General features: G+C 52.3%; 7 protein-coding genes and 13 pseudogenes across 7 annotated transcripts in view; 5 read left to right on the top strand and 15 right to left on the bottom strand.

Annotated features, from left to right (window-relative positions):
- The window catches only part of LOC142593185 (ubiquitin carboxyl-terminal hydrolase 42-like), a 3,536-nt gene extending 1,123 nt beyond the window's left edge, over window positions 1–2,413 (bottom strand). The window contains exons 1-7 of the mRNA XM_075706851.1: window positions 2,398–2,413; window positions 1,858–2,058; window positions 1,295–1,405; window positions 1,117–1,219; window positions 902–969; window positions 670–740; window positions 24–106 (exon numbers count right to left, since the gene is read on the bottom strand). Coding sequence (XP_075562966.1) covers window positions 24–106; window positions 670–740; window positions 902–969; window positions 1,117–1,219; window positions 1,295–1,405; window positions 1,858–2,058; window positions 2,398–2,413 — 653 coding nt within the window. The remainder of the gene's footprint in view (window positions 1–23; window positions 107–669; window positions 741–901; window positions 970–1,116; window positions 1,220–1,294; window positions 1,406–1,857; window positions 2,059–2,397) is intronic.
- Window positions 2,414–4,720: 2,307 nt separating this feature from the next.
- LOC142593299 (histone H2A.V pseudogene) lies at window positions 4,721–5,096 on the top strand (annotated as a pseudogene).
- Window positions 5,097–5,397: 301 nt separating this feature from the next.
- Window positions 5,398–8,787, bottom strand: LOC142593186 (syntabulin-like; annotated as a pseudogene).
- A 7,569-nt stretch (window positions 8,788–16,356) lies between these two features.
- Window positions 16,357–16,732, bottom strand: LOC142593304 (histone H2A.V pseudogene; annotated as a pseudogene).
- A 9,676-nt stretch (window positions 16,733–26,408) lies between these two features.
- On the bottom strand, window positions 26,409–32,111 carry LOC142593187 (ubiquitin carboxyl-terminal hydrolase 17-like protein 6). The gene is made up of 13 exons (XM_075706852.1): window positions 32,096–32,111; window positions 31,556–31,756; window positions 30,993–31,103; window positions 30,815–30,917; window positions 30,600–30,667; window positions 30,368–30,438; window positions 29,722–29,804; window positions 29,363–29,474; window positions 28,902–29,042; window positions 28,583–28,683; window positions 27,648–27,786; window positions 26,719–27,359; window positions 26,409–26,496 (listed from the first exon to the last, which is right to left on the bottom strand). Exons 1-13 carry the CDS (start codon window positions 32,109–32,111, stop codon window positions 26,409–26,411), a joined length of 1,875 nt encoding a protein of 624 aa, XP_075562967.1.
- Window positions 32,112–34,418: 2,307 nt separating this feature from the next.
- Window positions 34,419–34,794, top strand: LOC142593350 (histone H2A.V-like). Its single transcript, XM_075708509.1, has 2 exons — window positions 34,419–34,505; window positions 34,600–34,794. Exons 1-2 carry the CDS (start codon window positions 34,419–34,421, stop codon window positions 34,792–34,794), a joined length of 282 nt encoding a protein of 93 aa, XP_075564624.1.
- A 301-nt stretch (window positions 34,795–35,095) lies between these two features.
- Window positions 35,096–38,575, bottom strand: LOC142593188 (syntabulin-like; annotated as a pseudogene).
- A 7,576-nt stretch (window positions 38,576–46,151) lies between these two features.
- Window positions 46,152–46,527, bottom strand: LOC142593314 (histone H2A.V pseudogene; annotated as a pseudogene).
- Window positions 46,528–56,295: 9,768 nt separating this feature from the next.
- LOC142593189 (ubiquitin carboxyl-terminal hydrolase 42-like) lies at window positions 56,296–61,900 on the bottom strand. The gene is made up of 12 exons (XM_075706854.1): window positions 61,885–61,900; window positions 61,345–61,545; window positions 60,782–60,892; window positions 60,604–60,706; window positions 60,389–60,456; window positions 60,157–60,227; window positions 59,511–59,593; window positions 59,152–59,263; window positions 58,691–58,831; window positions 58,372–58,472; window positions 57,436–57,574; window positions 56,296–57,267 (listed from the first exon to the last, which is right to left on the bottom strand). Exons 1-12 carry the CDS (start codon window positions 61,898–61,900, stop codon window positions 56,296–56,298), a joined length of 2,118 nt encoding a protein of 705 aa, XP_075562969.1.
- A 2,313-nt stretch (window positions 61,901–64,213) lies between these two features.
- LOC142593311 (histone H2A.V pseudogene) lies at window positions 64,214–64,589 on the top strand (annotated as a pseudogene).
- A 301-nt stretch (window positions 64,590–64,890) lies between these two features.
- On the bottom strand, window positions 64,891–68,374 carry LOC142593190 (syntabulin-like; annotated as a pseudogene).
- A 7,562-nt stretch (window positions 68,375–75,936) lies between these two features.
- LOC142593317 (histone H2A.V pseudogene) lies at window positions 75,937–76,312 on the bottom strand (annotated as a pseudogene).
- Window positions 76,313–85,984: 9,672 nt separating this feature from the next.
- On the bottom strand, window positions 85,985–91,688 carry LOC142593191 (ubiquitin carboxyl-terminal hydrolase 42-like). Its single transcript, XM_075706855.1, has 13 exons — window positions 91,673–91,688; window positions 91,133–91,333; window positions 90,570–90,680; window positions 90,392–90,494; window positions 90,177–90,244; window positions 89,945–90,015; window positions 89,299–89,381; window positions 88,940–89,051; window positions 88,479–88,619; window positions 88,160–88,260; window positions 87,224–87,362; window positions 86,295–87,055; window positions 85,985–86,072 (listed from the first exon to the last, which is right to left on the bottom strand). Exons 1-13 carry the CDS (start codon window positions 91,686–91,688, stop codon window positions 85,985–85,987), a joined length of 1,995 nt encoding a protein of 664 aa, XP_075562970.1.
- Window positions 91,689–93,995: 2,307 nt separating this feature from the next.
- Window positions 93,996–94,371, top strand: LOC142593296 (histone H2A.V pseudogene; annotated as a pseudogene).
- Window positions 94,372–94,672: 301 nt separating this feature from the next.
- On the bottom strand, window positions 94,673–98,062 carry LOC142593192 (syntabulin-like; annotated as a pseudogene).
- A 7,571-nt stretch (window positions 98,063–105,633) lies between these two features.
- On the bottom strand, window positions 105,634–106,009 carry LOC142593297 (histone H2A.V pseudogene; annotated as a pseudogene).
- A 9,665-nt stretch (window positions 106,010–115,674) lies between these two features.
- On the bottom strand, window positions 115,675–121,377 carry LOC142593193 (ubiquitin carboxyl-terminal hydrolase 17-like protein 6). The gene is made up of 13 exons (XM_075706858.1): window positions 121,362–121,377; window positions 120,822–121,022; window positions 120,259–120,369; window positions 120,081–120,183; window positions 119,866–119,933; window positions 119,634–119,704; window positions 118,988–119,070; window positions 118,629–118,740; window positions 118,168–118,308; window positions 117,849–117,949; window positions 116,914–117,052; window positions 115,985–116,625; window positions 115,675–115,762 (listed from the first exon to the last, which is right to left on the bottom strand). Exons 1-13 carry the CDS (start codon window positions 121,375–121,377, stop codon window positions 115,675–115,677), a joined length of 1,875 nt encoding a protein of 624 aa, XP_075562973.1.
- Window positions 121,378–123,684: 2,307 nt separating this feature from the next.
- LOC142593347 (histone H2A.V-like) lies at window positions 123,685–124,063 on the top strand. The gene is made up of 2 exons (XM_075708469.1): window positions 123,685–123,771; window positions 123,866–124,063. The coding sequence occupies exons 1-2, from the start codon at window positions 123,685–123,687 to the stop codon at window positions 124,058–124,060; spliced, it is 282 nt and encodes a 93-aa protein (XP_075564584.1). The 3' UTR covers window positions 124,061–124,063.
- A 298-nt stretch (window positions 124,064–124,361) lies between these two features.
- LOC142593194 (syntabulin-like) lies at window positions 124,362–127,841 on the bottom strand (annotated as a pseudogene).
- A 7,567-nt stretch (window positions 127,842–135,408) lies between these two features.
- LOC142593309 (histone H2A.V pseudogene) lies at window positions 135,409–135,784 on the bottom strand (annotated as a pseudogene).
- Window positions 135,785–136,077: the final 293 nt, after the last annotated feature.

Genomic DNA, 136,077 nt, shown 5'->3' on the forward strand with positions numbered 1-136,077 from the left:
TATGTCGTTAGTAATCCTCTTACTTGCTACATTTAAAGCAGTTTTCGCCATCCAGCTGCTCGGGTCTCACAAAGTCCTCCAGAGCTGCGGTGACAGATGAGGCCGCCTGGAGGAGCGAGAAAGGATAGCCCTGAGCTCAGGGCATCACCCTCGCCCAGACACTTACTAGGAGTTGACAGGAAGACCCAGGTAGCTGAGGCTGAGGAGACCCACCCTGAAACCCGCAAGCAGTGTCCAGAAGGAGGCACAAAGAGGGTATTATGCTGAACACTTCCCTCAATTCCCAGGGATTCCCGGCGCTATCAGGAGCTACCTCTCTGTGGCACCGCACAGTTCAGCTACCAATGCTGTGCAGGGTCATCAATAATGAAGACACCACAACCCATCAGCCTGGGAGCCAGACGGGTGTTGAGGAGGGCAAAAGGAAGACGGATGAGAGTACGTCAAGGGTGCAGAGAGGATAATTTGTACTTGTCCAGCTTAAAGCCAGCACCTACATGCAGACCGCTGCCACGGCCTCCCCAGAAGGACACAGGCCATTCCATTCCACTGCCCACCCGCCACCAAGCTCTCTTATGTTTGCACTCTACGTTTTTAAGCCAAATGCCTCGATTCTGGAAAGCTACAGGGGTCTTGGGACGTTTGAAGCACAATTACAAACCCTCTTACTTTTATATCCAAAGGGACATCCAGGAAGGCCTCATAGGAATCGGACACTGCTCTGCAGCTCAAGCACGTGACTGGAAGGCAAATCAAAATGCTCAGCGACAGGGGAAGTTGACTGACTCTGCCCGTTTCTGTCCTTCATGCCTACTACGCCAGTCACACCATCAGCCGTTTATCACGGGCAGACGGGAGGGCACAGACAATTCCAGGGAGAGCAACAGTTGTGGGAAAGTACCTCTGGATCTCAGAAAGCCCCCAAATATTTGATGGACGATGGTAGTTGCTTGAGAAGAGACGTCCAAGCTAGAAAGAAATGGTAAGGCAGAGAGTTATCTCCTCCAAGAGTTTTGCTTTGTCTGAAAGCCCTGGGCGTAGGTTCTCCTCGATGGGAGTACCTCAAGGAGTGCAAAGGGCTCGGGAACACTGAAAAGGTAATCGGCTTGTGCTTACTCGCTGCTTCCACTCAGACAGGCTCTCTGCATGGCATCGACAGTATAGCGTAAGAACTCGTGGGCGTCTTCCTGCATGCCAAGCTGGAAATGTTCTCCTATTCCTACAAAAGAAGAAGTTAGTAGATCTCTCCTACAAGAAGGCAAGAAAACCTGTAGGGGCACCTGAAATGACTTACGTGTGAGGACACTGATGACACCGCTAGGCCGGATGGCACAGACTGAGGAACGCAGGACCTCGTTAACGTGCGCTTCCATTACGCACATCATGCAGAAGCCTTGCTGACGACCTGAAGCGGGAGGAGGGAGGGGAGCAAGCTCCTCGGGTTAGCAAAATATCCACAGCGATGGGAAACGTAATGGAGATCTTGAAGTTCTAAGAACAGTCTCCACTCCTCCTCTCCCAAGGTGCCAATGTCCCAACAAGCCCCAGACATTATTTTAGTGCCTAGAAAACTTTCTTCAGAGGGATGCTAAACTGACAAAAGTTTTCTGTGCAATAAGCAAAGAGAGCTTAACTTGTCGGAATAGGGACTGAGACCTGGGGCTAGAAAGAGGTGCCTTTCTGAAGATCAACACACCTAGACACGAGGGGCGGCTTCTAGGCTTGAGTGTTCAAAGAACACCACCTCGGGGGGTTGACAAAGAAGGGCTGCTTTTCTGGTAGATCAAATTCCAGATTCTGGGAATCCTTGCAAAGTGTCCCACAGATTTACAAGGAGTTGTTCATAAAAGTTCTCACATGACTGGCTGTGCTCACGAGAGAGCAGGTAGTTGGCCAGAGGGGGTGTGTACGTCAGGCACTGCAGGACGGAGTTGAGGAAGCACGTATTGCCCAGGTTGTAGAGTCCCGCTCCAGCTCTCTGTCTGTGCTGCCAGTCCAGGCAAATCTTCTCCGGAGGAAAGAGGACCCTTTGTGGCGGAGCCATTCCCTCGGCGACGACTGCAGGGCAATGACATTTGCAAAGAGATGACACGACATTGTTGCACAAAAGCATGTCTTGGGCAAGCACCTAGCACAGAAGGTAACCCTACTGATGTCAGGATCTTTCTACGGGCAATGTCGTCTTTCAGAGTCTCGTACATAGTGGCAGAGGAGTGACAAAACGCGTTTTCATGTGTCTAATGGAAAACAGCTGGGTAAGTCTGGCTGCTATCAGGAAACGCCCCAGAATTCACGCTAGGCTGTCAGCACATCAACATTCAGGGATGGAGCACCAGCCACGTCCGTTGCCTTTGGGGAGTCACAAAGTCCAAGCCTGCTGATGAAGCCGTTACTCACAGGAGTCGTTCCCCATTGCGGCCATCGCTCCTCTCAGGAACACAGGGGAAAGCTTCGGATGACAAAGGATCTCAGGACACGCTCCAGAAAGAGATCAGCGCCAATGCCGTCCCCTGATTGCAAAGAAATAATCGCAGCTCAACAAAATGATTAAAAAACCCAAACCCAAACCCAAACACAACCCGCAGAACAGCAGCCGCCATCGAAAGAGTTTCAGTGGTACGTGGAACTGCTGCGGAGCCTGCAGGCCGACGGCCCTGCTGTCCCTGTCACAGGACTCCAATTGACAGCAATTACCAAGGCCCTTTTGAAAGACTGCATTGCGTGTCACCTTCTCTGAAGAGCACCTGCGGCTTACCTGTGGCTAGCGTTAGCAGCAGAGCCCTCTGGCTCTCCAGCCCACACTTGCCCACCTTGTATGCAGGACCGACCGGCTTCCGGCCGCTACTTTAGCGGCTGCCTTTGCCATGCTCCGTTTCTGCCTGCCTTCCTACCGCATCAGTCAGGGTGGGAAAACTGCTTGTCATTCTTGGCTGAGCCCAGTGCCTCAGACTACACTGCCACCCCCCTACTTACCTATCCTAGGGTATGGTAGAGAAATAAGTATCAGCACAAAGGAACTCTACCCGTAGCGCATATCCGGCCAGCCTGTAAAGGTGTAATAGCTCAGCCTAGAGCTCGGAAGGTATAGACCAGCCGATACTTTTGTCCCGTATCTCTACGACTTGTCCTGAAAGCCAAAGTGTAATTACCTTTGCAAGAGGAGGGAAGCTGAGAAGAAGTGGGCGGTAGACGATAAATGGCTGGAAAAGAGTAGTCGCGCAAGTAGCAATGGAATGAGCCAAGTTATCCCGAAGGCCAGCTCGGCCCAACTAGCTTTCCCTGGCCCGCTTTTCAGGATGGCAAGCCCTGGCCAGGTGAGCTCATAATCACCGGGCGGGTGTCGCATCACTGCCCCTTTGTGACACGGGGCCGCACGGGGACGTGCCCCCTCGAGGCCGTGGAGCCACGCATCCAACACATCCCGGGCGCCTGCCGCAGCCAGCAGCCGCTGGGCTTCCCCACGCGCTACCAGCGAAGGGCTGTTCGCCTGCCGGCAGAGCTCCTGCCTCTTCCTGGGGCCGCGCCAGCCAGATGAATCAAAATCTGCTCAGGGCTGCAAGCGTGCCTGTTCACAGCTTTGGCTGGCACGTTCGGGCGGCTGAGGGCTTCTTTTCCACTCTTCTCAGGTGCAGGGCTGTGTCCGTGAGACTCGAGTAGAGCAAAGCACCCGGTCTCTTACAGGTTCATTTCCAATGAACTTTATCTGCTCCCCCCAAGACACAGCCACGGGCTGACTCTGAACTAGCACTACCAAAGAAGTTACTTTTGCCCCTGCTCCACTCGGGGAGCCTTTTTTCTTTTTAGATTTCGCTTGAGGCATCTAGTTTCTCTGCTGCCTTGCTCGGGTTCCTGGTTTTCATCATGTCCCTCTCGGGACAGCTCAGTTTCTCCCCTCTCTTGCTTGCGGAGGCTCATTTTGCCCCTTCTCCACACAGGGTGCCTGGATTTACTCCGGCCCTGCTCAGGTGGCTCGTTACACCCCTGCCCAAATCCGGGGTGGCTAGCTTTGCTCATGCCCCGCTTGGGGCATTTAGTTTTGTCCCTGTCCTGCTCAGGGCATCTCATTTTGCCCCTGCCCCAGCCCCGCTCAGAGCAGACATTTTTGTCTGTGCCCAGCTGGGGGTCCCGGTTTGCCCCCGCCTTTCCCTGCTCCACAGTCCCTCTTGCCCTGGCCTCTCTCGTTGCCCTCCAGTCCGGCTTGGGCGTTTCTCCTGACTAGGCTGTGTCCCATCGGGGCAGGGCCCAAGGAGCTTGCACCGTGCTCCCCTCCCAGTCGCAACCCCATACCTGGCTTCTGTCTGTGGTGGCATCAGGGCTGTGGGGCTGGGGGCGATGGGTCGAACAGCCGCCTGGCCCTGGGGGCTCCTTGTCCTTCAGTTCATTCCCCGTTGAAAGGCAGCCCCTCCGCCAGCAGACAACTGCAGGCGGCTCTCTGCGCTTTCCGCAGGCACTGCTGACTGGGTCCTTGCAGGGCTATATGTGCAAAGTCACCTCACAGCCAAGCTCGCTTCAGGGTCAGGCCTCGGGAGCCAGCAGTGCCCGTTGCCTCCCAGGGAAGCAGAGGATCCTGCCAGCTGGATGTTGAGCAGGGTGTGCCTCTGCTGCCCGCTCCTCACTCACGCACACATCGCCTCCCGCTCCAGAGGCTTATTGCCTGGCGGCTCCTGTGGCGGCTCCCGCGTGGACTCGGGACCGGAGCTCGGGACGTGGCGGTGGCACCATGGCTGGTGGCAAAGCAGGAAAGCACAGTGGGAAGGCCAAGGCAAAGGCAGTGTCGCGCTCACAGAGAGCTGGGCTGCACTTCCCTGTGGGCAGGATCCACAGACACTTGAACACTCGCACCGCCAGCCTACGGGCAAGTGGGTGCCACCGCTGCCGTCTACAGCGCTGCCATCCTTGAGGACCTCACCGCCCAAGTGCTGGAGCTGGCAGGCAACACGTCAGAGGATCTCAAAGTCAAGCGGATCGCTCCTCGTCACTTGCAGCTGGCAATCCGCAGCAATGAAGAGTTGGATTCCCTGATCAAAGCCACCATCGCCGGTGGAGGTGCCATCCCCCACATCCACAAGTCTCCCATTGGAATGAAGGGACAATAAAAAACAGCATGGAGAGGGGAAAAAAAAAGCAGCCCCCTCCCTGCCATCATCGTACTCTACCTAGCACAGAAGAAATCTTGGGGATATGTGGAATTTTTTTTTTTTTAAGGAATAGTTCAAAGGAAGAGCACACACAATTGACTGTAGAGAGGAGGAAACATCGGTAGGGGCTTTAGATTCAAAGTTTGGCACAAAGTTGTACCTCGTCGGGCGGCACCCCTTGGTGTGGTGGTTGAGGGGCTCAGCTGCTCCCCTGGGTTTTATACAAAAATGGAACTGACCTCCTCCCAGCGCTGCCATGCTATCTGCTCCACCATGTTTCAAGGGAGATGGACAGAAGGATGGCGATTAATTGATTGATTGCTGGCTGGCAGGCACGCGTATCTTGAGCTCTGAAGGTGTTTTGAAAGAGCTGCTCCACACCTAGGCTATATGGCGCCACATCAGTCTGCGTGGCCTGTTCCACCACCACGTTGCTCATTCTCCCACCTCCCCGCTCCTCCTCCTCCTCCTCCTCCTCCTCCTGGGAAGTAGTTACTTTTTCATCCAGAACATTTTCAAGCGTCTCTCGATTCACTGCAGAACTGGAGGGAGCTGGATCGCTCACCTCAGAGCTTGTGGCGGTCAAACTCTCTTCAAATGCATCAGTCTCGTTAGCCGTGCCCTCGTTAAGAAGCAGCCCACTACCTGCCACCTCCTCCAGAGCTTGGTCCTCCGTGATGAGGCTGCCTGGCACCGTGGCACACAACGCTAACGCCTTCCCCTCCGAGTCATACGTGTACTCCGGGCACTGCTCATCTCTCACAGAGCTGTTCTGAGCCATCTCCACGCTCTGCAGCAGAGACTCCAGTTTCTTGTTTTCAACGCTTATGTCTAGGAAGTATTTCTGATTTTTTTTTTTGTCGTTCTCAGACAAGCTGTTCAATAGCCTGCTTCAGTTCTTGAATTTCCCTCCTTGCTTCCAAGAAGGCCAGCTCCACCTCCACACCATTACACTCTTCTACAATCCACTCTTCCTTCACGTGTCCCAGATGAGCTTTCAGCCCTTCTACTTCTGTTTCCCTGCAGCAAAATAAAAATATTGCGACACTGTTTCGTTACAGAGTCAACGTGAGGCTCCACCGCACTGGGATGGCTATGCTGCAGAGATGCTCCAAGAAGGAAGCACATTCCTCCGTGCACCATTTCCTGCCGCCTCCGGGAGAGCTGGCAGAGACGTAAGCCGGCTGCCAAGACACACCGGCTGACTGCTGACTGGAGTCACCGACCTCGCCACACAGCCAGCAGCCTCCGGGGCTGTGCTGTGATCCTGGACATTTTGAGGTGCAAGCGGGGGCCTCTAGGTTAGGGCCAGCCAGCACAGAGCTTAACGTCTCACCGACTGCCCGGCCCTGGAAGAGACGAGAAGCAGCTGCCTGCACGCATCCCCCGTGCTTGCCAGCAGCTCCTCACATACAGCCAGAGCCAACGCTGGCCTCAGACAGCAGGATGGCTCGGGGCTGCAGGCCCCTGGCTTGCTTTGCACCCACCCAGCCCAGCACGGAGCCAGAGGCTGCTGCCTTGACTTGCAAGCACGTGGGGAGAGGGGGCCCCTGCAAGACATCCAGCCCTCGCAGATGCAGAGGTCGGGCTATCCCAAGCTGGACCAAGGGCTCCCTGGGACTCTGCCTTGGGGCTCCTTACAAACACCCCTCTGGGCCTGCTTGGGTGGCGTCTGCTGGAGAGCCAGCTCTCAGAGAGCGGCTTTAGCAAGAGAGACGACACCTGCTGCTGTGTAATGCATGTTGTCGCTTCTTTGCTTAGCGTACCTACAAAGGGCTACTGTGAACAATTCAACACCTAAGCGACAAAAACACAAGCAGGCACCCTGGTTTGTGTAAGAGCTTTTCTTTCATTAGGGGAGAAGGATGACACTTGCAGTCATATTTCAGTGAGTGAGGTACAACAGGGGACTAAGGTCTTGCAGGTAGAAACTGGCTTATGTACAAAAGGTCTCAATGCTCAATCACACTGGGAAAATATTACCCTTTAAAAATATTCTATTGGGAAAGTTCAAAACAGGGGAAAGAGGCAGCCATATTCATAACTAAACTGCACGGTACGTATTCACTGAGCACGCCGTGAAACCTGAAGTACCTGAGAACAACCTGATCCGCCTGATCGTCTTTCAAATTTCTTAATGAAACCTTGATGCGGTCAAGAAATGAGTCAAAATGTTCTGGATTCCCACCCCTAAATGCTCCTGAATACATCTTTCCAACTCTGATTTCTCAAGTGAAATAGACCTTTCTTTACCTTTCCTTACCTCTCCTCTCAGATTCCTTCAGCTTTGTTTCCAAATGCTGTACTGGAACTTCCTTCTGCTGCAGAGCAGTCAAATACGGCTTGGCATTTTCTGGCTTAATGCTGCGATTCACCACAAGAAACGTATCTCCCCGATCGCCTGAAAAGGAAAAAAAAAAAAACCAACAAAACAAACCCTCACTTAACATCACTCCTGCAGTTCTTCAGTCCTGGCAAAAAGAAAAACATCCCACAGACTGATACAAAGCTTGACGCCTTTGGGGCTCCTCAGTGTCTGCACAAGTGACTCCCTCTGGCAAATCAAAGTACTTGAGGAAACGCCTCATTTGTGGCTATCGCACAAAATTTACTATTTATGGTACTTGTCTTCAGTGCCATTACATCAAATGAGACATTTCACTTCAAACCCCGAGCCACCCCCTCACCCAAAACACGTGGTGTGCCCACGAGCAGGCAGCCGGGCCGCTGGCAAGGGCGCCCAGCTGCAGGACGGCCAGGTGAGGTAGCGTACGGACCGAGTTCAGCTCCACACGTGAGTTAGGAAGCTGAGCACCCTGAAACCTAGATTCATCCTAGCTAGCTTTAGGTGTGCACCTGACATGCTTGGCTGTTGAGTTGCCCGAGAGAGACAGAGAGGGAGGGAGGGAAACAGCAGCAGCGTGGTGGCAATTTCTTCTCTGCAACATGTGTTGTGTGCGCTGGCAGGCATCTCTTTTCTTCCCTGTACAGGAAACTGCACAGGGAGGTGCCTAAGGCTGGGCAGGCTGAATTTTCACCCCAGTGTATAATAGTTGCTATACTACCCCACCCAGCTCTCTCCAAAGCAAAAGCACCCTTACACGAAAGAACCAGTGAATGCACAGGAGAACTGATGGCATGAAACCACAGGAAGGAGCCTGCCTCGGAGGGAAAAGCAGCTACAAAGGGCGTTGACTAAAAGCAACCTTGACTTTTACAGTGCTGAAACAACATGGATGAATGAATACCATATGAAACAATAGGGATGGAGCACCCCGTTGACTGTCGAGCCACCAACATGAGGAGTCACACTGACGCCGAGGAGCAAGATGACCTGCTTGGCAACCCAGACAGCTGATGCCACGTTACAGTGCAGAGGAGGTCAGTCAGTGCCACTGAACACCGGGATGCTGAAATACACACTCGCCTCATCACTGGGCCGCTGTTGCTTCCTTTGCAGGAGCCCGAGTTGCTGCTGCTGGCTGAAGAAGCCCCGTAATGCTGGCGGATGTCAGCAGGAACTCCGCTGGGTTTTGCACAGTCTTGACTAGGGGTCCTTTTCACGGGAAGCCCGTGGGCTGGCTCTGCGCTTGCAGGATAAGGATCCATTATTCCGACCACAAGGGCCTCGGCTGGAGGGAACCAACATGGTTAAAGCACATTGGATTAGCCTCATCACGCAACACACTGTGTGCCTTATTTTACACACAAAGCTGTCTAAACACTAAACCAGATAGGTAGCTGTGAGTGGCCGGGAAGACAGACAGTCCTGAAGTCATCAGCCACTGCACGTTCTTCAGGGATCTTCAGGGATCTCCTTTTATTTTGTTTTTTGTTTGTTTCTCCTTTGTAAGGAAGGAGATAAGTACCTAAGTGCAGAAGATTTGTGCCCGAGACCCTGAACCGCAGGTGGCCTGTGCCGCCAGCCCGGAGCTCAGCAGATCATTACTTAGGACAGATGGGATTCAGGCTTTTGCCTTCTACTTGCCCATGCCTCCTTTCTAACTTGCTGACTCCTTTCTTGGATCCTGCGTTTGCGCTGTGACCTCTGGGTGCTTGCTGCAGCCTGAGAGCCTTGTGAACAAAAGGAGATACCTGTCTTGAGAGGCCACAGCCCAACCACTAATTGCCTACGTCTCTACTAAGCCACATCGACAATAACTGTTCAGAAGGGCGTGGATCATAACATTTCTGACACAGAACTAAAAGGTCCCTTTTTTAGGCCACTTTAATTTAACGGGAACTTGTGGATTGGGGTTCAAAATTAGGAATGCTAATCAGTTTTACCTAACTTGTTAAGCCTCTTTTGCTCAAAATATTTACGTTCGGATTATATTCCAATATTATCTCTCGGAAGTTGTAGAGCACTTCTTTCTCTTCAGTGCCATTTAGTTAGCTTATGTCCTAAAAATACTTCACTCCTGCTGACTAACTAAATTCACGGTGCAACATGAGATACAGAATCGCCCTGTGCGACGCTAGGGCGCCTTGGGCAGCGGTCCTCAGAAAAAGGACAAACAGAGGGTGCCTAAGCTTATCAGGGATGAACGGAAGAGGAAAAGGCATCTAATGAGACCCACTTGACGATCCAAGTGCCATCTTCAAACACAAACTTTCTTCCACAACTGAGTGGCTAAGACTGACTTCCCTTTCTGTTAAAACTACAAAACAAAAAACCAAACGAGGCAATAAAAGAGACGGAGACTGTACTTGGCTTCAATAAGGGCTAACAGCAGAGTGGTCAGAGACCTGATGAGGAACGCAGGAGACCGGGCTAGGATTCATCTCAAGAGCTCAAGAACACCACCTTGCTGCTCGCTCTCTGCCTCTACAGAGGCTAAACTAGCTGCCCAATGGCTCAGGCAACCTCCATTTTCAACAGAATCCGAGTCCAGCAGTTTGTAAGCGTGCCAGATCCTGAGACATCGCCTGTATGGATCCTTCCCCTGGCCTACAGGCCCATGCTGGCCGCTCCCGTGGTTAGGACCGGAGCTCAAGCGCTCTGGAAGGTGCGCACACACAGGCCACTGGAAAGCTTTGCTCAGCACTACCAGACGATGCCTAGTTGAATTCAGCGGCAGAAAGACAAACAGGGGAGAGGCTACGGTTCTGCGCGCAAAGGGAGCGGAGGACAAAACAAAAGAGATCGGGGGCAATTCCGGAAGCAGCGACAGGCCATCTGGCAGACAAGCACCGCTACCTCTAGATCGGGGTCCCGCAGACCAGCCCGCCACCCACACTGCTCCATGAGCGCTATGCCGACGGCTCTTCCGATCTCCTGCAAGGGGGAAGAACAGTCACGGGCAACACAAAGAACAGAATTAACAAAACTACAGATCACAGCCTTCACGGCACAGTCCTGGGAAAAGAAAGAGTCTCTCTCTATCCCTAGGACAACAACTCATACAAAGACCAGAAGACGTACAGCAGGGCACAGCGAGCGAGCGAGCGAGCGGCACAGCAGACACACCGCGGGACAAAATGACTATCGCTCAACCGGCGCGCGGGAGGCGAAAGTTCAAGCCCCGCCCAAGGTACAACAAAAGTTGTCATCGTTTCAGAATTGTATACCACACGCACAAAATATTTCCGATGGCTGTAAGCTAGATTACCTAAGAGAAAACCTGCGAGCGCACAACTACAACTCACAGTTTTAATGCTTTTATGGCATCTAGAAAGCTCTGTCTACCTTCAGAGTATGAGAGTTCAAAGACACAGCACAAATTTAAGCTAACATTCATGGCGGCAGGCTCACGTGCCCCACCTTCCCAAGGTACTAGCTTTAGCAGGGAAGCAAAAATCTAGTTAAACTACTGTTATCTTCAAGTAAGAGAAATCTACACAAACTGCAGCTACACGGGGTTTGGTGTTTTGGGTTTTTTTTTTTTTATTTTCCTCACAGTAGAAAGACACTATAGAGGAGAAGAGTGCTGGACGGAAAGGGCCCCTGGAGGTCTCTACGCCACCACTCTCTCCCAAGCACCAAGAGCCACCCCCCAGGACACATCCCAGGCCTGCACCACCCTCCTGGGGAACAAGTTCTCCCCAGTGCCCAACCAGAGCCCACCCAAGCTGCAAGTTCTGGCTTTTGCCCCTTCTTCTACGCTGTCTGCCGCAACTGAGAGGAGGCTGGCTCCACTGTCCTTGCAATGGCCCTTTAAGTAGCTGTAAACTACTGTCAGATCACTCCTCTGACTCCACGTGCCCAGCTACCTCAACCTCTTACCTTTGCCTATCCTCAGTGAAGGGCACTGATTTGAAAACTATTCAGGGTAACAGCGCCCAGAAATTAACAGCAGCCCTTCAAACTTGTTTGAGGGGAATGCAGCTTCAGGCCTTTTTTTTGAGAAAAGACACAAAAAGCTTACATCGGTTTGTTATTCTAAAACATGCAACACACAACTGAAGCGACAAATAAACTACCCATCGCCCTTCACCTTTGCTAAATTCTTTTCAAACAGACATACTTTAGCATACCTGTGAAGGAAGTAGTTTGGCAATCGCTCCACCACAACGACAACAAACTCTCAAACTCAAGCTAAGCTGCTCATTCGCAACAGGCTTCTCTCCACTGCTTTTGGAAGGCTCTCCCAAGGAAGTCTTGCTTTCAGTCCGGCAGTCCGGATCACTCTTTCCCTCTGGTACCGCACACCTCTCTCCAGCTGCCGCTTGGCATTCCTCAGGCGCAGTCTCTCGCACTTGTTCTGTTTTCCGCCTTTTAGTTGCAATATTTGTCTCTCCTTCTCATCTTCTCTTGAGAGGCAATGGGTTTTCTTGAGAGACATCGGCTTTTTTCTTCCCCTCACACCCAAGAAGGTTTCTCCAAATAGAGGTAACATCCAGCCAGTACTTTGGCTCCTCAGTGACAAAGGCTTTTAATCTCATGCAGCATTCTCCCTGGAAGAAAAAGCAGTTTCAGGCCAAGTAGTTCGGTCTCAGCACTCTGTTCTCCTACGTACGGACTGAGAACAGCTGTTAACAGAGACTGTGCTCAGATTGCATCAATGCGCAAATCCAGGAACCACAGCGCCAGCAGACACCACAGGCACAGCTGAGCTCTCAACACCCACACGCCCCACCAGCAAAGACCCAGGCAGCCCTCTGATTACAAGCTCTGCAGAACCAAGATTAAATCCTGCGAGGGCTGAATTCTGCAGAACAATTCAGCAGCTCTAGACAACCAGACCACCTCCGAGAGCCATTCCCAGGGACGGAGGACCCGCCTACCATGCCATCCTCCCCAGAAAGCAGGACTAAGAGATGTGGGACGCTTTCCAGGATTGAAAGACAGACGCGAACATTAATTCAGCTCACAATAAAAGCCACGAGTTTATTCTTTTAGAAGGGAAATCTCTCCTTGCTAGTCATCAACCTGCCTTCAATCCTGCAAAGTTTCCAACGCACGCCCAAACTTACGCCCATGGGTAGTCCACTTGACTTGGCTACGACAAGAGAGGCACGAGGAATAGACACGCCAGTTCCCTTAAAAACCTTGAAGCTGGTCAAGGTGGGGGGCGGAAGGGGGAAGGTATTTCTAGTTCTCATTTAGAACCATGGTGAAATTTGAGCCTCAAAGCCTGAAGGCTATTTGTGGTCTCCCAAATAAAATCCCACCGGCACACAGATATCAACCCATCTGACTTGAAATTCTTACTCCAGCACTGACAGAGAACGGGACCTCAGTAGCTGAGATTTACAAGAAATCTGTGCACTGAACGTGTGAAGTGACGCAAGATGGACGTCTGGATCCACTTTGCCTAGAAGAAAATGACTCATCGTTAAAATGCACACAACGGATCCAGAACTGGACTGCGGTTCCAGGATGGGGTGGGGCTTGGGTTTGGGTTTTTTTTTGGGGAGGGGGGGGTGGGTGGGGGGAGGGGGGTCGTGGGGCTGGCGTTACACATACACATCTATGTACAGTGCCAGCAGAACACAAGCGGGTAAGCTACCTTCAGCACAACAGAAAGAACTGAAAACATATCTGGGTGAAGGCTACTTCAGAACCGATTGCTGTCAATTACAACTATGGCTGACAGTAACTAAATAAATCAAACATTACCTTTATAAAGAGGACTTGAACTGGGGCTTCACGTTTCTGAGCACCCACCCTGTGAGCAAAGCGGAGGGGACGACCCGAGGGAAGGAGTCAGCGCCGTACCTTTCTCTCTAGAAACTGCAAGCGGGGGGTGTTTCTTAAGCAGCACAAACAGTTGCTCTCCAGACTGCACTTTCCTCAGCTCGCCCGGCTCCGCCTCCGTGCTGAAGAGGACCTCTCCTGAGGCGCAGCCCACCTCCGGGGAAAACCAGAAACCAAGCCAAACCGGGAACGGGTTTTGCCTGAGCACTGGCAGCAGCCCAGCAGCCCCTCGCACCCGCTCGCCCCTTCGCAGGGAGGAGGGCGGCGCAGACCTCCGCTCAGCCCGGGTGGCGAGGGGACACAGCCTGACCCAGCGGCAGGTGTCCCTGCCCACGGCAGGGGCGGCACCAGACGCTCCTTAGAGGTCCCTTCCGACCAAGACTAAGACCAAGACCAGACCCCGGGGGCCCCACGCAGCTGGCGGCACGGCCCACGCCGCGGCCGCCCGGCTCTGGGGCGCGAAGCGAACGAGCCCGCGTCCCCGCCGATCCGATCCGATCCGATCCGATCCGGACCGGACCGGACCGCCCCGACTGGGCACCGGCGCCGGTTCCCCCCTCACCTCCGTAGGTCCGAGCTGCGCCCGCACCCCCCGCACGAGGAAGGGATCCAGCCCGCCGTGCACAAGTACCGCCCGCCCCCCGCCGCCATCTTGGCCCGCCCCGCCGCCATCTTGGCCCGCCCCGCCGCCATCTTGGCCCGCCCCGCCGCCCTCAGGTGCTGCCGGCGTCGGGACCGGGGAATTTGTTAAAAGCGCCCACTCTGTGGCGCCGAAGCGGTGTCTGCATCCACACGGGTTGCGAGGAAAGACTGTACACACCCACACCCCCCCCCCCCCACGCCCCGTGAGTGATTCAGCACCCACGGCCCAGGGGGAAGCGCCAGGAGGGCAGCTGGGAGCCAGCACCTTCCCGCCCGCCCCACACACACAGAGGTGACCTTCTCTGCTGCAGGGCCGGTGGCCCCGCAGCCACCCCCGGCTCTGCAGCGCTGGGGCTGCTTAGTCTGAGGAAGGTGAAGGGCAAGGATGGTGACAGTCTGCAGGCGAGGAAGAGGCTGGCAGTAACGTGTTCTCCACCTCCCGTGGGGAAGGTGGAAGTCATGGCCGTGGAGCGCAGCCGTGGAGGTTCAGGTGGAAAAGCCTTCCAGAAAGCCCAAGCCCCTCCTCCAGTATGAGCACAAGGAGCATCCTGGTGTGGGGCTGCCCAGAGCCCAGGCTTGCCGCTTGAGAAACAAAGACCGGGACCGGAAGCTGCACCCGGGATCATAGCTACTCCTTTATCATGCCGATACGTTGTTCCTCCTCAGAGTTAGTATGTTAAACACTTTCCATTTTATATCTATGTAAATAAGAAGGTGGAAACACCTCCTCCCCTCACCCAAATGTCAGAACAGAGCATGGCACCAGGAAGCAAGACAAATGAAGGCCAGCTCGACCGCTAAATGGGATTTGCTGAGCACCAGAGAAGCTGTGATCGGCCGATGAGCGGCTGAAAATACAGCTGGTAGAGTAACACAGGAGGGCTGGCAGGGCAGAGAGGTTTGCTCTGGGGAGAGAGGGCTGTCCGCCTCCCTGCACCGTAACGGCTGACCCCCAAGGGGAACAGAACATGGCGTTGGACAAGATTTCCCGTCTTCGTGATGCAGAAAGACCTGAAAATAACATTAGTAACAATAATGGTAACAAAAAGCACATGCTTTGTAGCTTTGAAATTCAGGTCTCCTCTGCAGGCTGTGGTGGACCATGGAGAAGACTTGTGTCGGCCCAGATTTGGCCAGGAGGTGGCCTGGAGGAATGTCAAGCCTGCTCCTTTCCCATCACTGGAGGTCTCCTGGGTGCAGAGGAGCAGGTGGCACTGGGACCGGCACCCCGAGGCCACAGCGGCCTGCGGCAAGGGCAAGGCTGCCTTTGGAGGCAAAGCACCTTTTAGAGGCTAAGCACCTCTGGAAGTAAAGCACATTTGGAGGCAAAGCAGCCGCAGAGGCCGTGGCATTTGCTGGGGGGGGGGGGGGGCCCTGCCCGGGATCAGGCAGACTGGTCCTGAGTCCTGGCTCGGCAGTGGAGACACTGTGACCAAGACAGTTCTTGTCCTGCATCCTCCCTTGCTTTGCTTCCTGCAGCCTGGCACATCCTTGACGCCCGTTAAGCGACTGCGGGCCCGAGCACGCCTCGGCCCTCAGCTCAGCTCGTGCTTTGAGGTGTTTCTGGAATAAGAAATGATCATAATAGTTGCAAGGGCTTTAAGGAGAAACAGGGGGGCACCCAAGTCAAATTAGGTTGTTAAGAGACTTTGAATAACCCCTTCTGCCAGTTAAACTGGTGTCACTGTTAAGCTCTGCTCACTGAGTGACCGGCTCTCTGTCCCCTGCTGCATGTCCCAAGGTGACAGGATGCAAACCAAGAGAGCAAAATTGCTACACCACCCCAGTCCCCACAGTAGCCCATCTTCATCCATCGCCCAGCAGGCAGCTCAAAGAAGGGAGCCCGTTGTGCTGAGAGGGTCTGGCCCCACCCAAGACTCTATTGACATGGGCCCAGCTCCTCGGCCCATACGTGGTCAAGTATGCTGCGGGCGGGAAGCCAACGCCTTAGCGCAGCCGGCCTGCGCGTGCCTCCCAGCCAGCAATCAATCAATCAATCGCCATCCATCTGTCCTCCCTTGAAACATGGTGGAGCTTCACCTGCTGCTTGGGCTCTTTCTCCCCATCCTGCACTGCCCTGCTGCCCCCAGATATTCATAGGGTATCTCCCCTGCCCTTTCCAGAGTGCAGGTAGCATGGCAGCGCTGGGAGGAGGTCAGTTCCATATTTGTATAAAACCCAGGGGAGCAGCTGAGCCCCTCGACCACCACACCAAGGGGTGCTGCCCAACGAGGTACAACTTTGTGCCAAACTTTGAATCTAAAGCCCCTACCGATGTTTCCTCCTCTCTACAGTCAATTGTCTATGCTCTTCCTTTGAACTATTCCTTAAAAAAAAAAAATTCCACATATCCCCAAGATTTCTTCTGTGCTAGGTAGCGTACGATGATGATGGCAGGGAGGGGGCTGCTTTTTTTTCCCCTCTCCATGCCGTTTTTTATTGTCCCTTCATTCCAATGGGAGACTTGTGGATGTGGGGGATGGCACCTCCACCGGCGATGGTGGCTTTGATCAGGGAATCCAACTCTTCATTGCTGCGGATTGCCAGCTGCAAGTGACGAGGAGCGATCCGCTTGACTTTGAGATCCTCTGACGTGTTGCCTGCCAGCTCCAGCACTTGGGCGGTGAGGTCCTCAAGGATGGCAGCGCTGTAGACGGCAGCGGTGGCACCCACTTGCCCGTAGGCTGGCGGTGCGAGTGTTCAAGTGTCTGTGGATCCTGCCCACAGGGAAGTGCAGCCCAGCTCTCTGTGAGCGCGACACTGCCTTTGCCTTGGCCTTCCCACTGTGCTTTCCTGCTTTGCCACCAGCCATGGTGCCACCGCCACCTCCCGAGCTCCGGTCCCGAGTCCACGCGGGAGCCGCCACAGGAGCCGCCAGACAATAAGCGTCTGGAGCGAGCACGAGGCTGCTGGCTGTGTGGCGAGGTCGGTGACTCCAGTTAGCAAGCAGCTAAACTGGTGTTTTTTGCAGTACTGCTGCCTACAGAAATTGTCCTCCTGCTCCCAGGCAGCGCGTCCCTCCCCTGTGCTGGTGTCTTTCTGGTGCCAGCACAGCTGCCCAGCGAACGTGACCAGGGAAATCAAGGAGAATCAGAGCTAGCGCTCTTTTGTGTGTGCTGGCTGAATTGGCGTGAAGCTCAATCAGTTTCCCTGGCTGGTCCACTGCGCAAATGTACAAGTGCTTTGCACTGGCTCAAGGGTAGCCGGAGATGTGCATGGGAACAAACGGCCAGAGAAAGGTGGGGTACTTCTTTAGGCAGCACTAACCTACAGCATCTGTGAAACTACAGTGTTAATTGAGTGACACGGAGACTCGTTCCCCCCTCGGGTATGACACGTGTGCTCCAGAAGGCGTGCTAGCGCTTTCCATTTGTTGTCCAGAGAGTCAGTTTGATTTAGAGGTAAACCCCATATTCCGCAGGCAGCTTCCAGCACATGGTTCGTGCCTGTCTCATGCAGTGCTCTTCTCAACCGTACAAGTGCGCTGCAGCATTTCATGGGTCTTGAGCGTATGCGGGGACCGTAAGCACAAATGTACATTGTTGGGAGTGTTGAAACGTGTTACGATGATAAGTATAGGCGTGGGTACACTTTGAATATTAATGTTGTTTTAAAGTCTTAATGTGTCGGAACCTGATAGTGATTCAAGCCCTTTGGAACATTACGTACAATAGTACTGTGCTTTAACTTAGTGTTTATTTAATTGCTTTGTTGTAAATTCCCTTTCCAGTCACAAGTTCAGTAAAGCCTGTTAGGAGCGTTAAATGCGTGTGAGAGTTTTATTGTGGCAAAGCTGTAAAAAATACCCCATCTCAGCTGAGCCACCCGCTCTGCCGCACCCACGCTGCATTTGCAGGTGCAAGTGACCTAATCTTCAACCCGATGCAATCTTCCAGAAGCTTGTAACGTCTCGTTTCTGCACTGCCGGGGGAGCGTCCGTCTTCCTGGCATGTAAGAGAAGTCCGGAAGGGCTTGCTTAACCCGGCCGAGAGTCGTGCAGTCTCGGTGTGCCCACGGAGATGCCACTGTGCCCACCAAACCACGCTTTCCCCGTGTCCAAACCTTGAGATCTGTGCATAGATCAGAGGAGGGCAACACCAGCCAACAGATGAAAGAGTGGGGTTTGTCTGGCTCCACCCGACCTTTCAACACCACCTCTGGCCATTTAAACCTCACTGGCCTCCTTTTTTCCCCTCCAGCAAAGCAAGTGTACTGTTTCCCTGTGCAACCTAGAGCAGAAGAGGTCTAGTGAAGCCAGACGATGCCCTGCACTGCTCTGCAGCTTCTGGGAAGAAGGGAGTTCTTAGCAAGCCACAAGGGAGGAGGATTAATTGGCCAGCGTGCGGGGAGCATTGGCAACGCTCAAGAGGGTGATAGGCACCGATGCTTACAGGGGCGACTCAGAGACCTTTGGCATCCCTGTGATGCCCGGGTTCTGAATTGCTTGTGTTTGCAACAGAGATTCAGGAGGGTTCGTTAAGCGTTACAATTAAGGAAGAGAACTGACAAGCTGACGTAACAGAGTCCCCAGGAGTCCACAAAGACGGCCGTGACAGCATCTTGCTCCTTGGAACACCTTACAGAAAATGCCTTATTCCTACTTGGGAGTCTGTCTGTTCAAGGCCAAGAGAGCAATATTTTATACGCAGTGTTACCAACTGTAATACAGTTTTGGATTTCTCTTGAAATACTTGGACACAGACACATCCCTTCTGAAACAAGTCCAATCGGACACTTTTTAGTGGGGCCAGGGAGGAATTTGATGAAAATTAAGCACTTAGAATCATAGAATCGTTTAGGTTGGGAAAGACCTTTAAGATCATCCAGTCCAACCATTAACTTACACTACCAAGTCCACACTAAACCAATCAAGGGTAGACTAGACTAAACCATGTCCCGAAGTGCCACATCTACCCGTTTTTTGAACGCTTCCAGTGATGGTGACTCCACCACCTCTCTGGGCAGCCTGTTCCAATGCTTGACTACCCTCTCCGTGAATAAATTTCTCCTAATATCCAACCTAAACCTCCCCTGGCGCAGCTTGAGCCCATTTCCTCTCGTCCTATCGCTAACTACGTGGGAGAAGAGACCAACACCCACCTCACTACAACCTCCTTTCAGGTAGCTGTAGAGAGCGATAAGGTCTCCCCTCAGCCTCCTCTTCTCTAGGCTAAACAATCCCAGTTCCCTCAGCCGCTCCTCATAAGGCCTGTGCTCCAGACCCTTCACCAGCTTTGTTGCCCTTCTCTGAATGCGCTCCAGCACCTCAGTGTCTTTCCTGTATTGAGGGGCCCAAAACTGGACACAGTGTTCCAGGCGCGGCCTCACCAGCGCCGAGTACAGGGGGACAATCACCTCCCTGCTCCTGCTGGCCACACTATTCCTGATACAAGCCAGGATGCTCTTGGCCTTCTTGGGCACCTGGGCACACTGCTGGCTCATGTTCAGCCGGCTGTCGACCAACACCCCCAGGTCCTTTTCAGCCAGGCAGCTTTCCAGCCACTCTTCCCCGAGCCTGTAGCGTTGCATGGGGTTGTTGTGACCCAAGTGCAGGACCCGGCACTTGGCCTTGTTAAACCTCATACAGCTGGCCTCGGCCCATCGGTCCAGCCTGTCCAGGTCCCTCTGCAGGGCCATCCTACCCTCCAGCAGATCGACACTCCCACCCAACTTGGTGCCACCTGCAAACTTACTGAGGCTGCACTCAATCCCCTCATCCAGATCATCGATAAAGATATTAAACAAGGCTGGCCCCAAAACAGAGCCCTGGGGAACACCGCTCGTGACCGGCCGCCAACTGGACTTAACTCCATTCACCACTACTCTCTGGGCTCGGCCGCCCAGCCAGTTTTTTTACCCAGCCAAGACTACACCCGTCCAAGCCATGAGCTGCCAGCTTCCCAAGGAGAATATTATGGGAGACTGTGTCAAAGGCTTTGCTAAAGTCCAGGTAAATGACATCCACAGCCTTTCCATCATCTACCAGGCGGCTCACCAGATCATAAAAGGAGATCAGCTTGGTCAAGCAGGACCTGCCTTTCATGAACCCATGCTGACTGGGCCTGATCCCCTGGTTGACCGGCACTTGCCTGTTGAGTTCACTCAAGATGAACCTCTCCATAATCTTTCCCGGCACCGAGGTCAGGCGGACAGGCCTGTAGTTCTCCAGGTCCTCCTTCCGGCCCTTCTTGTAGGTGGGTGTCACGTTGGCAAGCCTCCAGTCCTCAGGGACCTCCCCTGTTAACCAGGACTGCTGACAGATGATGGAAAGTGGCTTGGTGAGCTCCTCTGCCAGCTCCCTCAGTACTCTCGGGTGGATCCCACCTGGCCCCATAGACTTGTGAGCGTCCAGGTGGCGTAGCAGGTCGTTAACTGCTTCCTCCTGGACTATGAGGGCTCCATTCTGGTCCCCGTCCCTATCTTCTAGCTCAGGGGCCTGAGTACCCTGGGGATGACTGGTCTGGCTGTTAAACACAGAGGCAAAGGCGGCGTTAAGTACCTCAGCCCTTTCCTTGTCCTCGGTGACAATGTTCCCCCCCACATCCAGCAAAGGCTGGAGATCCTCCTTGGCTCTCCTTTTATTGCTGATGTACTTATAAAAGCATTTCTTATGATCTTTTACAACACTGGCCAGATTAACTTCTTGCTGGGCTTTTGCTTTTCTAACTTGAGCTGAAGCCTTTCACTAGTAAAGATGCTAGGCTGCAATCCTCAGAACAGCGTCAACCAAGTAAGGTGACACTTGGAACAACGGAGATTCCGGGAAAACCTCACTGCTATCCCCACGTCACAGGTCTCTCTCTTACTAAGTATGGTGGAGCATGAACCTGACGACTGGCAGACAAAATACCTTTGACCATCCTGGGAATGTCCACTACACAAATTTTGCGCTCCAGAAATAGGGTGCCATATGCACACACCAGATTATTGTTAGTAGCTAATTTGGACGAGACAAGCCCCTGCTTCAGAAAGCATACGTCAAGAAAGACATGTAGACTTTAGGCGGGCAGAGGGCCATTCAGTGTTGTGATGAGGTAGGAGCCTAAGTGCTACCTATTGAGAGCCTGATGGTGTGCATGTGAATACGCTCCACCTCTGTCTTTCCATGTGTACTGCTCATTTTAGACTTTTATATTTCATCCTGCTGCTTTGCCTCCGGTCCCTTGCGTTGCCCGGTTGTTCCAGAATGATGTTGTGACTCTCCCGTTAGCAACGATTTCTGACTGGGCAGTGAGCCCTTACACCTCACTGGTTCAGCTGCCCAAGTCAGAACGGTGCTTGTGCTTGTGCTAGTCAAGGGAGAGAGAGGCGAGATCCTCCAGACAGCGACTGAGAGTAGTGGGGTAACGAGGAAGCCGAAATTGGGTTGTCGTTCTGACTCATCCTCCAGAGGAGCCTCTTGCTCTCCGTTTAAGACAGGAAGAGCCTTAGCAAGTGGAAGCTAGGCGACGTATTCCCTTTGGTGTCTGTCAACAACTTTCAGTAATGCATAAAACACCCCTCCATTACAAAACCAGTCCCACACAGAAGACCAAAGCAACACTTAGGGGGTCAAAAAATGTGGGGGAGACAAGCGGAACAGGACCTGTGTTAGTTCACGCTCTGGCTCTGTCCCCCGTAAAGAAGTGGGAAGGGAGGATGAGAACCTTGCCCCATACAACAGAGTAGTCTGGAGAATAAAACTTCCTGCACACAAGCGCTTGGGTAACAAGGTATTGAATTGCTGTGATAAACCTCTGGTAAAGTTCAGGTGGAGCCGGGGCATGGGGACGGGAGCTAAATTTGTGTATTAAAGACATGGGAGGAGGAGTGAAGCAGCATACACCTTCACACCCAACTTTCCTATTGGCCGAGGGGACCGAACTTGTCCCTTGTGAAGCTCTGACGCAGTAGCGTTGTCTCACAAAGGGAGTTTGTTACCCGGTGTGCGATAAACCAATTGAGTCGAGCAGTCGAGAATCCAATCCACCGAGTCGAGATATCCAGTTTATTTCATTTCTGTGCAGAGATGGGTGCTAGGTGGCAATTCCACAAAGCTAGCACACCCTTACAGTAATAGTTTAACATATGTATACTTATGTTGCTACATATCACTCCTTTCTATTTGCTTATCGTACCATCGTGGGTTCTTAGTCTCTTCTCCTTGACTGAAAGACACAATGTTGCATAAGGGTCTTCACGTGGAGGCAAGAATATTTTGGCACAGAGGTGTGTTTTTTTCCATGCAAATGAGCGTAGTTCATTTAAAGTTCATATACTCTTTCAGTTTGCGTCCAATTCCATGCTCTGCTGCCCAGGTATTTCTTTGTGAGTGATAACTTTCTGCTTTATCTAACATTTTGTCCTTGGGTAAATATCATTCGCTACTAGCTGACCGCGACATTATGTTGCTTGAGACATCAGTTCCCCACTTTGAGACTACGAGGCTTTCTAAGAGCTTCCTAAGTCTCCCTATGTACCCGTGCTAACATAATGGACTGTCCTCTAGTTAATTGTAACAGCATTCTCTTTAAACAATTCACAGCAATACAAATAATGAGCAGTGTTCTTATTACAACAGTTAAGAGTGTGAAATGAGCTCTCTAACCATCCGGTTAATGAGTATCCCAGTCCGTTCAGGATTTTGTTTAACCAGCCTCCTTCTAACCCTGCTCTTAGTTCCCTGCTTGCTTTGGCTACTCCTTTGATATCATCTAGTTGATGGTCCAAATCTTTAGTTACATTTGGAATGTGGACACCACACCTACCATTTAAAAGATTCAGGTATCCACCACACTCCATGTTCGTGCAATAATAATAAATCCAGAGGCAAACGGTTCTCCAGTGCCATTTTAGAGGTGGCTTGTAACTGGAGGTTTAAATCTGACAGACCAGTCCGAGTTGCATTCGCTAATGCTTCCATCTGCAAGGTTAAATTCTGAATGGCTAATCTATTCTGAAACCTGAGGAGTCAATACAGGTCCAAATATCCACGCTACCTTGGTTCCAGTACTTGGGTGTTGCCAATTGTCCTCGACTGATCTTTTGATTCTCCCCCAAATTCCGCAGCTTAATGGAGATTTTCTCCATAAGGGACAAAGTTAGCAGTCCTACGGTCCAGTATTTATTCTCATCTGAAAGGGGGAGATGAGTTACCCACTCCCCATCACTGCTTATCCATACCGTATATCCTAAGGCCGGGACTGTCATCTGGGTACGATCTAGGCCGCTCCAAGGGTCATTATTAGTCAGATGCGACCAGGTATCATTTAATGGAGTTACATAATTCCTGCATATGCATCCTAACCTTAGGGCCATAGCAACCGGATACACTCGCTGCACTTGTGGTTCTGAGCTATTACAGTTAAAGATTCTAGTACAATTCCAGTTTGACTTTGTTTTTCCAGAGGCAGTTCTTGACCTATCGAGATTGGGATAAGTTAACTGCACTTGCAAGGGTTCATCAGGAATACCTTCATTTCCTTCCCAAACAAAACACCAATCTGTCGGTTGGTTATATTCCCGGCACTTCCCAAAGCTGGGGTATCTGACAGCCCCACGGCCTATTACTACACTGATCTCCTGACGGTCTATATATTACTTCTTTAGCCCACGGAGTTTCAGCTTTGCTGATATTACAGTTTTCCACCGTACCACCTTTCGGAGTCCATTTGAGGGCATTATTTTCCTTCCTTATTGTACCATGTGGTGGACCCGTTAAGTTCCCTTCTCCACATGTCTTCCCCTGTTTTAGTTAGGTTTGTCGTTAGTACCCCCCCCATGAAATGGGATTCTCTGCGGACTTAGGAGTAGGTAAACACGCAGTCACTGAAGTCCAGTTTTGAAGTTTACCAAAGTCTCGGACCAACTTCAGAATAAGATTTGTGTTACTGCAATTAATGTAGGAGTACATGATGAAAACTTTCACCACACACATTCTGCTTTCCACTTGGCAAAGGATCGAAGGCTCTACGTGAATATATATATATATATATATATACACACATATTTTTTTTTACAATCAAGTTCAAAATCCCTTTGGGACGCAAAAACAGTTTATGTGTTCTTGAAAATTCTTATCTTAGTTTCTCCTGTCTTCTCAGAGCTCCATTGTTCCGTCGGCGCTTTTTTAACCCAGGTACGATGAACCCAGGAGTCAATGCCTCTTTCTTTGATAGCCGTGTGGGTAATTAGCAAAACCAGGTAAAGTCCCTTCTATCGTTCCTTTAAAGGTTCATCCTTCCACGTTTGGATATGGACTTTGTCTCTGAGCATAAGGCAACAAGCTGGAGTGTCTAAGGGTATTGGCGCCCTTTCAGTTAAATACCCGTGAAGGGAAGACAAAGCCTGTTCCAAAGATAACAGGTAACGGGATAACAATTGGTTTCCCGTAATACGCGTTTGATCACCTTTCCCAGTTAAACTATTTATGGGATACTGTTTCCCATACAGAACCTCAAAAGGACTAACTCCTTCGCTAGCTCGGGGAGTGACTCGAATTCTTAGCAATGCTATTGGTAGCACATCTGTCCACGTCGTTTGAGTTTCCTGACAAAGTTTTGAAAACTGTCTTTTCAGAGTCTTATTCATTCATTGGACCTTGCCACTTGATTGTGGTCTCCAAGGAGCATGTAGGTCCCATGTCATTTGTAAAAACTTTGCACCTTCCTGAGCTATTTGAGCTGTAAAGTGTGGCCCATTTTCAGCGGACATTCCTTCAGGTACCCCAAATCTAGGAATTATCTCCTTTAACAATATCCTTACTACTTCTCTAGCCTTATTGGTACAACACGGGAAAGCTTCAGGCCATCCTGAAAGGGTGTCTGGTAACACCAACAGCTAGCTATACTGATTGCTTTTTGGCAGTTCAGAAAAAACAATTTGCCAGTATTCCCCAGGCATGTGGCCCTTCCTGACCTCTCCAGGAGGAGATCTTTTCTGTAGTTTGGGGTTATTCTTACAACAACATAGTTATCGGGCACTGCTTCACAACAAAGTTTGCAAAAGTTTGCATCTTCGGTCCTACAGCGTATCTTTTGATACTTGTGACCAGAGCATCCGCTCCCATATGGGATTCACTATGGGTCTTCTTCAGTATTTCTCCTACCACTGGGGTAGTAACCAATACTTGCCCATCTTTGGTTATCCACCATCCTTCCTTGACTTGGTACACTCTAAATACTTGGCAAGCTGATCCTCCTCCTTAGAATAGTTTGGAGGTTCCCACTGAACTTTTCTTGATGGGACCAATGCTTCAATTAGCGATGCCCTTTCCGCAACTCTTTTGGCTATTTCCTCTGCTTTTCCATTTCCTTTAATGATTCCCATTTGTCCTTTCTGATGAGCTTTGCCACACATGATTGCAACTTCTCTCGGTCCCAGAACAACTTGCAACAATTCTAAAATTTCCGGTCCATATTCAATAGGGGTTCCTTGAGAAGATAGCAACCCACGTTGTTTCCAAATAGCCCCATGCGTGTGGACCACTCCAAATGCGTATTTGGAGTCTGTATTTACTTACTTACTGTAAGTAGGTACTTACTGAAAGTAAGTACTGTACTTACAGTACTTATTTGCCTACTGTATTTATTTACTCTTCTATCTTTAGAGGTTTGGTTAAATCCAGCAAACCCAAAGCAGGAGCCCTCATCAATTCAGTTTTGATGGAGTCAAATCCTTTTCGGCACTCTGGTGTCCATTCTAAAATTTCTCCGGGTCCCTTCATAGATTCACATACCAGCCTGGCAATCAGACTAAAATTTGGTAACCGGAGTCTGCACCATCCAGCCATCCCCCAAAATCCTCGCAGCTCTTTCTTAGATTTGGGGGGGGCTACTAAAACACGACTGGAACCCGTACTGACCCCTGGGTGACAGCGCTAGTTACTGGTCTCTGACTAGACTGGCTGCCACTGAGCAGCGCCCTCGGGGCCCGGCCGCTCAGCCCGTTTCAGTCCCGCTCACTGTCGGCTCATCCAGCCCACTCCCGTTCCAGTGACCAGAACTCCGTATTTAAAAAGAGGTTGCAAGATGGGCATATGCAAGCACACTGCTTTCAAAATCCCAAGACATAAACCTCCCACACTGGCTCTGTCCACCTATTGCCCCAAAACCTACAGAGAAGGAAACACCCCGTAAATTACATATGCAAGGCCAACAGCTGTTTTTACTTCTGGCTTTGGCTGTTCTGCCTGTTGGTTCCAAATGAGTATTATTTTTGCAGGGCCATCCCAAAAGCTGAACATGGATTAAAGTTCTTCCTTGAGGCACCTGTGGGCAGGTGGGCCAGCCGGTGGAGCTGTCTGAGTGTCTAGAAGGTCTCTCTGAGCACTTCCTGGCCAGAGGCAGCACTGGGAGGAGGGACAGGGTGGGCCGCTGGTGCCCTTTGTGCAGCTTGATCCCTGCTGGGGGCAGTGCTTCCTGGATTCTCCTCCTCTCCTCTCCTCTCGCTGGCATTGCAGAAGTCAGATGCTGTGCTCCTCCTTCATCCAGGGTCGCAATGTGCCCCCGTCACCACCACAGCGCCCCGAGTGTTTGTCCAACGTGCATCTCTGGGGCGCTGAAACCCTCCTCCTCCTCCTCCTCCTCCTCCTCCTCCCTGCTGAGGGGTCACAGTCTGATGTCCGCAAACTGACTGTGGCGATCGCAGCCCCGCCGTGGCGATCTGCTCCGCTCTCTCTGCCTCAGCTGAGTTTGCTCCCGAGCAGCCCTGGCTGCGGGAGCCCACTTGGAGCTGGTGGTGGAGGGCCCTGCAGCTGCATCACCCCTTGGGGCTCGGTCACGACGGGGAGACCTTGCTCTCCTCCTCCTCCCCCTGCACCTTGCTGAGCAGCTGTAGTCCGTGATCTCCACAAACCGGCTGCGGAGATCATAGCCACGCCGCAGGGATCTGCTCTGTTCTCTCTGCATCGGCAGGGTTTGCTCCCAAGCAGCATTGCATGTGGGAGCCGACTGGGAGATGCCGCTGGAGCGCCCTGGAGCTGCGTTCACCCTGGGAGCGCAGTCACGACTTGCCAGGCTAGTTCTCCTCCTCCTTCTCCCTGCTGAGGGGTCATAGTCCGTGGTGTCCACAAACCAGCTGCGGAGATCTTTTCCCCACTGCGGGGATCTGCTCCGGACCCTCTCCCGGGCACCCTTCCTCTGGCGGCGGGAGGAAGGGCTGAATCCCTGCTCCTCTTTGGTGGTGTCGTCGTCTTCTTGCACGCTGTGCGGCACACGGTCAACTGGCTGACAGCAGACCGGGCACGCATCTTTCCTTCCAGACACCAGCCTTCTACAGCCGCAGAAGAAGCGATGCAAGCAGAAGCCCACGCAGGAGGCGATGTTGAGCCTGCCTGTCCAGATGGAGCACGGCCAGCCTGCAGATGCCTGCCGTGCACCTGCCGAGGTTAGCTGGCTCGTGCTGGCTGTTGCGGAGGAGCTGCTGTCCTCTGGAGAGTCCTCCATGCCCACCGCCATGCCCTGCAAAGAGAGCTGTGCCAAGGTCCTGCCCTTTCCTCCTGAAAGGACCAGAACAGTGAGGAAACCCCAGAAGCTCTGTGAGGGGACAGCTAAGGGCCGCCCAAAGGCTCTCCTGGAGGGCTGCAAAGGCAGAAGGGGCCAAAGGTGCACAAATGGGATGGATCTAGGTGGCATGCTTTGAGAGGGAGCAGCGTTGCGGCTGTGTGACCGGGAAAAGAGAGCAATGCCCAGATCCCACAAAGAAATCCACTGTCCATCTGGTGCCCTGACCCGCCTCCCCAGAATTACCTTAGTCCTGTGAGGCAGACCCTGTGGTCCCACAGAAGCCGCCTGCTTGCTCTTGGCCCCCCACAGACTGAGGAAGAAACGGGCATATGATGGTGCCGGTGAGGAAGAAGCCCTTTCTCCAATTTTCAACTCAGGGCATCTGGAGGGGAAAAAAAAAAAAAGGATCTCTGTTTAGGGCTCTTCTTGCAGCCTCCTCTGGGGCTCAGTCATTTTCTTGGAGCGGTTTCTACGACAGAGAGAAGACGTAACCAAGACTACAAATAGGAAATTCGATTGGGGTCTTCCCACCACGTCTGCCCCTGCCAGAGCAAGTCCTCGAGGGTCTTTATACCCGCTACAGCTTCCATTTCATAGAGTCAGAGAATCAGAGAATATTTTGGGTTGGAAGGGACCTTAGAGATCATCTAGTTCCATCCCCGCTGCCATGGGGAGGGATATCTTCCACTAGACCAGGTCGCTCAAAGCCTCATCCAACCTGGCCTTGAACACTTCCAGGGACGGGCCATCCACAACTTCTCTGGACAAGCCCTTCCAGTGTCTCACCACCCTCACAGTAAGGAATTTCTTCCTAATTTCTAATCTAAATCTTCCCTCTTTCAGTTTAAAACCGTTACCCCTCGTCCTATCACTACACTCCCTGATAAAGAGTCCCTCCCCATCTTTGCTGTAGGGCCCCTTGCTTGAAGTACTCTTCTCAACATTAGCCAGCTTCAGATAGCAGACAAGTAGCCGTTTACCCCCGGGGCAGCAGCCTAAAGCCCAGCAAGGGAAGATAAGGACTGACGTGGGGTAGTTCACGTTGGACAGCACTGAATGATGCAGGTACTAACTGTCTCCTATGACAGAAAGAGAAACACTCCAGAGGATGAGAAGAAACAAGCAAAGCCAGGAAAAGGAAACATATTCTGAACGGTTTTTTTAATACTTGTTATGACCTGACGTAAAAGAGTAAATAGGCTTGCTGCCCGAGAACTCTGTCGATGCCACAACCATCCACAGCCATGTCGTTCATCTTGTACCACAGTCCGTTGCTGGCCTGCAAAGAAAGGCATCGATACCTGGAGGTGAACTGCATGGTTTCTCCACAAAAACACAGGCAGAAAACTACAGGACCAAGAGTACACCAAAACAAATCCAATCCAGCCCCTGAAGAGACCTTCTCCCCCAAAGCCGTGGCTGCCAGTAACACTGCCGTGAAAGTTTCTCTTCCCCAGCACACATATTTCCCCTGCTAGGAAGGAAGTTGCTCTTTACCTTTGTGTAGCAGAAATAGTGTCCTGCATGGCAGCTGTCACCGCTGTGTACCAGGACAGCATATAAGGCGTAGAGGAGCGGTTCTCCAGCTGTCCGAGACATGTATGGCCGAAGATCCAAGTATTCAGGATACTCCACAACCTACGGAGAGACCCAGAGGGCTCAGAAATGTTCCTGAAATAGCCTTCCAAGACTGAAGGCTAGCGGTGTGTAAATACATCTTTTTGGCTCATGAACACTTGTTTTCCCTTAAAGCAACATCCATGGTTTGGGGGGCAGGAAACTGTTCGCGGTCCAAACAGCTCTGTCGGAGCAGAGCATGTGCTTGTCTTCCCGCGGGAACTCTCGTCTCCCCAGAAGGGAACACAAAAATCCCAACACGAACAACCGGTGAAAGAGCGTACTGCTTTGGAAATCTCCTGCTCCGGGAAGAGAAAGTTGCGCTCCAGTTGCGTACACACCTTGCTGATCTTCCTGCCAGTGAAATCTTGAAACCTTTTCAGACACACCGTCAGAACCTTGGGCGCGTGATGGACCGTAAAGCTCTTGGAGGCAGCAACCATCTTGTCACACCTTGTAACCAAGCACAGAGATGAGTGCTGAAATGCACCTCTCTTGCCCCAAGAAGGCCAGACAAGCTTTCCCTTCTCACACATCCTTATGCTATTTTAAGGCTATTCAGTACCAGAAGGCCGTATTAAACAAAAGCTGCATCTCATTATTGTGCATCTAACCTACGTGAAAAGATGACTTATGCCGCATGACATGCGGCACCTTCACGCAGCACCTAGTATTAGTATGTCGTTAGTAATCCTCTTACTTGCTACATTTAAAGCAGTTTTCGCCATCCAGCTGCTCGGGTCTCACAAAGTCCTCCAGAGCTGCGGTGACAGATGAGGCCGCCTGGAGGAGCGACAAAGGATAGCCCTGAGCTCAGGGCATCACCCTCGCCCAGACACTTACTAGGAGTTGACAGGAAGACCCAGGTAGCTGAGGCTGAGGAGACCCACCCTGAAACCCGCAAGCAGTGTCCAGAAGGAGGCACAAAGAGGGTATTATGCTGAACACTTCCCTCAATTCCCAGGGATTCCCGGCGCTATCAGGAGCTACCTCTCTGTGGCACCGCACAGTTCAGCTACCAATGCTGTGCAGGGTCATCAATAATGAAGACACCACAACCCATCAGCCTGGGAGCCAGACGGGTGTTGAGGAGGGCAAAAGGAAGACGGATGAGAGTACGTCAAGGGTGCAGAGAGGATAATTTGTACTTGTCCAGCTTAAAGCCAGCACCTACATGCAGACCGCTGCCACGGCCTCCCCAGAAGGACACAGGCCATTCCATTCCACTGCCCACCCGCCACCAAGCTCTCTTATGTTTGCACTCTACGTTTTTAAGCCAAATGCCTCGATTCTGGAAAGCTACAGGGGTCTTGGGACGTTTGAAGCACAATTACAAACCCTCTTACTTTTATATCCAAAGGGACATCCAGGAAGGCCTCGTAGGAATCGGACACTGCTCTGCAGCTCAAGCACGTGACTGGAAGGCAAATCAAAATGCTCAGCGACAGGGGAAGTTGACTGACTCTGCCCGTTTCCGACCTTCAGGCCTACTACGCCAGTCACACCATCAGCCGTTTATCACGGGCAGACGGGAGGGCACAGACAATTCCAGGGAGAGCAACAGTTGTGGGAAAGTACCTCTGGATCTCAGAAAGCCCCCAAATATTTGATGGACGATGGTAGTTGCTTGAGAAGAGACGTCCAAGCTAGAAAGAAATGGTAAGGCAGAGAGTTATCTCCTCCAAGAGTTTTGCTTTGTCTGAAAGCCCTGGGCGTAGGTTCTCCTCGATGGGAGTACCTCAAGGAGTGCAAAGGGCTCGGGAACACTGAAAAGGTAATCGGCTTGTGCTTACTCGCTGCTTCCACTCAGACAGGCTCTCTGCATGGCATCGACAGTATAGCGTAAGAACTCGTGGGCGTCTTCCTGCATGCCAAGCTGGAAATGTTCTCCTATTCCTACAAAAGAAGAAGTTAGTAGATCTCTCCTACAAGAAGGCAAGAAAACCTGTAGGGGCACCTGAAATGACTTACGTGTGAGGACACTGATGACACCGCTAGGCCGGATGGCACAGACTGAGGAACGCAGGACCTCGTTAACGTGCGCTTCCATTACGCACATCATGCAGAAGCCTTGCTGACGACCTGAAGCGGGAGGAGGGAGGGGAGCAAGCTCCTCGGGTTAGCAAAATATCCACAGCGATGGGAAACGTAATGGAGATCTTGAAGTTCTAAGAACAGTCTCCACTCCTCCTCTCCCAAGGTGCCAATGTCCCAACAAGCCCCAGACATTATTTTAGTGCCTAGAAAACTTTCTTCAGAGGGATGCTAAACTGACAAAAGTTTTCTGTGCAATAAGCAAAGAGAGCTTAACTTGTCGGAATAGGGACTGAGACCTGGGGCTAGAAAGAGGTGCCTTTCTGAAGATCAACACACCTAGACACGAGGGGCGGCTTCTAGGCTTGAGTGTTCAAAGAACACCACCTCGGGGGGTTGACAAAGAAGGGCTGCTTTTCTGGTAGATCAAATTCCAGATTCTGGGAATCCTTGCAAAGTGTCCCACAGATTTACAAGGAGTTGTTCATAAAAGTTCTCACATGACTGGCTGTGCTCACGAGAGAGCAGGTAGTTGGCCAGAGGGGGTGTGTACGTCAGGCACTGCAGGACGGAGTTGAGGAAGCACGTATTGCCCAGGTTGTAGAGTCCCGCTCCAGCTCTCTGTCTGTGCTGCCAGTCCAGGCAAATCTTCTCCGGAGGAAAGAGGACCCTTTGTGGCGGAGCCATTCCCTCGGCGACGACTGCAGGGCAATGACATTTGCAAAGAGATGACACGACATTGTTGCACAAAAGCATGTCTTGGGCAAGCACCTAGCACAGAAGGTAACCCTACTGATGTCAGGATCTTTCTACGGGCAATGTCGTCTTTCAGAGTCTCGTACATAGTGGCAGAGGAGTGACAAAACGCGTTTTCATGTGTCTAATGGAAAACAGCTGGGTAAGTCTGGCTGCTATCAGGAAACGCCCCAGAATTCACGCTAGGCTGTCAGCACATCAACATTCAGGGATGGAGCACCAGCCACGTCCGTTGCCTTTGGGGAGTCACAAAGTCCAAGCCTGCTGATGAAGCCGTTACTCACAGGAGTCGTTCCCCATTGCGGCCATCGCTCCTCTCAGGAACACAGGGGAAAGCTTCGGATGACAAAGGATCTCAGGACACGCTCCAGAAAGAGATCAGCGCCAATGCCGTCCCCTGATTGCAAAGAAATAATCGCAGCTCAACAAAATGATTAAAAAACCCAAACCCAAACCCAAACACAACCCGCAGAACAGCAGCCGCCATCGAAAGAGTTTCAGTGGTACGTGGAACTGCTGCGGAGCCTGCAGGCCGACGGCCCTGCTGTCCCTGTCACAGGACTCCAATTGACAGCAATTACCAAGGCCCTTTTGAAAGACTGCATTGCGTGTCACCTTCTCTGAAGAGCACCTGCGGCTTACCTGTGGCTAGCGTTAGCAGCAGAGCCCTCTGGCTCTCCAGCCCACACTTGCCCACCTTGTATGCAGGACCGACCGGCTTCCGGCCGCTACTTTAGCGGCTGCCTTTGCCATGCTCCGTTTCTGCCTGCCTTCCTACCGCATCAGTCAGGGTGGGAAAACTGCTTGTCATTCTTGGCTGAGCCCAGTGCCTCAGACTACACTGCCACCCCCCTACTTACCTATCCTAGGGTATGGTAGAGAAATAAGTATCAGCACAAAGGAACTCTACCCGTAGCGCATATCCGGCCAGCCTGTAAAGGTGTAATAGCTCAGCCTAGAGCTCGGAAGGTATAGACCAGCCGATACTTTTGTCCCGTATCTCTACGACTTGTCCTGAAAGCCAAAGTGTAATTACCTTTGCAAGAGGAGGGAAGCTGAGAAGAAGTGGGCGGTAGACGATAAATGGCTGGAAAAGAGTAGTCGCGCAAGTAGCAATGGAATGAGCCAAGTTATCCCGAAGGCCAGCTCGGCCCAACTAGCTTTCCCTGGCCCGCTTTTCAGGATGGCAAGCCCTGGCCAGGTGAGCTCATAATCACCGGGCGGGTGTCGCATCACTGCCCCTTTGTGACACGGGGCCGCACGGGGACGTGCCCCCTCGAGGCCGTGGAGCCACGCATCCAACACATCCCGGGCGCCTGCCGCAGCCAGCAGCCGCTGGGCTTCCCCACGCGCTACCAGCGAAGGGCTGTTCGCCTGCCGGCAGAGCTCCTGCCTCTTCCTGGGGCCGCGCCAGCCAGATGAATCAAAATCTGCTCAGGGCTGCAAGCGTGCCTGTTCACAGCTTTGGCTGGCACGTTCGGGCGGCTGAGGGCTTCTTTTCCACTCTTCTCAGGTGCAGGGCTGTGTCCGTGAGACTCGAGTAGAGCAAAGCACCCGGTCTCTTACAGGTTCATTTCCAATGAACTTTATCTGCTCCCCCCAAGACACAGCCACGGGCTGACTCTGAACTAGCACTACCAAAGAAGTTACTTTTGCCCCTGCTCCACTCGGGGAGCCTTTTTTCTTTTTAGATTTCGCTTGAGGCATCTAGTTTCTCTGCTGCCTTGCTCGGGTTCCTGGTTTTCATCATGTCCCTCTCGGGACAGCTCAGTTTCTCCCCTCTCTTGCTTGCGGAGGCTCATTTTGCCCCTTCTCCACACAGGGTGCCTGGATTTACTCCGGCCCTGCTCAGGTGGCTCGTTACACCCCTGCCCAAATCCGGGGTGGCTAGCTTTGCTCATGCCCCGCTTGGGGCATTTAGTTTTGTCCCTGTCCTGCTCAGGGCATCTCATTTTGCCCCTGCCCCAGCCCCGCTCAGAGCAGACATTTTTGTCTGTGCCCAGCTGGGGGTCCCGGTTTGCCCCCGCCTTTCCCTGCTCCACAGTCCCTCTTGCCCTGGCCTCTCTCGTTGCCCTCCAGTCCGGCTTGGGCGTTTCTCCTGACTAGGCTGTGTCCCATCGGGGCAGGGCCCAAGGAGCTTGCACCGTGCTCCCCTCCCAGTCGCAACCCCATACCTGGCTTCTGTCTGTGGTGGCATCAGGGCTGTGGGGCTGGGGGCGATGGGTCGAACAGCCGCCTGGCCCTGGGGGCTCCTTGTCCTTCAGTTCATTCCCCGTTGAAAGGCAGCCCCTCCGCCAGCAGACAACTGCAGGCGGCTCTCTGCGCTTTCCGCAGGCACTGCTGACTGGGTCCTTGCAGGGCTATATGTGCAAAGTCACCTCACAGCCAAGCTCGCTTCAGGGTCAGGCCTCGGGAGCCAGCAGTGCCCGTTGCCTCCCAGGGAAGCAGAGGATCCTGCCAGCTGGATGTTGAGCAGGGTGTGCCTCTGCTGCCCGCTCCTCACTCACGCACACATCGCCTCCCGCTCCAGAGGCTTATTGCCTGGCGGCTCCTGTGGCGGCTCCCGCGTGGACTCGGGACCGGAGCTCGGGACGTGGCGGTGGCACCATGGCTGGTGGCAAAGCAGGAAAGCACAGTGGGAAGGCCAAGGCAAAGGCAGTGTCACGCTCACAGAGAGCTGGGCTGCACTTCCCTGTGGGCAGGATCCACAGACACTTGAACACTCGCACCGCCAGCCTACGGGCAAGTGGGTGCCACCGCTGCCGTCTACAGCACTGCCATCCTTGAGGACCTCACCGCCCAAGTGCTGGAGCTGGCAGGCAACACGTCAGAGGATCTCAAAGTCAAGCGGATCGCTCCTCGTCACTTGCAGCTGGCAATCCGCAGCAATGAAGAGTTGGATTCCCTGATCAAAGCCACCATCGCCGGTGGAGGTGCCATCCCCCACATCCACAAGTCTCCCATTGGAATGAAGGGACAATAAAAAACGGCATGGAGAGGGGAAAAAAAAAGCAGCCCCCTCCCTGCCATCATCGTACTCTTCCTAGCACAGAAGAAATCTTGGGGATATGTGGAATTTTTTTTTTTTTAAGGAATAGTTCAAAGGAAGAGCACAGACAATTGACTGTAGAGAGGAGGAAACATCGGTAGGGGCTTTAGATTCAAAGTTTGGCACAAAGTTGTACCTTGTCGGGCGGCACCCCTTGGTGTGGTGGTTGAGGGGCTCAGCTGCTCCCCTGGGTTTTATACAAAAATGGAACCAACCTCCTCCCAGCGCTGCCATGCTACCTGCACTCTGGAAAGGGCAGGGGAGACACCCTATGAATATCTGGGGGTAGCAGCGCAGTGCAGGATGGGGAGGAAGAGCCCAAGCAGTAGTTGAAGCTCCACCATGTTTCAAGGGAGATGGACAGAAGGATGGCGATTAATTGATTGATTGCTGGCTGGCAGGCACGCGCATCTTGAGCTCTGAAGGTGTTTTGAAAGAGCTGCTCCACACCTAGGCTATATGGCGCCACATCAGTCTGCGTGGCCTGTTCCACCACCACGTTGCTCATTCTCCCACCCCCCCGCTCCTCCTCCTCCTCCTCCTCCTCCTGGGAAGTAGTTACTTTTTCATCCAGAACATTTTCAAGCGTCTCTCGATTCACTGCAGAACTGGAGGGAGCTGGATCGCTCACCTCAGAGCTTGTGGCAGTCAAACTCTCTTCAAATGCATCAGTCTCGTTAGCCGTGCCCTCGTTAAGAAGCAGCCCACTACCTGCCACCTCCTCCAGAGCTTGGTCCTCCGTGATGAGGCTGCCTGGCACCGTGGCACACAACGCTAACGCCTTCCCCTCCGAGTCATACGTGTACTCCGGGCACTGCTCATCTCTCACAGAGCTGTTCTGAGCCATCTCCACGCTCTGCAGCAGAGACTCCAGTTTCTTGTTTTCAACGCTTATGTCTAGGAAGTATTTCTGATTTTTTTTTTTGTCGTTCTCAGACAAACTGTTCAATAGCCTGCTTCAGTTCTTCAATTTCCCTCCTTGCTTCCAAGAAGGCCAGCTCCACCTCCACACCATTACACTCTTCCACAATCCACTCTTCCTTCACGTGTCCCAGATGAGCTTTCAGCCCTTCTACTTCTGTTTCCCTGCAGCAAAATAAAAATATTGCGACACTGTTTCGTTACAGAGTCAACGTGAGGCTCCACCGCACTGGGATGGCTATGCTGCAGAGATGCTCCAAGAAGGAAGCACATTCCTCCGTGCACCATTTCCTGCCGCCTCCGGGAGAGCTGGCGGAGACGTAAGCCGGCTGCCAAGACACGCCGGCTGACTGCTGACTGGAGTCACCGACCTCGCCACACAGCCAGCAGCCTCCGGGGCTGTGCTGTGATCCTGGACATTTTGAGGTGCAAGCGGGGGCCTCTAGGTTAGGGCCAGCCAGTACAGTGCTTAACGTCTCACCGACTGCCCGGCCCTGGAGGAGACGAGAAGCAGCTGCCTGCACGCATCCCCCGTGCTTGCCAGCAGCTCCTCACATACAGCCAGAGCCAACGCTGGCCTCAGACAGCAGGATGGCTCGGGGCTGCAGGCCCCTGGCTTGCTTTGCACCCACCCAGCCCAGCACGGAGCCAGAGGCTGCTGCCTTGACTTGCAAGCACGTGGGGAGAGGGGGCCCCTGCAAGACATCCAGCCCTCGCAGATGCAGAGGTCGGGCTATCCCAAGCTGGACCAAGGGCTCCCTGGGACTCTGCCTTGGGGCTCCTTACAAACACCCCTCTGGGCCTGCTTGGGTGGCGTCTGCTGGAGAGCCAGCTCTCAGAGAGCGGCTTTAGCAAGAGAGACGACACCTGCTGCTGTGTAATGCATGTTGTCGCTTCTTTGCTTAGCGTACCTACAAAGGGCTACTGTGAACAATTCAACACCTAAGCGACAAAAACACAAGCAGGCACCCTGGTTTGTGTAAGAGCTTTTCTTTCATTAGGGGAGAAGGATGACACTTGCAGTCATATTTCAGTGAGTGAGGTACAACAGGGGACTAAGGTCTTGCAGGTAGAAACTGGCTTATGTACAAAAGGTCTCAATGCTCAATCACACTGGGAAAATATTACCCTTTAAAAATATTCTATTGGGAAAGTTCAAAACAGGGGAAAGAGGCAGCCATATTCATAACTAAACTGCACGGTACGTATTCACTGAGCACGCCGTGAAACCTGAAGTACCTGAGAACAACCTGATCCACCTGATCGTCTTTCAAATTTCTTAATGAAACCTTGATGCGGTCAAGAAATGAGTCAAAATGTTCTGGATTCCCACCCCTAAATGCTCCTGAATACATCTTTCCAACTCTGATTTCTCAAGTGAAATAGACCTTTCTTTACCTTTCCTTACCTCTCCTCTCAGATTCCTTCAGCTTTGTTTCCAAATGCTGTACTGGAACTTCCTTCTGCTGCAGAGCAGTCAAATACGGCTTGGCATTTTCTGGCTTAGTGCTGCGATTCACCACAAGAAACGTATCTCCCCGATCGCCTGAAAAGGAAAAAAAAAAAAACCAACAAAACAAACCCTCACTTAACATCACTCCTGCAGTTCTTCAGTCCTGGCAAAAAGAAAAACATCCCACAGACTGATACAAAGCTTGACGCCTTTGGGGCTCCTCAGTGTCTGCACAAGTGACTCCCTCTGGCAAATCAAAGTACTTGAGGAAACGCCTCATTTGTGGCTATCGCACAAAATTTACTATTTATGGTACTTGTCTTCAGTGCCATTACATCAAATGAGACATTTCACTTCAAACCCCGAGCCACCCCCTCACCCAAAACACGTGGTGTGCCCACGAGCAGGCAGCCGGGCCGCTGGCAAGGGCGCCCAGCTGCAGGACGGCCAGGTGAGGTAGCGTACGGACCGAGTTCAGCTCCACACGTGAGTTAGGAAGCTGAGCACCCTGAAACCTAGATTCATCCTAGCTAGCTTTAGGTGTGCACCTGACATGCTTGGCTGTTGAGTTGCCCGAGAGAGACAGAGAGGGAGGGAGGGAAACAGCAGCAGCGTGGTGGCAATTTCTTCTCTGCAACATGTGTTGTGTGCGCTGGCAGGCATCTCTTTTCTTCCCTGTACAGGAAACTGCACAGGGAGGTGCCTAAGGCTGGGCAGGCTGAATTTTCACCCCAGTGTATAATAGTTGCTATACTACCCCACCCAGCTCTCTCCAAAGCAAAAGCACCCTTACACGAAAGAACCAGTGAATGCACAGGAGAACTGATGGCATGAAACCACAGGAAGGAGCCTGCCTCGGAGGGAAAAGCAGCTACAAAGGGCGTTGACTAAAAGCAACCTTGACTTTTACAGTGCTGAAACAACATGGATGAATGAATACCATATGAAACAATAGGGATGGAGCACCCCGTTGACTGTCGAGCCACCAACATGAGGAGTCACACTGACGCCGAGGAGCAAGATGACCTGCTTGGCAACCCAGACAGCTGATGCCACGTTACAGTGCAGAGGAGGTCAGTCAGTGCCACTGAACACCGGGATGCTGAAATACACACTCGCCTCATCACTGGGCCGCTGTTGCTTCCTTTGCAGGAGCCCGAGTTGCTGCTGCTGGCTGAAGAAGCCCCGTAATGCTGGCGGATGTCAGCAGGAACTCCGCTGGGTTTTGCACAGTCTTGACTAGGGGTCCTTTTCACGGGAAGCCCGTGGGCTGGCTCTGCGCTTGCAGGATAAGGATCCATTATTCCGACCACAAGGGCCTCGGCTGGAGGGAACCAACATGGTTAAAGCACATTGGATTAGCCTCATCACGCAACACACTGTGTGCCTTATTTTACACACAAAGCTGTCTAAACACTAAACCAGATAGGTAGCTGTGAGTGGCCGGGAAGACAGACAGTCCTGAAGTCATCAGCCACTGCACGTTCTTCAGGGATCTTCAGGGATCTCCTTTTATTTTGTTTTTTGTTTGTTTCTCCTTTGTAAGGAAGGAGATAAGTACCTAAGTGCAGAAGATTTGTGCCCGAGACCCTGAACCGCAGGTGGCCTGTGCCGCCAGCCCGGAGCTCAGCAGATCATTACTTAGGACAGATGGGATTCAGGCTTTTGCCTTCTACTTGCCCATGCCTCCTTTCTAACTTGCTGACTCCTTTCTTGGATCCTGCGTTTGCGCTGTGACCTCTGGGTGCTTGCTGCAGCCTGAGAGCCTTGTGAACAAAAGGAGATACCTGTCTTGAGAGGCCACAGCCCAACCACTAATTGCCTACGTCTCTACTAAGCCACATCGACAATAACTGTTCAGAAGGGCGTGGATCATAACATTTCTGACACAGAACTAAAAGGTCCCTTTTCTAGGCCACTTTAATTTAACGGGAACTTGTGGATTGGGGTTCAAAATTAGGAATGCTAATCAGTTTTACCTAACTTGTTAAGCCTCTTTTGCTCAAAATATTTACGTTCGGATTATATTCCAATATTATCTCTCGGAAGTTGTAGAGCACTTCTTTCTCTTCAGTGCCATTTAGTTAGCTTATGTCCTAAAAATACTTCACTCCTGCTGACTAACTAAATTCACGGTGCAACATGAGATACAGAATCGCCCTGTGCGACGCTAGGGCGCCTTGGGCAGCGGTCCTCAGAAAAAGGACAAACAGAGGGTGCCTAAGCTTATCAGGGATGAACGGAAGAGGAAAAGGCATCTAATGAGACCCACTTGACGATCCAAGTGCCATCTTCAAACACAAACTTTCTTCCACAACTGAGTGGCTAAGACTGACTTCCCTTTCTGTTAAAACTACAAAACAAAAAACCAAACGAGGCAATAAAAGAGACGGAGACTGTACTTGGCTTCAATAAGGGCTAACAGCAGAGTGGTCAGAGACCTGATGAGGAACGCAGGAGACCGGGCTAGGATTCATCTCAAGAGCTCAAGAACACCACCTTGCTGCTCGCTCTCTGCCTCTACAGAGGCTAAACTAGCTGCCCAATGGCTCAGGCAACCTCCATTTTCAACAGAATCCGAGTCCAGCAGTTTGTAAGCGTGCCAGATCCTGAGACATCGCCTGTATGGATCCTTCCCCTGGCCTACAGGCCCATGCTGGCCGCTCCCGTGGTTAGGACCGGAGCTCAAGCGCTCTGGAAGGTGCGCACACACAGGCCACTGGAAAGCTTTGCTCAGCACTACCAGACGATGCCTAGTTGAATTCAGCGGCAGAAAGACAAACAGGGGAGAGGCTACGGTTCTGCGCGCAAAGGGAGCGGAGGACAAAACAAAAGAGATCGGGGGCAATTCCGGAAGCAGCGACAGGCCATCTGGCAGACAAGCACCGCTACCTCTAGATCGGGGTCCCGCAGACCAGCCCGCCACCCACACTGCTCCATGAGCGCTATGCCGACGGCTCTTCCGATCTCCTGCAAGGGGGAAGAACAGTCACGGGCAACACAAAGAACAGAATTAACAAAACTACAGATCACAGCCTTCACGGCACAGTCCTGGGAAAAGAAAGAGTCTCTCTCTATCCCTAGGACAACAACTCATACAAAGACCAGAAGACGTACAGCAGGGCACAGCGAGCGAGCGAGCGAGCGGCACAGCAGACACACCGCGGGACAAAATGACTATCGCTCAACCGGCGCGCGGGAGGCGAAAGTTCAAGCCCCGCCCAAGGTACAACAAAAGTTGTCATCGTTTCAGAATTGTATACCACACGCACAAAATATTTCCGATGGCTGTAAGCTAGATTACCTAAGAGAAAACCTGCGAGCGCACAACTACAACTCACAGTTTTAATGCTTTTATGGCATCTAGAAAGCTCTGTCTACCTTCAGAGTATGAGAGTTCAAAGACACAGCACAAATTTAAGCTAACATTCATGGCGGCAGGCTCACGTGCCCCACCTTCCCAAGGTACTAGCTTTAGCAGGGAAGCAAAAATCTAGTTAAACTACTGTTATCTTCAAGTAAGAGAAATCTACACAAACTGCAGCTACACGGGGTTTGGTGTTTTGGGTTTTTTTTTTTTTATTTTCCTCACAGTAGAAAGACACTATAGAGGAGAAGAGTGCTGGACGGAAAGGGCCCCTGGAGGTCTCTACGCCACCACTCTCTCCCAAGCACCAAGAGCCACCCCCCAGGACACATCCCAGGCCTGCACCACCCTCCTGGGGAACAAGTTCTCCCCAGTGCCCAACCAGAGCCCACCCAAGCTGCAAGTTCTGGCTTTTGCCCCTTCTTCTACGCTGTCTGCCGCAACTGAGAGGAGGCTGGCTCCACTGTCCTTGCAATGGCCCTTTAAGTAGCTGTAAACTACTGTCAGATCACTCCTCTGACTCCACGTGCCCAGCTACCTCAACCTCTTACCTTTGCCTATCCTCAGTGAAGGGCACTGATTTGAAAACTATTCAGGGTAACAGCGCCCAGAAATTAACAGCAGCCCTTCAAACTTGTTTGAGGGGAATGCAGCTTCAGGCCTTTTTTTTGAGAAAAGACACAAAAAGCTTACATCGGTTTGTTATTCTAAAACATGCAACACACAACTGAAGCGACAAATAAACTACCCATCGCCCTTCACCTTTGCTAAATTCTTTTCAAACAGACATACTTTAGCATACCTGTGAAGGAAGTAGTTTGGCAATCGCTCCACCACAACGACAACAAACTCTCAAACTCAAGCTAAGCTGCTCATTCGCAACAGGCTTCTCTCCACTGCTTTTGGAAGGCTCTCCCAAGGAAGTCTTGCTTTCAGTCCGGCAGTCCGGATCACTCTTTCCCTCTGGTACCGCACACCTCTCTCCAGCTGCCGCTTGGCATTCCTCAGGCGCAGTCTCTCGCACTTGTTCTGTTTTCCGCCTTTTAGTTGCAATATTTGTCTCTCCTTCTCATCTTCTCTTGAGAGGCAATGGGTTTTCTTGAGAGACATCGGCTTTTTTCTTCCCCTCACACCCAAGAAGGTTTCTCCAAATAGAGGTAACATCCAGCCAGTACTTTGGCTCCTCAGTGACAAAGGCTTTTAATCTCATGCAGCATTCTCCCTGGAAGAAAAAGCAGTTTCAGGCCAAGTAGTTCGGTCTCAGCACTCTGTTCTCCTACGTACGGACTGAGAACAGCTGTTAACAGAGACTGTGCTCAGATTGCATCAATGCGCAAATCCAGGAACCACAGCGCCAGCAGACACCACAGGCACAGCTGAGCTCTCAACACCCACACGCCCCACCAGCAAAGACCCAGGCAGCCCTCTGATTACAAGCTCTGCAGAACCAAGATTAAATCCTGCGAGGGCTGAATTCTGCAGAACAATTCAGCAGCTCTAGACAACCAGACCACCTCCGAGAGCCATTCCCAGGGACGGAGGACCCGCCTACCATGCCATCCTCCCCAGAAAGCAGGACTAAGAGATGTGGGACGCTTTCCAGGATTGAAAGACAGACGCGAACATTAATTCAGCTCACAATAAAAGCCACGAGTTTATTCTTTTAGAAGGGAAATCTCTCCTTGCTAGTCATCAACCTGCCTTCAATCCTGCAAAGTTTCCAACGCACGCCCAAACTTACGCCCATGGGTAGTCCACTTGACTTGGCTACGACAAGAGAGGCACGAGGAATAGACACGCCAGTTCCCTTAAAAACCTTGAAGCTGGTCAAGGTGGGGGGCGGAAGGGGGAAGGTATTTCTAGTTCTCATTTAGAATCATGGTGAAATTTGAGCCTCAAAGCCTGAAGGCTATTTGTGGTCTCCCAAATAAAATCCCACCGGCACACAGATATCAACCCATCTGACTTGAAATTCTTACTCCAGCACTGACAGAGAACGGGACCTCAGTAGCTGAGATTTACAAGAAATCTGTGCACTGAACGTGTGAAGTGACGCAAGATGGACGTCTGGATCCACTTTGCCTAGAAGAAAATGACTCATCGTTAAAATGCACACAACGGATCCAGAACTGGACTGCGGTTCCAGGATGGGGTGGGGCTTGGGTTTGGGTTTTTTTTTTTGGGGGGGGGGGGGGGGGGTGGGTGGGGGGAGGGGGGTCGTGGGGCTGGCGTTACACATACACATCTATGTACAGTGCCAGCAGAACACAAGCGGGTAAGCTACCTTCAGCACAACAGAAAGAACTGAAAACATATCTGGGTGAAGGCTACTTCAGAACCGATTGCTGTCAATTACAACTATGGCTGACAGTAACTAAATAAATCAAACATTACCTTTATAAAGAGGACTTGAACTGGGGCTTCACGTTTCTGAGCACCCACCCTGTGAGCAAAGCGGAGGGGACGACCCGAGGGAAGGAGTCAGCGCCGTACCTTTCTCTCTAGAAACTGCAAGCGGGGGGTGTTTCTTAAGCAGCACAAACAGTTGCTCTCCAGACTGCACTTTCCTCAGCTCGCCCGGCTCCGCCTCCGTGCTGAAGAGGACCTCTCCCGAGGCGCAGCCCACCTCCGGGGAAAACCAGAAACCAAGCCAAACCGGGAACGGGTTTTGCCTGAGCACTGGCAGCAGCCCAGCAGCCCCTCGCACCCGCTCGCCCCTTCGCAGGGAGGAGGGCGGCGCAGACCTCCGCTCAGCCCGGGTGGCGAGGGGACACAGCCTGACCCAGCGGCAGGTGTCCCTGCCCACGGCAGGGGCGGCACCAGACGCTCCTTAGAGGTCCCTTCCGACCAAGACTAAGACCAAGACCAGACCCCGGGGGCCCCACGCTGCTGGCGGCACGGCCCACGCCGCGGCCGCCCGGCTCTGGGGCGCGAAGCGAACGAGCCCGCGTCCCCCGCCGATCCGATCCGATCCGATCCGGACCGGACCGGACCGGACCGGACCGGACCGCCCCGACTGGGCACCGGCGCCGGTTCCCCCCTCACCTCCGTAGGTCCGAGCTGCGCCCGCACCCCCCGCACGAGGAAGGGATCCAGCCCGCCGTGCACAAGTACCGCCCGCCCCCCGCCGCCATCTTGGCCCGCCCCGCCGCCATCTTGGCCCGCCCCGCCGCCATCTTGGCCCGCCCCGCCGCCCTCAGGTGCTGCCGGCGTCGGGACCGGGGAATTCGTTAAAAGCGCCCACTCTGTGGCGCCGAAGCGGTGTCTGCATCCACACGGGTTGCGAGGAAAGACTGTACCCACCCACCCCCCCCCCCCCCCCCACGCCCCGTGAGTGATTCAGCACCCACGGCCCAGGGGGAAGCGCCAGGAGGGCAGCTGGGAGCCAGCACCTTCCCGCCCGCCCCACACACACAGAGGTGACCTTCTCTGCTGCAGGGCCGGTGGCCCCGCAGCCACCCCCGGCTCTGCAGCGCTGGGGCTGCTTAGTCTGAGGAAGGTGAAGGGCAAGGATGGTGACAGTCTGCAGGCGAGGAAGAGGCTGGCAGTAACGTGTTCTCCACCTCCCGTGGGGAAGGTGGAAGTCATGGCCGTGGAGGTTCAGGTGGAAAAGCCTTCCAGAAAGCCCAAACCCCTCCTCCAGCATGAGCACAAGGAGCATCCTGGTGTGGGGCTGCCCAGAGCCCAGGCTTGCCGCTTGAGAAACAAAGACCGGGACCGGAAGCTGCGCCCGGGATCATAGCTACTCCTTTATCATGCCGATACGTTGTTCCTCCTCAGAGTTAGTATGTTAAACGCTTTCCATTTTATATCTATGTAAATAAGAAGGTGGAAACACCTCCTCCCCTCACCAAAATGTCAGAACAGAGCATGGCACCAGGAAGCAAGACAAATGAAGGCCAGCTGGACCACTAAATGGGATTTGCTGAGCACCAGAGAAGCTGTGATCGGCCGATGAGCGGCTAAAAATACAGCTGGTAGAGTAACACAGGAGGGCTGGCAGGGCAGAGAGGTTTGCTCTGGGGAGAGAGGGCTGTCCGCCTCCCTGCACTGTAACGGCTGACCCCCACGGGGAACAGAACATGGCATTGGACAAGATTTCCCGTCTTCGTGATGCAGAAAGACCTCAAAATAACATTAGTAACAATAATGGTAACAAAAAGCACATGCTTTGTAGCTTTGAAATTCAGGTCTCCTCTGCAGGCTGTGGTGGACCATGGAGAAGACTTGTGTCGGCCCAGATTTGGCCAGGAGGTGGCCTGGAGGAATGTCAAGCCTGCTCCTTTCCCATCACTGGAGGTCTCCTGGGTGCAGAGGAGCAGGTGGCACTGGGACCGGCACCCCGAGGCCACAGCGGCCTGCGGCAAGGGCAAGGCTGCCTTTGGAGGCAAAGCACCTTTCAGAGGCTAAGCACCTCTGGAAGTAAAGCACATTTGGAGGCAAAGCAGCCGCAGAGGCCGTGGCATTTGCTGGGGGGGGGGGGGCCCTGCCGGGATCAGGCAGACTGGTCCTGAGTCCTGGCTTGGCAGTGGAGACACTGTGACCAAGACAGTTCTTGTCCTGCATCCTCCCTTGCTTTGCTTCCTGCAGCCTGGCACATCCTTGACGCCCGTTAAGCGACTGCGGGCCCGAGCACGCCTCGGCCCTCAGCTCAGCTCGTGCTTTGAGGTGTTTCTGGAATAAGAAATGATCATAATAGTTGCAAGGGCTTTAAGGAGAAACAGGGGGGCACCCAAGTCAAATTAGGTTGTTAAGAGACTTTGAATAACCCCTTCTGCCAGTTAAACTGGTGTCACTGTTAAGCTCTGCTCACTGAGTGACCGGCTCTCTGTCCCCTGCTGCATGTCCCAAGGTGACAGGATGCAAACCAAGAGAGCAAAATTGCTACACCAACCCCAGTCCCCACAGTAGCCCATCTTCATCCATCGCCCAGCAGGCAGCTCAAAGAAGGGAGCCCGTTGTGCTGAGAGGGTCTGGCCCCACCCAAGACTCTATTGACATGGGCCCAGCTCCTCGGCCCATACGTGGTCAAGTATGCTGCGGGCGGGAAGCCAACGCCTTAGCGCAGCCGGCCTGCGCGTGCCTCCCAGCCAGCAATCAATCAATCAATCGCCATCCATCTGTCCTCCCTTGAAACATGGTGGAGCTTCACCTGCTGCTTGGGCTCTTCCTCCCCATCCTGCACTGCCCTGCTGCCCCCAGATATTCATAGGGTATCTCCCCTGCCCTTTCCAGAGTGCAGGTAGCATGGCAGTGCTGGGAGGAGGTCAGTTCCATATTTGTATAAAACCCAGGGGAGCAGCTGAGCCCCTCGACCACCACACCAAGGGGTGCTGCCCGACGAGGTACAACTTTGTGCCAAACTTTGAATCTAAAGCCCCTACCGATGTTTCCTCCTCTCTACAGTCAATTGTCTGTGCTCTTCCTTTGAACTATTCCTTAAAAAAAAAAAAATTCCACATATCCCCAAGATTTCTTCTGTGCTAGGTAGCGTACGATGATGATGGCAGGGAGGGGGCTGCTTTTTTTTTCCCCTCTCCATGCCGTTTTTTATTGTCCCTTCATTCCAATGGGAGACTTGTGGATGTGGGGGATGGCACCTCCACCGGCGATGGTGGCTTTGATCAGGGAATCCAACTCTTCATTGCTGCGGATTGCCAGCTGCAAGTGACGAGGAGCGATCCGCTTGACTTTGAGATCCTCTGACGTGTTGCCTGCCAGCTCCAGCACTTGGGCGGTGAGGTCCTCAAGGATGGCAGCGCTGTAGACGGCAGCGGTGGCACCCACTTGCCCGTAGGCTGGCGGTGCGAGTGTTCAAGTGTCTGTGGATCCTGCCCACAGGGAAGTGCAGCCCAGCTCTCTGTGAGCGCGACACTGCCTTTGCCTTGGCCTTCCCACTGTGCTTTCCTGCTTTGCCACCAGCCATGGTGCCACCGCCACCTCCCGAGCTCCGGTCCCGAGTCCACGCGGGAGCCGCCACAGGAGCCGCCAGACAATAAGCGTCTGGAGCGAGCACGAGGCTGCTGGCTGTGTGGCGAGGTCGGTGACTCCAGTTAGCAAGCAGCTAAACTGGTGTTTTTTGCAGTACTGCTGCCTACAGAAATTGTCCTCCTGCTCCCAGGCAGCGCGTCCCTCCCCTGTGCTGGTGTCTTTCTGGTGCCAGCACAGCTGCCCAGCGAACGTGACCAGGGAAATCAAGGAGAATCAGAGCTAGCGCTCTTTTGTGTGTGCTGGCTGAATTGGCGTGAAGCTCAATCAGTTTCCCTGGCTGGTCCACTGCGCAAATGTACAAGTGCTTTGCACTGGCTCAAGGGTAGCCGGAGATGTGCATGGGAACAAACGGCCAGAGAAAGGTGGGGTACTTCTTTAGGCAGCACTAACCTACAGCATCTGTGAAACTACAGTGTTAATTGAGTGACACGGAGACTCGTTCCCCCCTCGGGTATGACACGTGTGCTCCAGAAGGCGTGCTAGCGCTTTCCATTTGTTGTCCAGAGAGTCAGTTTGATTTAGAGGTAAACCCCATATTCCGCAGGCAGCTTCCAGCACATGGTTCGTGCCTGTCTCATGCAGTGCTCTTCTCAACCGTACAAGTGCACTGCAGCATTTCATGGGTCTTGAGCGTATGCGGGGACCGTAACCACAAATGTACATTGTTGGGAGTGTTGAAACGTGTTACGATGATAAGTATAGGCGTGGGTACACTTTGAATATTAATGTTGTTTTAAAGTCTTAATGTGTCGGAACCTGATAGTGATTCAAGCCCTTTGGAACATTACGTACAATAGTACTGTGCTTTAACTTAGTGTTTATTTAATTGCTTTGTTGTAAATTCCCTTTCCAGTCACAAGTTCAGTAAAGCCTGTTAGGAGCGTTAAATGCGTGTGAGAGTTTTATTGTGGCAAAGCTGTAAAAAATACCCCATCTCAGCTGAGCCACCCGCTCTGCCGCACCCACGCTGCATTTGCAGGTGCAAGTGACCTAATCTTCAACCCGATGCAATCTTCCAGAAGCTTGTAATGTCTCGTTTCTGCACTGCCGGGAGAGTGTCCGTCTTCCTGGCATGTAAGAGAAGTCCGGAAGGGCTTGCTTAACCCGGCCGAGAGTCGTGCAGTCTCGGTGTGCCCACGGAGATGCCACTGTGCCCACCAAACCACGCTTTCCCCGTGTCCAAACCTTGAGATCTGTGCATAGATCAGAGGAGGGCAACACCAGCCAACAGATGAAAGAGTGGGGTTTGTCTGGCTCCACCCGACCTTTCAACACCACCTCTGGCCATTTAAACCTCACTGGCCTCCTCTTTTCCCCTCCAGCAAAGCAAGTGCACTGTTTCCGTGTGCAACCTAGAGCAGAAGAGGTCTAGTGAAGCCAGACGATGCCCTGCACTGCTCTGCAGCTTCTGGGAAGAAGGGAGTTCTTAGCAAGCCACAAGGGAGGAGGATTAATTGGCCAGCGTGCGGGGAGCATTGGCAACGCTCAAGAGGGTGATAGGCACCGATGCTTACAGGGGCGACTCAGAGACCTGTGGCATCCCTGTGATGCCCGGGTTCTGAATTGCTTGTGTTTGCAACAGAGATTCAGGAGGGTTCGTTAAGCGTTACAATTAAGGAAGAGAACTGACAAGCTGACGTAACAGAGTCCCCAGGAGTCCACAAAGACGGCCGTGACAGCATCTTGCTCCTTGGAACACCTTACAGAAAATGCCTTATTCCTACTTGGGAGTCTGTCTGTTCAAGGCCAAGAGAGCAATATTTTATACGCAGTGTTACCAACTGTAATACAGTTTTGGATTTCTCTTGAAATACTTGGACACAGACACATCCCTTCTGAAACAAGTCCAATCGGACACTTTTTAGTGGGGCCAGGGAGGAATTTGATGAAAATTAAGCACTTAGAATCATAGAATCGTTTAGGTTGGGAAAGACCTTTAAGATCATCCAGTCCAACCATTAACTTACACTACCAAGTCCACACTAAACCAATCAAGGGTAGACTAGACTAAACCATGTCCCGAAGTGCCACATCTACCCGTTTTTTGAACGCTTCCAGTGATGGTGACTCCACCACCTCTCTGGGCAGCCTGTTCCAATGCTTGACTACCCTCTCCGTGAATAAATTTCTCCTAATATCCAACCTAAACCTCCCCTGGCGCAGCTTGAGCCCATTTCCTCTCGTCCTATCGCTAACTACGTGGGAGAAGAGACCAACACCCACCTCACTACAACCTCCTTTCAGGTAGCTGTAGAGAGCGATAAGGTCTCCCCTCAGCCTCCTCTTCTCTAGGCTAAACAATCCCAGTTCCCTCAGCCGCTCCTCATAAGACCTGTGCTCCAGACCCTTCACCAGCTTTGTTGCCCTTCTCTGAATGCGCTCCAGCACCTCAGTGTCTTTCCTGTATTGAGGGGCCCAAAACTGGACACAGTGTTCCAGGCGCGGCCTCACCAGCGCCGAGTACAGGGGGACAATCACCTCCCTGCTCCTGCTGGCCACACTATTCCTGATACAAGCCAGGATGCTCTTGGCCTTCTTGGGCACCTGGGCACACTGCTGGCTCATGTTCAGCCGGCTGTCGACCAACACCCCCAGGTCCTTTTCAGCCAGGCAGCTTTCCAGCCACTCTTCCCCGAGCCTGTAGCGTTGCATGGGGTTGTTGTGACCCAAGTGCAGGACCCGGCACTTGGCCTTGTTAAACCTCATACAGCTGGCCTCGGCCCATCGGTCCAGCCTGTCCAGGTCCCTCTGCAGGGCCATCCTACCCTCCAGCAGATCGACACTCCCACCCAACTTGGTGCCACCTGCAAACTTACTGAGGCTGCACTCAATCCCCTCGTCCAGATCGCTGATAAAGATATTAAACAAGGCTGGCCCCAAAACAGAGCCCTGGGGAACACCGCTCGTGACCGGCCGCCAACTGGACTTAACTCCATTCACCACTACTCTCTGGGCTCGGCCGCCCAGCCGGTTTTTTTACCCAGCCAAGACTACACCCGTCCAAGCCATGAGCTGCCAGCTTCCCAAGGAGAATATTATGGGAGACTGTGTCAAAGGCTTTGCTAAAGTCCAGGTAAATGACATCCACAGCCTTTCCATCATCTACCAGGCGGCTCACCAGATCATAAAAGGAGATCAGCTTGGTCAAGCAGGACCTGCCTTTCATGAACCCATGCTGACTGGGCCTGATCCCCTGGTTGACCGGCACTTGCCTGTTGAGTTCACTCAAGATGAACCTCTCCATAATCTTTCCCGGCACCGAGGTCAGGCGGACAGGCCTGTAGTTCTCCAGGTCCTCCTTCCGGCCCTTCTTGTAGGTGGGTGTCACGTTGGCAAGCCTCCAGTCCTCAGGGACCTCCCCTGTTAACCAGGACTGCTGACAGATGATGGAAAGTGGCTTGGTGAGCTCCTCTGCCAGCTCCCTCAGTACTCTTGGGTGGATCCCACCTGGCCCCATAGACTTGTGAGCGTCCAGGTGGCGTAGCAGGTCGTTAACTGCTTCCTCCTGGACTATGAGGGCTCCATTCTGGTCCCCGTCCCTATCTTCTAGCTCAGGGGCCTGAGTACCCTGGGGATGACTGGTCTGGCTGTTAAACACAGAGGCAAAGGCGGCGTTAAGTACCTCAGCCCTTTCCTTGTCCTCGGTGACAATGTTCCCCCCCACATCCAGCAAAGGCTGGAGATCCTCCTTGGCTCTCCTTTTATTGCTGATGTACTTATAAAAGCATTTCTTATGATCTTTTACAACACTGGCCAGATTAACTTCTTGCTGGGCTTTTGCTTTTCTAACTTGAGCTGAAGCCTTTCACTAGTAAAGATGCTAGGCTGCAATCCTCAGAACAGCGTCAACCAAGTAAGGTGACACTTGGAACAACGGAGATTCCGGGAAAACCTCACTGCTATCCCCACGTCACAGGTCTCTCTCTTACTAAGTATGGTGGAGCATGAACCTGACGACTGGCAGACAAAATACCTTTGACCATCCTGGGAATGTCCACTACACAAATTTTGCGCTCCAGAAATAGGGTGCCATATGCACACACCAGATTATTGTTAGTAGCTAATTTGGACGAGACAAGCCCCTGCTTCAGAAAGCATACGTCAAGAAAGACATGTAGACTTTAGGCGGGCAGAGGGCCATTCAGTGTTGTGATGAGGTAGGAGCCTAAGTGCTACCTATTGAGAGCCTGATGGTGTGCATGTGAATACGCTCCACCTCTGTCTTTCCATGTGTACTGCTCATTTTAGACTTTTATATTTCATCCTGCTGCTTTGCCTCCGGTCCCTTGCGTTGCCCGGTTGTTCCAGAATGATGTTGTGACTCTCCCGTTAGCAACGATTTCTGACTGGGCAGTGAGCCCTTACACCTCACTGGTTCAGCTGCCCAAGTCAGAACGGTGCTTGTGCTTGTGCTAGTCAAGGGAGAGAGAGGCGAGATCCTCCAGACAGCGACTGAGAGTAGTGGGGTAACGAGGAAGCCGAAATTGGGTTGTCGTTCTGACTCATCCTCCAGAGGAGCCTCTTGCTCTCCGTTTAAGACAGGAAGAGCCTTAGCAAGTGGAAGCTAGGCGACGTATTCCCTTTGGTGTCTGTCAACAACTTTCAGTAATGCATAAAACACCCCTCCATTACAAAACCAGTCCCACACAGAAGACCAAAGCAACACTTAGGGGGTCAAAAAATGTGGGGGAGACAAGCGGAACAGGACTGTGTTAGTTCACGCTCTGGCTCTGTCCCCCGTAAAGAAGTGGGAAGGGAGGATGAGAACCTTGCCCCATACAACAGAGTAGTCTGGAGAATAAAACTTCCTGCACACAAGCGCTTGGGTAACAAGGTATTGAATTGCTGTGATAAACCTCTGGTAAAGTTCAGGTGGAGCCGGGGCATGGGGACGGGAGCTAAATTTGTGTATTAAAGACATGGGAGGAGGAGTGAAGCAGCATACACCTTCACACCCAACTTTCCTATTGGCCGAGGGGACCGAACTTGTCCCTTGTGAAGCTCTGACGCAGTAGCGTTGTCTCACAAAGGGAGTTTGTTACCCGGTGTGCGATAAACCAATTGAGTCGAGCAGTCGAGAATCCAATCCACCGAGTCGAGATATCCAGTTTATTTCATTTCTGTGCAGAGATGGGTGCTAGGTGGCAATTCCACAAAGCTAGCACACCCTTACAGTAATAGTTTAACATATGTATACTTATGTTGCTACATATCACTCCTTTCTATTTGCTTATCGTACCATCGTGGGTTCTTAGTCTCTTCTCCTTGACTGAAAGACACAATGTTGCATAAGGGTCTTCACGTGGAGGCAAGAATATTTTGGCACAGAGGTGTGTTTTTTCCATGCAAATGAGCGTAGTTCATTTAAAGTTCATATACTCTTTCAGTTTGCGTCCAATTCCATGCTCTGCTGCCCAGGTATTTCTTTGTGAGTGATAACTTTCTGCTTTATCTAACATTTTGTCCTTGGGTAAATATCATTCGCTACTAGCTGACCGCGACATTATGTTGCTTGAGACATCAGTTCCCCACTTTGAGACTACGAGGCTTTCTAAGAGCTTCCTAAGTCTCCCTATGTACCCGTGCTAACATAATGGACTGTCCTCTAGTTAATTGTAACAGCATTCTCTTTAAACAATTCACAGCAATACAAATAATGAGCAGTGTTCTTATTACAACAGTTAAGAGTGTGAAATGAGCTCTCTAACCATCCGGTTAATGAGTATCCCAGTCCGTTCAGGATTTTGTTTAACCAGCCTCCTTCTAACCCTGCTCTTAGTTCCCTGCTTGCTTTGGCTACTCCTTTGATATCATCTAGTTGATGGTCCAAATCTTTAGTTACATTTGGAATGTGGACACCACACCTACCATTTAAAAGATTCAGGTATCCACCACACTCCATGTTCGTGCAATAATAATAAATCCAGAGGCAAACGGTTCTCCAGTGCCATTTTAGAGGTGGCTTGTAACTGGAGGTTTAAATCTGACAGACCAGTCCGAGTTGCATTCGCTAATGCTTCCATCTGCAAGGTTAAATTCTGAATGGCTAATCTATTCTGAAACCTGAGGAGTCAATACAGGTCCAAATATCCACGCTACCTTGGTTCCAGTACTTGGGTGTTGCCAATTGTCCTCGACTGATCTTTTGATTCTCCCCCAAATTCCGCAGCTTAATGGAGATTTTCTCCATAAGGGACAAAGTTAGCAGTCCTACGGTCCAGTATTTATTCTCATCTGAAAGGGGGAGATGAGTTACCCACTCCCCATCACTGCTTATCCATACCGTATATCCTAAGGCCGGGACTGTCATCTGGGTACGATCTAGGCCGCTCCAAGGGTCATTATTAGTCAGATGCGACCAGGTATCATTTAATGGAGTTACATAATTCCTGCATATGCATCCTAACCTTAGGGCCATAGCAACCGGATACACTCGCTGCACTTGTGGTTCTGAGCTATTACAGTTAAAGATTCTAGTACAATTCCAGTTTGACTTTGTTTTTCCAGAGGCAGTTCTTGACCTATCGAGATTGGGATAAGTTAACTGCACTTGCAAGGGTTCATCAGGAATACCTTCATTTCCTTCCCAAACAAAACACCAATCTGTCGGTTGGTTATATTCCCGGCACTTCCCAAAGCTGGGGTATCTGACAGCCCCACGGCCTATTACTACACTGATCTCCTGACGGTCTATATATTACTTCTTTAGCCCACGGAGTTTCAGCTTTGCTGATATTACAGTTTTCCACCGTACCACCTTTCGGAGTCCATTTGAGGGCATTATTTTCCTTCCTTATTGTACCATGTGGTGGACCCATTAAGTTCCCTTCTCCACATGTCTTCCCCTGTTTTAGTTAGGTTTGTCGTTAGTACCCCCCCCATGAAATGGGATTCTCTGCGGACTTAGGAGTAGGTAAACACGCAGTCACTGAAGTCCAGTTTTGAAGTTTACCAAAGTCTCGGACCAACTTCAGAATAAGATTTGTGTTACTGCAATTAATGTAGGAGTACATGATGAAAACTTTCACCACACACATTCTGCTTTCCACTTGGCAAAGGATCGAAGGCTCTACGTGAATATATATATATATATATATATATACACACATATTTTTTTTTACAATCAAGTTCAAAATCCCTTTGGGACGCAAAAACAGTTTATGTGTTCTTGAAAATTCTTATCTTAGTTTCTCCTGTCTTCTCAGAGCTCCATTGTTCCGTCGGCGCTTTTTGGCTTTTTTAACCCAGGTACGATGAACCCAGGAGTCAATGCCTCTTTCTTTGATAGCCGTGTGGGTAATTAGCAAAACCAGGTAAAGTCCCTTCTATCGTTCCTTTAAAGGTTCATCCTTCCACGTTTGGATATGGACTTTGTCTCTGAGCATAAGGCAACAAGCTGGAGTGTCTAAGGGTATTGGCGCCCTTTCAGTTAAATACCCGTGAAGGGAAGACAAAGCCTGTTCCAAAGATAACAGGTAACGGGATAACAATTGGTTTCCCGTAATACGCGTTTGATCACCTTTCCCAGTTAAACTATTTATGGGATACTGTTTCCCATACAGAACCTCAAAAGGACTAACTCCTTCGCTAGCTCGGGGAGTGACTCGAATTCTTAGCAATGCTATTGGTAGCACATCTGTCCACGTCGTTTGAGTTTCCTGACAAAGTTTTGAAAACTGTCTTTTCAGAGTCTTATTCATTCATTGGACCTTGCCACTTGATTGTGGTCTCCAAGGAGCATGTAGGTCCCATGTCATTTGTAAAAACTTTGCACCTTCCTGAGCTATTTGAGCTGTAAAGTGTGGCCCATTTTCAGCGGACATTCCTTCAGGTACCCCAAATCTAGGAATTATCTCCTTTAACAATATCCTTACTACTTCTCTAGCCTTATTGGTACAACACGGGAAAGCTTCAGGCCATCCTGAAAGGGTGTCTGGTAACACCAACAGCTAGCTATACTGATTGCTTTTTGGCAGTTCAGAAAAAACAATTTGCCAGTATTCCCCAGGCATGTGGCCCTTCCTGACCTCTCCAGGAGGAGATCTTTTCTGTAGTTTGGGGTTATTCTTACAACAACATAGTTATCGGGCACTGCTTCACAACAAAGTTTGCAAAAGTTTGCATCTTCGGTCCTACAGCGTATCTTTTGATACTTGTGACCAGAGCATCCGCTCCCATATGGGATTCACTATGGGTCTTCTTCAGTATTTCTCCTACCACTGGGGTAGTAACCAATACTTGCCCATCTTTGGTTATCCACCATCCTTCCTTGACTTGGTACACTCTAAATACTTGGCAAGCTGATCCTCCTCCTTAGAATAGTTTGGAGGTTCCCACTGAACTTTTCTTGATGGGACCAATGCTTCAATTAGCGATGCCCTTTCCGCAACTCTTTTGGCTATTTCCTCTGCTTTTCCATTTCCTTTAATGATTCCCATTTGTCCTTTCTGATGAGCTTTGCCACACATGATTGCAACTTCTCTCGGTCCCAGAACAACTTGCAACAATTCTAAAATTTCCGGTCCATATTCAATAGGGGTTCCTTGAGAAGATAGCAACCCACGTTGTTTCCAAATAGCCCCATGCGTGTGGACCACTCCAAATGCGTATTTGGAGTCTGTATTTACTTACTTACTGTAAGTAGGTACTTACTGAAAGTAAGTACTGTACTTACAGTACTTATTTGCCTACTGTATTTATTTACTCTTCTATCTTTAGAGGTTTGGTTAAATCCAGCAAACCCAAAGCAGGAGCCCTCATCAATTCAGTTTTGATGGAGTCAAATCCTTTTCGGCACTCTGGTGTCCATTCTAAAATTTCTCCGGGTCCCTTCATAGATTCACATACCAGCCTGGCAATCAGACTAAAATTTGGTAACCGGAGTCTGCACCATCCAGCCATCCCCCAAAATCCTCGCAGCTCTTTCTTAGATTTGGGGGGGGCTACTAAAACACGACTGGAACCCGTACTGACCCCTGGGTGACAGCGCTAGTTACTGGTCTCTGACTAGACTGGCTGCCACTGAGCAGCGCCCTCGGGGCCCGGCCGCTCAGCCCGTTTCAGTCCCGCTCACTGTCGGCTCATCCAGCCCACTCCCGTTCCAGTGACCAGAACTCCGTATTTAAAAAGGGGTTGCAAGATGGGCATATGCAAGCACACTGCTTTCAAAATCCCAAGACATAAACCTCCCACACTGGCTCTGTCCACCTATTGCCCCAAAACCTACAGAGAAGGAAACACCCCGTAAATTACATATGCAAGGCCAACAGCTGTTTTTACTTCTGGCTTTGGCTGTTCTGCCTGTTGGTTCCAAATGAGTATTATTTTTGCAGGGCCATCCCAAAAGCTGAACATGGATTAAAGTTCTTCCTTGAGGCACCTGTGGGCAGGTGGGCCAGCCGGTGGAGCTGTCTGAGTGTCTAGAAGGTCTCTCTGAGCACTTCCTGGCCAGAGGCAGCACTGGGAGGAGGGACAGGGTGGGCCGCTGGTGCCCTTTGTGCAGCTTGATCCCTGCTGGGGGCACTGCTTCCTGGATTCTCCTCCTCTCCTCTCCTCTCGCTGGCATTGCAGAAGTCAGATGCTGTGCTCCTCCTTCATCCAGGGTCGCAATGTGCCCCCGTCACCACCACAGCGCCCCGAGTGTTTGTCCAACGTGCATCTCTGGGGCGCTGAAACCCTCCTCCTCCTCCTCCCTGCTGAGGGGTCACAGTCTGATGTCCGCAAACTGACTGTGGCGATCGCAGCCCCGCCGTGGCGATCTGCTCCGCTCTCTCTGCCTCAGCTGAGTTTGCTCCCGAGCAGCCCTGGCTGCGGGAGCCCACTTGGAGCTGGTGGTGGAGGGCCCTGCAGCTGCATCACCCCTTGGGGCTCGGTCACGACGGGGAGACCTTGCTCTCCTCCTCCTCCCCCTGCACCTTGCTGAGCAGCTGTAGTCCGTGATCTCCACAAACCGGCTGCGGAGATCATAGGCACGCCGCAGGGATCTGCTCTGTTCTCTCTGCATCGGCAGGGTTTGCTCCCAAGCAGCATTGCATGTGGGAGCCGACTGGGAGATGCCGCTGGAGCGCCCTGGAGCTGCGTTCACCCTGGGAGCGCAGTCACGACTTGCCAGGCTAGTTCTCCTCCTCCTTCTCCCTGCTGAGGGGTCATAGTCCGTGGTGTCCACAAACCAGCTGCGGAGATCTTTTCCCCACTGCGGGGATCTGCTCCGGACCCTCTCCCGGGCACCCTTCCTCTGGCGGCGGGAGGAAGGGCTGAATCCCTGCTCCTCTTTGGTGGTGTCGTCGTCTTCTTGCACGCTGTGTGGCACACGGTCAACTGGCTGACAGCAGACCGGGCACGCATCTTTCCTTCCAGACACCAGCCTTCTACAGCCGCAGAAGAAGCGATGCAAGCAGAAGCCCACGCAGGAGGCGATGTTGAGCCTGCCTGTCCAGATGGAGCACGGCCAGCCTGCAGATGCCTGCCGTGCACCTGCCGAGGTTAGCTGGCTCGTGCTGGCTGTTGCAGAGGAGCTGCTGTCCTCTGGAGAGTCCTCCATGCCCACCGCCATGCCCTGCAAAGAGAGCTGTGCCAAGGTCCTGCCCTTTCCTCCTGAAAGGACCAGAACAGTGAGGAAACCCCAGAAGCTCTGTGAGGGGACAGCTAAGGGCCGCCCAAAGGCTCTCCTGGAGGGCTGCAAAGGCAGAAGGGGCCAAAGGCGCACAAATGGGATGGATCTAGGTGGCATGCTTTGAGAGGGAGCAGCGTTGCGGCTGTGTGACCGGGAAAAGAGAGCAATGCCCAGATCCCACAAAGAAATCCACTGTCCATCTGGTGCCCTGACCCGCCTCCCCAGAATTACCTTAGTCCTGTGAGGCAGACCCTGTGGTCCCACAGAAGCCGCCTGCTTGCTCTTGGCCCCCCACAGACTGAGGAAGAAACGGGCATATGATGGTGCCGGTGAGGAAGAAGCCCTTTCTCCAATTTTCAACTCAGGGCATCTGGAGGGGAAAAAAAAAAAAAAGGATCTCTGTTTAGGGCTCTTCTTGCAGCCTCCTCTGGGGCTCAGTCATTTTCTTGGAGCGGTTTCTACGACAGAGAGAAGACGTAACCAAGACTACAAATAGGAAATTCGATTGGGGTCTTCCCACCACGTCTGCCCCTGCCAGAGCAAGTCCTCGAGGGTCTTTATACCCGCTACGGCTTCCATTTCATAGAGTCAGAGAATCAGAGAATATTTTGGGTTGGAAGGGACCTTAGAGATCATCTAGTTCCATCCCCGCTGCCATGGGGAGGGATATCTTCCACTAGACCAGGTCGCTCAAAGCCTCATCCAACCTGGCCTTGAACACTTCCAGGGACGGGCCATCCACAACTTCTCTGGACAAGCCCTTCCAGTGTCTCACCACCCTCACAGTAAGGAATTTCTTCCTAATTTCTAATCTAAATCTTCCCTCTTTCAGTTTAAAACCGTTACCCCTCGTCCTATCACTACACTCCCTGATAAAGAGTCCCTCCCCATCTTTGCTGTAGGGCCCCTTGCTTGAAGTACTCTTCTCAACATTAGCCAGCTTCAGATAGCAGACAAGTAGCCGTTTACCCCCGGGGCAGCAGCCTAAAGCCCAGCAAGGGAAGATAAGGACTGACGTGGGGTAGTTCACGTTGGACAGCACTGAATGATGCAGGTACTAACTGTCTCCTATGACAGAAAGAGAAACACTCCAGAGGATGAGAAGAAACAAGCAAAGCCAGGAAAAGGAAACATATTCTGAACGGTTTTTTTAATACTTGTTATGACCTGACGTAAAAGAGTAAATAGGCTTGCTGCCCGAGAACTCTGTCGATGCCACAACCATCCACAGCCATGTCGTTCATCTTGTACCACAGTCCGTTGCTGGCCTGCAAAGAAAGGCATCGATACCTGGAGGTGAACTGCATGGTTTCTCCACAAAAACACAGGCAGAAAACTACAGGACCAAGAGTACACCAAAACAAATCCAATCCAGCCCCTGAAGAGACCTTCTCCCCCAAAGCCGTGGCTGCCAGTAACACTGCCGTGAAAGTTTCTCTTCCCCAGCACACATATTTCCCCTGCTAGGAAGGAAGTTGCTCTTTACCTTTGTGTAGCAGAAATAGTGTCCTGCATGGCAGCTGTCACCGCTGTGTACCAGGACAGCATATAAGGCGTAGAGGAGCGGTTCTCCAGCTGTCCGAGACATGTATGGCCGAAGATCCAAGTATTCAGGATACTCCACAACCTACGGAGAGACCCAGAGGGCTCAGAAATGTTCCTGAAATAGCCTTCCAAGACTGAAGGCTAGCGGTGTGTAAATACATCTTTTTGGCTCATGAACACTTGTTTTCCCTTAAAGCAACATCCATGGTTTGGGGGGCAGGAAACTGTTCGCGGTCCAAACAGCTCTGTCGGAGCAGAGCATGTGCTTGTCTTCCCGCGGGAACTCTCGTCTCCCCAGAAGGGAACACAAAAATCCCAACACGAACAACCGGTGAAAGAGCGTACTGCTTTGGAAATCTCCTGCTCCGGGAAGAGAAAGTTGCGCTCCAGTTGCGTACACACCTTGCTGATCTTCCTGCCAGTGAAATCTTGAAACCTTTTCAGACACACCGTCAGAACCTTGGGCGCGTGATGGACCGTAAAGCTCTTGGAGGCAGCAACCATCTTGTCACACCTTGTAACCAAGCACAGAGATGAGTGCTGAAATGCACCTCTCTTGCCCCAAGAAGGCCAGACAAGCTTTCCCTTCTCACACATCCTTATGCTATTTTAAGTCTATTCAGTACCAGAAGGCCGTATTAAACAAAAGCTGCATCTCATTATTGTGCATCTAACCTACGTGAAAAGATGACTTATGCCGCATGACATGCGGCACCTTCACGCAGCACCTAGTATTAGTATGTCGTTAGTAATCCTCTTACTTGCTACATTTAAAGCAGTTTTCGCCATCCAGCTGCTCGGGTCTCACAAAGTCCTCCAGAGCTGCGGTGACAGATGAGGCCGCCTGGAGGAGCGAGAAAGGATAGCCCTGAGCTCAGGGCATCACCCTCGCCCAGACACTTACTAGGAGTTGACAGGAAGACCCAGGTAGCTGAGGCTGAGGAGACCCACCCTGAAACCCGCAAGCAGTGTCCAGAAGGAGGCACAAAGAGGGTATTATGCTGAACACTTCCCTCAATTCCCAGGGATTCCCGGCGCTATCAGGAGCTACCTCTCTGTGGCACCGCACAGTTCAGCTACCAATGCTGTGCAGGGTCATCAATAATGAAGACACCACAACCCATCAGCCTGGGAGCCAGACGGGTGTTGAGGAGGGCAAAAGGAAGACGGATGAGAGTACGTCAAGGGTGCAGAGAGGATAATTTGTACTTGTCCAGCTTAAAGCCAGCACCTACATGCAGACCGCTGCCACGGCCTCCCCAGAAGGACACAGGCCATTCCATTCCACTGCCCACCCGCCACCAAGCTCTCTTATGTTTGCACTCTACGTTTTTAAGCCAAATGCCTCGATTCTGGAAAGCTACAGGGGTCTTGGGACGTTTGAAGCACAATTACAAACCCTCTTACTTTTATATCCAAAGGGACATCCAGGAAGGCCTCATAGGAATCGGACACTGCTCTGCAGCTCAAGCACGTGACTGGAAGGCAAATCAAAATGCTCAGCGACAGGGGAAGTTGACTGACTCTGCCCGTTTCTGTCCTTCATGCCTACTACGCCAGTCACACCATCAGCCGTTTATCACGGGCAGACGGGAGGGCACAGACAATTCCAGGGAGAGCAACAGTTGTGGGAAAGTACCTCTGGATCTCAGAAAGCCCCCAAATATTTGATGGACGATGGTAGTTGCTTGAGAAGAGACGTCCAAGCTAGAAAGAAATGGTAAGGCAGAGAGTTATCTCCTCCAAGAGTTTTGCTTTGTCTGAAAGCCCTGGGCGTAGGTTCTCCTCGATGGGAGTACCTCAAGGAGTGCAAAGGGCTCGGGAACACTGAAAAGGTAATCGGCTTGTGCTTACTCGCTGCTTCCACTCAGACAGGCTCTCTGCATGGCATCGACAGTATAGCGTAAGAACTCGTGGGCGTCTTCCTGCATGCCAAGCTGGAAATGTTCTCCTATTCCTACAAAAGAAGAAGTTAGTAGATCTCTCCTACAAGAAGGCAAGAAAACCTGTAGGGGCACCTGAAATGACTTACGTGTGAGGACACTGATGACACCGCTAGGCCGGATGGCACAGACTGAGGAACGCAGGACCTCGTTAACGTGCGCTTCCATTACGCACATCATGCAGAAGCCTTGCTGACGACCTGAAGCGGGAGGAGGGAGGGAAGCAAGCTCCTCGGGTTAGCAAAATATCCACAGCGATGGGAAACGTAATGGAGATCTTGAAGTTCTAAGAACAGTCTCCACTCCTCCTCTCCCAAGGTGCCAATGTCCCAACAAGCCCCGGACATTATTTTAGTGCCTAGAAAACTTTCTTCAGAGGGATGCTAAACTGACAAAAGTTTTCTGTGCAATAAGCAAAGAGAGCTTAACTTGTCGGAATAGGGACTGAGACCTGGGGCTAGAAAGAGGTGCCTTTCTGAAGATCAACACACCTAGACACGAGGGGCGGCTTCTAGGCTTGAGTGTTCAAAGAACACCACCTCGGGGGGTTGACAAAGAAGGGCTGCTTTTCTGGTAGATCAAATTCCAGATTCTGGGAATCCTTGCAAAGTGTCCCACAGATTTACAAGGAGTTGTTCATAAAAGTTCTCACATGACTGGCTGTGCTCACGAGAGAGCAGGTAGTTGGCCAGAGGGGGTGTGTACGTCAGGCACTGCAGGACGGAGTTGAGGAAGCACGTATTGCCCAGGTTGTAGAGTCCCGCTCCAGCTCTCTGTCTGTGCTGCCAGTCCAGGCAAATCTTCTCCGGAGGAAAGAGGACCCTTTGTGGCGGAGCCATTCCCTCGGCGACGACTGCAGGGCAATGACATTTGCAAAGAGATGACACGACATTGTTGCACAAAAGCATGTCTTGGGCAAGCACCTAGCACAGAAGGTAACCCTACTGATGTCAGGATCTTTCTACGGGCAATGTCGTCTTTCAGAGTCTCGTACATAGTGGCAGAGGAGTGACAAAACGCGTTTTCATGTGTCTAATGGAAAACAGCTGGGTAAGTCTGGCTGCTATCAGGAAACGCCCCAGAATTCACGCTAGGCTGTCAGCACATCAACATTCAGGGATGGAGCACCAGCCACGTCCGTTGCCTTTGGGGAGTCACAAAGTCCAAGCCTGCTGATGAAGCCGTTACTCACAGGAGTCGTTCCCCATTGCGGCCATCGCTCCTCTCAGGAACACAGGGGAAAGCTTCGGATGACAAAGGATCTCAGGACACGCTCCAGAAAGAGATCAGCGCCAATGCCGTCCCCTGATTGCAAAGAAATAATCGCAGCTCAACAAAATGATTAAAAAACCCAAACCCAAACCCAAACGCAGCCCGCAGAACAGCAGCCGCCATCGAAAGAGTTTCAGTGGTACGTGGAACTGCTGCGGAGCCTGCAGGCCGACGGCCCTGCTGTCCCTGTCACAGGACTCCAATTGACAGCAATTACCAAGGCCCTTTTGAAAGACTGCATTGCGTGTCACCTTCTCTGAAGAGCACCTGCGGCTTACCTGTGGCTAGCGTTAGCAGCAGAGCCCTCTGGCTCTCCAGCCCACACTTGCCCACCTTGTATGCAGGACCGACCGGCTTCCGGCCGCTACTTTAGCGGCTGCCTTTGCCATGCTCCGTTTCTGCCTGCCTTCCTACCGCATCAGTCAGGGTGGGAAAACTGCTTGTCATTCTTGGCTGAGCCCAGTGCCTCAGACTACACTGCCACCCCCCTACTTACCTATCCTAGGGTATGGTAGAGAAATAAGTATCAGCACAAAGGAACTCTACCCGCAGCGCATATCCGGCCAGCCTGTAAAGGTGTAATAGCTCAGCCTAGAGCTCGGAAGGTATAGACCAGCCGATACTTTTGTCCCGTATCTCTACGACCTGTCCTGAAAGCCAAAGTGTAATTACCTTTGCAAGAGGAGGGAAGCTGAGAAGAAGTGGGCGATTTATCCAGACGATAAATGGCTGGAAAAGAGTAGTCACGCAAGTAGCAATGGAATGAGCCAAGTTATCCCGAAGGCCAGCTCGGCCCAACTAGCTTTCCCTGGCCCGCTTTTCAGGATGGCAAGCCCTGGCCAGGTGAGCTCATAATCACCGGGCGGGTGTCGCATCACTGCCCCTTTGTGACACGGGGCCGCACGGGGACGTGCCCCCTCGAGGCCGTGGAGCCACGCATCCAACACATCCCGGGCGCCTGCCGCAGCCAGCAGCCGCTGGGCTTCCCCACGCGCTGCCAGCGAAGGGCTGTTTGCCTGCCGGCAGAGCTCCTGCCTCTTCCTGGGGCCGCGCCAGCCAGATGAATCAAAATCTGCTCAGGGCTGCAAGCGTGCCTGTTCACAGCTTTGGCTGGCACGTTCGGGCGGCTGAGGGCTTCTTTTCCACTCTTCTCAGGTGCAGGGCTGTGTCCGTGAGACTCGAGTGGAGCAAAGCACCCGGTCTCTTACAGGTTCATTTCCAATGAACTTTATCTGCTCCCCCCAAGACACAGCCACGGGCTGACTCTGAACTAGCACTACCAAAGAAGTTACTTTTGCCCCTGCTCCACTCGGGGAGCCTTTTTTCTTTTTAGATTTCGCTTGAGGCATCTAGTTTCTCTGCTGCCTTGCTCGGGTTCCTGGTTTTCATCATGTCCCTCTCGGGACAGCTCAGTTTCTCCCCTCTCTTGCTTGCGGAGGCTCATTTTGCCCCTTCTCCACACAGGGTGCCTGGATTTACTCCGGCCCTGCTCAGGTGGCTCGTTACACCCCTGCCCAAATCTGGGGTGGCTCGCTTTGCTCATGCCCCGCTTGGGGCATTTAGTTTTGTCCCTGTCCTGCTCAGGGCATCTCATTTTGCCCCTGCCCCAGCCCCGCTCAGAGCAGACATTTTTGTCTGTGCCCAGCTGGGGGTCCCGGTTTGCCCCCGCCTTTCCCTGCTCCACAGTCCCTCTTGCCCTGGCCTCTCTCGTTGCCCTCCAGTCCGGCTTGGGCGTTTCTCCTGACTAGGCTGTGTCCCATCGGGGCAGGGCCCAAGGAGCTTGCACCGTGCTCCCCTCCCAGTCGCAACCCCATACCTGGCTTCTGTCTGTGGTGGCATCAGGGCTGTGGGGCTGGGGGCGATGGGTCGAACAGCCGCCTGGCCCTGGGGGCTCCTTGTCCTTCAGTTCATTCCCCGTTGAAAGGCAGCCCCTCCGCCAGCAGACAACTGCAGGCGGCTCTCTGCGCTTTCCGCAGGCACTGCTGACTGGGTCCTTGCAGGGCTATATGTGCAAAGTCACCTCACAGCCAAGCTCGCTTCAGGGTCAGGCCTCGGGAGCCAGCAGTGCCCGTTGCCTCCCAGGGAAGCAGAGGATCCTGCCAGCTGGATGTTGAGCAGGGTGTGCCTCTGCTGCCCGCTCCTCACTCACGCACACATCGCCTCCCGCTCCAGAGGCTTATTGCCTGGCGGCTCCTGTGGCGGCTCCCGCGTGGACTCGGGACCGGAGCTCGGGACGTGGCGGTGGCACCATGGCTGGTGGCAAAGCAGGAAAGCACAGTGGGAAGGCCAAGGCAAAGGCAGTGTCGCGCTCACAGAGAGCTGGGCTGCACTTCCCTGTGGGCAGGATCCACAGACACTTGAACACTCGCACCGCCAGCCTACGGGCAAGTGGGTGCCACCGCTGCCGTCTACAGCGCTGCCATCCTTGAGGACCTCACCGCCCAAGTGCTGGAGCTGGCAGGCAACACGTCAGAGGATCTCAAAGTCAAGCGGATCGCTCCTCGTCACTTGCAGCTGGCAATCCGCAGCAATGAAGAGTTGGATTCCCTGATCAAAGCCACCATCGCCGGTGGAGGTGCCATCCCCCACATCCACAAGTCCCCCATTGGAATGAAGGGACAATAAAAAACAGCATGGAGAGGGGAAAAAAAAAGCAGCCCCCTCCCTGCCATCATCGTACTCTACCTAGCACAGAAGAAATCTTGGGGATATGTGGAATTTTTTTTTTTTTAAGGAATAGTTCAAAGGAAGAGCACACACAATTGACTGTAGAGAGGAGGAAACATCGGTAGGGGCTTTAGATTCAAAGTTTGGCACAAAGTTGTACCTCGTCGGGCGGCACCCCTTGGTGTGGTGGTTGAGGGGCTCAGCTGCTCCCCTGGGTTTTATACAAAAATGGAACCGACCTCCTCCCAGCGCTGCCATGCTACCTGCACTCTGGAAAGGGCAGGGGAGATACCCTATGAATATCTGGGGGCAGCAGGGCAGTGCAGGATGGGGAGGAAGAGCCCAAGCAGTAGTTGAAGCTCCACCATGTTTCAAGGGAGATGGACAGAAGGATGGCGATTAATTGATTGATTGCTGGCTGGCAGGCACGCGTATCTTGAGCTCTGAAGGTGTTTTGAAAGAGCTGCTCCACACCTAGGCTATATGGCGCCACATCAGTCTGCGTGGCCTGTTCCACCACCACGTTGCTCATTCTCCCACCTCCCCGCTCCTCCTCCTCCTCCTCCTCCTCCTCCTGGGAAGTAGTTACTTTTTCATCCAGAACATTTTCAAGCGTCTCTCGATTCACTGCAGAACTGGAGGGAGCTGGATCGCTCACCTCAGAGCTTGTGGCGGTCAAACTCTCTTCAAATGCATCAGTCTCGTTAGCCGTGCCCTCGTTAAGAAGCAGCCCACTACCTGCCACCTCCTCCAGAGCTTGGTCCTCCGTGATGAGGCTGCCTGGCACCGTGGCACACAACGCTAACGCCTTCCCCTCCGAGTCATACGTGTACTCCGGGCACTGCTCATCTCTCACAGAGCTGTTCTGAGCCATCTCCACGCTCTGCAGCAGAGACTCCAGTTTCTTGTTTTCAACGCTTATGTCTAGGAAGTATTTCTGATTTTTTTTTTTGTCGTTCTCAGACAAGCTGTTCAATAGCCTGCTTCAGTTCTTGAATTTCCCTCCTTGCTTCCAAGAAGGCCAGCTCCACCTCCACACCATTACACTCTTCTACAATCCACTCTTCCTTCACGTGTCCCAGATGAGCTTTCAGCCCTTCTACTTCTGTTTCCCTGCAGCAAAATAAAAATATTGCGACACTGTTTCGTTACAGAGTCAACGTGAGGCTCCACCGCACTGGGATGGCTATGCTGCAGAGATGCTCCAAGAAGGAAGCACATTCCTCCGTGCACCATTTCCTGCCGCCTCCGGGACAGCTGGCGGAGACGTAAGCCGGCTGCCAAGACACGCCGGCTGACTGCTGACTGGAGTCACCGACCTCGCCACACAGCCAGCAGCCTCCGGGGCTGTGCTGTGATCCTGGACATTTTGAGGTGCAAGCGGGGGCCTCTAGGTTAGGGCCAGCCAGTACAGTGCTTAACGTCTCACCGACTGCCCGGCCCTGGAGGAGACGAGAAGCAGCTGCCTGCACGCATCCCCCGTGCTTGCCAGCAGCTCCTCACATACAGCCAGAGCCAACGCTGGCCTCAGACAGCAGGATGGCTCGGGGCTGCAGGCCCCTGTCTTGCTTTGCACCCACCCAGCCCAGCACGGAGCCAGAGGCTGCTGCCTTGACTTGCAAGCACGTGGGGAGAGGGGGCCCCTGCAAGACATCCAGCCCTCGCAGACGCAGAGGTCGGGCTATCCCAAGCTGGACCAAGGGCTCCCTGGGACTCTGCCTTGGGGCTCCTTACAAACACCCCTCTGGGCCTGCTTGGGTGGCGTCTGCTGGAGAGCCAGCTCTCAGAGAGCGGCTTTAGCAAGAGAGACGACACCTGCTGCTGTGTAATGCATGTTGTCGCTTCTTTGCTTAGCGTACCTACAAAGGGCTACTGTGAACAATTCAACACCTAAGCGACAAAAACACAAGCAGGCACCCTGGTTTGTGTAAGAGCTTTTCTTTCATTAGGGGAGAAGGATGACACTTGCAGTCATATTTCAGTGAGTGAGGTACAACAGGGGACTAAGGTCTTGCAGGTAGAAACTGGCTTATGTACAAAAGGTCTCAATGCTCAATCACACTGGGAAAATATTACCCTTTAAAAATATTCTATTGGGAAAGTTCAAAACAGGGGAAAGAGGCAGCCATATTCATAACTAAACTGCACGGTACGTATTCACTGAGCACGCCGTGAAACCTGAAGTACCTGAGAACAACCTGATCCGCCTGATCGTCTTTCAAATTTCTTAATGAAACCTTGATGCGGTCAAGAAATGAGTCAAAATGTTCTGGATTCCCACCCCTAAATGCTCCTGAATACATCTTTCCAACTCTGATTTCTCAAGTGAAATAGACCTTTCTTTACCTTTCCTTACCTCTCCTCTCAGATTCCTTCAGCTTTGTTTCCAAATGCTGTACTGGAACTTCCTTCTGCTGCAGAGCAGTCAAATACGGCTTGGCATTTTCTGGCTTAATGCTGCGATTCACCACAAGAAATGTATCTCCCCAATTGCCTGAAAAGGAAAAAAAAAAAAAACCAACAAAACAAACCCTCACTTAACATCACTCCTGCAGTTCTTCAGTCCTGGCAAAAAGAAAAACATCCCACAGACTGATACAAAGCTTGACGCCTTTGGGGCTCCTCAGTGTCTGCACAAGTGACTCCCTCTGGCAAATCAAAGTACTTGAGGAAACGCCTCATTTGTGGCTATCGCACAAAATTTACTATTTATGGTACTTGTCTTCAGTGCCATTACATCAAATGAGACATTTCACTTCAAACCCCGAGCCACCCCCTCACCCAAAACACGTGGTGTGCCCACGAGCAGGCAGCCGGGCCGCTGGCAAGGGCGCCCAGCTGCAGGACGGCCAGGTGAGGTAGCGTACGGACCGAGTTCAGCTCCACACGTGAGTTAGGAAGCTGAGCACCCTGAAACCTAGATTCATCCTAGCTAGCTTTAGGTGTGCACCTGACATGCTTGGCTGTTGAATTGCCCGAGAGAGACAGAGAGGGAGGGAGGGAAACAGCAGCAGCGTGGTGGCAATTTCTTCTCTGCAACATGTGTTGTGTGCGCTGGCAGGCATCTCTTTTCTTCCCTGTACAGGAAACTGCACAGGGAGGTGCCTAAGGCTGGGCAGGCTGAATTTTCACCCCAGTGTATTATAGTTGCTATACCACCCCACCCAGCTCTCTCCAAAGCAAAAGCACCCTTACACGAAAGAACCAGTGAATGCACAGGAGAACTGATGGCATGAAACCACAGGAAGGAGCCTGCCTCGGAGGGAAATGCAGCTACAAAGGGCGTTGACTAAAAGCAACCTTGACTTTTACAGTGCTGAAACAACATGGATGAATGAATACCATATGAAACAATAGGGATGGAGCACCCCGTTGACTGTCGAGCCACCAACATGAGGAGTCACACTGACGCCGAGGAGCAAGATGACCTGCTTGGCAACCCAGACAGCTGATGCCACGTTACAGTGCAGAGGAGGTCAGTCAGTGCCACTGAACACCGGGATGCTGAAATACACACTCGCCTCATCACTGGGCCGCTGTTGCTTCCTTTGCAGGAGCCCGAGTTGCTGCTGCTGGCTGAAGAAGCCCCATAATGCTGGCGGATGTCAGCAGGAACTCCGCTGGGTTTTGCACAGTCTTGACTAGGGGTCCTTTTCACGGGAAGCCCGTGGGCTGGCTCTGCGCTTGCAGGATAAGGATCCATTATTCCGACCACAAGGGCCTCGGCTGGAGGGAACCAACATGGTTAAAGCACATTGGATTAGCCTCATCACGCAACACATTGTGTGCCTTATTTTACACACAAAGCTGTCTAAACACTAAACCAGATAGGTAGCTGTGAGTGGCCGGGAAGACAGACAGTCCTGAAGTCATCAGCCACTGCACGTTCTTCAGGGATCTTCAGGGATCTCCTTTTATTTTGTTTTTTGTTTGTTTCTCCTTTGTAAGGAAGGAGATAAGTACCTAAGTGCAGAAGATTTGTGCCCGAGACCCTGAACCGCAGGTGGCCTGTGCCGCCAGCCCGGAGCTCAGCAGATCATTACTTAGGACAGATGGGATTCAGGCTTTTGCCTTCTACTTGCCCATGCCTCCTTTCTAACTTGCTGACTCCTTTCTTGGATCCTGCGTTTGCGCTGTGACCTCTGGGTGCTTGCTGCAGCCTGAGAGCCTTGTGAACAAAAGGAGATACCTGTCTTGAGAGGCCACAGCCCAACCACTAATTGCCTACGTCTCTACTAAGCCACATCGACAATAACTGTTCAGAAGGGCGTGGATCATAACATTTCTGACACAGAACTAAAAGGTCCCTTTTCTAGGCCACTTTAATTTAACGGGAACTTGTGGATTGGGGTTCAAAATTAGGAATGCTAATCAGTTTTACCTAACTTGTTAAGCCTCTTTTGCTCAAAATATTTACGTTCGGATTATATTCCAATATTATCTCTCGGAAGTTGTAGAGCACTTCTTTCTCTTCAGTGCCATTTAGTTAGCTTATGTCCTAAAAATACTTCACTCCTGCTGACTAACTAAATTCACGGTGCAACATGAGATACAGAATCGCCCTGTGCGACGCTAGGGCGCCTTGGGCAGCGGTCCTCAGAAAAAGGACAAACAGAGGGTGCCTAAGCTTATCAGGGATGAACGGAAGAGGAAAAGGCATCTAATGAGACCCACTTGACGATCCAAGCGCCATCTTCAAACACAAACTTTCTTCCACAACTGAGTGGCTAAGACTGACTTCCCTTTCTGTTAAAACTACAAAACAAAAAACCAAACGAGGCAATAAAAGAGACGGAGACTGTACTTGGCTTCAATAAGGGCTAACAGCAGAGTGGTCAGAGACCTGATGAGGAACGCAGGAGACCGGGCTAGGATTCATCTCAAGAGCTCAAGAACACCACCTTGCTGCTCGCTCTCTGCCTCTACAGAGGCTAAACTAGCTGCCCAATGGCTCAGGCGACCTCCATTTTCAACAGAATCTGAGTCCAGCAGTTTGTAAGCGTGCCAGATCCTGAGACATCGCCTGTATGGATCCTTCCCCTGGCCTACAGGCCCATGCTGGCCGCTCCCGTGGTTAGGACCGGAGCTCAAGCGCTCTGGAAGGTGCGCACACACAGGCCACTGGAAAGCTTTGCTCAGCACTACCAGACGATGCCTAGTTGAATTCAGCAGCAGAAAGACAAACAGGGGAGAGGCTACGGTTCTGCGCGCAAAGGGAGCGGAGGACAAAACAAAAGAGATCGGGGGCAATTCCGGAAGCAGCGACAGGCCATCTGGCAGACAAGCACCGCTACCTCTAGATCGGGGTCCCGCAGACCAGCCCGCCACCCACACTGCTCCATGAGCGCTATGCCGACGGCTCTTCCGATCTCCTGCAAGGGGGAAGAACAGTCACGGGCAGCACAAAGAACAGAATTAACAAAACTACAGATCACAGCCTTCACGGCACAGTCCTGGGAAAAGAAAGAGTCTCTCTCTATCCCTAGGACAACAACTCATACAAAGACCAGAAGACGTACAGCAGGGCACAGCGAGCGAGCGAGCGAGCGGCACAGCAGACACACCGCGGGACAAAATGACTATCGCTCAACCGGCGCGCGGGAGGCGAAAGTTCAAGCCCCGCCCAAGGTACAACAAAAGTTGTCATCGTTTCAGAATTGTATACCACACGCACAAAATATTTCCGATGGCTGTAAGCTAGATTACCTAAGAGAAAACCTGCGAGCGCACAACTACAACTCACAGTTTTAATGCTTTTATGGCATCTAGAAAGCTCTGTCTACCTTCAGAGTATGAGAGTTCAAAGACACAGCACAAATTTAAGCTAACATTCATGGCGGCAGGCTCACGTGCCCCACCTTCCCAAGGTACTAGCTTTAGCAGGGAAGCAAAAATCTAGTTAAACTACTGTTATCTTCAAGTAAGAGAAATCTACACAAACTGCAGCTACACGGGGTTTGGTGTTTTGGGTTTTTTTTTTTTTATTTTCCTCACAGTAGAAAGACACTATAGAGGAGAAGAGTGCTGGACGGAAAGGGCCCCTGGAGGTCTCTACGCCACCACTCTCTCCCAAGCACCAAGAGCCACCCCCCAGGACACATCCCAGGCCTGCACCACCCTCCTGGGGAACAAGTTCTCCCCAGTGCCCAACCAGAGCCCACCCAAGCTGCAAGTTCTGGCTTTTGCCCCTTCTTCTACGCTGTCTGCCGCAACTGAGAGGAGGCTGGCTCCACTGTCCTTGCAATGGCCCTTTAAGTAGCTGTAAACTACTGTCAGATCACTCCTCTGACTCCACGTGCCCAGCTACCTCAACCTCTTACCTTTGCCTATCCTCAGTGAAGGGCACTGATTTGAAAACTATTCAGGGTAACAGCGCCCAGAAATTAACAGCAGCCCTTCAAACTTGTTTGAGGGGAATGCAGCTTCAGGCCTTTTTTTTGAGAAAAGACACAAAAAGCTTACATCGGTTTGTTATTCTAAAACATGCAACACACAACTGAAGCGACAAATAAACTACCCATCGCCCTTCACCTTTGCTAAATTCTTTTCAAACAGACATACTTTAGCATACCTGTGAAGGAAGTAGTTTGGCAATCGCTCCACCACAACGACAACAAACTCTCAAACTCAAGCTAAGCTGCTCATTCGCAACAGGCTTCTCTCCACTGCTTTTGGAAGGCTCTCCCAAGGAAGTCTTGCTTTCAGTCCGGCAGTCCGGATCACTCTTTCCCTCTGGTACCGCACACCTCTCTCCAGCTGCCGCTTGGCATTCCTCAGGCGCAGTCTCTCGCACTTGTTCTGTTTTCCGCCTTTTAGTTGCAATATTTGTCTCTCCTTCTCATCTTCTCTTGAGAGGCAATGGGTTTTCTTGAGAGACATCGGCTTTTTTCTTCCCCTCACACCCAAGAAGGTTTCTCCAAATAGAGGTAACATCCAGCCAGTACTTTGGCTCCTCAGTGACAAAGGCTTTTAATCTCATGCAGCATTCTCCCTGGAAGAAAAAGCAGTTTCAGGCCAAGTAGTTCGGTCTCAGCACTCTGTTCTCCTACGTACGGACTGAGAACAGCTGTTAACAGAGACTGTGCTCAGATTGCATCAATGCGCAAATCCAGGAACCACAGCGCCAGCAGACACCACAGGCACAGCTGAGCTCTCAACACCCACACGCCCCACCAGCAAAGACCCAGGCAGCCCTCTGATTACAAGCTCTGCAGAACCAAGATTAAATCCTGCGAGGGCTGAATTCTGCAGAACAATTCAGCAGCTCTAGACAACCAGACCACCTCCGAGAGCCATTCCCAGGGACGGAGGACCCGCCTACCATGCCATCCTCCCCAGAAAGCAGGACTAAGAGATGTGGGACGCTTTCCAGGATTGAAAGACAGACGCAAACATTAATTCAGCTCACAATAAAAGCCACGAGTTTATTCTTTTAGAAGGGAAATCTCTCCTTGCTAGTCATCAACCTGCCTTCAATCCTGCAAAGTTTCCAACGCACGCCCAAACTTACGCCCATGGGTAGTCCACTTGACTTGGCTACGACAAGAGAGGCACGAGGAATAGACACGCCAGTTCCCTTAAAAACCTTGAAGCTGGTCAAGGTGGGGGGCGGAAGGGGGAAGGTATTTCTAGTTCTCATTTAGAATCATGGTGAAATTTGAGCCTCAAAGCCTGAAGGCTATTTGTGGTCTCCCAAATAAAATCCCACCGGCACACAGATATCAACCCATCTGACTTGAAATTCTTACTCCAGCACTGACAGAGAACGGGACCTCAGTAGCTGAGATTTACAAGAAATCTGTGCACTGAACGTGTGAAGTGACGCAAGATGGACGTCTGGATCCACTTTGCCTAGAAGAAAATGACTCATCGTTAAAATGCACACAACGGATCCAGAACTGGACTGCGGTTCCAGGATGGGGTGGGGCTTGGGTTTGGGTTTTTTTTTTTGGGGGGGGGGGGGGTGGGTGGGGGGAGGGGGGTCGTGGGGCTGGCGTTACACATACACATCTATGTACAGTGCCAGCAGAACACAAGCGGGTAAGCTACCTTCAGCACAACAGAAAGAACTGAAAACATATCTGGGTGAAGGCTACTTCAGAACCGATTGCTGTCAATTACAACTATGGCTGACAGTAACTAAATAAATCAAACATTACCTTTATAAAGAGGACTTGAACTGGGGCTTCACGTTTCTGAGCACCCACCCTGTGAGCAAAGCGGAGGGGACGACCCGAGGGAAGGAGTCAGCGCCGTACCTTTCTCTCTAGAAACTGCAAGCGGGGGGTGTTTCTTAAGCAGCACAAACAGTTGCTCTCCAGACTGCACTTTCCTCAGCTCGCCCGGCTCCGCCTCCGTGCTGAAGAGGACCTCTCCCGAGGCGCAGCCCACCTCCGGGGAAAACCAGAAACCAAGCCAAACCGGGAACGGGTTTTGCCTGAGCACTGGCAGCAGCCCAGCAGCCCCTCGCACCCGCTCGCCCCTTCGCAGGGAGGAGGGCGGCGCAGACCTCCGCTCAGCCCGGGTGGCGAGGGGACACAGCCTGACCCAGCGGCAGGTGTCCCTGCCCACGGCAGGGGCGGCACCAGACGCTCCTTAGAGGTCCCTTCCGACCAAGACTAAGACCAAGACCAGACCCCGGGGGCCCCACGCAGCTGGCGGCACGGCCCACGCCGCGGCCGCCCGGCTCTGGGGCGCGAAGCGAACGAGCCCGCGTCCCCCGCCGATCCGATCCGATCCGATCCGATCCGATCCGGACCGGACCGGACCGCCCCGACTGGGCACCGGCGCCGGTTCCCCCCTCACCTCCGTAGGTCCGAGCTGCGCCCGCACCCCCCGCACGAGGAAGGGATCCAGCCCGCCGTGCACAAGTACCGCCCGCCCCCCGCCGCCATCTTGGCCCGCCCCGCCGCCATCTTGGCCCGCCCCGCCGCCCTCAGGTGCTGCCGGCGTCGGGACCGGGGAATTTGTTAAAAGCGCCCACTCTGTGGCGCCGAAGCGGTGTCTGCATCCACACGGGTTGCGAGGAAAGACTGTACCCACCCACACCCCCCCCCCCCCCACGCCCCGTGAGTGATTCAGCACCCACGGCCCAGGGGGAAGCGCCAGGAGGGCAGCTGGGAGCCAGCACCTTCCCGCCCGCCCCACACACACAGAGGTGACCTTCTCTGCTGCAGGGCCGGTGGCCCCGCAGCCACCCCCGGCTCTGCAGCGCTGGGGCTGCTTAGTCTGAGGAAGGTGAAGGGCAAGGATGGTGACAGTCTGCAGGCAAGGAAGAGGCTGGCAGGAACGTGTTCTCCACCTCCCGTGGGGAAGGTGGAAGTCACGGCCGTGGAGCGCAGCCGTGGAGGTTCAGGTGGAAAAGCCTTCCAGAAAGCCCAAACCCCTCCTCCAGCATGAGCACAAGGAGCATCCTGGTGTGGGGCTGCCCAGAGCCCAGGCTTGCCGCTTGAGAAACAAAGACCGGGACCGGAAGCTGCGCCCGGGATCATAGCTACTCCTTTATCATGCCGATACGTTGTTCCTCCTCAGAGTTAGTATGTTAAACACTTTCCATTTTATATCTATGTAAATAAGAAGGTGGAAACACCTCCTCCCCTCACCAAAATGTCAGAACAGAGCATGGCACCAGGAAGCAAGACAAATGAGGGCCAGCTCGACCCCTAAACGGGATTTGCTGAGCACCAGAGAAGCTGTGATCGGCCGATGAGCGGCTGAAAATACAGCTGGTAGAGTAACACAGGAGGGCTGGCAGGGCAGAGAGGTTTGCTCTGGGGAGAGAGGGCTGTCCGCCTCCCTGCACCGTAACGGCTGACCCCCACGGGGAACAGAACATGGCGTTGGACAAGATTTCCCGTCTTCGTGATGCAGAAAGACCTGAAAATAACATTAGTAACAATAATGGTAACAAAAAGCACATGCTTTGTAGCTTTGAAATTCAGGTCTCCTCTGCAGGCTGTGGTGGACCATGGAGAAGACTTGCGTCGGCCCAGATTTGGCCAGGAGGTGGCCTGGAGGAATGTCAAGCCTGCTCCTTTCCCATCACTGGAGGTCTCCTGGGTGCAGAGGAGCAGGTGGCACTGGGACCGGCACCCCGAGGCCACAGCGGCCTGCGGCAAGGGCAAGGCTGCCTTTGGAGGCAAAGCACCTTTCAGAGGCTAAGCACCTCTGGAAGTAAAGCACATTTGGAGGCAAAGCAGCCGCAGAGGCCGTGGCATTTGCTGGGGGGGGGGGGGGGGCCCTGCCCGGGATCAGGCAGACTGGTCCTGAGTCCTGGCTCGGCAGTGGAGACACTGTGACCAAGACAGTTCTTGTCCTGCATCCTCCCTTGCTTTGCTTCCTGCAGCCTGGCACATCCTTGACGCCCGTTAAGCGACTGCGGGCCCGAGCACACCTCGGCCCTCAGCTCAGCTCGTGCTTTGAGGTGTTTCTGGAATAAGAAATGATCATAATAGTTGCAAGGGCTTTAAGGAGAAACAGGGGGGCACCCAAGTCAAATTAGGTTGTTAAGAGACTTTGAATAACCCCTTCTGCCAGTTAAACTGGTGTCACTGTTAAGCTCTGCTCACTGAGTGACCGGCTCTCTGTCCCCTGCTGCATGTCCCAAGGTGACAGGATGCAAACCAAGAGAGCAAAATTGCTACACCAACCCCAGTCCCCACAGTAGCCCATCTTCATCCATCGCCCAGCAGGCAGCTCAAAGAAGGGAGCCCGTTGTGCTGAGAGGGTCTCGCCCCACCCAAGACTCTATTGACATGGGCCCAGCTCCTCGGCCCATACGTGGTCAAGTATGCTGCGGGCGGGAAGCCAACGCCTTAGCGCAGCCGGCCTGCGCGTGCCTCCCAGCCAGCAATCAATCAATCAATCGCCATCCATCTGTCCTCCCTTGAAACATGGTGGAGCTTCACCTGCTGCTTGGGCTCTTCCTCCCCATCCTGCACTGCCCTGCTGCCCCCAGATATTCATAGGGTATCTCCCCTGCCCTTTCCAGAGTGCAGGTAGCATGGCAGCGCTGGGAGGAGGTCAGTTCCATATTTGTATAAAACCCAGGGGAGCAGCTGAGCCCCTCGACCACCACACCAAGGGGTGCTGCCCAACGAGGTACAACTTTGTGCCAAACTTTGAATCTAAAGCCCCTACCGATGTTTCCTCCTCTCTACAGTCAATTGTCTATGCTCTTCCTTTGAACTATTCCTTAAAAAAAAAAAAATTCCACATATCCCCAAGATTTCTTCTGTGCTAGGTAGCGTACGATGATGATGGCAGGGAGGGGGCTGCTTTTTTTTTCCCCTCTCCATGCCGTTTTTTATTGTCCCTTCATTCCAATGGGGGACTTGTGGATGTGGGGGATGGCACCTCCACCGGCGATGGTGGCTTTGATCAGGGAATCCAACTCTTCATTGCTGCGGATTGCCAGCTGCAAGTGACGAGGAGCGATCCGCTTGACTTTGAGATCCTCTGACGTGTTGCCTGCCAGCTCCAGCACTTGGGCGGTGAGGTCCTCAAGGATGGCAGCGCTGTAGACGGCAGCGGTGGCACCCACTTGCCCGTAGGCTGGCGGTGCGAGTGTTCAAGTGTCTGTGGATCCTGCCCACAGGGAAGTGCAGCCCAGCTCTCTGTGAGCGCGACACTGCCTTTGCCTTGGCCTTCCCACTGTGCTTTCCTGCTTTGCCACCAGCCATGGTGCCACCGCCACCTCCCGAGCTCCGGTCCCGAGTCCACGCGGGAGCCGCCACAGGAGCCGCCAGGCAATAAGCCTCTGGAGCGAGCACGAGGCTGCTGGCTGTGTGGCGAGGTCGGTGACTCCAGTTAGCAAGCAGCTAAACTGGTGTTTTTTGCAGTACTGCTGCCTACAGAAATTGTCCTCCTGCTCCCAGGCAGCGCGTCCCTCCCCTGTGCTGGTGTCTTTCTGGTGCCAGCACAGCTGCCCAGCGAACGTGACCAGGGAAATCAAGGAGAATCAGAGCTAGCGCTCTTTTGTGTGTGCTGGCTGAATTGGCGTGAAGCTCAATCAGTTTCCCTGGCTGGTCCACTGCGCAAATGTACAAGTGCTTTGCACTGGCTCAAGGGTAGCCGGAGATGTGCATGGGAACAAACGGCCAGAGAAAGGTGGGGTACTTCTTTAGGCAGCACTAACCTTCAGCATCTGTGAAACTACAGTGTTAATTGAGTGACACGGAGACTCGTTCCCCCCTCGGGTATGACACGTGTGCTCCAGAAGGCGTGCTAGCGCTTTCCATTTGTTGTCCAGAGAGTCAGTTTGATTTAGAGGTAAACCCCATATTCCGCAGGCAGCTTCCAGCACATGGTTCGTGCCTGTCTCATGCAGTGCTCTTCTCAACCGTACAAGTGCGCTGCAGCATTTCATGGGTCTTGAGCGTATGCGGGGACCGTAAGCACAAATGTACATTGTTGGGAGTGTTGAAACGTGTTACGATGATAAGTATAGGCGTGGGTACACTTTGAATATTAATGTTGTTTTAAAGTCTTAATGTGTCGGAACCTGATAGTGACTCAAGCCCTTTGGAACATTACGTACAATAGTACTGTGCTTTAACTTAGTGTTTATTTAATTGCTTTGTTGTAAATTCCCTTTCCAGTCACAAGTTCAGTAAAGCCTGTTAGGAGCGTTAAACGCGTGTGAGAGTTTTATTGTGGCAAAGCTGTAAAAAATACCCCATCTCAGCTGAGCCACCCGCTCTGCCGCACCCACGCTGCATTTGCAGGTGCAAGTGACCTAATCTTCAACCCGATGCAATCTTCCAGAAGCTTGTAACGTCTCGTTTCTGCACTGCCGGGGGAGCGTCCGTCTTCCTGGCATGTAAGAGAAGTCCGGAAGGGCTTGCTTAACCCGGCCGAGAGTCGTGCAGTCTCGGTGTGCCCACGGAGATGCCACTGTGCCCACCAAACCACGCTTTCCCCGTGTCCAAACCTTGAGATCTGTGCATAGATCAGAGGAGGGCAACACCAGCCAACAGATGAAAGAGTGGGGTTTGTCTGGCTCCACCCGACCTTTCAACACCACCTCTGGCCATTTAAACCTCACTGGCCTCCTCTTTTCCCCTCCAGCAAAGCAAGTGTACTGTTTCCGTGTGCAACCTAGAGCAGAAGAGGTCTAGTGAAGCCAGACGATGCCCTGCACTGCTCTGCAGCTTCTGGGAAGAAGGGAGTTCTTAGCAAGCCACAAGGGAGGAGGATTAATTGGCCAGCGTGCGGGGAGCATTGGCAACGCTCAAGAGGGTGATAGGCACCGATGCTTACAGGGGCGACTCAGAGACCTTTGGCATCCCTGTGATGCCCGGGTTCTGAATTGCTTGTGTTTGCAACAGAGATTCAGGAGGGTTCGTTAAGCGTTACAATTAAGGAAGAGAACTGACAAGCTGACGTAACAGAGTCCCCAGGAGTCCACAAAGACGGCCGTGACAGCATCTTGCTCCTTGGAACACCTTACAGAAAATGCCTTATTCCTACTTGGGAGTCTGTCTGTTCAAGGCCAAGAGAGCAATATTTTATACGCAGTGTTACCAACTGTAATACAGTTTTGGATTTCTCTTGAAATACTTGGACACAGACACATCCCTTCTGAAACAAGTCCAATCGGACACTTTTTAGTGGGGCCAGGGAGGAATTTGATGAAAATTAAGCACTTAGAATCATAGAATCGTTTAGGTTGGGAAAGACCTTTAAGATCATCCAGTCCAACCATTAACTTACACTACCAAGTCCACACTAAACCAATCAAGGGTACACTAGACTAAACCATGTCCCGAAGTGCCACATCTACCCGTTTTTTGAACGCTTCCAGTGATGGTGACTCCACCACCTCTCTGGGCAGCCTGTTCCAATGCTTGACTACCCTCTCCGTGAATAAATTTCTCCTAATATCCAACCTAAACCTCCCCTGGCGCAGCTTGAGCCCATTTCCTCTCGTCCTATCGCTAACTACGTGGGAGAAGAGACCAACACCCACCTCACTACAACCTCCTTTCAGGTAGCTGTAGAGAGCGATAAGGTCTCCCCTCAGCCTCCTCTTCTCTAGGCTAAACAATCCCAGTTCCCTCAGCCGCTCCTCATAAGGCCTGTGCTCCAGACCCTTCACCAGCTTTGTTGCCCTTCTCTGAATGCGCTCCAGCACCTCAGTGTCTTTCCTGTATTGAGGGGCCCAAAACTGGACACAGTGTTCCAGGCGCGGCCTCACCAGCGCCGAGTACAGGGGGACAATCACCTCCCTGCTCCTGCTGGCCACACTATTCCTGATACAAGCCAGGATGCTCTTGGCCTTCTTGGGCACCTGGGCACACTGCTGGCTCATGTTCAGCCGGCTGTCGACCAACACCCCCAGGTCCTTTTCAGCCAGGCAGCTTTCCAGCCACTCTTCCCCGAGCCTGTAGCGTTGCATGGGGTTGTTGTGACCCAAGTGCAGGACCCGGCACTTGGCCTTGTTAAACCTCATACAGCTGGCCTCGGCCCATCGGTCCAGCCTGTCCAGGTCCCTCTGCAGGGCCATCCTACCCTCCAGCAGATCGACACTCCCACCCAACTTGGTGCCACCTGCAAACTTACTGAGGCTGCACTCAATCCCCTCATCCAGATCATCGATAAAGATATTAAACAAGGCTGGCCCCAAAACAGAGCCCTGGGGAACACCGCTCGTGACCGGCCGCCAACTGGACTTAACTCCATTCACCACTACTCTCTGGGCTCGGCCGCCCAGCCAGTTTTTTTACCCAGCCAAGACTACACCCGTCCAAGCCATGAGCTGCCAGCTTCCCAAGGAGAATATTATGGGAGACTGTGTCAAAGGCTTTGCTAAAGTCCAGGTAAATGACATCCACAGCCTTTCCATCATCTACCAGGCGGCTCACCAGATCATAAAAGGAGATCAGCTTGGTCAAGCAGGACCTGCCTTTCATGAACCCATGCTGACTGGGCCTGATCCCCTGGTTGACCGGCACTTGCCTGTTGAGTTCACTCAAGATGAACCTCTCCATAATCTTTCCCGGCACCGAGGTCAGGCGGACAGGCCTGTAGTTCTCCAGGTCCTCCTTCCGGCCCTTCTTGTAGGTGGGTGTCACGTTGGCAAGCCTCCAGTCCTCAGGGACCTCCCCTGTTAACCAGGACTGCTGACAGATGATGGAAAGTGGCTTGGTGAGCTCCTCTGCCAGCTCCCTCAGTACTCTCGGGTGGATCCCACCTGGCCCCATAGACTTGTGAGCGTCCAGGTGGCGTAGCAGGTCGTTAACTGCTTCCTCCTGGACTATGAGGGCTCCATTCTGGTCCCCGTCCCTATCTTCTAGCTCAGGGGCCTGAGTACCCTGGGGATGACTGGTCTGGCTGTTAAACACAGAGGCAAAGGCGGCGTTAAGTACCTCAGCCCTTTCCTTGTCCTCGGTGACAATGTTCCCCCCCACATCCAGCAAAGGCTGGAGATCCTCCTTGGCTCTCCTTTTATTGCTGATGTACTTATAAAAGCATTTCTTATGATCTTTTACAACACTGGCCAGATTAACTTCTTGCTGGGCTTTTGCTTTTCTAACTTGAGCTGAAGCCTTTCACTAGTAAAGATGCTAGGCTGCAATCCTCAGAACAGCGTCAACCAAGTAAGGTGACACTTGGAACAACGGAGATTCCGGGAAAACCTCACTGCTATCCCCACGTCACAGGTCTCTCTCTTACTAAGTATGGTGGAGCATGAACCTGACGACTGGCAGACAAAATACCTTTGACCATCCTGGGAATGTCCACTACACAAATTTTGCGCTCCAGAAATAGGGTGCCATATGCACACACCAGATTATTGTTAGTAGCTAATTTGGACGAGACAAGCCCCTGCTTCAGAAAGCATACGTCAAGAAAGACATGTAGACTTTAGGCGGGCAGAGGGCCATTCAGTGTTGTGATGAGGTAGGAGCCTAAGTGCTACCTATTGAGAGCCTGATGGTGTGCATGTGAATACGCTCCACCTCTGTCTTTCCATGTGTACTGCTCATTTTAGACTTTTATATTTCATCCTGCTGCTTTGCCTCCGGTCCCTTGCGTTGCCCGGTTGTTCCAGAATGATGTTGTGACTCTCCCGTTAGCAACGATTTCTGACTGGGCAGTGAGCCCTTACACCTCACTGGTTCAGCTGCCCAAGTCAGAACGGTGCTTGTGCTTGTGCTAGTCAAGGGAGAGAGAGGCGAGATCCTCCAGACAGCGACTGAGAGTAGCGGGGTAACGAGGAAGCCGAAATTGGGTTGTCGTTCTGACTCATCCTCCAGAGGAGCCTCTTGCTCTCCGTTTAAGACAGGAAGAGCCTTAGCAAGTGGAAGCTAGGCGACGTATTCCCTTTGGTGTCTGTCAACAACTTTCAGTAATGCATAAAACACCCCTCCATTACAAAACCAGTCCCACACAGAAGACCAAAGCAACACTTAGGGGGTCAAAAAATGTGGGGGAGACAAGCGGAACAGGACCTGTGTTAGTTCACGCTCTGGCTCTGTCCCCCGTAAAGAAGTGGGAAGGGAGGATGAGAACCTTGCCCCATACAACAGAGTAGTCTGGAGAATAAAACTTCCTGCACACAAGCGCTTGGGTAACAAGGTATTGAATTGCTGTGATAAACCTCTGGTAAAGTTCAGGTGGAGCCGGGGCATGGGGACGGGAGCTAAATTTGTGTATTAAAGACATGGGAGGAGGAGTGAAGCAGCATACACCTTCACACCCAACTTTCCTATTGGCCGAGGGGACCGAACTTGTCCCTTGTGAAGCTCTGACGCAGTAGCGTTGTCTCACAAAGGGAGTTTGTTACCCGGTGTGCGATAAACCAATTGAGTCGAGCAGTCGAGAATCCAATCCACCGAGTCGAGATATCCAGTTTATTTCATTTCTGTGCAGAGATGGGTGCTAGGTGGCAATTCCACAAAGCTAGCACACCCTTACAGTAATAGTTTAACATATGTATACTTATGTTGCTACATATCACTCCTTTCTATTTGCTTATCGTACCATCGTGGGTTCTTAGTCTCTTCTCCTTGACTGAAAGACACAATGTTGCATAAGGGTCTTCACGTGGAGGCAAGAATATTTTGGCACAGAGGTGTGTTTTTTTCCATGCAAATGAGCGTAGTTCATTTAAAGTTCATATACTCTTTCAGTTTGCGTCCAATTCCATGCTCTGCTGCCCAGGTATTTCTTTGTGAGTGATAACTTTCTGCTTTATCTAACATTTTGTCCTTGGGTAAATATCATTCGCTACTAGCTGACCGCGACATTATGTTGCTTGAGACATCAGTTCCCCACTTTGAGACTACGAGGCTTTCTAAGAGCTTCCTAAGTCTCCCTATGTACCCGTGCTAACATAATGGACTGTCCTCTAGTTAATTGTAACAGCATTCTCTTTAAACAATTCACAGCAATACAAATAATGAGCAGTGTTCTTATTACAACAGTTAAGAGTGTGAAATGAGCTCTCTAACCATCCGGTTAATGAGTATCCCAGTCCGTTCAGGATTTTGTTTAACCAGCCTCCTTCTAACCCTGCTCTTAGTTCCCTGCTTGCTTTGGCTACTCCTTTGATATCATCTAGTTGATGGTCCAAATCTTTAGTTACATTTGGAATGTGGACACCACACCTACCATTTAAAAGATTCAGGTATCCACCACACTCCATGTTCGTGCAATAATAATAAATCCAGAGGCAAACGGTTCTGCAGTGCCATTTTAGAGGTGGCTTGTAACTGGAGGTTTAAATCTGACAGACCAGTCCGAGTTGCATTCGCTAATGCTTCCATCTGCAAGGTTAAATTCTGAATGGCTAATCTATTCTGAAACCTGAGGAGTCAATACAGGTCCAAATATCCACGCTACCTTTGTTCCAGTACTTGGGTGTTGCCAATTGTCCTCGACTGATCTTTTGATTCTCCCCCAAATTCCGCAGCTTAATGGAGATTTTCTCCATAAGGGACAAAGTTAGCAGTCCTACGGTCCAGTATTTATTCTCATCTGAAAGGGGGAGATGAGTTACCCACTCCCCATCACTGCTTATCCATACCGTATATCCTAAGGCCGGGACTGTCATCTGGGTACGATCTAGGCCGCTCCAAGGGTCATTATTAGTCAGATGCGACCAGGTATCATTTAATGGAGTTACATAATTCCTGCATATGCATCCTAACCTTAGGGCCATAGCAACCGGATACACTCGCTGCACTTGTGGTTCTGAGCTATTACAGTTAAAGATTCTAGTACAATTCCAGTTTGACTTTGTTTTTCCAGAGGCAGTTCTTGACCTATCGAGATTGGGATAAGTTAACTGCACTTGCAAGGGTTCATCAGGAATACCTTCATTTCCTTCCCAAACAAAACACCAATCTGTCGGTTGGTTATATTCCCGGCACTTCCCAAAGCTGGGGTATCTGACAGCCCCACGGCCTATTACTACACTGATCTCCTGACGGTCTATATATTACTTCTTTAGCCCACGGAGTTTCAGCTTTGCTGATATTACAGTTTTCCACCGTACCACCTTTCGGAGTCCATTTGAGGGCATTATTTTCCTTCCTTATTGTACCATGTGGTGGACCCATTAAGTTCCCTTCTCCACATGTCTTCCCCTGTTTTAGTTAGGTTTGTCGTTAGTACCCCCCCCATGAAATGGGATTCTCTGCGGACTTAGGAGTAGGTAAACACGCAGTCACTGAACTCAAGTTTTGAAGTTTACCAAAGTCTCGGACCAACTTCAGAATAAGATTTGTGTTACTGCAATTAATGTAGGAGTACATGATGAAAACTTTCACCACACACATTCTGCTTTCCACTTGGCAAAGGATCGAAGGCTCTACGTGAATATATATATATATTTTTTTTTTTTTTTACAATCAAGTTCAAAATCCCTTTGGGACGCAAAAACAGTTTATGTGTTCTTGAAAATTCTTATCTTAGTTTCTCCTGTCTTCTCAGAGCTCCATTGTTCCGTCGGCGCTTTTTGGCTTTTTTAACCCAGGTACGATGAACCCAGGAGTCAATGCCTCTTTCTTTGATAGCCGTGTGGGTAATTAGCAAAACCAGGTAAAGTCCCTTCTATCGTTCCTTTAAAGGTTCATCCTTCCACGTTTGGATATGGACTTTGTCTCTGAGCATAAGGCAACAAGCTGGAGTGTCTAAGGGTATTGGCGCCCTTTCAGTTAAATACCCGTGAAGGGAAGACAAAGCCTGTTCCAAAGATAACAGGTAACGGGATAACAATTGGTTTCCCGTAATACGCGTTTGATCACCTTTCCCAGTTAAACTATTTATGGGATACTGTTTCCCATACAGAACCTCAAAAGGACTAACTCCTTCGCTAGCTCGGGGAGTGACTCGAATTCTTAGCAATGCTATTGGTAGCACATCTGTCCACGTCGTTTGAGTTTCCTGACAAAGTTTTGAAAACTGTCTTTTCAGAGTCTTATTCATTCATTGGACCTTGCCACTTGATTGTGGTCTCCAAGGAGCATGTAGGTCCCATGTCATTTGTAAAAACTTTGCACCTTCCTGAGCTATTTGAGCTGTAAAGTGTGGCCCATTTTCAGCGGACATTCCTTCAGGTACCCCAAATCTAGGAATTATCTCCTTTAACAATATCCTTACTACTTCTCTAGCCTTATTGGTACAACACGGGAAAGCTTCAGGCCATCCTGAAAGGGTGTCTGGTAACACCAACAGCTAGCTATACTGATTGCTTTTTGGCAGTTCAGAAAAAACAATTTGCCAGTATTCCCCAGGCATGTGGCCCTTCCTGACCTCTCCAGGAGGAGATCTTTTCTGTAGTTTGGGGTTATTCTTACAACAACATAGTTATCGGGCACTGCTTCACAACAAAGTTTGCAAAAGTTTGCATCTTGGTCCTACAGCGTATCTTTTGATACTTGTGACCAGAGCATCCGCTCCCATATGGGATTCACTATGGGTCTTCTTCAGTATTTCTCCTACCACTGGGGTAGTAACCAATACTTGCCCATCTTTGGTTATCCACCATCCTTCCTTGACTTGGTACACTCTAAATACTTGGCAAGCTGATCCTCCTCCTTAGAATAGTTTGGAGGTTCCCACTGAACTTTTCTTGATGGGACCAATGCTTCAATTAGCGATGCCCTTTCCGCAACTCTTTTGGCTATTTCCTCTGCTTTTCCATTTCCTTTAATGATTCCCATTTGTCCTTTCTGATGAGCTTTGCCACACATGATTGCAACTTCTCTCGGTCCCAGAACAACTTGCAACAATTCTAAAATTTCCGGTCCATATTCAATAGGGGTTCCTTGAGAAGATAGCAACCCACGTTGTTTCCAAATAGCCCCATGCGTGTGGACCACTCCAAATGCGTATTTGGAGTCTGTATTTACTTACTTACTGTAAGTAGGTACTTACTGAAAGTAAGTACTGTACTTACAGTACTTATTTGCCTACTGTATTTATTTACTCTTCTATCTTTAGAGGTTTGGTTAAATCCAGCAAACCCAAAGCAGGAGCCCTCATCAATTCAGTTTTGATGGAGTCAAATCCTTTTCGGCACTCTGGTGTCCATTCTAAAATTTCTCCGGGTCCCTTCATAGATTCACATACCAGCCTGGCAATCAGACTAAAATTTGGTAACCGGAGTCTGCACCATCCAGCCATCCCCCAAAATCCTCGCAGCTCTTTCTTAGATTTGGGGGGGGGCTACTAAAACACGACTGGAACCCGTACTGACCCCTGGGTGACAGCGCTAGTTACTGGTCTCTGACTAGACTGGCTGCCACTGAGCAGCGCCCTCGGGGCCCGGCCGCTCAGCCCGTTTCAGTCCCGCTCACTGTCGGCTCATCCAGCCCACTCCCGTTCCAGTGACCAGAACTCCGTATTTAAAAAGAGGTTGCAAGATGGGCATATGCAAGCACACTGCTTTCAAAATCCCAAGACATAAACCTCCCACACTGGCTCTGTCCACCTATTGCCCCAAAACCTACAGAGAAGGAAACACCCCGTAAATTACATATGCAAGGCCAACAGCTGTTTTTACTTCTGGCTTTGGCTGTTCTGCCTGTTGGTTCCAAATGAGTATTATTTTTGCAGGGCCATCCCAAAAGCTGAACATGGATTAAAGTTCTTCCTTGAGGCACCTGTGGGCAGGTGGGCCAGCCGGTGGAGCTGTCTGAGTGTCTAGAAGGTCTCTCTGAGCACTTCCTGGCCAGAGGCAGCACTGGGAGGAGGGACAGGGTGGGCCGCTGGTGCCCTTTGTGCAGCTTGATCCCTGCTGGGGGCACTGCTTCCTGGATTCTCCTCCTCTCCTCTCCTCTCGCTGGCATTGCAGAAGTCAGATGCTGTGCTCCTCCTTCATCCAGGGTCGCAATGTGCCCCCGTCACCACCACAGCGCCCCGAGTGTTTGTCCAACGTGCATCTCTGGGGCGCTGAAACCCTCCTCCTCCTCCTCCTCCTCCTCCTCCTCCCTGCTGAGGGGTCACAGTCTGATGTCCGCAAACTGACTGTGGCGATCGCAGCCCCGCCGTGGCGATCTGCTCCGCTCTCTCTGCCTCAGCTGAGTTTGCTCCCGAGCAGCCCTGGCTGCGGGAGCCCACTTGGAGCTGGTGGTGGAGGGCCCTGCAGCTGCATCACCCCTTGGGGCTCGGTCACGACGGGGAGACCTTGCTCTCCTCCTCCTCCCCCTGCACCTTGCTGAGCAGCTGTAGTCCGTGATCTCCACAAACCGGCTGCGGAGATCATAGGCACGCCGCAGGGATCTGCTCTGTTCTCTCTGCATCGGCAGGGTTTGCTCCCAAGCAGCATTGCATGTGGGAGCCGACTGGGAGATGCCGCTGGAGCGCCCTGGAGCTGCGTTCACCCTGGGAGCGCAGTCACGACTTGCCAGGCTAGTTCTCCTCCTCCTTCTCCCTGCTGAGGGGTCATAGTCCGTGGTGTCCACAAACCAGCTGCGGAGATCTTTTCCCCACTGCGGGGATCTGCTCCGGACCCTCTCCCGGGCACCCTTCCTCTGGCGGCGGGAGGAAGGGCTGAATCCCTGCTCCTCTTTGGTGGTGTCGTCGTCTTCTTGCACGCTGTGCGGCACACGGTCAACTGGCTGACAGCAGACCGGGCACGCATCTTTCCTTCCAGACACCAGCCTTCTACAGCCGCAGAAGAAGCGATGCAAGCAGAAGCCCACGCAGGAGGCGATGTTGAGCCTGCCTGTCCAGATGGAGCACGGCCAGCCTGCAGATGCCTGCCGTGCACCTGCCGAGGTTAGCTGGCTCGTGCTGGCTGTTGCAGAGGAGCTGCTGTCCTCTGGAGAGTCCTCCATGCCCACCGCCATGCCCTGCAAAGAGAGCTGTGCCAAGGTCCTGCCCTTTCCTCCTGAAAGGACCAGAACAGTGAGGAAACCCCAGAAGCTCTGTGAGGGGACAGCTAAGGGCCGCCCAAAGGCTCTCCTGGAGGGCTGCAAAGGCAGAAGGGGCCAAAGGCGCACAAATGGGATGGATCTAGGTGGCATGCTTTGAGAGGGAGCAGCGTTGCGGCTGTGTGACCGGGAAAAGAGAGCAATGCCCAGATCCCACAAAGAAATCCACTGTCCATCTGGTGCCCTGACCCGCCTCCCCAGAATTACCTTAGTCCTGTGAGGCAGACCCTGTGGTCCCACAGAAGCCGCCTGCTTGCTCTTGGCCCCCCACAGACTGAGGAAGAAACGGGCATATGATGGTGCCGGTGAGGAAGAAGCCCTTTCTCCAATTTTCAACTCAGGGCATCTGGAGGGGAAAAAAAAAAAAAAGGATCTCTGTTTAGGGCTCTTCTTGCAGCCTCCTCTGGGGCTCAGTCATTTTCTTGGAGCGGTTTCTACGACAGAGAGAAGACGTAACCAAGACTACAAATAGGAAATTCGATTGGGGTCTTCCCACCACGTCTGCCCCTGCCAGAGCAAGTCCTCGAGGGTCTTTATACCCGCTACGGCTTCCATTTCATAGAGTCAGAGAATCAGAGAATATTTTGGGTTGGAAGGGACCTTAGAGATCATCTAGTTCCATCCCCGCTGCCATGGGGAGGGATATCTTCCACTAGACCAGGTCGCTCAAAGCCTCATCCAACCTGGCCTTGAACACTTCCAGGGACGGGCCATCCACAACTTCTCTGGACAAGCCCTTCCAGTGTCTCACCACCCTCACAGTAAGGAATTTCTTCCTAATTTCTAATCTAAATCTTCCCTCTTTCAGTTTAAAACCGTTACCCCTCGTCCTATCACTACACTCCCTGATAAAGAGTCCCTCCCCATCTTTGCTGTAGGGCCCCTTGCTTGAAGTACTCTTCTCAACATTAGCCAGCTTCAGATAGCAGACAAGTAGCCGTTTACCCCCGGGGCAGCAGCCTAAAGCCCAGCAAGGGAAGATAAGGACTGACGTGGGGTAGTTCACGTTGGACAGCACTGAATGATGCAGGTACTAACTGTCTCCTATGACAGAAAGAGAAACACTCCAGAGGATGAGAAGAAACAAGCAAAGCCAGGAAAAGGAAACATATTCTGAACAGTTTTTTTAATACTTGTTATGACCTGACGTAAAAGAGTAAATAGGCTTGCTGCCCGAGAACTCTGTCGATGCCACAACCATCCACAGCCATGTCGTTCATCTTGTACCACAGTCCGTTGCTGGCCTGCAAAGAAAGGCATCGATACCTGGAGGTGAACTGCATGGTTTCTCCACAAAAACACAGGCAGAAAACTACAGGACCAAGAGTACACCAAAACAAATCCAATCCAGCCCCTGAAGAGACCTTCTCCCCCAAAGCCGTGGCTGCCAGTAACACTGCCGTGAAAGTTTCTCTTCCCCAGCACACATATTTCCCCTGCTAGGAAGGAAGTTGCTCTTTACCTTTGTGTAGCAGAAATAGTGTCCTGCATGGCAGCTGTCACCGCTGTGTACCAGGACAGCATATAAGGCGTAGAGGAGCGGTTCTCCAGCTGTCCGAGACATGTATGGCCGAAGATCCAAGTATTCAGGATACTCCACAACCTACGGAGAGACCCAGAGGGCTCAGAAATGATCCTGAAATAGCCTTCCAAGACTGAAGGCTAGCGGTGTGTAAATACATCTTTTTGGCTCATGAACACTTGTTTTCCCTTAAAGCAACATCCATGGTTTGGGAGGCAGGAAACTGTTCGCGGTCCAAACAGCTCTGTCGGAGCAGAGCATGTGCTTGTCTTCCCGCGGGAACTCTCGTCTCCCCAGAAGGGAACACAAAAATCCCAACACGAACAACCGGTGAAAGAGCGTACTGCTTTGGAAATCTCCTGCTCCGGGAAGAGAAAGTTGCGCTCCAGTTGCGTACACACCTTGCTGATCTTCCTGCCAGTGAAATCTTGAAACCTTTTCAGACACACCGTCAGAACCTTGGGCGCGTGATGGACCGTAAAGCTCTTGGAGGCAGCAACCATCTTGTCACACCTTGTAACCAAGCACAGAGATGAGTGCTGAAATGCACCTCTCTTGCCCCAAGAAGGCCAGACAAGCTTTCCCTTCTCACACATCCTTATGCTATTTTAAGTCTATTCAGTACCAGAAGGCCGTATTAAACAAAAGCTGCATCTCATTATTGTGCATCTAACCTACGTGAAAAGATGACTTATGCCGCATGACATGCGGCACCTTCACGCAGCACCTAGTATTAGTATGTCGTTAGTAATCCTCTTACTTGCTACATTTAAAGCAGTTTTCGCCATCCAGCTGCTCGGGTCTCACAAAGTCCTCCAGAGCTGCGGTGACAGATGAGGCCGCCTGGAGGAGCGAGAAAGGATAGCCCTGAGCTCAGGGCATCACCCTCGCCCAGACACTTACTAGGAGTTGACAGGAAGACCCAGGTAGCTGAGGCTGAGGAGACCCACCCTGAAACCCGCAAGCAGTGTCCAGAAGGAGGCACAAAGAGGGTATTATGCTGAACACTTCCCTCAATTCCCAGGGATTCCCGGCGCTATCAGGAGCTACCTCTCTGTGGCACCGCACAGTTCAGCTACCAATGCTGTGCAGGGTCATCAATAATGAAGACACCACAACCCATCAGCCTGGGAGCCAGACGGGTGTTGAGGAGGGCAAAAGGAAGACGGATGAGAGTACGTCAAGGGTGCAGAGAGGATAATTTGTACTTGTCCAGCTTAAAGCCAGCACCTACATGCAGACCGCTGCCACGGCCTCCCCAGAAGGACACAGGCCATTCCATTCCACTGCCCACCCGCCACCAAGCTCTCTTATGTTTGCACTCTACGTTTTTAAGCCAAATGCCTCGATTCTGGAAAGCTACAGGGGTCTTGGGACGTTTGAAGCACAATTACAAACCCTCTTACTTTTATATCCAAAGGGACATCCAGGAAGGCCTCGTAGGAATCGGACACTGCTCTGCAGCTCAAGCACGTGACTGGAAGGCAAATCAAAATGCTCAGCGACAGGGGAAGTTGACTGACTCTGCCCGTTTCTGTCCTTCAGGCCTACTACGCCAGTCACACCATCAGCCGTTTATCACGGGCAGACGGGAGGGCACAGACAATTCCAGGGAGAGCAACAGTTGTGGGAAAGTACCTCTGGATCTCAGAAAGCCCCCAAATATTTGATGGACGATGGTAGTTGCTTGAGAAGAGACGTCCAAGCTAGAAAGAAATGGTAAGGCAGAGAGTTATCTCCTCCAAGAGTTTTGCTTTGTCTGAAAGCCCTGGGCGTAGGTTCTCCTCGATGGGAGTACCTCAAGGAGTGCAAAGGGCTCGGGAACACTGAAAAGGTAATCGGCTTGTGCTTACTCGCTGCTTCCACTCAGACAGGCTCTCTGCATGGCATCGACAGTATAGCGTAAGAACTCGTGGGCGTCTTCCTGCATGCCAAGCTGGAAATGTTCTCCTATTCCTACAAAAGAAGAAGTTAGTAGATCTCTCCTACAAGAAGGCAAGAAAACCTGTAGGGGCACCTGAAATGACTTACGTGTGAGGACACTGATGACACCGCTAGGCCGGATGGCACAGACTGAGGAACGCAGGACCTCGTTAACGTGCGCTTCCATTACGCACATCATGCAGAAGCCTTGCTGACGACCTGAAGCGGGAGGAGGGAGGGAAGCAAGCTCCTCGGGTTAGCAAAATATCCACAGCGATGGGAAACGTAATGGAGATCTTGAAGTTCTAAGAACAGTCTCCACTCCTCCTCTCCCAAGGTGCCAATGTCCCAACAAGCCCCGGACATTATTTTAGTGCCTAGAAAACTTTCTTCAGAGGGATGCTAAACTGACAAAAGTTTTCTGTGCAATAAGCAAAGAGAGCTTAACTTGTCGGAATAGGGACTGAGACCTGGGGCTAGAAAGAGGTGCCTTTCTGAAGATCAACACACCTAGACACGAGGGGCGGCTTCTAGGCTTGAGTGTTCAAAGAACACCACCTCGGGGGGTTGACAAAGAAGGGCTGCTTTTCTGGTAGATCAAATTCCAGATTCTGGGAATCCTTGCAAAGTGTCCCACAGATTTACAAGGAGTTGTTCATAAAAGTTCTCACATGACTGGCTGTGCTCACGAGAGAGCAGGTAGTTGGCCAGAGGGGGTGTGTACGTCAGGCACTGCAGGACGGAGTTGAGGAAGCACGTATTGCCCAGGTTGTAGAGTCCCGCTCCAGCTCTCTGTCTGTGCTGCCAGTCCAGGCAAATCTTCTCCGGAGGAAAGAGGACCCTTTGTGGCGGAGCCATTCCCTCGGCGACGACTGCAGGGCAATGACATTTGCAAAGAGATGACACGACATTGTTGCACAAAAGCATGTCTTGGGCAAGCACCTAGCACAGAAGGTAACCCTACTGATGTCAGGATCTTTCTACGGGCAATGTCGTCTTTCAGAGTCTCGTACATAGTGGCAGAGGAGTGACAAAACGCGTTTTCATGTGTCTAATGGAAAACAGCTGGGTAAGTCTGGCTGCTATCAGGAAACGCCCCAGAATTCACGCTAGGCTGTCAGCACATCAACATTCAGGGATGGAGCACCAGCCACGTCCGTTGCCTTTGGGGAGTCACAAAGTCCAAGCCTGCTGATGAAGCCGTTACTCACAGGAGTCGTTCCCCATTGCGGCCATCGCTCCTCTCAGGAACACAGGGGAAAGCTTCGGATGACAAAGGATCTCAGGACACGCTCCAGAAAGAGATCAGCGCCAATGCCGTCCCCTGATTGCAAAGAAATAATCGCAGCTCAACAAAATGATTAAAAAACCCAAACCCAAACGCAACCCGCAGAACAGCAGCCGCCATCGAAAGAGTTTCAGTGGTACGTGGAACTGCTGCGGAGCCTGCAGGCCGACGGCCCTGCTGTCCCTGTCACAGGACTCCAATTGACAGCAATTACCAAGGCCCTTTTGAAAGACTGCATTGCGTGTCACCTTCTCTGAAGAGCACCTGCGGCTTACCTGTGGCTAGCGTTAGCAGCAGAGCCCTCTGGCTCTCCAGCCCACACTTGCCCACCTTGTATGCAGGACCGACCGGCTTCCGGCCGCTACTTTAGCGGCTGCCTTTGCCATGCTCCGTTTCTGCCTGCCTTCCTACCGCATCAGTCAGGGTGGGAAAACTGCTTGTCATTCTTGGCTGAGCCCAGTGCCTCAGACTACACTGCCACCCCCCTACTTACCTATCCTAGGGTATGGTAGAGAAATAAGTATCAGCACAAAGGAACTCTACCCGTAGCGCATATCCGGCCAGCCTGTAAAGGTGTAATAGCTCAGCCTAGAGCTCGGAAGGTATAGACCAGCCGATACTTTTGTCCCGTATCTCTACGACCTGTTCTGAAAGCCAAAGTGTAATTACCTTTGCAAGAGGAGGGAAGCTGAGAAGAAGTGGGCGATTTATCCAGACGATAAATGGCTGGAAAAGAGTAGTCGCGCAAGTAGCAATGGAATGAGCCAAGTTATCCCGAAGGCCAGCTCGGCCCAACTAGCTTTCCCTGGCCCGCTTTTCAGGATGGCAAGCCCTGGCCAGGTGAGCTCATAATCACCGGGCGGGTGTCGCATCACTGCCCCTTTGTGACACGGGGCCGCACGGGGACGTGCCCCCTCGAGGCCGTGGAGCCACGCATCCAACACATCCCGGGCGCCTGCCGCAGCCAGCAGCCGCTGGGCTTCCCCACGCGCTGCCAGCGAAGGGCTGTTTGCCTGCCGGCAGAGCTCCTGCCTCTTCCTGGGGCCGCGCCAGCCAGATGAATCAAAATCTGCTCAGGGCTGCAAGCGTGCCTGTTCACAGCTTTGGCTGGCACGTTCGGGCGGCTGAGGGCTTCTTTTCCACTCTTCTCAGGTGCAGGGCTGTGTCCGTGAGACTCGAGTGGAGCAAAGCACCCGGTCTCTTACAGGTTCATTTCCAATGAACTTTATCTGCTCCCCCCAAGACACAGCCACGGGCTGACTCTGAACTAGCACTACCAAAGAAGTTACTTTTGCCCCTGCTCCACTCGGGGAGCCTTTTTTCTTTTTAGATTTCGCTTGAGGCATCTAGTTTCTCTGCTGCCTTGCTCGGGTTCCTGGTTTTCATCATGTCCCTCTCGGGACAGCTCAGTTTCTCCCCTCTCTTGCTTGCGGAGGCTCATTTTGCCCCTTCTCCACACAGGGTGCCTGGATTTACTCCGGCCCTGCTCAGGTGGCTCGTTACACCCCTGCCCAAATCTGGGGTGGCTCGCTTTGCTCATGCCCCGCTTGGGGCATTTAGTTTTGTCCCTGTCCTGCTCAGGGCATCTCATTTTGCCCCTGCCCCAGCCCCGCTCAGAGCAGACATTTTTGTCTGTGCCCAGCTGGGGGTCCCGGTTTGCCCCCGCCTTTCCCTGCTCCACAGTCCCTCTTGCCCTGGCCTCTCTCGTTGCCCTCCAGTCCGGCTTGGGCGTTTCTCCTGACTAGGCTGTGTCCCATCGGGGCAGGGCCCAAGGAGCTTGCACCGTGCTCCCCTCCCAGTCGCAACCCCATACCTGGCTTCTGTCTGTGGTGGCATCAGGGCTGTGGGGCTGGGGGCGATGGGTCGAACAGCCGCCTGGCCCTGGGGGCTCCTTGTCCTTCAGTTCATTCCCCGTTGAAAGGCAGCCCCTCCGCCAGCAGACAACTGCAGGCGGCTCTCTGCGCTTTCCGCAGGCACTGCTGACTGGGTCCTTGCAGGGCTATATGTGCAAAGTCACCTCACAGCCAAGCTCGCTTCAGGGTCAGGCCTCGGGAGCCAGCAGTGCCCGTTGCCTCCCAGGGAAGCAGAGGATCCTGCCAGCTGGATGTTGAGCAGGGTGTGCCTCTGCTGCCCGCTCCTCACTCACGCACACATCGCCTCCCGCTCCAGAGGCTTATTGCCTGGCGGCTCCTGTGGCGGCTCCCGCGTGGACTCGGGACCGGAGCTCGGGACGTGGCGGTGGCACCATGGCTGGTGGCAAAGCAGGAAAGCACAGTGGGAAGGCCAAGGCAAAGGCAGTGTCGCGCTCACAGAGAGCTGGGCTGCACTTCCCTGTGGGCAGGATCCACAGACACTTGAACACTCGCACCGCCAGCCTACGGGCAAGTGGGTGCCACCGCTGCCGTCTACAGCGCTGCCATCCTTGAGGACCTCACCGCCCAAGTGCTGGAGCTGGCAGGCAACACGTCAGAGGATCTCAAAGTCAAGCGGATCGCTCCTCGTCACTTGCAGCTGGCAATCCGCAGCAATGAAGAGTTGGATTCCCTGATCAAAGCCACCATCGCCGGTGGAGGTGCCATCCCCCACATCCACAAGTCCCCCATTGGAATGAAGGGACAATAAAAAACAGCATGGAGAGGGGAAAAAAAAAGCAGCCCCCTCCCTGCCATCATCGTACTCTACCTAGCACAGAAGAAATCTTGGGGATATGTGGAATTTTTTTTTTTTTAAGGAATAGTTCAAAGGAAGAGCACACACAATTGACTGTAGAGAGGAGGAAACATCGGTAGGGGCTTTAGATTCAAAGTTTGGCACAAAGTTGTACCTCGTCGGGCGGCACCCCTTGGTGTGGTGGTTGAGGGGCTCAGCTGCTCCCCTGGGTTTTATACAAAAATGGAACTGACCTCCTCCCAGCGCTGCCATGCTATCTGCTCCACCATGTTTCAAGGGAGATGGACAGAAGGATGGCGATTAATTGATTGATTGCTGGCTGGCAGGCACGCGTATCTTGAGCTCTGAAGGTGTTTTGAAAGAGCTGCTCCACACCTAGGCTATATGGCGCCACATCAGTCTGCGTGGCCTGTTCCACCACCACGTTGCTCATTCTCCCACCTCCCCGCTCCTCCTCCTCCTCCTCCTCCTCCTCCTGGGAAGTAGTTACTTTTTCATCCAGAACATTTTCAAGCGTCTCTCGATTCACTGCAGAACTGGAGGGAGCTGGATCGCTCACCTCAGAGCTTGTGGCGGTCAAACTCTCTTCAAATGCATCAGTCTCGTTAGCCGTGCCCTCGTTAAGAAGCAGCCCACTACCTGCCACCTCCTCCAGAGCTTGGTCCTCCGTGATGAGGCTGCCTGGCACCGTGGCACACAACGCTAACGCCTTCCCCTCCGAGTCATACGTGTACTCCGGGCACTGCTCATCTCTCACAGAGCTGTTCTGAGCCATCTCCACGCTCTGCAGCAGAGACTCCAGTTTCTTGTTTTCAACGCTTATGTCTAGGAAGTATTTCTGATTTTTTTTTTTGTCGTTCTCAGACAAGCTGTTCAATAGCCTGCTTCAGTTCTTGAATTTCCCTCCTTGCTTCCAAGAAGGCCAGCTCCACCTCCACACCATTACACTCTTCTACAATCCACTCTTCCTTCACGTGTCCCAGATGAGCTTTCAGCCCTTCTACTTCTGTTTCCCTGCAGCAAAATAAAAATATTGCGACACTGTTTCGTTACAGAGTCAACGTGAGGCTCCACCGCACTGGGATGGCTATGCTGCAGAGATGCTCCAAGAAGGAAGCACATTCCTCCGTGCACCATTTCCTGCCGCCTCCGGGAGAGCTGGCAGAGACGTAAGCCGGCTGCCAAGACACACCGGCTGACTGCTGACTGGAGTCACCGACCTCGCCACACAGCCAGCAGCCTCCGGGGCTGTGCTGTGATCCTGGACATTTTGAGGTGCAAGCGGGGGCCTCTAGGTTAGGGCCAGCCAGCACAGAGCTTAACGTCTCACCGACTGCCCGGCCCTGGAAGAGACGAGAAGCAGCTGCCTGCACGCATCCCCCGTGCTTGCCAGCAGCTCCTCACATACAGCCAGAGCCAACGCTGGCCTCAGACAGCAGGATGGCTCGGGGCTGCAGGCCCCTGGCTTGCTTTGCACCCACCCGGCCCAGCACGGAGCCAGAGGCTGCTGCCTTGACTTGCAAGCACGTGGGGAGAGGGGGCCCCTGCAAGACATCCAGCCCTCGCAGATGCAGAGGTCGGGCTATCCCAAGCTGGACCAAGGGCTCCCTGGGACTCTGCCTTGGGGCTCCTTACAAACACCCCTCTGGGCCTGCTTGGGTGGCGTCTGCTGGAGAGCCAGCTCTCAGAGAGCGGCTTTAGCAAGAGAGACGACACCTGCTGCTGTGTAATGCATGTTGTCGCTTCTTTGCTTAGCGTACCTACAAAGGGCTACTGTGAACAATTCAACACCTAAGCGACAAAAACACAAGCAGGCACCCTGGTTTGTGTAAGAGCTTTTCTTTCATTAGGGGAGAAGGATGACACTTGCAGTCATATTTCAGTGAGTGAGGTACAACAGGGGACTAAGGTCTTGCAGGTAGAAACTGGCTTATGTACAAAAGGTCTCAATGCTCAATCACACTGGGAAAATATTACCCTTTAAAAATATTCTATTGGGAAAGTTCAAAACAGGGGAAAGAGGCAGCCATATTCATAACTAAACTGCACGGTACGTATTCACTGAGCACGCCGTGAAACCTGAAGTACCTGAGAACAACCTGATCCGCCTGATCGTCTTTCAAATTTCTTAATGAAACCTTGATGCGGTCAAGAAATGAGTCAAAATGTTCTGGATTCCCACCCCTAAATGCTCCTGAATACATCTTTCCAACTCTGATTTCTCAAGTGAAATAGACCTTTCTTTACCTTTCCTTACCTCTCCTCTCAGATTCCTTCAGCTTTGTTTCCAAATGCTGTACTGGAACTTCCTTCTGCTGCAGAGCAGTCAAATACGGCTTGGCATTTTCTGGCTTAGTGCTGCGATTCACCACAAGAAACGTATCTCCCCGATCGCCTGAAAAGGAAAAAAAAAAAAACCAACAAAACAAACCCTCACTTAACATCACTCCTGCAGTTCTTCAGTCCTGGCAAAAAGAAAAACATCCCACAGACTGATACAAAGCTTGACGCCTTTGGGGCTCCTCAGTGTCTGCACAAGTGACTCCCTCTGGCAAATCAAAGTACTTGAGGAAACGCCTCATTTGTGGCTATCGCACAAAATTTACTATTTATGGTACTTGTCTTCAGTGCCATTACATCAAATGAGACATTTCACTTCAAACCCCGAGCCACCCCCTCACCCAAAACACGTGGTGTGCCCACGAGCAGGCAGCCGGGCCGCTGGCAAGGGCGCCCAGCTGCAGGACGGCCAGGTGAGGTAGCATACGGACCGAGTTCAGCTCCACACGTGAGTTAGGAAGCTGAGCACCCTGAAACCTAGATTCATCCTAGCTAGCTTTAGGTGTGCACCTGACATGCTTGGCTGTTGAATTGCCCGAGAGAGACAGAGAGGGAGGGAGGGAAACAGCAGCAGCGTGGTGGCAATTTCTTCTCTACAACATGTGTTGTGTGCGCTGGCAGGCATCTCTTTTCTTCCCTGTACAGGAAACTGCACAGGGAGGTGCCTAAGGCTGGGCAGGCTGAATTTTCACCCCAGTGTATTATAGTTGCTATACCACCCCACCCAGCTCTCTCCAAAGCAAAAGCACCCTTACGCAAAAGAACCAGTGAATGCACAGGAGAACTGATGGCATGAAACCACAGGAAGGAGCCTGCCTCGGAGGGAAAAGCAGCTACAAAGGGCATTGACTAAAAGCAACCTTGACTTTTACAGTGCTGAAACAACATGGATGAATGAATACCATATGAAACAATAGGGATGGAGCACCCCGTTGACTGTCGAGCCACCAACATGAGGAGTCACACTGACGCCGAGGAGCAAGATGACCTGCTTGGCAACCCAGACAGCTGATGCCACGTTACAGTGCAGAGGAGGTCAGTCAGTGCCACTGAACACTGGGATGCTGAAATACACACTCGCCTCATCACTGGGCCGCTGTTGCTTCCTTTGCAGGAGCCCGAGTTGCTGCTGCTGGCTGAAGAAGCCCCGTAATGCTGGCGGATGTCAGCAGGAACTCCGCTGGGTTTTGCACAGTCTTGACTAGGGGTCCTTTTCACGGGAAGCCCGTGGGCTGGCTCTGCGCTTGCAGGATAAGGATCCATTATTCCGACCACAAGGGCCTCGGCTGGAGGGAACCAACATGGTTAAAGCACATTGGATTAGCCTCATCACGCAACACATTGTGTGCCTTATTTTACACACAAAGCTGTCTAAACACTAAACCAGATAGGTAGCTGTGAGTGGCCGGGAAGACAGACAGTCCTGAAGTCATCAGCCACTGCACGTTCTTCAGGGATCTTCAGGGATCTCCTTTTATTTTGTTTTTTGTTTGTTTCTCCTTTGTAAGGAAGGAGATAAGTACCTAAGTGCAGAAGATTTGTGCCTGAGACCCTGAACCGCAGGTGGCCTGTGCCGCCAGCCCGGAGCTCAGCAGATCATTACTTAGGACAGATGGGATTCAGGCTTTTGCCTTCTACTTGCCCATGCCTCCTTTCTAACTTGCTGACTCCTTTCTTGGATCCTGCGTTTGCGCTGTGACCTCTGGGTGCTTGCTGCAGCCTGAGAGCCTTGTGAACAAAAGGAGATACCTGTCTTGAGAGGCCACAGCCCAACCACTAATTGCCTACGTCTCTACTAAGCCACATCGACAATAACTGTTCAGAAGGGCGTGGATCATAACATTTCTGACACAGAACTAAAAGGTCCCTTTTCTAGGCCACTTTAATTTAACGGGAACTTGTGGATTGGGGTTCAAAATTAGGAATGCTAATCAGTTTTACCTAACTTGTTAAGCCTCTTTTGCTCAAAATATTTACGTTCGGATTATATTCCAATATTATCTCTCGGAAGTTGTAGAGCACTTCTTTCTCTTCAGTGCCATTTAGTTAGCTTATGTCCTAAAAATACTTCACTCCTGCTGACTAACTAAATTCACGGTGCAACATGAGATACAGAATCGCCCTGTGCGACGCTAGGGCGCCTTGGGCAGCGGTCCTCAGAAAAAGGACAAACAGAGGGTGCCTAAGCTTATCAGGGATGAACGGAAGAGGAAAAGGCATCTAATGAGACCCACTTGACGATCCAAGTGCCATCTTCAAACACAAACTTTCTTCCACAACTGAGTGGCTAAGACTGACTTCCCTTTCTGTTAAAACTACAAAACAAAAAACCAAACGAGGCAATAAAAGAGACGGAGACTGTACTTGGCTTCAATAAGGGCTAACAGCAGAGTGGTCAGAGACCTGATGAGGAACGCAGGAGACCGGGCTAGGATTCATCTCAAGAGCTCAAGAACACCACCTTGCTGCTCGCTCTCTGCCTCTACAGAGGCTAAACTAGCTGCCCAATGGCTCAGGCAACCTCCATTTTCAACAGAATCCGAGTCCAGCAGTTTGTAAGCGTGCCAGATCCTGAGACATCGCCTGTATGGATCCTTCCCCTGGCCTACAGGCCCATGCTGGCCGCTCCCGTGGTTAGGACCGGAGCTCAAGCGCTCTGGAAGGTGCGCACACACAGGCCACTGGAAAGCTTTGCTCAGCACTACCAGACGATGCCTAGTTGAATTCAGCGGCAGAAAGACAAACAGGGGAGAGGCTACGGTTCTGCGCGCAAAGGGAGCGGAGGACAAAACAAAAGAGATCGGGGGCAATTCCGGAAGCAGCGACAGGCCATCTGGCAGACAAGCACCGCTACCTCTAGATCGGGGTCCCGCAGACCAGCCCGCCACCCACACTGCTCCATGAGCGCTATGCCGACGGCTCTTCCGATCTCCTGCAAGGGGGAAGAACAGTCACGGGCAACACAAAGAACAGAATTAACAAAACTACAGATCACAGCCTTCACGGCACAGTCCTGGAAAAAGAAAGAGTCTCTCTCTATCCCTAGGACAACAACTCATACAAAGACCAGAAGACGTACAGCAGGGCACAGCGAGCGAGCGAGCGAGCGGCACAGCAGACACACCGCGGGACAAAATGACTATCGCTCAACCGGCGCGCGGGAGGCGAAAGTTCAAGCCCCGCCCAAGGTACAACAAAAGTTGTCATCGTTTCAGAATTGTATACCACACGCACAAAATATTTCCGATGGCTGTAAGCTAGATTACCTAAGAGAAAACCTGCGAGCGCACAACTACAACTCACAGTTTTAATGCTTTTATGGCATCTAGAAAGCTCTGTCTACCTTCAGAGTATGAGAGTTCAAAGACACAGCACAAATTTAAGCTAACATTCATGGCGGCAGGCTCACGTGCCCCACCTTCCCAAGGTACTAGCTTTAGCAGGGAAGCAAAAATCTAGTTAAACTACTGTTATCTTCAAGTAAGAGAAATCTACACAAACTGCAGCTACACGGGGTTTGGTGTTTTGGGTTTTTTTTTTTTTATTTTCCTCACAGTAGAAAGACACTATAGAGGAGAAGAGTGCTGGACGGAAAGGGCCCCTGGAGGTCTCTACGCCACCACTCTCTCCCAAGCACCAAGAGCCACCCCCCAGGACACATCCCAGGCCTGCACCACCCTCCTGGGGAACAAGTTCTCCCCAGTGCCCAACCAGAGCCCACCCAAGCTGCAAGTTCTGGCTTTTGCCCCTTCTTCTACGCTGTCTGCCGCAACTGAGAGGAGGCTGGCTCCACTGTCCTTGCAATGGCCCTTTAAGTAGCTGTAAACTACTGTCAGATCACTCCTCTGATTCCACGTGCCCAGCTACCTCAACCTCTTACCTTTGCCTATCCTCAGTGAAGGGCACTGATTTGAAAACTATTCAGGGTAACAGCGCCCAGAAATTAACAGCAGCCCTTCAAACTTGTTTGAGGGGAATGCAGCTTCAGGCCTTTTTTTTGAGAAAAGACACAAAAAGCTTACATCGGTTTGTTATTCTAAAACATGCAACACACAACTGAAGCGACAAATAAACTACCCATCGCCCTTCACCTTTGCTAAATTCTTTTCAAACAGACATACTTTAGCATACCTGTGAAGGAAGTAGTTTGGCAATCGCTCCACCACAACGACAACAAACTCTCAAACTCAAGCTAAGCTGCTCATTCGCAACAGGCTTCTCTCCACTGCTTTTGGAAGGCTCTCCCAAGGAAGTCTTGCTTTCAGTCCGGCAGTCCGGATCACTCTTTCCCTCTGGTACCGCACACCTCTCTCCAGCTGCCGCTTGGCATTCCTCAGGCGCAGTCTCTCGCACTTGTTCTGTTTTCCGCCTTTTAGTTGCAATATTTGTCTCTCCTTCTCATCTTCTCTTGAGAGGCAATGGGTTTTCTTGAGAGACATCGGCTTTTTTCTTCCCCTCACACCCAAGAAGGTTTCTCCAAATAGAGGTAACATCCAGCCAGTACTTTGGCTCCTCAGTGACAAAGGCTTTTAATCTCATGCAGCATTCTCCCTGGAAGAAAAAGCAGTTTCAGGCCAAGTAGTTCGGTCTCAGCACTCTGTTCTCCTACGTACGGACTGAGAACAGCTGTTAACAGAGACTGTGCTCAGATTGCATCAATGCGCAAATCCAGGAACCACAGCGCCAGCAGACACCACAGGCACAGCTGAGCTCTCAACACCCACACGCCCCACCAGCAAAGACCCAGGCAGCCCTCTGATTACAAGCTCTGCAGAACCAAGATTAAATCCTGCGAGGGCTGAATTCTGCAGAACAATTCAGCAGCTCTAGACAACCAGACCACCTCCGAGAGCCATTCCCAGGGACGGAGGACCCGCCTACCATGCCATCCTCCCCAGAAAGCAGGACTAAGAGATGTGGGACGCTTTCCAGGATTGAAAGACAGACGCGAACATTAATTCAGCTCACAATAAAAGCCACGAGTTTATTCTTTTAGAAGGGAAATCTCTCCTTGCTAGTCATCAACCTGCCTTCAATCCTGCAAAGTTTCCAACGCACGCCCAAACTTACGCCCATGGGTAGTCCACTTGACTTGGCTACGACAAGAGAGGCACGAGGAATAGACACGCCAGTTCCCTTAAAAACCTTGAAGCTGGTCAAGGTGGGGGGCGGAAGGGGGAAGGTATTTCTAGTTCTCATTTAGAACCATGGTGAAATTTGAGCCTCAAAGCCTGAAGGCTATTTGTGGTCTCCCAAATAAAATCCCACCGGCACACAGATATCAACCCATCTGACTTGAAATTCTTACTCCAGCACTGACAGAGAACGGGACCTCAGTAGCTGAGATTTACAAGAAATCTGTGCACTGAACGTGTGAAGTGACGCAAGATGGACGTCTGGATCCACTTTGCCTAGAAGAAAATGACTCATCGTTAAAATGCACACAACGGATCCAGAACTGGACTGCGGTTCCAGGATGGGGTGGGGCTTGGGTTTGGGTTTTTTTTTGGGGAGGGGGGGGTGGGTGGGGGGAGGGGGGTCGTGGGGCTGGCGTTACACATACACATCTATGTACAGTGCCAGCAGAACACAAGCGGGTAAGCTACCTTCAGCACAACAGAAAGAACTGAAAACATATCTGGGTGAAGGCTACTTCAGAACCGATTGCTGTCAATTACAACTATGGCTGACAGTAACTAAATAAATCAAACATTACCTTTATAAAGAGGACTTGAACTGGGGCTTCACGTTTCTGAGCACCCACCCTGTGAGCAAAGCGGAGGGGACGACCCGAGGGAAGGAGTCAGCGCCGTACCTTTCTCTCTAGAAACTGCAAGCGGGGGGTGTTTCTTAAGCAGCACAAACAGTTGCTCTCCAGACTGCACTTTCCTCAGCTCGCCCGGCTCCGCCTCCGTGCTGAAGAGGACCTCTCCCGAGGCGCAGCCCACCTCCGGGGAAAACCAGAAACCAAGCCAAACCGGGAACGGGTTTTGCCTGACCACTGGCAGCAGCCCAGCAGCCCCTCGCACCCGCTCGCCCCTTCGCAGGGAGGAGGGCGGCGCAGACCTCCGCTCAGCCCGGGTGGCGAGGGGACACAGCCTGACCCAGCGGCAGGTGTCCCTGCCCACGGCAGGGGCGGCACCAGACGCTCCTTAGAGGTCCCTTCCGACCAAGACTAAGACCAAGACCAGACCCCGGGGGCCCCACGCAGCTGGCGGCACGGCCCACGCCGCGGCCGCCCGGCTCTGGGGCGCGAAGCGAACGAGCCCGCGTCCCCGCCGATCCGATCCGATCCGATCCGATCCGATCCGGACCGGACCGGACCGCCCCGACTGGGCACCGGCGCCGGTTCCCCCCTCACCTCCGTAGGTCCGAGCTGCGCCCGCACCCCCCGCACGAGGAAGGGATCCAGCCCGCCGTGCACAAGTACCGCCCGCCCCCCGCCGCCATCTTGGCCCGCCCCGCCGCCATCTTGGCCCGCCCCGCCGCCATCTTGGCCCGCCCCGCCGCCCTCAGGTGCTGCCGGCGTCGGGACCGGGGAATTTGTTAAAAGCGCCCACTCTGTGGCGCCGAAGCGGTGTCTGCATCCACACGGGTTGCGAGGAAAGACTGTACCCACCCACACCCCCCCCCCCCACGCCCCGTGAGTGATTCAGCACCCACGGCCCAGGGGGAAGCGCCAGGAGGGCAGCTGGGAGCCAGCACCTTCCCGCCCGCCCCACACACACAGAGGTGACCTTCTCTGCTGCAGGGCCGGTGGCCCCGCAGCCACCCCCGGCTCTGCAGCGCTGGGGCTGCTTAGTCTGAGGAAGGTGAAGGGCAAGGATGGTGACAGTCTGCAGGCGAGGAAGAGGCTGGCAGTAACGTGTTCTCCACCTCCCGTGGGGAAGGTGGAAGTCATGGCCGTGGAGCGCAGCCGTGGAGGTTCAGGTGGAAAAGCCTTCCAGAAAGCCCAAGCCCCTCCTCCAGTATGAGCACAAGGAGCATCCTGGTGTGGGGCTGCCCAGAGCCCAGGCTTGCCGCTTGAGAAACAAAGACCGGGACCGGAAGCTGCACCCGGGATCATAGCTACTCCTTTATCATGCCGATACGTTGTTCCTCCTCAGAGTTAGTATGTTAAACACTTTCCATTTTATATCTATGTAAATAAGAAGGTGGAAACACCTCCTCCCCTCACCCAAATGTCAGAACAGAGCATGGCACCAGGAAGCAAGACAAATGAAGGCCAGCTCGACCCCTAAACGGGATTTGCTGAGCACCAGAGAAGCTGTGATCGGCCGATGAGCGGCTGAAAATACAGCTGGTAGAGTAACACAGGAGGGCTGGCAGGGCAGAGAGGTTTGCTCTGGGGAGAGAGGGCTGTCCGCCTCCCTGCACCGTAACGGCTGACCCCCAAGGGGAACAGAACATGGCGTTGGACAAGATTTCCCGTCTTCGTGATGCAGAAAGACCTGAAAATAACATTAGTAACAATAATGGTAACAAAAAGCACATGCTTTGTAGCTTTGAAATTCAGGTCTCCTCTGCAGGCTGTGGTGGACCATGGAGAAGACTTGTGTCGGCCCAGATTTGGCCAGGAGGTGGCCTGGAGGAATGTCAAGCCTGCTCCTTTCCCATCACTGGAGGTCTCCTGGGTGCAGAGGAGCAGGTGGCACTGGGACCGGCACCCCGAGGCCACAGCGGCCTGCGGCAAGGGCAAGGCTGCCTTTGGAGGCAAAGCACCTTTTAGAGGCTAAGCACCTCTGGAAGTAAAGCACATTTGGAGGCAAAGCAGCCGCAGAGGCCGTGGCATTTGCTGGGGGGGGGGGGGCCCTGCCCGGGATCAGGCAGACTGGTCCTGAGTCCTGGCTCGGCAGTGGAGACACTGTGACCAAGACAGTTCTTGTCCTGCATCCTCCCTTGCTTTGCTTCCTGCAGCCTGGCACATCCTTGACGCCCGTTAAGCGACTGCGGGCCCGAGCACGCCTCGGCCCTCAGCTCAGCTCGTGCTTTGAGGTGTTTCTGGAATAAGAAATGATCATAATAGTTGCAAGGGCTTTAAGGAGAAACAGGGGGGCACCCAAGTCAAATTAGGTTGTTAAGAGACTTTGAATAACCCCTTCTGCCAGTTAAACTGGTGTCACTGTTAAGCTCTGCTCACTGAGTGACCGGCTCTCTGTCCCCTGCTGCATGTCCCAAGGTGACAGGATGCAAACCAAGAGAGCAAAATTGCTACACCACCCCAGTCCCCACAGTAGCCCATCTTCATCCATCGCCCAGCAGGCAGCTCAAAGAAGGGAGCCCGTTGTGCTGAGAGGGTCTGGCCCCACCCAAGACTCTATTGACATGGGCCCAGCTCCTCGGCCCATACGTGGTCAAGTATGCTGCGGGCGGGAAGCCAACGCCTTAGCGCAGCCGGCCTGCGCGTGCCTCCCAGCCAGCAATCAATCAATCAATCGCCATCCATCTGTCCTCCCTTGAAACATGGTGGAGCTTCACCTGCTGCTTGGGCTCTTTCTCCCCATCCTGCACTGCCCTGCTGCCCCCAGATATTCATAGGGTATCTCCCCTGCCCTTTCCAGAGTGCAGGTAGCATGGCAGCGCTGGGAGGAGGTCAGTTCCATATTTGTATAAAACCCAGGGGAGCAGCTGAGCCCCTCGACCACCACACCAAGGGGTGCTGCCCAACGAGGTACAACTTTGTGCCAAACTTTGAATCTAAAGCCCCTACCGATGTTTCCTCCTCTCTACAGTCAATTGTCTATGCTCTTCCTTTGAACTATTCCTTAAAAAAAAAAAATTCCACATATCCCCAAGATTTCTTCTGTGCTAGGTAGCGTACGATGATGATGGCAGGGAGGGGGCTGCTTTTTTTTCCCCTCTCCATGCCGTTTTTTATTGTCCCTTCATTCCAATGGGAGACTTGTGGATGTGGGGGATGGCACCTCCACCGGCGATGGTGGCTTTGATCAGGGAATCCAACTCTTCATTGCTGCGGATTGCCAGCTGCAAGTGACGAGGAGCGATCCGCTTGACTTTGAGATCCTCTGACGTGTTGCCTGCCAGCTCCAGCACTTGGGCGGTGAGGTCCTCAAGGATGGCAGCGCTGTAGACGGCAGCGGTGGCACCCACTTGCCCGTAGGCTGGCGGTGCGAGTGTTCAAGTGTCTGTGGATCCTGCCCACAGGGAAGTGCAGCCCAGCTCTCTGTGAGCGCGACACTGCCTTTGCCTTGGCCTTCCCACTGTGCTTTCCTGCTTTGCCACCAGCCATGGTGCCACCGCCACCTCCCGAGCTCCGGTCCCGAGTCCACGCGGGAGCCGCCACAGGAGCCGCCAGACAATAAGCGTCTGGAGCGAGCACGAGGCTGCTGGCTGTGTGGCGAGGTCGGTGACTCCAGTTAGCAAGCAGCTAAACTGGTGTTTTTTGCAGTACTGCTGCCTACAGAAATTGTCCTCCTGCTCCCAGGCAGCGCGTCCCTCCCCTGTGCTGGTGTCTTTCTGGTGCCAGCACAGCTGCCCAGCGAACGTGACCAGGGAAATCAAGGAGAATCAGAGCTAGCGCTCTTTTGTGTGTGCTGGCTGAATTGGCGTGAAGCTCAATCAGTTTCCCTGGATGGTCCACTGCGCAAATGTACAAGTGCTTTGCACTGGCTCAAGGGTAGCCGGAGATGTGCATGGGAACAAACGGCCAGAGAAAGGTGGGGTACTTCTTTAGGCAGCACTAACCTACAGCATCTGTGAAACTACAGTGTTAATTGAGTGACACGGAGACTCGTTCCCCCCTCGGGTATGACACGTGTGCTCCAGAAGGCGTGCTAGCGCTTTCCATTTGTTGTCCAGAGAGTCAGTTTGATTTAGAGGTAAACCCCATATTCCGCAGGCAGCTTCCAGCACATGGTTCGTGCCTGTCTCATGCAGTGCTCTTCTCAACCGTACAAGTGCGCTGCAGCATTTCATGGGTCTTGAGCGTATGCGGGGACCGTAAGCACAAATGTACATTGTTGGGAGTGTTGAAACGTGTTACGATGATAAGTATAGGCGTGGGTACACTTTGAATATTAATGTTGTTTTAAAGTCTTAATGTGTCGGAACCTGATAGTGATTCAAGCCCTTTGGAACATTACGTACAATAGTACTGTGCTTTAACTTAGTGTTTATTTAATTGCTTTGTTGTAAATTCCCTTTCCAGTCACAAGTTCAGTAAAGCCTGTTAGGAGCGTTAAATGCGTGTGAGAGTTTTATTGTGGCAAAGCTGTAAAAAATACCCCATCTCAGCTGAGCCACCCGCTCTGCCGCACCCACGCTGCATTTGCAGGTGCAAGTGACCTAATCTTCAACCCGATGCAATCTTCCAGAAGCTTGTAACGTCTCGTTTCTGCACTGCCGGGGGAGCGTCCGTCTTCCTGGCATGTAAGAGAAGTCCGGAAGGGCTTGCTTAACCCGGCCGAGAGTCGTGCAGTCTCGGTGTGCCCACGGAGATGCCACTGTGCCCACCAAACCACGCTTTCCCCGTGTCCAAACCTTGAGATCTGTGCATAGATCAGAGGAGGGCAACACCAGCCAACAGATGAAAGAGTGGGGTTTGTCTGGCTCCACCCGACCTTTCAACACCACCTCTGGCCATTTAAACCTCACTGGCCTCCTTTTTTCCCCTCCAGCAAAGCAAGTGTACTGTTTCCCTGTGCAACCTAGAGCAGAAGAGGTCTAGTGAAGCCAGACGATGCCCTGCACTGCTCTGCAGCTTCTGGGAAGAAGGGAGTTCTTAGCAAGCCACAAGGGAGGAGGATTAATTGGCCAGCGTGCGGGGAGCATTGGCAACGCTCAAGAGGGTGATAGGCACCGATGCTTACAGGGGCGACTCAGAGACCTTTGGCATCCCTGTGATGCCCGGGTTCTGAATTGCTTGTGTTTGCAACAGAGATTCAGGAGGGTTCGTTAAGCGTTACAATTAAGGAAGAGAACTGACAAGCTGACGTAACAGAGTCCCCAGGAGTCCACAAAGACGGCCGTGACAGCATCTTGCTCCTTGGAACACCTTACAGAAAATGCCTTATTCCTACTTGGGAGTCTGTCTGTTCAAGGCCAAGAGAGCAATATTTTATACGCAGTGTTACCAACTGTAATACAGTTTTGGATTTCTCTTGAAATACTTGGACACAGACACATCCCTTCTGAAACAAGTCCAATCGGACACTTTTTAGTGGGGCCAGGGAGGAATTTGATGAAAATTAAGCACTTAGAATCATAGAATCGTTTAGGTTGGGAAAGACCTTTAAGATCATCCAGTCCAACCATTAACTTACACTACCAAGTCCACACTAAACCAATCAAGGGTAGACTAGACTAAACCATGTCCCGAAGTGCCACATCTACCCGTTTTTTGAACGCTTCCAGTGATGGTGACTCCACCACCTCTCTGGGCAGCCTGTTCCAATGCTTGACTACCCTCTCCGTGAATAAATTTCTCCTAATATCCAACCTAAACCTCCCCTGGCGCAGCTTGAGCCCATTTCCTCTCGTCCTATCGCTAACTACGTGGGAGAAGAGACCAACACCCACCTCACTACAACCTCCTTTCAGGTAGCTGTAGAGAGCGATAAGGTCTCCCCTCAGCCTCCTCTTCTCTAGGCTAAACAATCCCAGTTCCCTCAGCCGCTCCTCATAAGGCCTGTGCTCCAGACCCTTCACCAGCTTTGTTGCCCTTCTCTGAATGCGCTCCAGCACCTCAGTGTCTTTCCTGTATTGAGGGGCCCAAAACTGGACACAGTGTTCCAGGCGCGGCCTCACCAGCGCCGAGTACAGGGGGACAATCACCTCCCTGCTCCTGCTGGCCACACTATTCCTGATACAAGCCAGGATGCTCTTGGCCTTCTTGGGCACCTGGGCACACTGCTGGCTCATGTTCAGCCGGCTGTCGACCAACACCCCCAGGTCCTTTTCAGCCAGGCAGCTTTCCAGCCACTCTTCCCCGAGCCTGTAGCGTTGCATGGGGTTGTTGTGACCCAAGTGCAGGACCCGGCACTTGGCCTTGTTAAACCTCATACAGCTGGCCTCGGCCCATCGGTCCAGCCTGTCCAGGTCCCTCTGCAGGGCCATCCTACCCTCCAGCAGATCGACACTCCCACCCAACTTGGTGCCACCTGCAAACTTACTGAGGCTGCACTCAATCCCCTCATCCAGATCATCGATAAAGATATTAAACAAGGCTGGCCCCAAAACAGAGCCCTGGGGAACACCGCTCGTGACCGGCCGCCAACTGGACTTAACTCCATTCACCACTACTCTCTGGGCTCGGCCGCCCAGCCAGTTTTTTTACCCAGCCAAGACTACACCCGTCCAAGCCATGAGCTGCCAGCTTCCCAAGGAGAATATTATGGGAGACTGTGTCAAAGGCTTTGCTAAAGTCCAGGTAAATGACATCCACAGCCTTTCCATCATCTACCAGGCGGCTCACCAGATCATAAAAGGAGATCAGCTTGGTCAAGCAGGACCTGCCTTTCATGAACCCATGCTGACTGGGCCTGATCCCCTGGTTGACCGGCACTTGCCTGTTGAGTTCACTCAAGATGAACCTCTCCATAATCTTTCCCGGCACCGAGGTCAGGCGGACAGGCCTGTAGTTCTCCAGGTCCTCCTTCCGGCCCTTCTTGTAGGTGGGTGTCACGTTGGCAAGCCTCCAGTCCTCAGGGACCTCCCCTGTTAACCAGGACTGCTGACAGATGATGGAAAGTGGCTTGGTGAGCTCCTCTGCCAGCTCCCTCAGTACTCTCGGGTGGATCCCACCTGGCCCCATAGACTTGTGAGCGTCCAGGTGGCGTAGCAGGTCGTTAACTGCTTCCTCCTGGACTATGAGGGCTCCATTCTGGTCCCCGTCCCTATCTTCTAGCTCAGGGGCCTGAGTACCCTGGGGATGACTGGTCTGGCTGTTAAACACAGAGGCAAAGGCGGCGTTAAGTACCTCAGCCCTTTCCTTGTCCTCGGTGACAATGTTCCCCCCCACATCCAGCAAAGGCTGGAGATCCTCCTTGGCTCTCCTTTTATTGCTGATGTACTTATAAAAGCATTTCTTATGATCTTTTACAACACTGGCCAGATTAACTTCTTGCTGGGCTTTTGCTTTTCTAACTTGAGCTGAAGCCTTTCACTAGTAAAGATGCTAGGCTGCAATCCTCAGAACAGCGTCAACCAAGTAAGGTGACACTTGGAACAACGGAGATTCCGGGAAAACCTCACTGCTATCCCCACGTCACAGGTCTCTCTCTTACTAAGTATGGTGGAGCATGAACCTGACGACTGGCAGACAAAATACCTTTGACCATCCTGGGAATGTCCACTACACAAATTTTGCGCTCCAGAAATAGGGTGCCATATGCACACACCAGATTATTGTTAGTAGCTAATTTGGACGAGACAAGCCCCTGCTTCAGAAAGCATACGTCAAGAAAGACATGTAGACTTTAGGCGGGCAGAGGGCCATTCAGTGTTGTGATGAGGTAGGAGCCTAAGTGCTACCTATTGAGAGCCTGATGGTGTGCATGTGAATACGCTCCACCTCTGTCTTTCCATGTGTACTGCTCATTTTAGACTTTTATATTTCATCCTGCTGCTTTGCCTCCGGTCCCTTGCGTTGCCCGGTTGTTCCAGAATGATGTTGTGACTCTCCCGTTAGCAACGATTTCTGACTGGGCAGTGAGCCCTTACACCTCACTGGTTCAGCTGCCCAAGTCAGAACGGTGCTTGTGCTTGTGCTAGTCAAGGGAGAGAGAGGCGAGATCCTCCAGACAGCGACTGAGAGTAGCGGGGTAACGAGGAAGCCGAAATTGGGTTGTCGTTCTGACTCATCCTCCAGAGGAGCCTCTTGCTCTCCGTTTAAGACAGGAAGAGCCTTAGCAAGTGGAAGCTAGGCGACGTATTCCCTTTGGTGTCTGTCAACAACTTTCAGTAATGCATAAAACACCCCTCCATTACAAAACCAGTCCCACACAGAAGACCAAAGCAACACTTAGGGGGTCAAAAAATGTGGGGGAGACAAGCGGAACAGGACCTGTGTTAGTTCACGCTCTGGCTCTGTCCCCCGTAAAGAAGTGGGAAGGGAGGATGAGAACCTTGCCCCATACAACAGAGTAGTCTGGAGAATAAAACTTCCTGCACACAAGCGCTTGGGTAACAAGGTATTGAATTGCTGTGATAAACCTCTGGTAAAGTTCAGGTGGAGCCGGGGCATGGGGACGGGAGCTAAATTTGTGTATTAAAGACATGGGAGGAGGAGTGAAGCAGCATACACCTTCACACCCAACTTTCCTATTGGCCGAGGGGACCGAACTTGTCCCTTGTGAAGCTCTGACGCAGTAGCGTTGTCTCACAAAGGGAGTTTGTTACCCGGTGTGCGATAAACCAATTGAGTCGAGCAGTCGAGAATCCAATCCACCGAGTCGAGATATCCAGTTTATTTCATTTCTGTGCAGAGATGGGTGCTAGGTGGCAATTCCACAAAGCTAGCACACCCTTACAGTAATAGTTTAACATATGTATACTTATGTTGCTACATATCACTCCTTTCTATTTGCTTATCGTACCATCGTGGGTTCTTAGTCTCTTCTCCTTGACTGAAAGACACAATGTTGCATAAGGGTCTTCACGTGGAGGCAAGAATATTTTGGCACAGAGGTGTGTTTTTTTCCATGCAAATGAGCGTAGTTCATTTAAAGTTCATATACTCTTTCAGTTTGCGTCCAATTCCATGCTCTGCTGCCCAGGTATTTCTTTGTGAGTGATAACTTTCTGCTTTATCTAACATTTTGTCCTTGGGTAAATATCATTCGCTACTAGCTGACCGCGACATTATGTTGCTTGAGACATCAGTTCCCCACTTTGAGACTACGAGGCTTTCTAAGAGCTTCCTAAGTCTCCCTATGTACCCGTGCTAACATAATGGACTGTCCTCTAGTTAATTGTAACAGCATTCTCTTTAAACAATTCACAGCAATACAAATAATGAGCAGTGTTCTTATTACAACAGTTAAGAGTGTGAAATGAGCTCTCTAACCATCCGGTTAATGAGTATCCCAGTCCGTTCAGGATTTTGTTTAACCAGCCTCCTTCTAACCCTGCTCTTAGTTCCCTGCTTGCTTTGGCTACTCCTTTGATATCATCTAGTTGATGGTCCAAATCTTTAGTTACATTTGGAATGTGGACACCACACCTACCATTTAAAAGATTCAGGTATCCACCACACTCCATGTTCGTGCAATAATAATAAATCCAGAGGCAAACGGTTCTCCAGTGCCATTTTAGAGGTGGCTTGTAACTGGAGGTTTAAATCTGACAGACCAGTCCGAGTTGCATTCGCTAATGCTTCCATCTGCAAGGTTAAATTCTGAATGGCTAATCTATTCTGAAACCTGAGGAGTCAATACAGGTCCAAATATCCACGCTACCTTTGTTCCAGTACTTGGGTGTTGCCAATTGTCCTCGACTGATCTTTTGATTCTCCCCCAAATTCCGCAGCTTAATGGAGATTTTCTCCATAAGGGACAAAGTTAGCAGTCCTACGGTCCAGTATTTATTCTCATCTGAAAGGGGGAGATGAGTTACCCACTCCCCATCACTGCTTATCCATACCGTATATCCTAAGGCCGGGACTGTCATCTGGGTACGATCTAGGCCGCTCCAAGGGTCATTATTAGTCAGATGCGACCAGGTATCATTTAATGGAGTTACATAATTCCTGCATATGCATCCTAACCTTAGGGCCATAGCAACCGGATACACTCGCTGCACTTGTGGTTCTGAGCTATTACAGTTAAAGATTCTAGTACAATTCCAGTTTGACTTTGTTTTTCCAGAGGCAGTTCTTGACCTATCGAGATTGGGATAAGTTAACTGCACTTGCAAGGGTTCATCAGGAATACCTTCATTTCCTTCCCAAACAAAACACCAATCTGTCGGTTGGTTATATTCCCGGCACTTCCCAAAGCTGGGGTATCTGACAGCCCCACGGCCTATTACTACACTGATCTCCTGACGGTCTATATATTACTTCTTTAGCCCACGGAGTTTCAGCTTTGCTGATATTACAGTTTTCCACCGTACCACCTTTCGGAGTCCATTTGAGGGCATTATTTTCCTTCCTTATTGTACCATGTGGTGGACCCGTTAAGTTCCCTTCTCCACATGTCTTCCCCTGTTTTAGTTAGGTTTGTCGTTAGTACCCCCCCCATGAAATGGGATTCTCTGCGGACTTAGGAGTAGGTAAACACGCAGTCACTGAAGTCCAGTTTTGAAGTTTACCAAAGTCTCGGACCAACTTCAGAATAAGATTTGTGTTACTGCAATTAATGTAGGAGTACATGATGAAAACTTTCACCACACACATTCTGCTTTCCACTTGGCAAAGGATCGAAGGCTCTACGTGAATATATATATATATATATTTTTTTTTTTTACAATCAAGTTCAAAATCCCTTTGGGACGCAAAAACAGTTTATGTGTTCTTGAAAATTCTTATCTTAGTTTCTCCTGTCTTCTCAGAGCTCCATTGTTCCGTCGGCGCTTTTTTAACCCAGGTACGATGAACCCAGGAGTCAATGCCTCTTTCTTTGATAGCCGTGTGGGTAATTAGCAAAACCAGGTAAAGTCCCTTCTATCGTTCCTTTAAAGGTTCATCCTTCCACGTTTGGATATGGACTTTGTCTCTGAGCATAAGGCAACAAGCTGGAGTGTCTAAGGGTATTGGCGCCCTTTCAGTTAAATACCCGTGAAGGGAAGACAAAGCCTGTTCCAAAGATAACAGGTAACGGGATAACAATTGGTTTCCCGTAATACGCGTTTGATCACCTTTCCCAGTTAAACTATTTATGGGATACTGTTTCCCATACAGAACCTCAAAAGGACTAACTCCTTCGCTAGCTCGGGGAGTGACTCGAATTCTTAGCAATGCTATTGGTAGCACATCTGTCCACGTCGTTTGAGTTTCCTGACAAAGTTTTGAAAACTGTCTTTTCAGAGTCTTATTCATTCATTGGACCTTGCCACTTGATTGTGGTCTCCAAGGAGCATGTAGGTCCCATGTCATTTGTAAAAACTTTGCACCTTCCTGAGCTATTTGAGCTGTAAAGTGTGGCCCATTTTCAGCGGACATTCCTTCAGGTACCCCAAATCTAGGAATTATCTCCTTTAACAATATCCTTACTACTTCTCTAGCCTTATTGGTACAACACGGGAAAGCTTCAGGCCATCCTGAAAGGGTGTCTGGTAACACCAACAGCTAGCTATACTGATTGCTTTTTGGCAGTTCAGAAAAAACAATTTGCCAGTATTCCCCAGGCATGTGGCCCTTCCTGACCTCTCCAGGAGGAGATCTTTTCTGTAGTTTGGGGTTATTCTTACAACAACATAGTTATCGGGCACTGCTTCACAACAAAGTTTGCAAAAGTTTGCATCTTCGGTCCTACAGCGTATCTTTTGATACTTGTGACCAGAGCATCCGCTCCCATATGGGATTCACTATGGGTCTTCTTCAGTATTTCTCCTACCACTGGGGTAGTAACCAATACTTGCCCATCTTTGGTTATCCACCATCCTTCCTTGACTTGGTACACTCTAAATACTTGGCAAGCTGATCCTCCTCCTTAGAATAGTTTGGAGGTTCCCACTGAACTTTTCTTGATGGGACCAATGCTTCAATTAGCGATGCCCTTTCCGCAACTCTTTTGGCTATTTCCTCTGCTTTTCCATTTCCTTTAATGATTCCCATTTGTCCTTTCTGATGAGCTTTGCCACACATGATTGCAACTTCTCTCGGTCCCAGAACAACTTGCAACAATTCTAAAATTTCCGGTCCATATTCAATAGGGGTTCCTTGAGAAGATAGCAACCCACGTTGTTTCCAAATAGCCCCATGCGTGTGGACCACTCCAAATGCGTATTTGGAGTCTGTATTTACTTACTTACTGTAAGTAGGTACTTACTGAAAGTAAGTACTGTACTTACAGTACTTATTTGCCTACTGTATTTATTTACTCTTCTATCTTTAGAGGTTTGGTTAAATCCAGCAAACCCAAAGCAGGAGCCCTCATCAATTCAGTTTTGATGGAGTCAAATCCTTTTCGGCACTCTGGTGTCCATTCTAAAATTTCTCCGGGTCCCTTCATAGATTCACATACCAGCCTGGCAATCAGACTAAAATTTGGTAACCGGAGTCTGCACCATCCAGCCATCCCCCAAAATCCTCGCAGCTCTTTCTTAGATTTGGGGGGGGCTACTAAAACACGACTGGAACCCGTACTGACCCCTGGGTGACAGCGCTAGTTACTGGTCTCTGACTAGACTGGCTGCCACTGAGCAGCACCCTCGGGGCCCGGCCGCTCAGCCCGTTTCAGTCCCGCTCACTGTCGGCTCATCCAGCCCACTCCCGTTCCAGTGACCAGAACTCCGTATTTAAAAAGAGGTTGCAAGATGGGCATATGCAAGCACACTGCTTTCAAAATCCCAAGACATAAACCTCCCACACTGGCTCTGTCCACCTATTGCCCCAAAACCTACAGAGAAGGAAACACCCCGTAAATTACATATGCAAGGCCAACAGCTGTTTTTACTTCTGGCTTTGGCTGTTCTGCCTGTTGGTTCCAAATGAGTATTATTTTTGCAGGGCCATCCCAAAAGCTGAACATGGATTAAAGTTCTTCCTTGAGGCACCTGTGGGCAGGTGGGCCAGCCGGTGGAGCTGTCTGAGTGTCTAGAAGGTCTCTCTGAGCACTTCCTGGCCAGAGGCAGCACTGGGAGGAGGGACAGGGTGGGCCGCTGGTGCCCTTTGTGCAGCTTGATCCCTGCTGGGGGCAGTGCTTCCTGGATTCTCCTCCTCTCCTCTCCTCTCGCTGGCATTGCAGAAGTCAGATGCTGTGCTCCTCCTTCATCCAGGGTCGCAATGTGCCCCCGTCACCACCACAGCGCCCCGAGTGTTTGTCCAACGTGCATCTCTGGGGCGCTGAAACCCTCCTCCTCCTCCTCCTCCTCCTCCTCCTCCCTGCTGAGGGGTCACAGTCTGATGTCCGCAAACTGACTGTGGCGATCGCAGCCCCGCCGTGGCGATCTGCTCCGCTCTCTCTGCCTCAGCTGAGTTTGCTCCCGAGCAGCCCTGGCTGCGGGAGCCCACTTGGAGCTGGTGGTGGAGGGCCCTGCAGCTGCATCACCCCTTGGGGCTCGGTCACGACGGGGAGACCTTGCTCTCCTCCTCCTCCCCCTGCACCTTGCTGAGCAGCTGTAGTCCGTGATCTCCACAAACCGGCTGCGGAGATCATAGCCACGCCGCAGGGATCTGCTCTGTTCTCTCTGCATCGGCAGGGTTTGCTCCCAAGCAGCATTGCATGTGGGAGCCGACTGGGAGATGCCGCTGGAGCGCCCTGGAGCTGCGTTCACCCTGGGAGCGCAGTCACGACTTGCCAGGCTAGTTCTCCTCCTCCTTCTCCCTGCTGAGGGGTCATAGTCCGTGGTGTCCACAAACCAGCTGCGGAGATCTTTTCCCCACTGCGGGGATCTGCTCCGGACCCTCTCCCGGGCACCCTTCCTCTGGCGGCGGGAGGAAGGGCTGAATCCCTGCTCCTCTTTGGTGGTGTCGTCGTCTTCTTGCACGCTGTGCGGCACACGGTCAACTGGCTGACAGCAGACCGGGCACGCATCTTTCCTTCCAGACACCAGCCTTCTACAGCCGCAGAAGAAGCGATGCAAGCAGAAGCCCACGCAGGAGGCGATGTTGAGCCTGCCTGTCCAGATGGAGCACGGCCAGCCTGCAGATGCCTGCCGTGCACCTGCCGAGGTTAGCTGGCTCGTGCTGGCTGTTGCGGAGGAGCTGCTGTCCTCTGGAGAGTCCTCCATGCCCACCGCCATGCCCTGCAAAGAGAGCTGTGCCAAGGTCCTGCCCTTTCCTCCTGAAAGGACCAGAACAGTGAGGAAACCCCAGAAGCTCTGTGAGGGGACAGCTAAGGGCCGCCCAAAGGCTCTCCTGGAGGGCTGCAAAGGCAGAAGGGGCCAAAGGTGCACAAATGGGATGGATCTAGGTGGCATGCTTTGAGAGGGAGCAGCGTTGCGGCTGTGTGACCGGGAAAAGAGAGCAATGCCCAGATCCCACAAAGAAATCCACTGTCCATCTGGTGCCCTGACCCGCCTCCCCAGAATTACCTTAGTCCTGTGAGGCAGACCCTGTGGTCCCACAGAAGCCGCCTGCTTGCTCTTGGCCCCCCACAGACTGAGGAAGAAACGGGCATATGATGGTGCCGGTGAGGAAGAAGCCCTTTCTCCAATTTTCAACTCAGGGCATCTGGAGGGGAAAAAAAAAAAAAGGATCTCTGTTTAGGGCTCTTCTTGCAGCCTCCTCTGGGGCTCAGTCATTTTCTTGGAGCGGTTTCTACGACAGAGAGAAGACGTAACCAAGACTACAAATAGGAAATTCGATTGGGGTCTTCCCACCACGTCTGCCCCTGCCAGAGCAAGTCCTCGAGGGTCTTTATACCCGCTACAGCTTCCATTTCATAGAGTCAGAGAATCAGAGAATATTTTGGGTTGGAAGGGACCTTAGAGATCATCTAGTTCCATCCCCGCTGCCATGGGGAGGGATATCTTCCACTAGACCAGGTCGCTCAAAGCCTCATCCAACCTGGCCTTGAACACTTCCAGGGACGGGCCATCCACAACTTCTCTGGACAAGCCCTTCCAGTGTCTCACCACCCTCACAGTAAGGAATTTCTTCCTAATTTCTAATCTAAATCTTCCCTCTTTCAGTTTAAAACCGTTACCCCTCGTCCTATCACTACACTCCCTGATAAAGAGTCCCTCCCCATCTTTGCTGTAGGGCCCCTTGCTTGAAGTACTCTTCTCAACATTAGCCAGCTTCAGATAGCAGACAAGTAGCCGTTTACCCCCGGGGCAGCAGCCTAAAGCCCAGCAAGGGAAGATAAGGACTGACGTGGGGTAGTTCACGTTGGACAGCACTGAATGATGCAGGTACTAACTGTCTCCTATGACAGAAAGAGAAACACTCCAGAGGATGAGAAGAAACAAGCAAAGCCAGGAAAAGGAAACATATTCTGAACGGTTTTTTTAATACTTGTTATGACCTGACGTAAAAGAGTAAATAGGCTTGCTGCCCGAGAACTCTGTCGATGCCACAACCATCCACAGCCATGTCGTTCATCTTGTACCACAGTCCGTTGCTGGCCTGCAAAGAAAGGCATCGATACCTGGAGGTGAACTGCATGGTTTCTCCACAAAAACACAGGCAGAAAACTACAGGACCAAGAGTACACCAAAACAAATCCAATCCAGCCCCTGAAGAGACCTTCTCCCCCAAAGCCGTGGCTGCCAGTAACACTGCCGTGAAAGTTTCTCTTCCCCAGCACACATATTTCCCCTGCTAGGAAGGAAGTTGCTCTTTACCTTTGTGTAGCAGAAATAGTGTCCTGCATGGCAGCTGTCACCGCTGTGTACCAGGACAGCATATAAGGCGTAGAGGAGCGGTTCTCCAGCTGTCCGAGACATGTATGGCCGAAGATCCAAGTATTCAGGATACTCCACAACCTACGGAGAGACCCAGAGGGCTCAGAAATGTTCCTGAAATAGCCTTCCAAGACTGAAGGCTAGCGGTGTGTAAATACATCTTTTTGGCTCATGAACACTTGTTTTCCCTTAAAGCAACATCCATGGTTTGGGGGGCAGGAAACTGTTCGCGGTCCAAACAGCTCTGTCGGAGCAGAGCATGTGCTTGTCTTCCCGCGGGAACTCTCGTCTCCCCAGAAGGGAACACAAAAATCCCAACACGAACAACCGGTGAAAGAGCGTACTGCTTTGGAAATCTCCTGCTCCGGGAAGAGAAAGTTGCGCTCCAGTTGCGTACACACCTTGCTGATCTTCCTGCCAGTGAAATCTTGAAACCTTTTCAGACACACCGTCAGAACCTTGGGCGCGTGATGGACCGTAAAGCTCTTGGAGGCAGCAACCATCTTGTCACACCTTGTAACCAAGCACAGAGATGAGTGCTGAAATGCACCTCTCTTGCCCCAAGAAGGCCAGACAAGCTTTCCCTTCTCACACATCCTTATGCTATTTTAAGGCTATTCAGTACCAGAAGGCCGTATTAAACAAAAGCTGCATCTCATTATTGTGCATCTAACCTACGTGAAAAGATGACTTATGCCGCATGACATGCGGCACCTTCACGCAGCACCTAGTATTAGTATGTCGTTAGTAATCCTCTTACTTGCTACATTTAAAGCAGTTTTCGCCATCCAGCTGCTCGGGTCTCACAAAGTCCTCCAGAGCTGCGGTGACAGATGAGGCCGCCTGGAGGAGCGAGAAAGGATAGCCCTGAGCTCAGGGCATCACCCTCGCCCAGACACTTACTAGGAGTTGACAGGAAGACCCAGGTAGCTGAGGCTGAGGAGACCCACCCTGAAACCCGCAAGCAGTGTCCAGAAGGAGGCACAAAGAGGGTATTATGCTGAACACTTCCCTCAATTCCCAGGGATTCCCGGCGCTATCAGGAGCTACCTCTCTGTGGCACCGCACAGTTCAGCTACCAATGCTGTGCAGGGTCATCAATAATGAAGACACCACAACCCATCAGCCTGGGAGCCAGACGGGTGTTGAGGAGGGCAAAAGGAAGACGGATGAGAGTACGTCAAGGGTGCAGAGAGGATAATTTGTACTTGTCCAGCTTAAAGCCAGCACCTACATGCAGACCGCTGCCACGGCCTCCCCAGAAGGACACAGGCCATTCCATTCCACTGCCCACCCGCCACCAAGCTCTCTTATGTTTGCACTCTACGTTTTTAAGCCAAATGCCTCGATTCTGGAAAGCTACAGGGGTCTTGGGACGTTTGAAGCACAATTACAAACCCTCTTACTTTTATATCCAAAGGGACATCCAGGAAGGCCTCGTAGGAATCGGACACTGCTCTGCAGCTCAAGCACGTGACTGGAAGGCAAATCAAAATGCTCAGCGACAGGGGAAGTTGACTGACTCTGCCCGTTTCCGACCTTCAGGCCTACTACGCCAGTCACACCATCAGCCGTTTATCACGGGCAGACGGGAGGGCACAGACAATTCCAGGGAGAGCAACAGTTGTGGGAAAGTACCTCTGGATCTCAGAAAGCCCCCAAATATTTGATGGACGATGGTAGTTGCTTGAGAAGAGACGTCCAAGCTAGAAAGAAATGGTAAGGCAGAGAGTTATCTCCTCCAAGAGTTTTGCTTTGTCTGAAAGCCCTGGGCGTAGGTTCTCCTCGATGGGAGTACCTCAAGGAGTGCAAAGGGCTCGGGAACACTGAAAAGGTAATCGGCTTGTGCTTACTCGCTGCTTCCACTCAGACAGGCTCTCTGCATGGCATCGACAGTATAGCGTAAGAACTCGTGGGCGTCTTCCTGCATGCCAAGCTGGAAATGTTCTCCTATTCCTACAAAAGAAGAAGTTAGTAGATCTCTCCTACAAGAAGGCAAGAAAACCTGTAGGGGCACCTGAAATGACTTACGTGTGAGGACACTGATGACACCGCTAGGCCGGATGGCACAGACTGAGGAACGCAGGACCTCGTTAACGTGCGCTTCCATTACGCACATCATGCAGAAGCCTTGCTGACGACCTGAAGCGGGAGGAGGGAGGGGAGCAAGCTCCTCGGGTTAGCAAAATATCCACAGCGATGGGAAACGTAATGGAGATCTTGAAGTTCTAAGAACAGTCTCCACTCCTCCTCTCCCAAGGTGCCAATGTCCCAACAAGCCCCAGACATTATTTTAGTGCCTAGAAAACTTTCTTCAGAGGGATGCTAAACTGACAAAAGTTTTCTGTGCAATAAGCAAAGAGAGCTTAACTTGTCGGAATAGGGACTGAGACCTGGGGCTAGAAAGAGGTGCCTTTCTGAAGATCAACACACCTAGACACGAGGGGCGGCTTCTAGGCTTGAGTGTTCAAAGAACACCACCTCGGGGGGTTGACAAAGAAGGGCTGCTTTTCTGGTAGATCAAATTCCAGATTCTGGGAATCCTTGCAAAGTGTCCCACAGATTTACAAGGAGTTGTTCATAAAAGTTCTCACATGACTGGCTGTGCTCACGAGAGAGCAGGTAGTTGGCCAGAGGGGGTGTGTACGTCAGGCACTGCAGGACGGAGTTGAGGAAGCACGTATTGCCCAGGTTGTAGAGTCCCGCTCCAGCTCTCTGTCTGTGCTGCCAGTCCAGGCAAATCTTCTCCGGAGGAAAGAGGACCCTTTGTGGCGGAGCCATTCCCTCGGCGACGACTGCAGGGCAATGACATTTGCAAAGAGATGACACGACATTGTTGCACAAAAGCATGTCTTGGGCAAGCACCTAGCACAGAAGGTAACCCTACTGATGTCAGGATCTTTCTACGGGCAATGTCGTCTTTCAGAGTCTCGTACATAGTGGCAGAGGAGTGACAAAACGCGTTTTCATGTGTCTAATGGAAAACAGCTGGGTAAGTCTGGCTGCTATCAGGAAACGCCCCAGAATTCACGCTAGGCTGTCAGCACATCAACATTCAGGGATGGAGCACCAGCCACGTCCGTTGCCTTTGGGGAGTCACAAAGTCCAAGCCTGCTGATGAAGCCGTTACTCACAGGAGTCGTTCCCCATTGCGGCCATCGCTCCTCTCAGGAACACAGGGGAAAGCTTCGGATGACAAAGGATCTCAGGACACGCTCCAGAAAGAGATCAGCGCCAATGCCGTCCCCTGATTGCAAAGAAATAATCGCAGCTCAACAAAATGATTAAAAAACCCAAACCCAAACCCAAACACAACCCGCAGAACAGCAGCCGCCATCGAAAGAGTTTCAGTGGTACGTGGAACTGCTGCGGAGCCTGCAGGCCGACGGCCCTGCTGTCCCTGTCACAGGACTCCAATTGACAGCAATTACCAAGGCCCTTTTGAAAGACTGCATTGCGTGTCACCTTCTCTGAAGAGCACCTGCGGCTCACCTGTGGCTAGCGTTAGCAGCAGAGCCCTCTGGCTCTCCAGCCCACACTTGCCCACCTTGTATGCAGGACCGACCGGCTTCCGGCCGCTACTTTAGCGGCTGCCTTTGCCATGCTCCGTTTCTGCCTGCCTTCCTACCGCATCAGTCAGGGTGGGAAAACTGCTTGTCATTCTTGGCTGAGCCCAGTGCCTCAGACTACACTGCCACCCCCCTACTTACCTATCCTAGGGTATGGTAGAGAAATAAGTATCAGCACAAAGGAACTCTACCCGTAGCGCATATCCGGCCAGCCTGTAAAGGTGTAATAGCTCAGCCTAGAGCTCGGAAGGTATAGACCAGCCGATACTTTTGTCCCGTATCTCTACGACTTGTCCTGAAAGCCAAAGTGTAATTACCTTTGCAAGAGGAGGGAAGCTGAGAAGAAGTGGGCGGTAGACGATAAATGGCTGGAAAAGAGTAGTCGCGCAAGTAGCAATGGAATGAGCCAAGTTATCCCGAAGGCCAGCTCGGCCCAACTAGCTTTCCCTGGCCCGCTTTTCAGGATGGCAAGCCCTGGCCAGGTGAGCTCATAATCACCGGGCGGGTGTCGCATCACTGCCCCTTTGTGACACGGGGCCGCACGGGGACGTGCCCCCTCGAGGCCGTGGAGCCACGCATCCAACACATCCCGGGCGCCTGCCGCAGCCAGCAGCCGCTGGGCTTCCCCACGCGCTACCAGCGAAGGGCTGTTCGCCTGCCGGCAGAGCTCCTGCCTCTTCCTGGGGCCGCGCCAGCCAGATGAATCAAAATCTGCTCAGGGCTGCAAGCGTGCCTGTTCACAGCTTTGGCTGGCACGTTCGGGCGGCTGAGGGCTTCTTTTCCACTCTTCTCAGGTGCAGGGCTGTGTCCGTGAGACTCGAGTAGAGCAAAGCACCCGGTCTCTTACAGGTTCATTTCCAATGAACTTTATCTGCTCCCCCCAAGACACAGCCACGGGCTGACTCTGAACTAGCACTACCAAAGAAGTTACTTTTGCCCCTGCTCCACTCGGGGAGCCTTTTTTCTTTTTAGATTTCGCTTGAGGCATCTAGTTTCTCTGCTGCCTTGCTCGGGTTCCTGGTTTTCATCATGTCCCTCTCGGGACAGCTCAGTTTCTCCCCTCTCTTGCTTGCGGAGGCTCATTTTGCCCCTTCTCCACACAGGGTGCCTGGATTTACTCCGGCCCTGCTCAGGTGGCTCGTTACACCCCTGCCCAAATCCGGGGTGGCTAGCTTTGCTCATGCCCCGCTTGGGGCATTTAGTTTTGTCCCTGTCCTGCTCAGGGCATCTCATTTTGCCCCTGCCCCAGCCCCGCTCAGAGCAGACATTTTTGTCTGTGCCCAGCTGGGGGTCCCGGTTTGCCCCCGCCTTTCCCTGCTCCACAGTCCCTCTTGCCCTGGCCTCTCTCGTTGCCCTCCAGTCCGGCTTGGGCGTTTCTCCTGACTAGGCTGTGTCCCATCGGGGCAGGGCCCAAGGAGCTTGCACCGTGCTCCCCTCCCAGTCGCAACCCCATACCTGGCTTCTGTCTGTGGTGGCATCAGGGCTGTGGGGCTGGGGGCGATGGGTCGAACAGCCGCCTGGCCCTGGGGGCTCCTTGTCCTTCAGTTCATTCCCCGTTGAAAGGCAGCCCCTCCGCCAGCAGACAACTGCAGGCGGCTCTCTGCGCTTTCCGCAGGCACTGCTGACTGGGTCCTTGCAGGGCTATATGTGCAAAGTCACCTCACAGCCAAGCTCGCTTCAGGGTCAGGCCTCGGGAGCCAGCAGTGCCCGTTGCCTCCCAGGGAAGCAGAGGATCCTGCCAGCTGGATGTTGAGCAGGGTGTGCCTCTGCTGCCCGCTCCTCACTCACGCACACATCGCCTCCCGCTCCAGAGGCTTATTGCCTGGCGGCTCCTGTGGCGGCTCCCGCGTGGACTCGGGACCGGAGCTCGGGACGTGGCGGTGGCACCATGGCTGGTGGCAAAGCAGGAAAGCACAGTGGGAAGGCCAAGGCAAAGGCAGTGTCACGCTCACAGAGAGCTGGGCTGCACTTCCCTGTGGGCAGGATCCACAGACACTTGAACACTCGCACCGCCAGCCTACGGGCAAGTGGGTGCCACCGCTGCCGTCTACAGCACTGCCATCCTTGAGGACCTCACCGCCCAAGTGCTGGAGCTGGCAGGCAACACGTCAGAGGATCTCAAAGTCAAGCGGATCGCTCCTCGTCACTTGCAGCTGGCAATCCGCAGCAATGAAGAGTTGGATTCCCTGATCAAAGCCACCATCGCCGGTGGAGGTGCCATCCCCCACATCCACAAGTCTCCCATTGGAATGAAGGGACAATAAAAAACGGCATGGAGAGGGGAAAAAAAAAGCAGCCCCCTCCCTGCCATCATCGTACTCTTCCTAGCACAGAAGAAATCTTGGGGATATGTGGAATTTTTTTTTTTTTAAGGAATAGTTCAAAGGAAGAGCATAGACAATTGACTGTAGAGAGGAGGAAACATCGGTAGGGGCTTTAGATTCAAAGTTTGGCACAAAGTTGTACCTTGTCGGGCGGCACCCCTTGGTGTGGTGGTTGAGGGGCTCAGCTGCTCCCCTGGGTTTTATACAAAAATGGAACCAACCTCCTCCCAGCGCTGCCATGCTACCTGCACTCTGGAAAGGGCAGGGGAGACACCCTATGAATATCTGGGGGTAGCAGCGCAGTGCAGGATGGGGAGGAAGAGCCCAAGCAGTAGTTGAAGCTCCACCATGTTTCAAGGGAGATGGACAGAAGGATGGCGATTAATTGATTGATTGCTGGCTGGCAGGCACGCGCATCTTGAGCTCTGAAGGTGTTTTGAAAGAGCTGCTCCACACCTAGGCTATATGGCGCCACATCAGTCTGCGTGGCCTGTTCCACCACCACGTTGCTCATTCTCCCACCCCCCCGCTCCTCCTCCTCCTCCTCCTCCTCCTGGGAAGTAGTTACTTTTTCATCCAGAACATTTTCAAGTGTCTCTCGATTCACTGCAGAACTGGAGGGAGCTGGATCGCTCACCTCAGAGCTTGTGGCGGTCAAACTCTCTTCAAATGCATCAGTCTCGTTAGCCGTGCCCTCGTTAAGAAGCAGCCCACTACCTGCCACCTCCTCCAGAGCTTGGTCCTCCGTGATGAGGCTGCCTGGCACCGTGGCACACAACGCTAACGCCTTCCCCTCCGAGTCATACGTGTACTCCGGGCACTGCTCATCTCTCACAGAGCTGTTCTGAGCCATCTCCACGCTCTGCAGCAGAGACTCCAGTTTCTTGTTTTCAACGCTTATGTCTAGGAAGTATTTCTGATTTTTTTTTTTGTCGTTCTCAGACAAACTGTTCAATAGCCTGCTTCAGTTCTTCAATTTCCCTCCTTGCTTCCAAGAAGGCCAGCTCCACCTCCACACCATTACACTCTTCCACAATCCACTCTTCCTTCACGTGTCCCAGATGAGCTTTCAGCCCTTCTACTTCTGTTTCCCTGCAGCAAAATAAAAATATTGCGACACTGTTTCGTTACAGAGTCAACGTGAGGCTCCACCGCACTGGGATGGCTATGCTGCAGAGATGCTCCAAGAAGGAAGCACATTCCTCCGTGCACCATTTCCTGCCGCCTCCGGGAGAGCTGGCGGAGACGTAAGCCGGCTGCCAAGACACGCCGGCTGACTGCTGACTGGAGTCACCGACCTCGCCACACAGCCAGCAGCCTCCGGGGCTGTGCTGTGATCCTGGACATTTTGAGGTGCAAGCGGGGGCCTCTAGGTTAGGGCCAGCCAGTACAGTGCTTAACGTCTCACCGACTGCCCGGCCCTGGAGGAGACGAGAAGCAGCTGCCTGCACGCATCCCCCGTGCTTGCCAGCAGCTCCTCACATACAGCCAGAGCCAACGCTGGCCTCAGACAGCAGGATGGCTCGGGGCTGCAGGCCCCTGGCTTGCTTTGCACCCACCCAGCCCAGCACGGAGCCAGAGGCTGCTGCCTTGACTTGCAAGCACGTGGGGAGAGGGGGCCCCTGCAAGACATCCAGCCCTCGCAGATGCAGAGGTCGGGCTATCCCAAGCTGGACCAAGGGCTCCCTGGGACTCTGCCTTGGGGCTCCTTACAAACACCCCTCTGGGCCTGCTTGGGTGGCGTCTGCTGGAGAGCCAGCTCTCAGAGAGCGGCTTTAGCAAGAGAGACGACACCTGCTGCTGTGTAATGCATGTTGTCGCTTCTTTGCTTAGCGTACCTACAAAGGGCTACTGTGAACAATTCAACACCTAAGCGACAAAAACACAAGCAGGCACCCTGGTTTGTGTAAGAGCTTTTCTTTCATTAGGGGAGAAGGATGACACTTGCAGTCATATTTCAGTGAGTGAGGTACAACAGGGGACTAAGGTCTTGCAGGTAGAAACTGGCTTATGTACAAAAGGTCTCAATGCTCAATCACACTGGGAAAATATTACCCTTTAAAAATATTCTATTGGGAAAGTTCAAAACAGGGGAAAGAGGCAGCCATATTCATAACTAAACTGCACGGTACGTATTCACTGAGCACGCCGTGAAACCTGAAGTACCTGAGAACAACCTGATCCACCTGATCGTCTTTCAAATTTCTTAATGAAACCTTGATGCGGTCAAGAAATGAGTCAAAATGTTCTGGATTCCCACCCCTAAATGCTCCTGAATACATCTTTCCAACTCTGATTTCTCAAGTGAAATAGACCTTTCTTTACCTTTCCTTACCTCTCCTCTCAGATTCCTTCAGCTTTGTTTCCAAATGCTGTACTGGAACTTCCTTCTGCTGCAGAGCAGTCAAATACGGCTTGGCATTTTCTGGCTTAGTGCTGCGATTCACCACAAGAAACGTATCTCCCCGATCGCCTGAAAAGGAAAAAAAAAAAAACCAACAAAACAAACCCTCACTTAACATCACTCCTGCAGTTCTTCAGTCCTGGCAAAAAGAAAAACATCCCACAGACTGATACAAAGCTTGACGCCTTTGGGGCTCCTCAGTGTCTGCACAAGTGACTCCCTCTGGCAAATCAAAGTACTTGAGGAAACGCCTCATTTGTGGCTATCGCACAAAATTTACTATTTATGGTACTTGTCTTCAGTGCCATTACATCAAATGAGACATTTCACTTCAAACCCCGAGCCACCCCCTCACCCAAAACACGTGGTGTGCCCACGAGCAGGCAGCCGGGCTGCTGGCAAGGGCGCCCAGCTGCAGGACGGCCAGGTGAGGTAGCGTACGGACCGAGTTCAGCTCCACACGTGAGTTAGGAAGCTGAGCACCCTGAAACCTAGATTCATCCTAGCTAGCTTTAGGTGTGCACCTGACATGCTTGGCTGTTGAGTTGCCCGAGAGAGACAGAGAGGGAGGGAGGGAAACAGCAGCAGCGCGGTGGCAATTTCTTCTCTGCAACATGTGTTGTGTGCGCTGGCAGGCATCTCTTTTCTTCCCTGTACAGGAAACTGCACAGGGAGGTGCCTAAGGCTGGGCAGGCTGAATTTTCACCCCAGTGTATAATAGTTGCTATACTACCCCACCCAGCTCTCTCCAAAGCAAAAGCACCCTTACACGAAAGAACCAGTGAATGCACAGGAGAACTGATGGCATGAAACCACAGGAAGGAGCCTGCCTCGGAGGGAAAAGCAGCTACAAAGGGCGTTGACTAAAAGCAACCTTGACTTTTACAGTGCTGAAACAACATGGATGAATGAATACCATATGAAACAATAGGGATGGAGCACCCCGTTGACTGTCGAGCCACCAACATGAGGAGTCACACTGACGCCGAGGAGCAAGATGACCTGCTTGGCAACCCAGACAGCTGATGCCACGTTACAGTGCAGAGGAGGTCAGTCAGTGCCACTGAACACCGGGATGCTGAAATACACACTCGCCTCATCACTGGGCCGCTGTTGCTTCCTTTGCAGGAGCCCGAGTTGCTGCTGCTGGCTGAAGAAGCCCCGTAATGCTGGCGGATGTCAGCAGGAACTCCGCTGGGTTTTGCACAGTCTTGACTAGGGGTCCTTTTCACGGGAAGCCCGTGGGCTGGCTCTGCGCTTGCAGGATAAGGATCCATTATTCCGACCACAAGGGCCTCGGCTGGAGGGAACCAACATGGTTAAAGCACATTGGATTAGCCTCATCACGCAACACACTGTGTGCCTTATTTTACACACAAAGCTGTCTAAACACTAAACCAGATAGGTAGCTGTGAGTGGCCGGGAAGACAGACAGTCCTGAAGTCATCAGCCACTGCACGTTCTTCAGGGATCTTCAGGGATCTCCTTTTATTTTGTTTTTTGTTTGTTTCTCCTTTGTAAGGAAGGAGATAAGTACCTAAGTGCAGAAGATTTGTGCCCGAGACCCTGAACCGCAGGTGGCCTGTGCCGCCAGCCCGGAGCTCAGCAGATCATTACTTAGGACAGATGGGATTCAGGCTTTTGCCTTCTACTTGCCCATGCCTCCTTTCTAACTTGCTGACTCCTTTCTTGGATCCTGCGTTTGCGCTGTGACCTCTGGGTGCTTGCTGCAGCCTGAGAGCCTTGTGAACAAAAGGAGATACCTGTCTTGAGAGGCCACAGCCCAACCACTAATTGCCTACGTCTCTACTAAGCCACATCGACAATAACTGTTCAGAAGGGCGTGGATCATAACATTTCTGACACAGAACTAAAAGGTCCCTTTTCTAGGCCACTTTAATTTAACGGGAACTTGTGGATTGGGGTTCAAAATTAGGAATGCTAATCAGTTTTACCTAACTTGTTAAGCCTCTTTTGCTCAAAATATTTACGTTCGGATTATATTCCAATATTATCTCTCGGAAGTTGTAGAGCACTTCTTTCTCTTCAGTGCCATTTAGTTAGCTTATGTCCTAAAAATACTTCACTCCTGCTGACTAACTAAATTCACGGTGCAACATGAGATACAGAATCGCCCTGTGCGACGCTAGGGCGCCTTGGGCAGCGGTCCTCAGAAAAAGGACAAACAGAGGGTGCCTAAGCTTATCAGGGATGAACGGAAGAGGAAAAGGCATCTAATGAGACCCACTTGACGATCCAAGTGCCATCTTCAAACACAAACTTTCTTCCACAACTGAGTGGCTAAGACTGACTTCCCTTTCTGTTAAAACTACAAAACAAAAAACCAAACGAGGCAATAAAAGAGACGGAGACTGTACTTGGCTTCAATAAGGGCTAACAGCAGAGTGGTCAGAGACCTGATGAGGAACGCAGGAGACCGGGCTAGGATTCATCTCAAGAGCTCAAGAACACCACCTTGCTGCTCGCTCTCTGCCTCTACAGAGGCTAAACTAGCTGCCCAATGGCTCAGGCAACCTCCATTTTCAACAGAATCCGAGTCCAGCAGTTTGTAAGCGTGCCAGATCCTGAGACATCGCCTGTATGGATCCTTCCCCTGGCCTACAGGCCCATGCTGGCCGCTCCCGTGGTTAGGACCGGAGCTCAAGCGCTCTGGAAGGTGCGCACACACAGGCCACTGGAAAGCTTTGCTCAGCACTACCAGACGATGCCTAGTTGAATTCAGCGGCAGAAAGACAAACAGGGGAGAGGCTACGGTTCTGCGCGCAAAGGGAGCGGAGGACAAAACAAAAGAGATCGGGGGCAATTCCGGAAGCAGCGACAGGCCATCTGGCAGACAAGCACCGCTACCTCTAGATCGGGGTCCCGCAGACCAGCCCGCCACCCACACTGCTCCATGAGCGCTATGCCGACGGCTCTTCCGATCTCCTGCAAGGGGGAAGAACAGTCACGGGCAACACAAAGAACAGAATTAACAAAACTACAGATCACAGCCTTCACGGCACAGTCCTGGGAAAAGAAAGAGTCTCTCTCTATCCCTAGGACAACAACTCATACAAAGACCAGAAGACGTACAGCAGGGCACAGCGAGCGAGCGAGCGAGCGGCACAGCAGACACACCGCGGGACAAAATGACTATCGCTCAACCGGCGCGCGGGAGGCGAAAGTTCAAGCCCCGCCCAAGGTACAACAAAAGTTGTCATCGTTTCAGAATTGTATACCACACGCACAAAATATTTCCGATGGCTGTAAGCTAGATTACCTAAGAGAAAACCTGCGAGCGCACAACTACAACTCACAGTTTTAATGCTTTTATGGCATCTAGAAAGCTCTGTCTACCTTCAGAGTATGAGAGTTCAAAGACACAGCACAAATTTAAGCTAACATTCATGGCGGCAGGCTCACGTGCCCCACCTTCCCAAGGTACTAGCTTTAGCAGGGAAGCAAAAATCTAGTTAAACTACTGTTATCTTCAAGTAAGAGAAATCTACACAAACTGCAGCTACACGGGGTTTGGTGTTTTGGGTTTTTTTTTTTTTATTTTCCTCACAGTAGAAAGACACTATAGAGGAGAAGAGTGCTGGACGGAAAGGGCCCCTGGAGGTCTCTACGCCACCACTCTCTCCCAAGCACCAAGAGCCACCCCCCAGGACACATCCCAGGCCTGCACCACCCTCCTGGGGAACAAGTTCTCCCCAGTGCCCAACCAGAGCCCACCCAAGCTGCAAGTTCTGGCTTTTGCCCCTTCTTCTACGCTGTCTGCCGCAACTGAGAGGAGGCTGGCTCCACTGTCCTTGCAATGGCCCTTTAAGTAGCTGTAAACTACTGTCAGATCACTCCTCTGACTCCACGTGCCCAGCTACCTCAACCTCTTACCTTTGCCTATCCTCAGTGAAGGGCACTGATTTGAAAACTATTCAGGGTAACAGCGCCCAGAAATTAACAGCAGCCCTTCAAACTTGTTTGAGGGGAATGCAGCTTCAGGCCTTTTTTTTGAGAAAAGACACAAAAAGCTTACATCGGTTTGTTATTCTAAAACATGCAACACACAACTGAAGCGACAAATAAACTACCCATCGCCCTTCACCTTTGCTAAATTCTTTTCAAACAGACATACTTTAGCATACCTGTGAAGGAAGTAGTTTGGCAATCGCTCCACCACAACGACAACAAACTCTCAAACTCAAGCTAAGCTGCTCATTCGCAACAGGCTTCTCTCCACTGCTTTTGGAAGGCTCTCCCAAGGAAGTCTTGCTTTCAGTCCGGCAGTCCGGATCACTCTTTCCCTCTGGTACCGCACACCTCTCTCCAGCTGCCGCTTGGCATTCCTCAGGCGCAGTCTCTCGCACTTGTTCTGTTTTCCGCCTTTTAGTTGCAATATTTGTCTCTCCTTCTCATCTTCTCTTGAGAGGCAATGGGTTTTCTTGAGAGACATCGGCTTTTTTCTTCCCCTCACACCCAAGAAGGTTTCTCCAAATAGAGGTAACATCCAGCCAGTACTTTGGCTCCTCAGTGACAAAGGCTTTTAATCTCATGCAGCATTCTCCCTGGAAGAAAAAGCAGTTTCAGGCCAAGTAGTTCGGTCTCAGCACTCTGTTCTCCTACGTACGGACTGAGAACAGCTGTTAACAGAGACTGTGCTCAGATTGCATCAATGCGCAAATCCAGGAACCACAGCGCCAGCAGACACCACAGGCACAGCTGAGCTCTCAACACCCACACGCCCCACCAGCAAAGACCCAGGCAGCCCTCTGATTACAAGCTCTGCAGAACCAAGATTAAATCCTGCGAGGGCTGAATTCTGCAGAACAATTCAGCAGCTCTAGACAACCAGACCACCTCCGAGAGCCATTCCCAGGGACGGAGGACCCGCCTACCATGCCATCCTCCCCAGAAAGCAGGACTAAGAGATGTGGGACGCTTTCCAGGATTGAAAGACAGACGCGAACATTAATTCAGCTCACAATAAAAGCCACGAGTTTATTCTTTTAGAAGGGAAATCTCTCCTTGCTAGTCATCAACCTGCCTTCAATCCTGCAAAGTTTCCAACGCACGCCCAAACTTACGCCCATGGGTAGTCCACTTGACTTGGCTACGACAAGAGAGGCACGAGGAATAGACACGCCAGTTCCCTTAAAAACCTTGAAGCTGGTCAAGGTGGGGGGCGGAAGGGGGAAGGTATTTCTAGTTCTCATTTAGAATCATGGTGAAATTTGAGCCTCAAAGCCTGAAGGCTATTTGTGGTCTCCCAAATAAAATCCCACCGGCACACAGATATCAACCCATCTGACTTGAAATTCTTACTCCAGCACTGACAGAGAACGGGACCTCAGTAGCTGAGATTTACAAGAAATCTGTGCACTGAACGTGTGAAGTGACGCAAGATGGACGTCTGGATCCACTTTGCCTAGAAGAAAATGACTCATCGTTAAAATGCACACAACGGATCCAGAACTGGACTGCGGTTCCAGGATGGGGTGGGGCTTGGGTTTGGGTTTTTTTTTTTTGGGGGGGGGGGGGGTGGGTGGGGGGAGGGGGGTCGTGGGGCTGGCGTTACACATACACATCTATGTACAGTGCCAGCAGAACACAAGCGGGTAAGCTACCTTCAGCACAACAGAAAGAACTGAAAACATATCTGGGTGAAGGCTACTTCAGAACCGATTGCTGTCAATTACAACTATGGCTGACAGTAACTAAATAAATCAAACATTACCTTTATAAAGAGGACTTGAACTGGGGCTTCACGTTTCTGAGCACCCACCCTGTGAGCAAAGCGGAGGGGACGACCCGAGGGAAGGAGTCAGCGCCGTACCTTTCTCTCTAGAAACTGCAAGCGGGGGGTGTTTCTTAAGCAGCACAAACAGTTGCTCTCCAGACTGCACTTTCCTCAGCTCGCCCGGCTCCGCCTCCGTGCTGAAGAGGACCTCTCCCGAGGCGCAGCCCACCTCCGGGGAAAACCAGAAACCAAGCCAAACCGGGAAGGGGTTTTGCCTGAGCACTGGCAGCAGCCCAGCAGCCCCTCGCACCCGCTCGCCCCTTCGCAGGGAGGAGGGCGGCGCAGACCTCCGCTCAGCCCGGGTGGCGAGGGGACACAGCCTGACCCAGCGGCAGGTGTCCCTGCCCACGGCAGGGGCGGCACCAGACGCTCCTTAGAGGTCCCTTCCGACCAAGACTAAGACCAAGACCAGACCCCGGGGGCCCCACGCTGCTGGCGGCACGGCCCACGCCGCGGCCGCCCGGCTCTGGGGCGCGAAGCGAACGAGCCCGCGTCCCCCGCCGATCCGATCCGATCCGATCCGATCCGGACCGGACCGGACCGGACCGCCCCGACTGGGCACCGGCGCCGGTTCCCCCCTCACCTCCGTAGGTCCGAGCTGCGCCCGCACCCCCCGCACGAGGAAGGGATCCAGCCCGCCGTGCAGAAGTACCGCCCGCCCCCCGCCGCCATCTTGGCCCGCCCCGCCGCCATCTTGGCCCGCCCCGCCGCCATCTTGGCCCGCCCCGCCGCCCTCAGGTGCTGCCGGCGTCGGGACCGGGGAATTCGTTAAAAGCGCCCACTCTGTGGCGCCGAAGCGGTGTCTGCATCCACACGGGTTGCGAGGAAAGACTGTACCCACCCACCCCCCCCCCCCCCCACGCCCCGTGAGTGATTCAGCACCCACGGCCCAGGGGGAAGCGCCAGGAGGGCAGCTGGGAGCCAGCACCTTCCCGCCCGCCCCACACACACAGAGGTGACCTTCTCTGCTGCAGGGCCGGTGGCCCCGCAGCCACCCCCGGCTCTGCAGCGCTGGGGCTGCTTAGTCTGAGGAAGGTGAAGGGCAAGGATGGTGACAGTCTGCAGGCGAGGAAGAGGCTGGCAGTAACGTGTTCTCCACCTCCCGTGGGGAAGGTGGAAGTCATGGCCGTGGAGGTTCAGGTGGAAAAGCCTTCCAGAAAGCCCAAACCCCTCCTCCAGCATGAGCACAAGGAGCATCCTGGTGTGGGGCTGCCCAGAGCCCAGGCTTGCCGCTTGAGAAACAAAGACCGGGACCGGAAGCTGCGCCCGGGATCATAGCTACTCCTTTATCATGCCGATACGTTGTTCCTCCTCAGAGTTAGTATGTTAAACGCTTTCCATTTTATATCTATGTAAATAAGAAGGTGGAAACACCTCCTCCCCTCACCAAAATGTCAGAACAGAGCATGGCACCAGGAAGCAAGACAAATGAAGGCCAGCTGGACCACTAAATGGGATTTGCTGAGCACCAGAGAAGCTGTGATCGGCCGATGAGCGGCTAAAAATACAGCTGGTAGAGTAACACAGGAGGGCTGGCAGGGCAGAGAGGTTTGCTCTGGGGAGAGAGGGCTGTCCGCCTCCCTGCACTGTAACGGCTGACCCCCACGGGGAACAGAACATGGCATTGGACAAGATTTCCCGTCTTCGTGATGCAGAAAGACCTCAAAATAACATTAGTAACAATAATGGTAACAAAAAGCACATGCTTTGTAGCTTTGAAATTCAGGTCTCCTCTGCAGGCTGTGGTGGACCATGGAGAAGACTTGTGTCGGCCCAGATTTGGCCAGGAGGTGGCCTGGAGGAATGTCAAGCCTGCTCCTTTCCCATCACTGGAGGTCTCCTGGGTGCAGAGGAGCAGGTGGCACTGGGACCGGCACCCCGAGGCCACAGCGGCCTGCGGCAAGGGCAAGGCTGCCTTTGGAGGCAAAGCACCTTTCAGAGGCTAAGCACCTCTGGAAGTAAAGCACATTTGGAGGCAAAGCAGCCGCAGAGGCCGTGGCATTTGCTGGGGGGGGGGGGGGCCCTGCCGGGATCAGGCAGACTGGTCCTGAGTCCTGGCTTGGCAGTGGAGACACTGTGACCAAGACAGTTCTTGTCCTGCATCCTCCCTTGCTTTGCTTCCTGCAGCCTGGCACATCCTTGACGCCCGTTAAGCGACTGCGGGCCCGAGCACGCCTCGGCCCTCAGCTCAGCTCGTGCTTTGAGGTGTTTCTGGAATAAGAAATGATCATAATAGTTGCAAGGGCTTTAAGGAGAAACAGGGGGGCACCCAAGTCAAATTAGGTTGTTAAGAGACTTTGAATAACCCCTTCTGCCAGTTAAACTGGTGTCACTGTTAAGCTCTGCTCACTGAGTGACCGGCTCTCTGTCCCCTGCTGCATGTCCCAAGGTGACAGGATGCAAACCAAGAGAGCAAAATTGCTACACCAACCCCAGTCCCCACAGTAGCCCATCTTCATCCATCGCCCAGCAGGCAGCTCAAAGAAGGGAGCCCGTTGTGCTGAGAGGGTCTCGCCCCACCCAAGACTCTATTGACATGGGCCCAGCTCCTCGGCCCATACGTGGTCAAGTATGCTGCGGGCGGGAAGCCAACGCCTTAGCGCAGCCGGCCTGCGCGTGCCTCCCAGCCAGCAATCAATCAATCAATCGCCATCCATCTGTCCTCCCTTGAAACATGGTGGAGCTTCACCTGCTGCTTGGGCTCTTCCTCCCCATCCTGCACTGCCCTGCTGCCCCCAGATATTCATAGGGTATCTCCCCTGCCCTTTCCAGAGTGCAGGTAGCATGGCAGTGCTGGGAGGAGGTCAGTTCCATATTTGTATAAAACCCAGGGGAGCAGCTGAGCCCCTCGACCACCACACCAAGGGGTGCTGCCCGACGAGGTACAACTTTGTGCCAAACTTTGAATCTAAAGCCCCTACCGATGTTTCCTCCTCTCTACAGTCAATTGTCTGTGCTCTTCCTTTGAACTATTCCTTAAAAAAAAAAAAATTCCACATATCCCCAAGATTTCTTCTGTGCTAGGTAGCGTACGATGATGATGGCAGGGAGGGGGCTGCTTTTTTTTTCCCCTCTCCATGCCGTTTTTTATTGTCCCTTCATTCCAATGGGAGACTTGTGGATGTGGGGGATGGCACCTCCACCGGCGATGGTGGCTTTGATCAGGGAATCCAACTCTTCATTGCTGCGGATTGCCAGCTGCAAGTGACGAGGAGCGATCCGCTTGACTTTGAGATCCTCTGACGTGTTGCCTGCCAGCTCCAGCACTTGGGCGGTGAGGTCCTCAAGGATGGCAGCGCTGTAGACGGCAGCGGTGGCACCCACTTGCCCGTAGGCTGGCGGTGCGAGTGTTCAAGTGTCTGTGGATCCTGCCCACAGGGAAGTGCAGCCCAGCTCTCTGTGAGCGCGACACTGCCTTTGCCTTGGCCTTCCCACTGTGCTTTCCTGCTTTGCCACCAGCCATGGTGCCACCGCCACGTCCCGAGCTCCGGTCCCGAGTCCACGCGGGAGCCGCCACAGGAGCCGCCAGACAATAAGCGTCTGGAGCGAGCACGAGGCTGCTGGCTGTGTGGCGAGGTCGGTGACTCCAGTTAGCAAGCAGCTAAACTGGTGTTTTTTGCAGTACTGCTGCCTACAGAAATTGTCCTCCTGCTCCCAGGCAGCGCGTCCCTCCCCTGTGCTGGTGTCTTTCTGGTGCCAGCACAGCTGCCCAGCGAACGTGACCAGGGAAATCAAGGAGAATCAGAGCTAGCGCTC

Source organism: Pelecanus crispus, chromosome 3 (genome assembly GCF_030463565.1).
Source record: "Pelecanus crispus isolate bPelCri1 chromosome 3, bPelCri1.pri, whole genome shotgun sequence".
Classification (NCBI taxonomy): Eukaryota; Metazoa; Chordata; class Aves; order Pelecaniformes; family Pelecanidae; genus Pelecanus; species Pelecanus crispus.

Excerpts from the sequence above, each read along its gene's own strand:
- LOC142593187 (XM_075706852.1), bottom strand. Across the intron at positions 30,668-30,814 it reads TGTCTGAGTGGAAGCAGCGA|CTTGGACGTCTCTTCTCAAG; the intron begins GTAAGCACAAGC and ends ATTTCTTTCTAG. Across the intron at positions 30,439-30,599 it reads GGGCTTTCTGAGATCCAGAG|TCACGTGCTTGAGCTGCAGA; the intron begins GTACTTTCCCAC and ends TTTGCCTTCCAG.
- LOC142593350 (XM_075708509.1), top strand. The coding sequence starts at position 34,419 with ATGGCTGGTGGCAAAGCAGGAAAGCACAGTGGGAAGGCCAAGGCAAAG. Across the intron at positions 34,506-34,599 it reads GAGCTGGGCTGCACTTCCCT|GACCTCACCGCCCAAGTGCT; the intron begins GTGGGCAGGATC and ends GCCATCCTTGAG.
- LOC142593189 (XM_075706854.1), bottom strand. Across the intron at positions 60,707-60,781 it reads TGTCATCAGTGTCCTCACAC|GAATAGGAGAACATTTCCAG; the intron begins GTAAGTCATTTC and ends CTTCTTTTGTAG. Across the intron at positions 59,594-60,156 it reads ATGTCCCTTTGGATATAAAA|GCGGCCTCATCTGTCACCGC; the intron begins GTAAGAGGGTTT and ends TCGCTCCTCCAG.
- LOC142593191 (XM_075706855.1), bottom strand. Across the intron at positions 88,620-88,939 it reads CTGGCAGGAAGATCAGCAAG|GTTGTGGAGTATCCTGAATA; the intron begins GTGTGTACGCAA and ends GTCTCTCCGTAG. Across the intron at positions 87,363-88,159 it reads TATTTACTCTTTTACGTCAG|ATGCCCTGAGTTGAAAATTG; the intron begins GTCATAACAAGT and ends TTTCCCCTCCAG.
- LOC142593193 (XM_075706858.1), bottom strand. Across the intron at positions 116,626-116,913 it reads GTCTGCCTCACAGGACTAAG|GGCATGGCGGTGGGCATGGA; the intron begins GTAATTCTGGGG and ends CTCTCTTTGCAG. Across the intron at positions 115,763-115,984 it reads GACTACAGCTGCTCAGCAAG|GGAGGAGGAGGAGGAGGAGG; the intron begins GTGCAGGGGGAG and ends ACCCCTCAGCAG.
- LOC142593347 (XM_075708469.1), top strand. The coding sequence starts at position 123,685 with ATGGCTGGTGGCAAAGCAGGAAAGCACAGTGGGAAGGCCAAGGCAAAG. Across the intron at positions 123,772-123,865 it reads GAGCTGGGCTGCACTTCCCT|GACCTCACCGCCCAAGTGCT; the intron begins GTGGGCAGGATC and ends GCCATCCTTGAG.